Here is a 140,338-nt window from a genome sequence, read left to right on the forward strand (position 1 = left end):
TCATGCCACTGCACTCCAACCTGGGCAACAGAGCAAGACCCCATCTCAAAAAAAAGTTGTAGAATTCAACACCTACTTTTAACAGATCAACCAGACAAAAGATCAATAAGGAAAGAGATCACACCACTGTACTCCATGCTGGTGACAGAGTGAGACTGTCTCAAGAAAAAAAAAAAGGCTGAAATGCTAAATTTTATGTTGTACATATTGTGTACTTTATAAAACATTGTTGGAAGAAATTAAAGACGACTTAAATAGGAAGACATCCCACGATCACGGGTTGGAAGTCTTAATATCATTAAGATGCAATACTCCAAAGCAATCTATAGATTCAGTGTAATATCTATCAAAATCCCCAATGGCATTTTTTGGCAGCTATAGAAAAGCCCATCCTAAAATTCATTCGGAATCACCGAGGACCTCAAATAGCCAAATGAGTTTGAAAAAGAACGAAGTTTGAGGACTTGCACTTCTTGATTTTAGAACTTACTACAAAGCTATACTAATCAAAAACAGTGTAGTTCTGGCATAAGGAGAGGAATATAAGTCAATGGAGTAGAATCAAGAGTTCAGAAATAAACATTTTATCTCTAGTTAATTGATTTTCGACAAAGTTGCCAAGATCTCTCAGCAGGAAAAAGAATGGTGATTTTTTGGGAGGGGGTTCTTTTTCATTTTGTTTTGTTTTGTTTTTATGAGACGGAGTCTCACTCTCTTGCCCAGGCTGGAGTGCAGTGGCACGATCTCAGCTTACTGGCAGTATCTCGGCTCACTGCAACCTCTGCCTCCCGTGTTCAAGCGATTCTTGTACTTCAGCCTTCCAAGTAGCTGTGTCTGCAGGCATGCACCACCATGCCTGTATATACACACACACACACACACACACACATATATATATATATTGTTTTCTTTTTTTTTGAGACTGAGTCTCACTCTGTCGTCCAGGCTGGAGTGCAGTGGTGCAACCTTGGCTCACTGCAACCTCCACCTCCCAGGTTCAAGCGATTCTCCTGCCTCAGCCTCCTGAGTAGCTAGGATTACAGGCATGTGCCACCACACCCGGCCAATTTTTGTATTTTTAGTAGAGACAGGGTTTCACCATGTTGGTCAGGCTGTTCTCGAACTCCTGACCTTGTGATCCGCCTGCCTCGGCCTCCCAAAGTGCTGGGATTACAGGCGTGAGCCAGCATGCCTGGCCCAAAAACATTTTTTAAATGGAATTTGAATAGGCATTCCCACAAAGAAAGATATACAAAAAGATATACAGGCCAGGTGTGGTGGCTCACGCCTGTAATCCCAGCATTTTGAGAGGCCGTGGGTGAATCACTTGATGCCAAGAATTTGAGACCAGCCTGGCCAATGTGGAAAAGCCCCATCTCTACTAAAAATACAAAAATTAGCTAAGTATGGTGGTGCACGCCTGTAATTGAAGCTACTCAATGGCTGAGACACAAGAATCGCTTGAACCCAGGAGGCGGAGGTTGTAGTGAGCCGAGATTATGCCAAGACACGGTAACTCAGTTTCAAAAAAAAAAAAAAAAAAAAAAATATACAGGCATTCATACAAAAAATACATCTAAATGGAAAGATGCTCAGCATCATTAGTCATTATAGGTAGTATAAACAAAAACCACAATGAGATACCACTTGATACCCATTTGAATGGTTGTACTACAAAACAAAACCAGAATAACAAGTGTCGGCACCAGTTGCAGTGCTGCACACCTGTAGTCCCAACTACTCGGGAGGCTGAGGTGGGAAGATCACTTGAGCCCAGGAGTCTGAGACTGTTATGCCCAGACCGTTTGTTCCCCAAAGAAGACCACCAGAGTCCAATGTCAAAGCCAAGCGGCAAGGATCTTTATTACAAGTTCGAACTTGGTCCCTCCATTCTACAGCATACAAGAGAGGGCCTCGAACAATGCGAGCGTTTGCTTTTTATAGCCCAAAAGTTACAGGGGAACAAAGAAATTCTTTTGGCTCCCGCGCTTTCAGTGGAACCTTGAACGGCTGTCTCCTTATCGGAGGCTTTCCAGGTGGTGTTTATACTGGGCTCAGGGAGTTTGAGAGATATATGGCGATATGTGGTGGGATGGGAGGATGGAATGTGTTTGTACTAGGCTCAGGGAGTCTTGAGCCCGGGGCTAGAGGAATGTGCCCAGCTCCTTTCAAGACCAGCCTGGGCAACATAGTGAGACCCTGCCTTGTAAAACAAACTAACAAACAAAAACAAGTATTGGCAAGAATATGGAAGAATTGGAGCCCTTGTACATACACTGCTGGTGGAAAGGGAAAATGATGAAGCTGCTGTGGAAAACAGTCTGACGGTTCCTCAAAAAATTAAACATAAAATTACCAGGTGACCCAGCAATTCTGCTCCTGGGTATATTCCAAAAAACATTACAAACAGATACCCAAATAAGTACATGGACATACATGTTCAGATGTACTATTTGCCATCACCAAATTGTGCAATCCCAAATGTCCATCAATGGATCAATAAACAAATCTTAGTATTTAATGCCTGTAATCCTAATACTTTGAGAGGCCAATGCGGACGGATCACTTGAGTTCAGGAGTTCAAGACCAGCCTAGACAACCTGGTTGAAACCTCATCTCTACCAAAAAAAAAAAAAAAAATTAGCCAGGTGTGGTGGCACCAACCTGTAGCCAGCTACTTGGGAGGCTGAAATGGGAGAATCACTTGAACCTGGGAGGCAGAGGTCACAGTGAGCCAAGGTAGCACCACTGCACGCCAGCCTGAGCGACAGAGTGAGACCCTGTCTCAAAAAAAAAAACAAAAAACTTAGTATTTACATAGAATAAAAAGGAATAGATTACTGTGTGAGTTACAATGTGCATAAGCCTCTAAAACATGATGCTAAGTGAAATTAACCTGACACAGAAGGTCACATATTATGTGATTCTGTTTATATAAAATATCCAGAATAGCCAAATCCCTAAAAGCAGAAAGCAGATATGTAGTTACCAGGGGATGAGTAGATAGATATGTAGCTGATGTAGTTATCCAGGGAAGTGGTCCCCAGCCTTTCTGGCACCAGGGGCTGGTTTTATGGAAGACAGTTTTTCCACAGATTGGGGGAACCGGTGGGGGATGGTTTGGGGATGAAACTGCTCCACCTCAGATCATCAGGCATTAGATTCTTATAAGGAGTGTGCAACCTGGATCCCTTGCATGCACAGTTCACAATAGGGTTCTCACTCCTATAAGAATCTAATGCTGTCACTGATCTGATAGGAGGTAGTGCTCAGGGAGTAATGCTGGCTTGCCTGCCGCTCACCTCCTGCTGTGGGGCCCATGGTCCTGGGGTTTGGGGACCCCTGATCCAGGGGATATAGTGGGTTATAGGGAGAAACTTCTTTTTTTTTTTCTTTGAGATGGAGTTTTGCTCTGTTGCCCAGGCTGGAGTGCAGTGGTGTGATCTAGGCTCACTGTAACCTCTGCCTCCTGGGTTCAAGCAATTCTCCTGCCTCAGCCTCCCGAGTAACTGGAACGACAGGCGCATGCTACCGCGCCTGGCTAATTTTTTATATTTTTAGTAGAGACAGGGTTTCACCATATTGGCCAGGCTGGTCTCAAACTCCTGACCTCGTGATCCGGCCACCTCGGTCTCCCAAAGTGCTGGGATTACAGGCGTGAGCCACCGCGCCTGGCCAGGGAGAAACTTCTTAATGGGCACAGGATTTTCTCTTGGAGTGACAGAAATGTTTTGGAACTAGACAGAGGTAGTGAGTGCACAACATTGTGAATGCACTAAATGCCACTAAATTATTCACTTTTTATTTTATTATTTATTTTTTGAGACAGGTGCTCACTGTCACCCAGGTTGGAGTGCAGTGATGCAATCGCAGCTGACTGCAGCCTCCCAGGCTCAAGCGATCCTCCCTCCTCAGCCTCCCAGGAGGCTGGGACCATAGGCATGTGCCACCATACCCAGCTAAGTTTTGTATTTTTAGTAGAGACAGGGTTTTGTCATGTTGTCCAGGTTGGTCTCGAATTCCTGGGCTCAAGCGATCCTCCCGCCTCAGCTTCCCAAGGTGCTAGGATTACAGGTGGCAGCCACGGCGCCTGACTAAATTATTCACTTTAAAATGTTAATTTTATGTTTTGTGAATTTCTTCTTAATAAATTTCAGTTCCACATGTAAAAAGCTTGGGAGTTGTGACTCCATCCTAACAACAAGTAAAAAGCTCAACAAACTGAAAATTCAACGCTACTTAGTTAGATCCATAGGAGAAGTGAGGTCACAGGGCAAACCACTGCTGCCATCATCAAAGAGACAGAAATGCAAACACTGAGAACAAAGTACAGAAGTCTTTCCAGGAACCAGTGTCAGAGTCAGGAAACCTGAACTGTAGTTGACAAATTGTTAGAGGCTAGGTGAGAACAAGTCTGAGAGTTAAAAACTTCAGGAGGACCCCATCATATGGGGACCCCATACTTTTGTGAATTTTACCTTCTCGAGAAGAATGCCCTTGAGCTTCCAGCAGGGAGATGGAAATAGGAATCATTCTGAAAGCTTCAGAGCACTGTGCTCTTCTTGGCAAGCTCTGCCCTCGGGAGAAGCTAGTTAACCAGAGCCTAACATTCTGGGGTGTTATCAGAGCCTAACTGAACTAGGAGAAGGGTAAAACCTAATTGTAGCCAGCTCTAACTTCCCATGTGGGAGAAGAGAAATACTCAACTAAAGCTCACCTAGCCAACCATGTGGGAGAAGGCTAGTATCCAATCCCAGCCCACTCTCGCCATCCTTTCCTACCTAAGGGTAGAGAAGAAAATCTGAGAAAAGCTCAGTGACATTCACAGTCCAGAGGCACCGGCTCACCAGAAAAGACTGAGACCTCATTGTAGGACCTCCTCCCACACCTCACCACCGCATCACTAAAGGCATATTTGTAGCAGTCCCTTTTACCCAGTACATCACTTCCAGCTATCAAGAAAAAAATTACAGGGCATGTTAAAAAGCAAAGAACAGTTCAAAGAGACAGAGCAAGCATCAAACCAGACCTGGCACAAGGGATGCTGAAATTATCAGATACGGATTTTTTTTTTTTTTTTTTTTTTTTTTTTTTTTTTTTTTGAGACGGAGTCTTGCTCTGTCACCCAGGCTGGAGTGCAGTGGTGCCATCTCGGCTCACTGCAAGCTCCGCCTCCCAGGTTCACGCCATTCTCCTGCCTCAGCCTCCCGAGTAGCTGGGACTACAGGCGCCCGCCACTGTACCCGACTAATTTTTTGTATTTTTAGTAGAGATGGAGTTTCACCGTGTTAGCCAGGATGGTCTCGATCTCCTGACCTCGTGATCCTCTCGTCTCGGCCTCCCAAAGTGCTGGGATTACAGGCGTGAGCCACTGCGCCCGGCTTTTTTTTTTTTTTTTTTGAGACAGAGTCTCACTCTGTGTCACCCAGGTTGGAGTGCAGTGGCATGATCTTGGCTCACTGCAACCTCTGCCTCCTGGGTTCAAATGATGCTTGTGCCTCAGCCTCCCAAGTAGCTGGGATTACAGGCACGTGCCAGTTAATGCCCAGTTAATTTTTGTATTTTTAGTAGAGATGGGGTTTCACCAAGTTGCCCAGGCTGATCTTGAACTCCTGGCCTCATGTGATCTTCCCACCTCTGCCTCCCAAAGTGCTGGGATTACAGGCGTGAGTCACTGTGTCTGGCCAGACATGGAATTTTTTTTTTTTTTTTTGAGACGGAGTCTTGCTCTGTCACCCAGCCTGAAGTGCAGTGGCATGATCTTGGCTCACTGCAGCATCCGCCTCCCGGGTTCAAGTGATTCTCCTGCCTCAGCTTCCTGAGTAGCTGGGAATATAAGCATGCGACACCATGCCAGGCTAATTTTTGTATTTTTAGTAGAGACAGGTTTCGCCATGTTGGCCAAGCCGGTCTCGATTGCATGACCTCAAGTGATCTTCTGCCCGACTCAGCATCCCAAAATGTTGGAATTACAGGCCTGAGCCACCATGCCCAGCCAAGGAATTTAAAACAACTATGATTAAAATGCCAAGGGTTTTCATTAAGCAGACAGCATGCAAGAACAGATGGGCAATGAAAGCAGAAAGGTAGAAATCTTAAGAACAATAAAAAAATGCTACAGATAAAAACACTGGAACAGAAATGAAGAATGTCTTTGATAGACCTAGTAGTAGTCTGAACATGACTGAGCAGAGAACCTCTGAGCGTTAGAATATATATATTTTTTTTTCTTTCAAGATGGAGTCTCACTCTGTCGCCCAGGCTGGACTGCAGTGGCGCAATCTCGGCTTACTGCAACCTCCACCTCCCAGGCTCAAGCAATTCTCGCACCTCAGCTTCTCAAGTAGCTGGGATTACAGACATGCACTATCATGCCCAGCTAATTTTTGTATTTTTAGTAGAGATGGGGTTTCTCCATATTGGTCAGGCTAGTCTCGAACTCCCAACCTCAGGTGATCCACCCGCCTCAGCCTCCCAAAGTGCTGAGATTACAGGTGTGAGCCACAGCGCCTGGCCTCACTTTAGAATATCTTAATAGAAACCTCCAAAACTGAGAAGCAAAGAGAACAAAGAGGAAAAAAAAAAACAAAACAGAATATGTGGAGCAATTACAAAAGGTGTAACATACATGTAAATGGGAATAGCGGAAGGAAAAGAGAGACAGGAAGAGAAGAAATATTACACTGCAAGTTTCCTCAAATCAATGTCAGACACCAAACCACAGATCCAAGAAGGTCAAAGAACACTGAGCAGGATAAATGACAAATGAAACAAAACAAAAACCCTGCACATTAAATATGACATTTTCAAATTACAGGAAATCAAAGACAAAGGAAAAATTCCTGAAAGAAGTCAGAGGAAAAGAAAAAAATCTGAAAGAAGTCAGAGGAAAAGAAAAAAATCTGAAATAAGTCAGAGGAAAAAAGTATGTTACCTATAGAGAAGCAAAGATAAAAATTACATGTGACTCCTCAGAAATCATGCAAGAAGGAAAAGAGTGAAGTAAAATATTCGAGTGTTGAGAGAAAAACACTACCAACCTAGTATTCTGTACCCTGTGAAAATATCCTTCAAATGTGAATGAGAAATACTTCCTCGGACAAACAAAAATTGAGATAATTTATTGCCAGTAGACCTGCCCTGTAATAAATAAATCCTTTTTTCTTTTTTTCTTTTTTTTTAAATTTATTTATTTATTTATTTATTTGAGACAGAGTCACACTACTCTGTTGCCCAGGCTGGAGTGCAGTGGCACGATCTTGGCTCACTGCAGCTTCTGCCTCCTGGACTCAACAAGGATCCTTCCACCTCAGCCTCCTGAATAGCTGAGACTACAGACACTTGCCACCATGCCTGGCTAATTTTTTTGTATTTTTTGTGGAGACAGGGTTTCTCCGTGTTGCCCAGGTTGGTCTCAAACTCCTGTCCTCAAGCAATCTACTCGTCTTGGCCTCCCAAAGTGCTGGGATTATAGGTGTAAACCACCGTGCCTGGCCATAAATTCTTTTAAGGAAATAAGGAAAATAATATAGATCAGAAATTTGAATCTACGCAAAGAAAGAAAGAACATCAAAGAAGGAATAAATTCACATGACTTGAGGTTATACCTATGTCTTCTGCACAGATTAGGTAATGGAACACTAAATCTTTTTTTTTTTTTTTTTTTTTTTAAGATGGAGTCTGGCTCTGTCCCCCAGGCTGGAGTACAGTGGCACGATCTCAGCTGACTGCAAGCTCCATCTCCCGGGTTCACGCCATTCTCCTGCCTCAGCCTCCCGAGTAGCTGGGACAACAGGTGCCCCCCACCTCGCCCAGCTAATTTTTTGAGAATGGTGTGAACCCAGGAGGCGGAGCTTGCAATCAGCCGAGATCACGCCATTGCACTCCAACCTGGGCGACAGAGTGAGACTCCGTCTCAAAAAACAAAACAAAAAAAATAGAAAGAACTTTAGGGCAGGCATGGGGGTTCACACCTGTAATCTCAGGCTGAAGTGGGAGGATTATTTGAGCCCATGAGTTCGAGACCAGCCTGGACAACACAGGGAGACCCTGTCTCTATAAAAAATTTTAAAATTAGCCGGGCCTGGTGGTGTGCACCTGTAGTCTCAACTACTCTGGAGGCTGAGGTAGGAGGATTGCTTGAGCCCAGGAGGTGCAGGTTGCAGTGAGCTGAGATCACACCACTGCACTCCAGCCTGGGCAACAGAGCAGGACCCTATCAAAACACCAAAACAACAACAACAACAAAGCAAAAAGAAAAAAAAAATCAATAAGAAAACAATTTTAAAATGTGTGAAAGATCTTATCAGACATATCATTGAATAAAATATAAAGATGGCAGATAAGCATGTGAGATGCTCAACATTACATGTCATCATGGAATTGCAAATTCAAACAACAGTGAGACACCACTGCAAGCCTATTAGAGTGGCCAAAATCCAGAACACTGACAACACCAAATGCTGGGGAGGATGTGGAGCAACAGGAACTCTCATTCACTGCTGGTGGGAATGCAAAATGGTATAGCTACTTTGTTGGGATTTTTTTTTTTTTGAGACAGAGTCTCGCTCTGTAGCCCAGGCTGGAGTGCAGTGGCGCCATCTTGCTCACTGCTACCTCTGCCTCCTAGGTCCCGGTTCGAGCAATTCTCCTGCCTCAGGAGGCAGAAGTTGCAGTGTGAGTCGAGATCCCAGCCACTGCACTCCTGCCTGGGCGGCAAAGTAAAACTCTGCCTGAAAAAAAAAAAAAAATGTAAAAATGGACAACGACAAGTATTCGTGAGAATGTGGAGAAACTGGGTGCCTTGCTGGTGGGAATGTAAAGTGGTGCGGCTCTTCTGGAAGACAGTTTGGCCAATCCTCAAAGTTTAACATAGAATTACCATACAAGCCAGCAATTCCACACCTAAGTGTATGCCTGAAGGAACAGAAAGCAGGGCTTCTTCCAAAGTACCATTAGAAGTAAAAAAAAAATTTGGCTGGGCGAGGTGGCTCACACCTGTAATTCTAGCACCGTGGGAGGCTGGGGTGGTGGACCACTTGAGGCTAGGAGTTTAAGACCAGCCTGGCCAACCTGGCGAAACCCTGTCTCTACTCAAAATACAAAATTTAGCCTGTAATCCCAGCCACTTGGGAGTCTGAGGCATGGGAATCACCTGAGTCCGGGAGGTGGAGGTTGGCTGCTGTCAGGCGAGACTGCGCTCCTGCACTCCAGCCTAGGTGACAGAGTCGGATTCTGTCTCAAAAACAAAACAAAACAAAAACAAATGTTTTTAATTTAAAAAAAAAAATTTAAAAAGGAAGCAGGGTCTCCAAGAGATATTTTCACCCCAGTGTTCATAGCAACTTTATTCACAATACACAAAAGGTAGAAAAAACTCAGATATCCATGCAAACGATGAATGGATAAACGAACTATGGCATACACGTACAGTTCACAATTATTCAGTGAGAAGACAGAGCAAAGCATCGACACGCACTGCAACATGGATGAACCGTGAAAACATCCTAAGTGAAAGCACCCAGACACAAAAGACCACGTATCGTGTAATTCCACTTACATAATATACCTGTTTTGGAAAAACTTCCAAACCGGGTTTTACCTTTGCTCTTACACTGCAACAAACACAGAAGACTTTTGTGACCAAATGTGGGGATGTCTCCCCACCAATAAACAAGCAATCAATTCTGCAGCAGACACCAGCAAGGTGCCCTCCAATTCAATTCTAACACAACATACCCAGGGTGCGGGCTCAGCTCCCAAGGCTGACTCCTCCTTCTCACCAGTCCGGGCCTCTGGAACTTCTGATCCACAAGCTTCAAGTTGGGTAACGACACCCCCCTCTTTGGATTCAATTAATTTGCTAGAGCGGCTCACAGAACTCAGTGTAACACTTACTTAGGAGGCTTACTGGTTTATTGGGAAGGGTATTTTAAAGGATACAAAGACAGCCAGATGAAGAGATACACAGGGTGAGGTCTGGAAGGGTCCTGAGCACTGGAGCTTCCCTGCATTTGGGGAGTGCCACCCTCCCAGCACGGAGATGAGTTCCCGTTCACCTTCCTGCCTGCCTCCACGTGTTCAGCCATCTGGCAGCTCTCCGGACCTAGTCTTCTTGGGTTTTCATGAAAGCTTCCTGAGATCAGCATTCCTTCCCCCAGGGTGTGCAGCAGGACCCACTCTGGAACGAGGATTGTATGACCTGCAATTAGAAAGGCAGGGGAAGATTAGAGGCCGCCTTGGGGCAGGTGAGAGGAGGGCAGGAGAAGGTCAGAGAGATTCTGTTTCCTGAGGCCTGACATGCCAGATGTGATAACAATAGAATGTAGCAAGGGCTATGGAGTTGAGTCAGGAACCCTGGGTGGAAACCTATGTATATATACAACACCACAACACTAGAGAAGGCAACTCCTACATACCTGTGATACCACAACACCAGAGAAGGGCAAATCCACAAAGAGGGAACGGTAGACTGGTGGCTGCCAGAGGCTTGGGGAGGGGGAATGAAGAGTGATGCTTAATTGGTACAAGGTTTCATTGGAGGGGATTAAAAATGTTGGAACAGGCTGGGCACGCTGGCTCATGCCTGTAATCCCAGCACTTTGGGAGGCTGAGGTGGGTGGATCACCTGAGGTCAGGAGTTCAGGACCAGCCTGGCCAACACGGTGAAACCCTGTCTCTACTAAAAATACAAAAATTAGCCAGGCGTGGTGGTGCATGCCTGTAATTCCAGCTACTCGGGAGGCTGAGGCAGGAGAATTGATTGAACCCAGGAGGCGGAGGTTGCAGTGAGTCGAGATCGTGCCATTGCACTCCAGCCTGGGTGACAGAGCAAGACTGCGTCTCGAAAAAATTAAATAAATAAAAAGAAAAACGTTGGAATAGGTAATGGCGATGTGTGCACAGCATTGTGAAGGTACTGGAAGCCACAGACTTGTACACTTTAAAGGGGTTAAAATGACAGATTTTATGTTAAGTTCTCCCTCGATAATGATAAAAACATTATGTTAGTGTTCTCCCTCGATAATGATTTAAAAAAAAAAAAAAGAATAGGCGAGCCAGGCGCGGTGGCTCACGTCTGTAATCCCAGCACTTTGGGAGGCTGAGACAGGCAGATCACGAGGTCAGGAGATCGAGACCATCCTGGCTAACACGGTCTCTACTAAAAATACAAATAAAAAATTAGTTGGGCGTGGTGGCGGGCGCCTGTAGTCCCAACTATTTGGGAGGCTGAGGCTGGAGAATGGTGTGAACCCAGGAGGTGGAGCTTGCAGTGAGCCCAGTGCAGTGCCACTGCACTCCAGCCTGGGCGACAGAGCGAGACAGAGCGAGACTTCGTCTCAAAAAAAAAAAAAAAAAAAGAAAGAAAGAAAAGAGGCTTCTGGGATTGAAGGGCCTCAGCGGCCCCAGCATCTGAAGATTCCTCAGTTCCCTGGGCTCCTTGGACCTCCTGCAGTGACGTGGTGAGGGGAGACCCTGTGTCAGTCACCGGAGGAGCAGGGTGGCAGGGGGGTGGGGGCAGATACTACTGTGTCATGTGGTGGCACAGCCACGAGCCCAGCAGGGCCAGGGAGGCCCAGAAGAGGGAGGAGCCAAGGAAGCCTTCACAGAGACGGTGATGTCTCAGTTCCATCTTGAAGGATAAGTACCAGTTCACCAAGCAGACTGAGAGGTAGGGGGACTTGAGGACACCCAGGGAGGAACTGGGGGCAGCAGGAACTAGAGCTGGGTGGGGGCAGGGCCAGGTTCCAGGGCCCCTGGTGCTGAGCCCAAGGCCTTGCATTCGATCTCTGGAGCAGTAAAGGCCATTGAAGGTAAGTCTGAAACAGGCATGTCATGTCCAGGGTTAGGCTTTTAGGGTGTTCTGACATCCTGTGCGTGGTGGGCAGATTCAAAAGAATAAGACTGGAGGCCGGTGATCCGTCCCTCCCCGCCTGGTCTGCATCGGCGCCTGGTCTGCATCGGTTCCGTTACCTCCCAGCAGCCCTTCCCGGCTGCCTTCACTTCCCTCCACTCTGTTACTCTGCTGGCTGAGCTCCGGGTTCTCCCATCCAGGTGCCCGCTTGACCACTCCCCCCGAGGGCCTGAGGCTGGACAGTCCAACCTCCATCATTGCCCGCCCAAACCCACCCTCTCCCCAAGCTCCCTGGGCTTGGCTGGGACCCCAGGGGCTGAGGGGAGCGGTCATTCATTCCCACTGAATACCTGTCATGAGCCATGCTGGGTGTTGGAGTTTAATATTAAAAGGGCAGATTCAAGAGCTGGACAATTTGGGTTCAAAGTCCTCCTCTGTCTCTTAGTTGCTGTGTGACCTCGAGCAAGTTCCTCTCTTTCTCTGTGCCTCAGATTTTCCATCCTTCAAAAAGTTGGGAGAGTTGAGGGTGGACCATGCGTGCACACATGGGACCGCTCAGTAGGCGTCCGTAACCGTGGTAAAGATGAGGCTGTGGGCTGGCCCCTGGGGTCCCAGCCGAGCCCACTGAGCTTTGGGAGGTGGGGGGGTTGGATGGGGAGTGATGGAGGGTGGACTCTCAAACCTGAAGCCCTCAAGGGGAGTGGTCAAGAGGGTACCTGGATGAGAGAACGTGGTACTCGGCCAGCAGAGCGGCGGCGTGGAGGGAAGTGAAGGTCACCTGGAAGGGCTGCTGGGAGGTGATCAACTCACGCAGATGCAGGTGCCCAGGACAGGTGGGCAGGTGAGCATTCAGGAAATGGTTGTCCAGGACCCACCACCCTTCACAAAGCACCTGGCAACAGTCTCCTTGAGCCTCCATATCAGTGGCAGGAAACTGCCTGACCTGGCTGGTGAGGGGAGCCCAGGCAGGGTCGGGGGCACCCCTGGGGGTCAGCTTGCTGGTCTAAACCAAGGCCAAGGTCAGAGGTCTTACAGAAAAGGCCAACCCACACCAGAGCGTAAAAAGTGATAACTTGGGTCAGACACAGTGGCTGACGCCTGTAATCCCAGCACTTTGGAAGGCTGCTCGAGCCCAGGAGTTTGAGAACAGCCTGGGTAACATGGTAAGACCCTGTCTCTACAAAAAAACACAAAACTTTGCTGGCTATGGTGGTGCGTGCTTGTGGCCCCAGCTACTTGCGGGGCTGAGGTAGGAGGATCCACTTGAGCCCAGGAGGCTGAGACTGTGATTGCACCACTGCACTCCAGCCTGAGCAATAGAGCCAGACCTTGTCTCAAAAAAAAAAAAAAAAAAAAGAAGTGATAATTCTCCTTTCTCCTCTCCTTAGCAGTTTGGTGTGTGTCCTTCAAAACACTGTGACTGTTCAGCCCCTTACATTATACATAATGAGGGGATAAACATGGATATAGATCTATATTCTGTAGCTTGCTTTTTTTACTTACAAGTATATCATCCTTCCATGCCATTATATAAAGCCACCTCATCTTTTCAATGGTCATGGTGTTCCATGGTTTGGAGGTCTCATAATTCACTCACCACCTTCTCTGGGTGGTTATGTAGGAAATTTCCAAATTTTTTGGCTGCCCTGAGCACCGTTGCCCTTGCAGCTTAGGACTGTTGGGGAGTGTTTCCATCATGGCAGACAGGCAGACAATACTTAGCAGGAATAAATGATCAGTCTTGTGCTTATTGCAAAACCAGGAGCAACAGATAAGCTGGAACTAGACCTGGCAGGCAGGCAGAGAGAGGCCCTGGAGGGGTTCGCTGCAAGCTGCCACAGATGACCGTGGGCTCCCTTCACTCATGTGCGGTCCGTTCCAGTGCTGCCCAGCTCATCCCATGGTTGGTCATGCCTTGGTCACAATTCTGAAACACTTAAGAAAGAAACTCATAAACTCATAGATGTCCCCCATACACAAGATACAAATGGCTCCAGTCATCCCGCTCAGACTCCGCTGACCCCTCCACGTCCCGTTCCTGGTTCTTATGAGTCTGAGGGACTTCTCCTGGGGATGGAAGTGACTTAAAGGGGGGTGGTACGGATGACTTCTCAGCTAGAACGGTCTCCATCTTTCTTGGGGTGAGTGAAAAGGTGACCCTGGTGGGTCAGGTGGGGTGGGAATGTGGGTGTGATTGGGTTCCAGGTGGCATTTCATCGTCCGCAGACATGGCTGGGCTTGTTTGGTACTTCTCCCTCCCTCCATGTCCTCCGCCACCACCCTCCTCCTGTTCCCGTCCTTCAGCAAATCAGTCTCAGGCCCTTAAGAGCACCTTTGGCCAGGTGCGGTGGCTCAAGCCTGTAATCCCAGCACTTTGGGAAGCTGAGACGGGCGGATCACAAGGTCAGGAGATCGAGACCATCCTGGCTAACATGGTGAAACCCTGTCTCTACAAAAAAACACAAAAAACTAGCCAGGTGAGGTGGCAGGCGCCTATAGTCCCAGCTACTCGGGAGGCTGAGGCAGGAGAATGGCATGAACCCGGGAGGCGGAGCTTGCAGTGAGCTGAGATCTGGCCACTGCACTCCAGCCTGGGCGACAGAGCAAGACTCCGTCTCAAAAAAAAAAAAAAAAAAAAAAAAGAGCACCTTTACCGGTGCTTTTTTTCCCTAGGCATTTTTTTCTCTTTTTTCATTTTTTTGTTTCCCTTTAAACTCAGTGGCAAAAATCCCTAGGACTTTTGATCCAAAAACGGTAATTATCACTAAGTGGTTTATTTCCTTCTGAGACCTAACCAAGGCTCTTAGAGCCAATGCTGCTGGTGCAACTACTCTATCTTAATGAGATAGGTTAGATAAGTGTGGATCCTTCCAGCTGGGTCCTTCTGATCAGTGCAAAGCAGTCTTTTATTTTATAACACATTTCGAGCAATGGCTTGGGAAGTAAACACCATCTGAGACTGGCTGGCCGGAGGCAAGGGGAGATGGCAGGCAGTTGAGCCTGCCTGTGGGTTCTCTCAGCAGTGACTTCCCTTTTCCCTTCCTTCTTCTGCCTAGCCCTGTATGTGAGGGGATTAATTGGGTTTTTTTTGTTGTTGTTTGTTTCGTGAGATGGTGTCTCCCTCTGTCACCCAGGCTGGAGTGCAATGGCGCAATCTTGGTTTGCTGCAACCTCTACCTCCTGAGTTCAAGCAATTCTCCTGTCTCAGCCTCCCAAGTAGCTGGGATTACAGGCACGTACCACCATGCCCGGCTAATTTTTGTAATTTTAGTAGAGACGGAGTTTCGCCATGTTGGCCAGGCTGGTCTCAAACTCCTGACCTCAGGCGATGCACCCGCCTTGGCCTCCTAAAGGCATGAGCCCCCCAAAAGCATGAGCCACTGCGCCTGGCCGAGGTGATTAATTTTTACCTGCACCTCAGGGTTATCCAGTAACAGGCTGGCTGGGTTTGCAGGCCAGCGTGTTCCTGGTGGCAGTCGCTCACTCATTAACACTTCTGGAAGTGTTGCTTGCCTGGTTAAACTGCAAATGCTTTGCAAAGTCACGTCACTGAGCAGAGGTGTGAGACTGCCAGCCAGCCCTGCTGTGTACACTGATAGAATTAGTGAGCAAGCATCCCACTCTGATGGAATCCAAATGGAACTGTCACTGTCACTGCGGTGGAGACGGTGGGGCCACATCTGCACTGAAACCTGCTCTGCGCCTTCAACAGCTGTGTAACGGCGGATGGCCATTTCCTTGAGTGGGATGAGACATGGCCTACTCGGCCTGGCTGCTGTGAGCGTGAAATGGGATCATGTGCAGAACAACCACGCATGGTCCTTGGTGTTTGATAGACATTGGGTCCCTCTGTGGTCCCAGGCAGACACTGGGGGCGGGGGCCGAATGGATGGTCAAGTTGAGGGGCTTGGGGCTGTTTCACCGGTCTAGAAAAAGACAGCAGAAACGTTGGAAGCAGGACTTTATTGTCCAACACGGGGCTGTCTCTGAGCCTGAGCTGTGTTGGCTGGAAGTGAGCCATAATGCGGGTGTCACACTCCCAAGCCCTGCTCAGTCCACTCACAGCCCGATGGCCAAGGGAGGACATGGCTGCACACCACGGCAGTGTCTTCAGAGGTGAGACATTCGTCCCGACGCTCTATGCTTCTTATACAAATTAGATATAGGTGAAGCCACCCATTAAGCAACCCAGCCTTTCTGGGACTATTTGGGTTGCCTCTGGGTCCACTAAACGCAGTTAATTTTCCCCAAGCCCCTTCCGAGTTCAAGGAGGCTCCCTCCCCTCCTCCTCCCACTCACTTCTCCCAGCCTCCCTGACTCCTATGCTCTGGGATCTGCTCCCCACCATGGGATGAGGAAGCCAAACGGCATAGTGACGCAGCTGCCCTGCACGCAGTCACATCATGGGCTGGAGATGCCACTGTCCGCTCGGTTTAATGATCAATTAGCTCCCTGCCAGGAAGTCCTTTCTGACCTGGTTTGCCCCTCAGTCCCTCGGGCTCGGACCTAGTGCCTGAGGCAGGACAGCCATGGCCACCAACTCCACCAGCGACCTCCATGCTCCCGGGACGCAGCTGAGCGTGGCTGACATCATTGTCATCACCGTGTATTTTGCTCTGAATGTGGCCGTGGGCATATGGGTAAGGGGAACTGTGGTGGTGGCGGCCAACTGGGCTCTCAGGGTGGGTGCTTGGGATGGGAACCGGGGTCCAGCATGTCCTGTGGTGTCAGCGCTGGTCCCACCTGGTGGCCTGGTGATCCTGTGGTCCTCCTCCCAGCCTGGGGCAGATTTGCTTGGAGACCTTGACCAAGCCCCTTTCTCTATTTGGGTAATGGCGTCTCCATCTGTAAAGTGAGGAGAAGGAAAGGTCTCTGTAACAGGTAACTGGGCTTTTGTGCTGCTGCCCAGTTGGAGTCCTTGGGTGTGGCCATCAGCCTCCTGGTCCCAGTCTCCATGGTGTCAGTGACTCCCATCTGCTTGAACAACAGGCTCCTAGGGATTCCCTGGCTGCACCCAGAGCTGCTGGATCAGAATCCGGAGGAAGGGAGGGCCCTGGGAGCTAGGGGTCTTTATTTTTAACAAGCTCCCTGGGATTCACATCCTGTGGCCTAGCTCTAGATCATAAGCCGGTTCTTTCTCCTTTCGTAAGAGTGAGAAGTGAGCAGTGATCTGACCCCACGCACAGATTCCAGGGGCAGCGGGGCCCTTGGAGACAGGCTGTCTCATGTGCAGATGGAGAAGCCAAGGCTCTGGCCCTGCGGCGAGGGAAGGGCTCCCCTTTGGTCTATCGTGGAAGCCTTCCTGAGGGAAGGTGGACACAGCCTGGTCCAGGTCACCTGCTCCATGCTTAGTGCCTGGAGGTTGGGCTCCACTTCCTTAGTCCCAGAGGTCCCCAGGCCGGCATCCCTGAGCCCTGACAGTCTCCTGGGGAGAATGAGTACTCCTTCTTCTTTTTTTTTTTTTTAACTGAGACGGAGTCTAGCACTGTCACCCGGGCGGGAATGCAGTGGTACCATCTTAGCTCACTGCATCCTCCACCTCCTGGGTTCAAACAATTCTCCTGTCTCAGCCTCCCAAGTAGCTGGGATTACAGGCATCCACCACCACGCCCAGGTAATTTTTTGTATTTTTAGTAGATACAGGGTTTCACCATGTTGGCCAGGCTGGTCTCGAACTCTTGACCTCATGATTTGACCGCCTTGGCCTCCCAAAGTGCTGGAATTACAGGCGAGAGCCACCACACCGGGCCGAGTATCCCTTCTTATCTACCATAACCCCTGGCCTAAGCACGAAGGCCTGGCAAACAGGAGACTGGTCATGTCCCCTCAGTTTTCTGGGCCTCAGTGTTCTGATCTGTGACATGGAGACACCACCTACCTGGGGTGCCTGCTATCAAGAGGCCTGCACAGGACCAGACCTTGCTGCTGCCATTGGTTCTACAGTGGTAGTGGTGGTGGTGGTGGTTGTAGCAGTGGTGATTTATAATAGTAGCAGCCGCAGTCATTAAAATTAATTATCACAGGTTGGATTTCAAAAATCTAAATCCCAAAATCTGAAACATTTTGAACATCAACATGATGCTCAAAGCAAGTGCTCATTGGAGCATCTCAGATTTAGATTTTTGGGTTGGGGATGTTTAACTGGCAGGTATTCTGCAAATATCCCCAAATCTGAAAGAGTCTGAAATGCAAAACTCTTCTGGTTCCAAGTATTTCGGATAAGGGCTCCTCAACCTGTATGTGATTAAATATTAACTCACAAGCAGCCCAGTGCTGGCCATCGGCAAAGCCGAGTTCAAGTCTCGGCTCTGCATTGTGTACTTAAGTCACTTAACCTCTGTGGTCTGCAGTTTCCTCAAACACGCAATGTGGGTTTCTGTGCAGCCCACATCTCAGGGCTGTTCCAAGGAGCAAGGGGCCAATAGAAGTGAAAATCTGTTGCAAACTGTAATATGCTATATTCCTGTGAGAGTTGGTGGCTAGAATTCAGTGGAAGAGGTGCCCACGTGGGGCAGAACAGGCAGTGGAGGGTTTCTGGATGAGGGGAGGTAAGGGCCAGGTAAGATCTGAGAGGGAAAGAGGAGGGGAGACAAGGCTGTCCTGGCTAGCACAGGTGGGGTATTTCATCAGAAGTGCATGTCTAAGAAAGATGTTCTGGGCACCTGAGGCCAGGCCCTTTGTAGCCCAGTGACTTGGGTCACCAGCCCTTGTTGCCCATGACCCACCTCTCCTAGCTCAGCCTTGCTGTTTGCAGATTGGTGCCCCTGGCAGTAGGGCTGTAGGATTTCTGCCCTGTCCCTCCAAGCAGGCCAGGCTGGCCCAGTGGGGAGTGGCTGGCCAGAGAGCAGTGAGCACATCCAGAAAAGATCAGAACCAGACAGGGAGGATGCTGGAGCTGCATCCCACAGGGAGAAGCAGACAGAGCAAGCCAGGCAGGTGCAGCCCTGCAAAGATGTTTAGATGGTGGGCCTGGGAGAGTCTGCGGCGGGAGCCTTTAAGGAAGAGATGTTCCTGGAGGAGGGGACTTTGAGCTGAGCCTTTGCATTAATTAAAATATCTGTTAACAAGTGACAGAAAACTACTTTCAAATGAGCTCTAAGATTATAGGAAATGTAGGGCGGGTGCAGTGGCTCACTCCTGTAATTCCAGCACTTTGGGAGGCTGAGGCGGGTGGATCACGAGGTCAGGAGCTCGAGACCAGCCTGGCCAGCATGATGAAACCCCATCTCTACTAATAATGCAAAAATTAGTCGGGTACCTGTAATCCCAGCTACTCAGGAAGCTGAGGCAGGAGAATCGCTTGAAACCGGAAGGCGGAGGTTGCAGTGAGCTGAAATCATGCCACTGCACTCCAGCGTGAGCAAAAGAGTGAAAGTTTGTCTCCAAAAAAAAAAAGAATACAGGAAACGTAATTGTGTCCAGCAACAGAAAGGGCTTCAGGTGCAGTATGATCCAGGTTCACAGCATTATTAAGGATACAGCTACACCTCACTGTGGTTCTCTTAGCCTCCATCCATGTGTAGCTCTGTCCTAAGCCAGCTCCCCTCATTTCCTGATGTGAAATGACCAGCCCAGTGATTGAGCCTGAGTTAAAATCCAGGCTGCGCCACTTGCTAGATGGGTATGTTTTCATCTCTGAGACCATCAGGTTCCTCATTGGGAACATGGCACCTACTTCATAGAGCTGTTGCGAGGACTAAGAACTCCACACAGGTCAAGCAGTTGAAGCCAACTCTGGCATACGGGGTTCTCGGGGAGGCTTAAATGGGTACATGTGGCCCCCAGCAACTGCCAGCAGCCCCCAGAGCCCTGGATATAAGAAGGCAACTAACAATGCCCACTATAGGCTTGAAAAATGAGAAGTGTCAGGAAAAAGCACTGGCTGTAACCGTAGATGCTCTGAAGTTGTGCAGTGCACCCCGTACACATCTGGATATGGCCATCCTGGCCAAGAGGGTGAGCCTTCAGACTATGCTGCATGTACTATGGCAAGATCACAGCACACAAAGAGAAAGTGGTGGGAGCTGGAGCTGGAGCTGGAGCTGGAGAGAAACATTCAGGAGCCACATCAAAAGTTCTGAACTGGGTGTGGTGGTGTCCACGTGGTTCCTGCTACTCAGGAAGCTGAGATGGGGAGATCACATGAGCCCAAGAGTTCAAGACCAGCCTGGGCAACATAATAAGACCCTGTCTTAAAAAAAAAAAAAAAAAATAGGCCAGGCGCGGTGGCTCATGCCTGTAATCCCAGCACTTTGGGAGGTCGAGGCAGGCAGATCACCTGAGGTTGGGAGTTTGAGACCAGCCTGACCAACATGGAGAAACTCCGTCTCTACTAAAAATACAAAATTAGCTGGGCGTGGTGGCACATGCCTGTAATCTCAGCTATTAGGGAGGCTAAGGCAGGAGAATCACTTGAACCCAGGAGGCAGAGGTTGCGGTGAGCCAAGATCGCGCCATTGCACTCCAGCCTGGGCAACGAGAGCGAAACTCTGTCTCAAAAATAAATACATAAATACATAGATAGATAGATAGATAGATAGATAAATAAATAATAGATAAATAAAACTTTGAATGGTGAGTCCATACAATGAAGCCTAATCATCTTGAGTATAGGACAGGGCAATTAATTCGGGAAGAAAGAGACCTGCATATTGATGGATATATTTTGTGATCCAGCCTTAGGTATGTTCTGAAAAGAAATACAAAATCTATGTCTAAATACCTGTCCTGTGCCCATCTTTTCAAATTCTTCTGTTTTTTCCTTTTTTCTTTCTTTTTTCTTTTTTTCTTTTTTGAGACAGAGTCTTGCTCTGCAGCCCAGGCTGGAGGGCAGTGGCACCATCGCGGCTCACTGCAGCCTTGACTTCCTGGGCTCAAGTGATCCTCCTACTTCAGCCTCTCGAGTAGCTGGGGTTACAAGCATGCACCACCATGTCCAACTAATTTTAAAACTTTTTATAGAAACAGAGTCCCACTATGTTGCCCAGGCTAGTCTTGAATCCCTGGCTTGAGCAACCCTCCTTCCTTGGCCTCCCAAAGTGTTGAGATTACAGGCATGAGCCACCATGCCCAGATGATTTAACTTTAATTTCTCCCATCCAAATAGCACTAAGGAGGGGCTTGAAAAATCCATGTACCAGCCAGGCGCAGTGGCTCATGCCTGTAATCCCAGCACTTTGGGAGTCCTAGGCAGGTGGATCACGAAGTCAGAAGATCGAGACCATCCTGGCCAACACGGTGAAACCCTATCTCTACTAAAAATACAAAAAATTAGCCGGGCGTGGTGGCGGGCGCCTGTGGTCCCAGCTACTCAGGAGGCTGAGGCAGGAGAATGGCGTAAACCCAGGAGGCGGAGCTTGAAGTGAGCCGAGATCGCGCCACTGCACTCCAGCCTGGGCGACAGTGCAAGACTCCGTCTCAAAAAAAAAAAGAAAAAAGAAAAAAGAAAAATCCATGTACTCACTGACCCTTATCAAACACTTACCAGATGCCAGGCACCATTCTCAGCATGCTGCATGTATTAACCCACTAAAGCTCATAAAAACCCTCTGAGCGTTGGGAAGCCAACGCAGGCGGATCACATGAGGTCAGGAATTAGAGACCAGCCTGGCCAACATAGCGAAACCTCCTCTCTACCAAAAACACAAAAAATTAGCCAGGTGTGGTGGTGTGCACCTGTAATCCTAGCTACTGTGGAGGCTGAGGCAGGAGAATCGCTCAAACCCCGGAGGTGAACATCGCAGTGAGCCGAGATCCTGTCACTGCATTCCAGCCTGGGTGATGGAGTGAGACTCTGTCAAAAAACAAAACAAAACAAAATTCATGAAGGAAGAACTTCTTAGGACCATGTTACAGAGGAAGAAACCAAGGCACATGCGTTCAGTAACTTGCCCAAGGTAACATGGCCAGGAAGCAGAGAAGACAGGATTTTACTCCCAGACATTCTGATTGCAGATTTTTTATTCCATCTACATGGAGGACAAAATTCTACACTCCCCCGAAACCAAAGGCATGTGGGAATACGTGGGTAAGGAACTGACTGCTTCTGTTCGTTTTATAAAAGTTGAGATGAAATTTACATAATATACAATTCATCATTTTAACAATTTTAATTAATTTATTTATTTAGAGACAGAGTCTCACTCTGTCACCAGGCTGGAGTGCAGTGGCACGGTCTCGGCTCACTGCAACCTCCACCTCCCGGGTTCAAGCAATTCTCCTGCCTCAGCCTCCCGAGTAGCTGGGACTACAGGCGCCTGCCACTTCGCCCGGCTAGTTTTTGTATTTTTAGTGGAGACAGGGTTTCACCACGTTGGCCAGGATGGTCTCGATCTTGACCTCGTGATCCACCCGCCTCGGCCTCCCAAAGTGCTGGGATTACAGGCGTGAGACACCGCGCCTGCCCATTTTAACCATTTTAAAGTGTGCAATTCATGGCATTTCGTACATTTGCAATGTTGGGCAACCATTACCTGTAGCTAGCTCCAAAACATTTTCATCACTCCAAATGGATACCCTGTCCCCATAAGCAGTCAAGCACCATTCTTCCTGCCCCCAGCCCCTGGCAACCACTCATCTGCTTTCTATCTCTATAAATGTGCCTGTTCTGGACATTTCATATAAATGGAATCATACAATTCGTGGCCTTTTGTGTCTGTCTCTGTTGATGAAGCATCGTGTTGTCAAGGTCCATCCAAGTTGGGCATGCATCAGGGCTTCATTCCCAAGATATCTGTTGTTGTTTTTTGAGATAGGATTTCACTCTGTTGCTCAGGCTGGAGTGCAGTGGCACAGTCACTGCTCACTGCATCATCCGCCTCCTGGGCTCAAGTGATTCTCCCACCTCAGCCTCCTAAGTAGCTGGGGCCACAGGCGTGTGCCACCACACCCTGCATTTTTTGTAGACCTGGGGTCTCACTATGTTGCCCAGTCTGGTCTCAAACTGCTCGGTTCAAGTGATCTGCTTGCCTCAGCCTCCCAAAGTGCTGGGATTACAGGCATGAGCTACGGCACCCGGCAGAACTTCATTCCTGTTGAAGACTGAATAATATTCCTTTATATAGGATACACCACATTTTGTTTATTTACTCATCATCAACAGAAATGTTGGTTGTTTTCACTTTTGGCTATCATGAATAATGCTGCTATGAACATTCGTGTACAAGTTTTTGAGTGGATGTGTATTTTCAGTTCTCTTGGACATGCACCTAGGAGTGGAACTTCTGGGTCATATGGTGATTCTATGCGTAACTTTTTGAGGAGCTGCCACGCCGTTTCCGCAGCAGCAGTCCCATTCTACTTCCCACCAGCAGTGCACGGGCTTCCAACTCCTGTCTCGTCTTTCTCTTCTTGCAGTCCTCTTGTCGGGCCAGCAGGAACACGGTGAATGGCTACTTCCTAGCAGGCCGGGACATGACGTGGTGGCCGGTGAGTGCACCCTGACTTCTCACACACCCCACTTTGTCCGTGGGGCTGTGTCTGATCTCTAGGTCACCTGGCACCTGCATCTCTGAGCCAGTCCAATTCAGTGGAACAGGCTGGAGGCGGGCAGGAGGTCCCCAAGTGAGGGGCATAGGTCTGAGCTGCTAGAAATTGTGGGAGGGGCAGGGGCTTTGGAGTCTGAAACTTACATCCACTCCTTAGCTGTGCAGCTAGTCATGGGTAGAACTCACACCCTGGGCTCCTCATCCGTGAGGTGGGGCTAGGACCCCGCTTAGGTTTGTGAGGATGAAGGAGAGGCTGTCAGGCCCAGGATGGGGCCGGTGCAGGGAGCCTGCCTCTGATGCGTTTCCCTTTCTCTCCTCCAGATCGGAGCCTCCCTCTTTGCCAGCAGCGAGGGCTCTGGCCTCTTCATTGGACTGGCGGGCTCAGGCGCGGCAGGAGGTCTGGCCGTGGCAGGCTTTGAATGGAATGTGAGTCCTGGAGGACAGGCAGCCTGTGGGAGGGCCAGGGCACAGGGTGCGGCCACAGCCCTGGAGGGGGGCAGCTCCCAGTGGCTGGTGTCAGCCCATGTCCAGGTGGGCTCTGTGCAGTGCCCAGAGCCCACCTGGGCCAAATCCTGTCTTCAGAATACCAAGGTGCTGGATGGCATGACTGGCAGGGAGCTGTGGGCCTTTCCCCAGACTCAGAGAGGGGAAGGAGCCACCCAGGATCTCATGGCAAGTCAGGAGGGGCGGGGGGAAGCCAGGCCTCCAGATGGCTCTGTCTGCTGTGTCTCTGGAGCAGAGCTGTGGGAGCTGCACCTGTAGTCCTCACCTGCCTCTGTCCCCACAGGCCACGTACGTGCTGCTGGCACTGGCGTGGGTGTTCGTGCCCATCTACATCTCCTCAGAGGTGAGTCTACTCATGAGGCCTCCAACCGGGGGGCTGGGCCTTGGTCCAAGTGGATGGTAGTAATGGGCAGGACCACCGTGGCCTCACATCAGGACTTGGTGAACTCTTAGGGCTGGGTTTGCTATTAGCCCAACTAACATTTGTATCAACCCACTAAGGTGGGTCCCCTCGGACCTCAGCCTGGGTGCTGTGTTGGCTGCTTTCCACGGCCCTGAGTGCTGCGTCTCAGGAACAATGTCCCAACCAGCAGGGCACATAGGCTGCACACCTGGGCCACGCACCTGGTTTGCACACCTGGCCCACACACCTGGGTGGCATACCTGGGCTGTACACCTGGGTGGCATGCCTGAATGGCACACCGGGCTGTACCATCCTCGACTCTGCCCACTCCTTCAGCCCTGACCATGTAGCCACTAAATCCAGTCAACTCCACTTCCCGGATGTCTCTCAGCCTTCCCCAGCTCTGCCCCTCGCAGCCACCTCCCTCATCCAGCCTCATCATAGTGCACCTGGGTTTGTCAAAACAGCCTCTAAACTTGTCCCTCTGTCTCCAGCCACGGCCCCTCCAATCCATTCCTCGTCTCGGCCCTAAAGAGCCAGTCTTGGGATCTCAGCCTGCGACTCCCCTGCCTGACACCCTCGGGACGCAGCTGGAGCAGCCTGGGATTCAAGGCCGGGTGCTGAGGCTGTAAGGGGTCAGTGCCTGGGCCTTGCCCTTGAGAGGCTCACAGCTGCTTTGTGGCGGTGGGAGAGGCAGAGTGACTGAGACAGGCCCTGTCTGGAGCGCTGGGCATCGTCTGGGAGATGCTTAGCCCCTACCCGTGTGCCTCCCCAGATCGTCACCTTACCTGAGTACATTCAGAAGCGCTATGGAGGCCAGCGGATCCGCATGTACCTGTCTGTCCTGTCCCTGCTACTGTCTGTCTTCACCAAAATATCGGTGAGCTTCCCCCCGCTCCCTGCTGGCATAGCCTGGAAACACCCCCAATCTGTGAGCCCCTCAAGTGGACCTGCCGTCTTCTCATTCATCTCTGCCTTGTTTCACAGCTGGGCAAACTGAGGCCCAGAGAGGGGCAATGACTTACCTGGGGTCACGCAGTGAGTCTGGACAGGTGGTCCAGAGCTCCCAGGGTGGAGGCTCAGTAGCCAGCCCTAGTCAGGGACAGGTGACCTCTGCTTTGCCTCAGGTTCTAGACGCAGGGTGTTAGGATGGTCTGAGGTCAGTACTGGGGCCGACACGGGGGTGAGCCAGGACCTCCCACGAGGGGGCGCCAAAAGCCCATGTGGTCTTGGCCCTGTCTGGTCTGCACTGAGCTGACCTGCCTCTCACCCCAAGGCTGGTGGGCTCCATCACTGACACCTATCCTTGGGGGCCTGGCCCTGCCCCACTGGCATATTAAGAGCAGGAACACACCTCAAATGTCAGGGTCAGAAGAAGCATAGAGCTCATCTTGTCCAAGCCTCTGACTTTACAGAGAGGGAAACTAAGGCCCACGGAAGGGAAGATTATCCCAGCCCTCCTGGTGACCTTGTGGCAACACTAGGCCTTTTGTTCTCACTCCAAGTCCCTGGGGGCAGCCAGCTTCATCCAGCCCCAGGCTTCTGAAGGGGCTTGAGTCCTGGGGCTGCCTGATTCTGAGGGGGCCGACACTAGCCCCTGAGACCCCCAAGCCTCCCTGTGCCTGGGGCTCCTCCCTTGTAAGGAGGGGCAGCTGACCCTGTCTCCCAGGGTCCCTGTGAGGCCGGTGAGGGCTGCTGTGTCCATGGGAAGTGCTCTGTGAGGCCCGACTTTCCCTCAGAGGCAAACGGCCTCCTGGGCCGTCTTCATTCAGCTCTGGGACTAGGAAAGCCCAGAAGAGGCGTCGATTTAGTGGAGGGAATGGAGGCGCAGGAGAGGTAGAGGCCTCGCTGGTCAACCAGGAGCTGTGGGCAGGATTACCTGGAAAGAGGGCCCTGAAAGGGTCCATCCAGAGCCCCCACTGGGCCTCCATCTGCTCTGGCGTTGCTGGGTGACTCTGAGGGGGTTCCCAGAGTGTCTCATCCTTCCTGTGGGCAGGTCTCGGGGGTGGCCAGCAGCAAACCCTGGGCCACAGTCTTCGCCAGATGCCCTTGGCATACCGTAGGAGGTTTGCTTTCTCTGGGAGCCCTTTAGAGTCCAGAGGGACTTGGCCTTGGCCTGCCCTTAAGGCTGAGTTTAGAGTTTTCCACTCATATTCTCCCTTCCTCTCCCACATCTCTTGATCTCCACCCCACCCCATGCCAGCCACCTCCCTGGAAGCCAGAGATGCAGAAAGAAACAAGACCTGGCCCCGGCCTGCCAGGGGCTCGCACTGCAGTGAGAAATCGATGGATGCATGGGACAGGCGTGAAGCTCAGAAGAGGACACAGCGGGGCTTGCTGGGGGTGGCATTTGAGTTGGGCTCTGATGGAGACAGGGATGCCGATGGGGGACGGGAGCAAATGACAAAGAGAGAGGTGAGAAGAGGCAGGATGTGTCTCGGGGTGGTCGGGTCTGGAGCCCTAGACTGTAGGGATCACTAAGTCAGACACTTCTGGGGACCAGATAAAAAACAGTGTGGGGAGAAGCTGGGAGTGAGTAACAGGCAGTAGTGGGGACAAAGGCAAACCAGAGAACATGCCTCAGCATTCACACACAACAGGCCCGTTGCCACGTTTGCCTCTTAGCTGCCACTTTTCAGCGTCTGGCCTGCAGTGAGAGATGAGGTGAGGGAGGTTTAATTGTAAGAGGTTGAAGTATCCAGGGAGCCCAGGTGGAGCAGGGGTGGTGTTTTAAGTAGGATAGTGACATGGTCGTGTTTGTACTTTGTGCTCTCTGGAATCTTCCAGAGGGTGGACTGCAGGGGAGAGAGACAAGAGGAGGCCAGGCCTGTGAGGAGGCCCCAGGTAGGTCTGGTGAGGGAGGGAGGCTGAGCCGCGGGCACAGGGTTTCACCCTGCTGGCTTCTCTGCGGTGGAGCTTATACCTCACACTCAGAGGGTCCTGAAAGTGGATGACTTGGGCGGGACTTCTAGAAAGGCAGAGGGGGCCGGCACGGTGGCTGGCGCCTGTAATCCTAGCACTTTGGGAGGCTGAGGCGGGCAGATTGCCTGAGCTCAGGAGTTAAAGACTAGCCCGGGCAACACGGTGAAACTCTATCTCTACTAAAATGCACAAAATTAGCCACATGTAGTGACGTGCGCCTGTAGTCCCAGCTACTCAGGAGGCTGAGGCACGAGAACTACTTGAACTGGGGAGGTGGAGGTTACAGTGAGCTGCGTCTCAAAAAAAAAAAAAAAAAAAAAAAGGCAGAAGGAAGAGCTCAGTGAAGTGAGAGGATCTTAGGGACAATCTTGTCCGGCTCTCCGAGTTTACAGATGACACAACTGAGGTCCAGGTCACAGCGAGTCAGGCAGGGACTACTGTTAGAACCCAGGCCTGTGCCTCCCGGCCAAGAGGCCCAACCTTCCCTGCTGCCCTGAAGCAGCAAGGACGTGGCCCTTGAAACTCTACTTTGTGATGGGAGTGATTCAGTGTACCCAACTATAAAGCAGTGAGCACCCACTCACATCAAGGCTGGGCTTCAGAACCAACGCTGGGGCTGCCTGGATGAAGCAGAGGACGAAGCTTGAGGAACGCTAATTGCTGGGCTTAGCTGCGAGAGGACTGGTACCCTGGCTGTTTGAAGTGCACGCGCCCAGGCAGTCCCCAGAGGCCCTGACCTCACTGGGCTGTGCCCCAGGAATGCCTCATGTGTCTGTGCATCCAGCACCTGTCCCAGCCGCTGCCTGTGTAGACAGATCTTAGGGTGCCTGCTGCCATCCCTCAAGCAGGGGCACTGGCCCACAGGAGGACCCGCGATGGCAGGGCATGGAGAATCGCCACCTTGACCCTCAGACGAAGGGACCCAAGTCCAGCTCCATCACTGTGGGGCTCTAGCCAGTCATTTAGCCTCTGGAACCGGGCGCGATGTCCCACGCCACTTGCACTAAAGGTCCTCCACGGGGTCGCTTTGCTCCCTCACTGACCTCACCCCTCCCTCGCCTGTTGCCCCCACCCGCTCCAGCCACACTGGCCTCTGCGCTTCCATGGACACAGCAGGCATGTTCCTACCTCGAGGCCTTTGCATTTGCTGTGGCCTCTGCCTGGAACCTTCTGCCTGGATATCCACGTGGCTCCCTCATGTCCCTCAAGTTTTTGCATTCTCTCCATCTTCACTCCCAGCCCCGAGGGCCAGCCTCCTACCTCGCTCTACCCCCATGGGCTGGGAATGCCTGCTGGCTGTGTGCTCTGTTGGTTCCCTTGCTCACTGGCGCATCCCCAGGGCGGCCCGCATGCCTCGTGGGTCTAGGTGAGAGAATCTATGCCAGGGGTCAGCTCGTTTTTTTCTGCAAAGGGCCAGAGAGGAAATATTTTCAGCTTCACAGGCCACATGGTCTCTGTCCTCACTCCTCAACTCTCCCCCTGGGGCCTGAAAGTGCCTGCAGACAATACTGAAAGGCATGACTGGGCCTGGCCTGCGGGTTCTGGGCTGCCACTCCCTGCCCTATGGAAAGCGCCTACTTACTGTGCACCTACTGTGTGCCAGGCCCTGGGTGAGCCCCCCACACCCATAGAGGCTTTCTAGACATCTAGACAGAAGGGGTAAGGAAACAGACCAAGGAAATCATAAGAAATCATAAGAAATGGTAAAAGTGTGATAAAAGAAGCAAACACGGTAGGGGGGTGGGTCAGAAATGGGGAGACAGGACCAGGGAGGGGGCTCACTGGAGACAGGGCAGTCTGGGGTGGAAATGCCAGTCTTGCTGCAGCCTCAGGGAAAGAGCTTGGCAAGTCCAGGAGCGGGAAGCTGGTGGGGCTGGGGGTGCGTAGGGATATGGAGGGGTAGCGATGACCAAGAGCAGAGAGGCAGTGGGGACCACTCAGAGCCTCTGGGCAGGGCCTCTGCTGGGTGGGGGTGCACCTTACTCCTGGAATGGTAGAAATGCAGAACCTGGCCGGGTGCAGTGGCTCACACCTGTAATCCCAGCACTTTGAGAGGCCAAGGTGGGTGGATCACCTGAGGTCAGGAGTTCGAGACCAGCCTGGCCAACATGGTGAAACCCTGTTTCTACTAAAAATACAAAAAGTTAGCCAGGCGTGGTGGCACACACCTGTAATCCCAGCTACTAGGGAGGCTGAGGCAGGAGAATCATTTGAACCCGGGAGGCAGAGGTTTTTTTAAAAACAAAAACAAAACAGAAATGCAGAGCCCCAGGTTTTCCTTGCACAAGCCAAGTGCAGGAGGGACCAGTGAGGGACTGGCAAGGGGACTGGGCCTAGGATGGGGTCAGTAGAGGTTTCGGGGAGTGGGTGTGTGTTTTGGAGAAGGAATCCACAGTAGCGGCCTGTGGGTCAGAGGCGGGGAGTGTGGCAACGGGGAGCCCCGGAGGACAGCGATGGCCTCCATGAAAATGGGCAAGGCTCAGGGGCAGAGGACACCAAAAAGATTTGGGAGAAATCATAGTCAACTCCTAGTGTCAGTGCAGGGCTCAGCCCAGCTTCTCTGCTGTCCCACCAAGGATGGGAGATACAAGTTCCATGTGGGGGCCGGGCGCGGTGGCTCAAGCCTCTAATCCCAGCACTTTGGGAGGCCGAGACGGGCGGATAACGAGGTCAGGAGATTGAGACCATCCTGGCTAACACAGTGAAACCCCAGCTCTACTAAAAAATACAAAAAACTAGCCGGGCGAGGTGGTGGGCGCCTGTAGTCCCAGCTACTCAGAAGGCTGAGGCAGGAGAATGGCATAAACCCGAGAGGCGGAGCTTGCAGTGAGCTGAGATCCAGCCACTGCACTCCAGCCTGGGCGACAGAGCGAGACTCCGTCTCAAAAAAAAAAAAAAAAAAAAAAAAAACAAGTTCCATGTGGGAAGGTAGCGGAGAGAGGGCAGGGCAGGGGCCCAGGACAGGGCAGCCAGAGCACCAGGGCCGGTTTCCAGCCTTCTTCGGCCTCAGACATGTCCTGGAGTGAATGGTTTCCATCGACTGGGAGATGGAGTGAGGCTCCTTCATGCACATGGGGAGCTTGGGGTTCTCAGCTGTGCAGAGCCCACCAGATCAGCTCCATCCTGCACCCCATGGCCCACACGTCCTCTCTCAGCCTTGCTCCCTCCCTGTGTACGGGGCTTCCGCCCTTGCAAGCCCCCAGTGATGGCTATAGATGGTGCCAGGAGAGGAGTGGCCTTCTGCCAACAGTGTGCGCTCTCTGGGAGGGCCCCTGCCATGAGGTTCCTCCCCAGGACCTCGCAGGCCCCGGGGTCAGCCAGCAGGAAGGGCGCGTCCTTGGGGCCACCTCTTAGGACGGTGGGACTTTGACAGAGTCATTTCACTTCTCCATGCCCAGGTGCTCCCCACGGTGGAGTGGAGGGGATTATCACACCCACCTGGTAGGACGGAGGAGACCTGAAAGACATCAGGGCGGCATGTGGCCCAGGGGCACATTTGTCACTTGTCAAAAGTGGCCAGTCAGCAGGGCATCCTGGGGGACAACCAGGGCCGTGAGGGACCGGCAGGGTTTCTGGGTACAAGATGAAGGGAGGAGCTGTAGGGGTCCTGTGTGGGGAGGAAGGAGCAGGGAGGTGGACAGGACACTTTGTGCAGGGTGAGTGTGGGGCCACATCACAGGAGCAGGCAGGCGCCTCTCAACAGAGCTGGGAGTGGACCAGTAGCTCCAGTCCCATGGGTGGCGGCCTAGAGTGAGGTCGTGGTTTGACCTGTGCCCCAGGAGTGGCCCTTCCTCGGGGATGCCGTTCCCTGGTGCAGTCTTGTTGATTTTGTTCCCAGTGTTTTGCCTCCATGGGCAAGTTCCTCCGCTCTTCGGGCCTTGACCTCCCCATCTGTGCCTTCTAGGAGCTGGAATAGACTCTGGGCCGGGCGCGGTGGCTCACGCTTGTAATCCCAGCACTTTGGGAGGCCGAGGTGGGTGGATCACCTGAGGTCAGGAGTTCGAGACCAGCCTGACCAACATGGCAAAACCCCATCTCTACAAAAATACAAAATTAGCCGGGCGTGATGGCACACACCTGTAGTCCCAGCTACTCAGGAGGCTGAAGCAGGAGAATCACTTGAATCTGGGAGGCAGAGGTTGCAGTGAGCCGAGATCGCGCCACTGCACTCCAGCCTAGGCGATAGAGCAAGACTCCGTCTCAAAAAAAAAAAAAAAAAAAGGCTGCAGTTGCTCCTGGGTCACTGGGGAGGGAGGCACAGAGGAGAGTTGGCTATCTCAGACGGTCCCAGGGGCCATCCCGTGCCAGGGTGAGGGGCTGGAGGGGCTGCAGGGTGCCAGCAGGTATGGAGGGGCTGGGTGGCTGGCTATGTGTGCTCCACACCCGCTTCCCCATGTCACAGATCAGGGGCACTGAGGTTCAGGGGGTAAAGTGGCCTGCTCAAAGCCATGCAGCTGGGACACAGCAGACCAGGAACACAGAGCCAGGGCTGTGTGGCTCTTGGCGTCTGTCAGGCTGAAGCTTGCCCGAGCCCACAGAGAGGAGTGCTCAGGCTGCAGGAGGGGTTGGATAGGGCTAGGTGTTGTCTGACTTCCTCACCCGGGGGCTGTCCGGGAGTTGCAGGCAACTTCACACCTACTGGGCCTCTAGCAGCAGCAGCAGCAAACCTTCACTGGATGCCATGTAGGGTCCAGTCTATAGGGGAGACAGCAGTGAAAGGCCCACCCCACACCCTTGCTCCTGCCGTTCCTGCACCTGCGGGACTTCTCTTCAGTCTTTGGGGCCTGCCGCCGTGGAAGGAAGGGCAGGAGGGAGGGAGGCAGGCAGGAGGGAGGGTGCATGAACAATAAACTCAAGGAGCAGAGGGGCTGGCATGGCTGTGTTTTGAAAGATGAGAAGCAGAGGCTGGGATGTTCCAGGGCAGAGGGAATCTGGTGAGCCGGTGAGCAAAGACCTGGAGGCAGCTAAGTTCTGGGCATGGGATGAAGGGCCATACGTCTGGTGTGGCTAGAGCCAGAGGCCGGGCACACAGACCCGGGTTCTGTCCAGAGGCAGCCAGGGTCCAGCGGGAGTCTGGAGTAGTGACTTTAGGACAGAAGCTTGCAGGCTGCTGTAGTGGGCCTTCTAGAAGCCTCCTGGTCCCTCTTGACTTTCCCTCTCTTGGCAACTCCAATGTCTGATACCTACTAGGGGCTGACTTTGGGGACGTCCTTTCCCTTCCTGGGGCCTCAGTTTCTCCTCTAGTCTGATGGGGCAGGGGCTTGAAGAGTCCGTCCTGCTCTGATATTCAGCACCTCTGTGCTTCTCTGCTTGGGCTGGAGGCAGATCAAGCCCCCACCCCCCACCACAACTTCCCCTGAACCACCTGCCCTTCCTACACACACACACACACACACACGGAACCAAAGATAAGGACCAGAAGGGGCCGAGGTTCTACTGAAAGCCCCTGGCCAGTTTCCAAACTGGCTGATCTCTCTAGGACAGGTTGAGAGGCGCCTGGAGGGAGAGGTACAGGAAGCACAGGCTTTGGAGCCAGATCCCATCCCGCCTGGGCCCTGTGTCCCTGGGACTGGGGGAGGCAGGGATCCCTGTCTGGGGGAGCTCAAAGGGGCCTGGGGCCTGCACTTCCTGGGCCTCGTGCAGATGTGTCCCCACACTAGGAAGCGCAGGTCTCCGGCCTTCTCAGGCAGCTCCCGGCCCCAGAGGCTGTGTGTTGGCTCATCTCGCATCTCCTGAGTCAAAGCAGAACGGTAGATTTAGGAACTCGGGGTGGAGCAAGATGAAGCCTGTTACCAGCCCATGTCCCAGACAACAGGGTCCTGCCTTCCCTTTCTCTGGGCCCCCACTGCCAGGTGGAGGGTGGGATTCTGGTCTGTGAGGCCCATGCCAGGCTGAGGTTGGCCTCCAGGCTAACACTCCTGCCTTTAGGAGGAGCAGTCCCAGGTTCTGCGAGGGCAGGGGCTGTGTTCAGTCAGTGTGGAGACCAGCTTCAGCCTGAGACCCAGCCTCTGAGCCACTGCAGGCTTCAGTTCCAAACCCACCGGGGGGTGAGGGCAGGAAGCAAGGCTAATCCTCTGTTTCCTGGCCCACCCAGCACACACTTTTCCTGAGGCCTACTGATCTTCACGGACTCCTCACAAACTCCTCATCAAGGTCCCCCTGGGAACCGAGGGGACAGGGCTCCACCTTTTATCCCCTGGGGAAGGGGCCAGATTCAATAACAACGCTGCTTTCAGGAAGGGCATTGGCCACTTTGGACTTTATTAGTAACAGTAACGTCCCCTGACATCCACACAAGCTTGCAGCTTCTCCATGGCCAGTTCTTCCCCCAACCTCACAATGGCCCCCGTGATGCAGGCAGACAGGCGAGTGGCGGTCTCCCTTCCTCATCCACAGGCCACTGAGGCCCAGAGAGGGCCTTGCCTGAGGTCACCTAGGGAGTGGCTTGCTGGAGCCCTGGGTCTAACAGCGACTTCAGTCACCCACACAAGCCTCTCTCCCTCCACAGCTGGACCTGTATGCGGGGGCTCTGTTTGTGCACATCTGCCTGGGCTGGAACTTCTACCTCTCCACTATCCTCACGCTCGGCATCACGGCACTGTACACCATCGCAGGTATGGCGCCCACAGCAGGGAGATCCACCCAGGGGACGTGTAAAGGGGTCAGAAGGCCACCTCCCCCTACAGGCCCGAGGGAGCAGCCCAGGAAGTGGCCCCAGTAGGAGCCCCAGAAGTTCCTCCCTGTGTCCTTCCTCCCTGGGGCCAGTGCCCCCTCCAGCAACCTTGCTTCCACTGGCAGGGGGCCTGGCCGCTGTAATCTACACGGATGCCCTGCAGACGCTCATCATGGTGGTGGGGGCTGTCATCCTGACAATCAAAGGTAAGGACAAGGTCTGTGGCCGTGGCGGGGCTATCCCCACAGCAAGCCCTGTGGAGTCTGGCACTGCCTGGCACACTGCAGGATTCATGCTGTTGGGGCTCTGGGTAGCATCGCTGGGGGTGGGTGGGTTCAGGAGGTTGAGCCACTAGACAGTCAGCCCCACTGCTGGCCCCCTCAGTGACTGCCCTGACTGGTAGAGGCTGCCCACCCTACTGCCCCGCTGTTACCAGCTCTGGCCCTGGCAAGGAGCTGACTCAGGAACTCAGGACCAGCCACACCCACATTGGCTCAGCGCTCGATGGTGAGGTGGGGCTGTAGGCAGGTGTGAAGGCACACAACCAGGAGACCACAAAACTGCCTGGGCGGCTCCTCCAATTGTTTAAAAGCATGTACAAAATCCCAAGAGGTGATGCTACCTCCTGCAGGACAAAGGCCAAGGAGGAAAGAGAGCTTCGAGAGATTGGCGATACTAGTCTGGAATAGATAGGAAGCTCACAGGGCTGCCCGGAGAGAGACAGAGCTCGCCGTCCCTGGAAGTATGTAAGCAGAGGCAGGAGGACCCCGCAGAGAGTGAACACATGTCTAAAGACTCTTCCAGACTCAGACACTGGGACCCTGTGGTTGAGCAGTTTCTAACCCTTGAATGGCACTTGTTCATTTGCTCTGAGCCTCACACGAACCCTTGGTCTGAATATAGAGCCTGGCCTGAGCTCCATGGAAACGGTGATGCTGGGGGACCAGCATCCAGGCAGCAGGCTGCCTCTTCCATGTCCCACTTGGAAAAGGCTAGGGAGTGGGGCCTGGGGTGGAAACTAGTTTCCTACATCCAGGCTTCTTCCTCTCAGACCAGGGGCTCTAGTGTCCCTAAGACCCACCTCATGAGAGAGATCCCAGCAGCCAGGCCCAGTGTGGAAGGGAGGGGAGTGACAGACACAGACGGGCCAGGCCTTGGCCATGCCAGGCCCTGACCCCGAGGTAGACAGGAACAGTGAGGCGTTCTGGACTGGAGAGGAAAAAGGCCCGGCTTGAGCCCGCCAGATGGGCTGTGTGGTCTTGATGGAGGCCCCATCCCTCTCTGGACCTCTGTCTCCCTCTTCTCTGTGCCTCAGGGGGTTGGGGCCATGACACCACCAGCCACTCTCAGCTCTGCTAAAATCACACCCTTCAGGTGATCAGGATGAACACTTTAGAAGCCTCAGGAAGGTCCTCAAATGTCAAGAAAAATTACTGTTGCTTCCTTGAATCGACAATCAGAAACCTGGCTGAGAACCTCTTGCCCAAGGCTGATGGGTGTCCAGAGGCCAACAGTGACTCCTGCCGGGCCAGCAGGACACTGGGGTGCCCATGTGCAAAATGCTCACTTAATAGTATTATTTTAAATACAAATAAAATAGTCATTCAAATACACCTTTAAAAAAAAACAAAAAACCCCTCTACCCCCACACCTTTCCAAACACTGGGAAAGATGAGGTGGAAAAAACTCTAGTTTGGTGCATCAGGAAGTTTCCTGTGAGATGAAGGTAGGGGGAGCCCGGGGAGTCAGGGCCCCCCAACCACCAAATTGTCCCTGTCCCACCCTGACCCCTCCAGCTTTCGACCAGATCGGCGGTTACGGGCAGCTGGAGGCAGCCTATGCCCGGGCCATTCCCTCCAGGACCATTGCCAACACCACCTGCCACCTGCCGCGTGCAGACGCCATGCACATGTTTCGAGACCCCCACACAGGGGACCTGCCATGGACCGGGATGACCTTTGGCCTGACCATCATGGCCACCTGGTACTGGTGCACCGACCAGGTGAGTGCCAACGTCTCCCGCCCATCCCACCTTCCTGCCGTCCCAGCGGCCTCTGGTAGGCCCAGGTGGCCCGTCTGCCCTCCGCATCATAAGTCCGGGCTGGGGCCTCAGAAGGTGTGGCTCCAGGCTGGGACAGGCTGCTAGGGGTCTTTGCGGTCCCGGGGGGCTTGAGCCCTCCGTTTAGAATCAGATGAGGCCCACTGGCTACCACCCGTCCTGGCCTTTAGGTGCTTCGACTGAGACAGTTTGGAGTATGGGATTCCGAAGGGACTCGAATGCTCCTCGGTGGCCTTGCCATCGGCCAAGGGGCGGGCATTTCGGGCCAGTCTTGGGCTGCCAGGATCCGGCAGCAGGCGGGGTACCTGGCCTCCCTTGGCCTGCCAGCGGTGGGGGCCGGCGACGGCTGGGCCCGCGTTTCTGGTAGAGCTCTGGACGCCATCAACAGCAGAGCGGTACCTAGGGGGTCCTGGGAAGCCGTCTTTATCCCTAGTCCCTGAGGCAGGGGCCCTGTGATGATGAAACTGCTGGGCCTGGAAGAGAGAAGAGCAGAGAGTGAGGCTGAGCGAGAAGGGCCAACCCCACCCAGCACAGGACCCTGCTCAGGCACACAGGAGCCAGCAGGCCCGGGTTTGCCTCCTGGCTCTGCCATTCACCAGCGAGTGGGCCTAGGCCAGTTGGTTTAATCACTCAATGCCTCAGTTCCCCTGTGTGTAATATGGGAATAATCCTGCCCTTTGTGGGTGTAGCAAGGCAGCTTCCTCCCAGCTCACCCCCACCAGCCTCCTCTATTTCGACACAAGCCTGGACGTGGTTGGAAATGGGCTGAATGGGGTTGTCGAAAGCAATGCAGGAGTTTCTGTTGAGTGCAGGGGGTGACTCTGGCCCTGCCCTGAAGACCCTGTCACCAGCCCTCCAGGTGACCTCAGATGAACTGCTTCCCGTCTCTGGGCAGAAGCAGATGGTGCCCTTGCTTTGCTTGTCCCAAAGGCCGTGGGCAGCTCCAGGGAGCATGTGTGTGGGAAAAGGTCTGGGAAGCAGTGGGCACAGGCCCCACGACTGTCCATGCCTCTGGACCCAGCCCCAGGGGTCCACCATAGGTCAAGGCAGCCACAGCCAGCCTCTGTGGAATGAATGATGACAGCGCTCATACAAGCCTTTCCCATGGGGCCTCCCCTGGGAGTAGGCCTGGCCAGCTCCATTCATAGGACAGACCACTGAGGCCAAAGACAGAGACGGATCTGAACCCAGAGTGGAGTGACTTTTCCGTGGTTCCCAACTCTGCTCTTCCTCTCCCAAGCAGCACGGGCTCCATCAGTATCTGCCCAGAGACCCTCCCTGGGTTCCAACAGTAAGAACGGACCCCAGCTGGGAGCTATCAGAAGCTCTGGAAGGCTGGGCCTCAGTTTCCCCATCTGTAACACGTGGTCCTCAAGCAGGGCCCCTTGTACTCCGGCATGCTGTGCTCACAAGCTGCTCACGTCCTCCATGCCTCATGGGAGGGCTCTCCGGGGAACACGTGGGCTTACAGCAGGCATCTGCCCAGTTCTCCTGGGAGGGCTGAGGGCCAGCCCCAGTGGGCCAGGGGCTGGTGAAAGGTTGACCGTGGAGGGCACAGTAGGCATGTGGGACCCTGCCAGGCTAAGCCCCTTTACAACTGCCACATCCCACCTCCTCCCAACGCAGCATGGGCCTGGCATGGCACCGGCGTCTCTGGGTGGAACATCAGTCAGGAGATTTTCCCATCAAAGCCAAACGAATCTGCACACGTCCTGGCCTTGGGGTCAGGGTTGGGCAGGCCCCACTACACAGATAAAGAGCCCGAGGCCCAGAGAGGATCACACAGGGAGGTGGAGGAGGGACACTGCTGATCCCAGGTGGTTCAGGGCACCAACCAGCATCGGGCTGTAGCCTGGCCTCTGCCCTATCTCCCTATCCTCCTCCCCTCTGGCTGGGTCTGCCTGCTGGATGCGGGGCCTCGGTCCAGAAGCCCAGGCACTAGTCCTGCTTGAGGTTCCTGGTCTCTGCGTGGCTCTCACTAACACTGGGGACTTCTAGGGGCACCTAGGGGTCTGACTCCACTTTGCTGTGGGGCCAGGGTAGCCCTCAAAGACACCCACGGTCTAGTCAGAAGGGAGGCAGCAGTTCTGTTGTGTGCCAAGACCATGGGGTGTTTTGCTTTTTTTTTTTTTTGAGATGGAGTCTTGCTCTGTTGCCCAGGCTGGAGTACAGGGGAGCCATCTCAGCTCACTGCAACCTCTACCTCCTGGGTTCAAGCAATTCTCCTGCCTCAGCCTCCCGAGTAGCTGGGATTACAGGCACGCACCACCATGCCCAGCTAATTTTTGTATTTTTAATAGAGACGGGGTTTCACCGTGTTGGCAAGGCTGGTCTCGATCTCCTGACCTCGTGATTCACCCGCCTCAGCCTCCCAAAATGCTGGAATTACAGGCGTGAGCCACTGTGCCCGGCCAATTTTTGTATTTTTAGTAGAAACAGGGTTTCACCATGTTGGCCAGGCTGGTCTCAAACTCCTAACCTCAAGTAATCCACCCACCTTGGCCTCTCAAAGTGCTGGGATACAGGCGTGAGCCGTTCACTATCTTCTGGCTCATCCACGACAAATGAGTGGCATTTTTCTAACCAGAAACAAAACCAGTAACAAAGAGGCAGAGGGTCCAGTGGACAGAGCCTTGGTCTGGGCTCCCATCTGGGCTCTGCCCCTGCCCCTCCCTGGGCCTTGGTGTCCCTGTCTGTGAAACAGGGCGGTGCACAGACCAGAAGGCCTCCCAGGGTCCTGCCAACTCTGTCACCTGCTGATGCTGCAGCTCCAGGCCGGGTGCCCTCCCTTAGTCAGCAGCAGCCGCCTCAGTCATAACAGCAGCCACAGCTTTCGTGGGCAGCGTGCTGACTCCAATGGCCACACCCCAAAACTTACTCACTGAGAAAGGGAACTCACATTCAGCGGAGGCCCTTGAGGAGCCAGGGACAGGCTTGGCCGGCTACACTAGCAGCCTCACTTAAGTCGTTGCAACAACTCTCCTCATTTTGCAGACGAGGAGTCCAAAGTGAAATGGCCACTCAGGGAGTGAGAGCTTCCTCAGGGAAGAGGGTCTGGCTGGGACTGGGCACCAGCGCTGGGAGGTGGGGGTAAGCAGTGGCCTGCTGACATCTGAGTGGGGGGGCCAGCCTTGCTATCTGACAGTCAGGGGTGGGGAAAGCCCCTGCCCTATTCAGGGGGACTGGCAGGCCTCACAGCTTATGGGAACTCTGAGCCTCAGCTTCTCTACCTGGGGTGACAGCACCTGTCCCAGGGTCAGCTGCCGTAAGTACAGATGGAAATATAGAGGCAAATATCCCATCAATGGCAGAATGACATGCAGGGTCTTAGGGAAATGCTTCTCTCCCAAGCACCTAGACAGAACCAGCATCTAACTCTCTCATTGTCCAGATGGGACAGCTGAGGCCCAGTCTGAGGCAAGGATTTCTCCCAAGTCACAGAAAGCTGGCAGAGAAGCAGGAAGGACAGCAGCTTGCCCTGCGTTCGGAGGCTGCAGCCCGCAGACACTCCTAGCCTCTGTAATTCATGTTTCCGTGACATCCACAGCTTAGGGGTAAATGCTGGGAGCTATCCGTTAAACTAGCAAGCTTGGAAAGTAAGTTAAAATCACGGAGGCTTCCTGCTGCCGTCGCAGGTGGTGACTTAAACTGTGGAACTGCAAAGGAAAAATACTTACGTTTCAGAGTCATAGGTCATACAGCTTTGTGAACATACTAAAAACCATGGGAGTGTACACTGTGACTGGGGGAATTATACAGTCTGTGAATACCTCAATAAAGCTGTTTAAAAAGTAACTCTTTTGAGGTAGAATCATAATATCAGTGCTGGGAGGGATCTCAGACATTATGGGCCCACATTACTGCTCCCTCCTCCCATTCTGCAAATCTGGAAAGGCCTGGTTAGGATTTGCCGAAGGCGCCCAGAAGGGCCGATGCCCTCGGGTAGCTTCTAGCCTCCCTCTGCTACTGAACTGCAAGTTAACCCCAGGTCTTAAAGCACCTGAACTCTGCCAGCCATGCAAATACAGTTGGTGCCAATGTCTGCTCCTGGCATCATGAATGTGCCAGCTGCTATCATGAGGGTCCAGGAGATGAGGGTAGGGGTGTGTGTCCCCATACCACCCCACCCAGGGTCTCCTCCAGCCCTGACAATTGCCAGGGGTGGTGGGCTGGGCAGGATCCACACCTCCCCTATTGGCAGGTCAGGGGACTGAGTCCCTGGGAATGAGTGTACCTCGGCTCTCGCTGCTTGGCCTGCTGAAGTGAGCTCTCCTGGTTGGTTGCTGACAGTATTGGGGCTTTGAGTATGGCTGTTCTGGGCGGGTCGGGGGCTAATGGGACATCATCGTGCCTCATGCCCACTCCCTGAGGCTCATCAAGGACCAATCCTGACACAAGCGTCCCTCAGGCTTGGACTCACTCCGTCTCGCACTCCACCCCCAGGTCATCGTGCAGCGGTCACTGTCAGCCAGGGACCTGAACCACGCCAAGGCGGGCTCCATCCTGGCCAGCTACCTCAAGATGCTCCCCATGGGCCTGATCATCATGCCGGGCATGATTAGCCGCGCACTGTTCCCAGGTAGGACGGGCTCCGGGCACTGAGCCCAGGCTGCAGGGCACCCAGGGTTCTGAGACCTTGTCCTGCAAAGGTCACCAGGAGGAGAAGCAAAGGATAGATGTGAACTGTTCCCCAACCTGGGGAGTGGGGAAGAGTGGTCCTCAGGGCCACAATCAAAGGGATTAACATGGATGTGGCTTGGTACAAGGTCTGGACAGGTATCACTTACTGATGCATGACCTCGAGGCTGTAAACGAATGTCCCTGTGCCCCGCCGTTTCCTCATCTGCAAACTAGGGACTGTGTCACCCACCTGGAAGGTGCCATCAAGATCCTCTAACTACAGGCATTGGAGACGTATGGGTGGGGAAACGTGCATTTCCTTAGGTTGCCTTTTCAGGACTCTGGGACCAAGAGTCCCCAGTATTAATGATGGCCTTCCATACGGCCCTAGATGGTTCCCACCCCTGCCTGTTCATCAGTTTCCCCATCTGTAACAAGGGAATTGAAGTCATCAAAGTCAGGGACACGGCAGCTCAGAAGACAGCAGCTCGGGTTCTTGGATGGCTGGCAGGGAGGGACTCATGTCCCCTGGGGTGCAGGGACCCTGACTCACCTGTGCCTCTTTGTCTGGGGAGCGCTGGGCCTGCATCCTCCTCGACACATCTGCTTCTTCTCTCCCCCGACTCTGGGCCCACGGGGAGCCACCCTGGGGTCCAGCAAAGGTCCCTCGGGTTATATGGGGGGCACTCAGCTGCCGGCGCGGTGGTGGGGTTGGCCCGTTGGCCACTTGCTCTGAGTGGCGCCTCCGGAGAGGGACTGAGTGCTCTCTCACCTCATAGTACTCCTCTGACACAGAGGAGGCCACTGAGGGCCGTCTGGGGCCAGGCCCACGGCTGGAGCTGCCTGAGTGGCTGTCTTGGTCACTGAGGGTTATGTAGTCGTCATCATCTTCTTCTTCCGCCCCATCCAGCCCATTGGGGAGCCCCACCCCAAGTCTGTCGGGGTCATCCTGGGTCACAGATAGCTGCCCCTGGAGTGGGGCGTGGCCTGGGCCTGCCATCCTGGGTAACCTATGGTCTGTCCCATTCTGGGGAGCCTCCTCTTTGGGGAGCTCCAGGGCCCAGCCAGTACCACTGCTGTCCTGGGCTAGTACATCTGCCACAAGGACTGTCCGGGGCTTGGGCACAGGGGGCAGTGGCTCAGGGTCCCCCTGGGGGAGGCCATTCTCAGCTGGGACGCCGTCCTGGGGGGCACTGGGTTCTAGGGGAGGGCAAGGTTCTGGACGGGGCCTGCTGTCCTGGCTCTGCTTCCACAGCTGGTGCTGGGCGCTGGCCTGGGAGGTGTCACGGATCTTGATGCGGTTCATCTGGCTGGGCTGGGGGTTCCAGATGTTGGGGTCGATGATATTGATGTAGCCCAGGATGTCGCTGCCAGGCTCCGGGTCTGGCTCCACCCACGTGGGCAGGTACTCAAACATGTTGGCCCTCTCCAGGTGGAGCAGTCCTGGGTGGATGGGTGGCAGCAGCTCGGGGATGTCCCCTGGATGCTCGGCCAGCGCTGGGCCCTTCAGCCCCAGGGGCTTCTTGGCCTCCTGCTTCTCAGAGGAGATCTTGGCAATCTCATCGACGCTCTTGGCCTTGACCAGCGCATACTTGGGGTTGACGAGCTTCTTGGCCACAGAGCCCGCGGGCACCAGGGGGACCACAGAGGGCAGCACGATAGGCTCTGGCTCCGGCTCCTTCTCCATAGGGATGCCCTTGAGGCTCACACTGTGTGACATGAGGTACAGCTCCTGGAACTGCCGGTCGAACATCTCCACCACCTGGCCAGACAGCACGGAGATCACATTCCGGTCCGTCCGCGCGGCCGACCACGTGAAGCTGCAACAGAGGGAGGGGGCGCTGGTCAGGCACACGACCCTGCTTCCCCCAGCAGCCCCTGTGCACCCGTAGCTGCTGAGCCTCAGACTGTGGCCACAGGGCCCTGGGATCGAGAAGTGAATGGGGGCAGAGAGCAGGTGCATGCTGTGGGGTCAGACTGAGTCTGGGATGTCAAGCAAGTTGGTCGCACCAAACCTGTTCCCACCTCTGCAAATGGCACGGCACTGTGCTTCTCTCAGGCTGGTACAGGATTCACTAAGCAGCTCAGGAAGGCCCTGGACACCGTGGGGGGTGCCGCACATGGTGGCCACTGCTGCCATGTGTCTATGCTGCCACCAACCCCCATGTAACCATGGGCAGTGCCCACCCCATGCCGCATGTGGTGGTGCCCACAGAGCTGGCCCCATCCCTGAGGACAGCTCCCAGAGTGACCCCCATAGGCTTGCGGAGGCACGGCCTGGCCACACCCCACCTCCAGGCCCATGACATCTCCAAGCTGGAACAACGGTGTCCTCAGACAAAGCCCTTCTCTGCTTGCCTCCAGAGACAGACAAGCAGGCAGGTGTGCTCCAGCCCTGCGCACACCTCAGCAGCCTTGGGATCAATGAACTGGAATAACCAGGGTGTCGTAAGTTAGCATTAAGGACAGAAGCCAGTTGGGAACCAGAGGTACCTCTCCCACAACTTCCCTGAAAGCTGGAGAGTCACCTGTAGGAGCCGCACACTGCCCGGTCTCCATCCACAAACATGAACTTCTGGGCCAGGGCACCCTTGAACTTGGTTGCCGACCGCGTGAAGAACTCGGTTCCCCCGCTGCTCCGCACTCTGAGATTCTGTGTTGGGAACCAAGAGACAGAATTACACGACTTCAGCCCTGACCACACAGGGCGAGGGGAGGACGGCAGCTGCCCAGGGCTCAAAGGGGACTTTGGGGTAGTCAGGAGGGGAAGGAAGAGGCTATAAGGACTGGAGGAAGGAGCTGGTATGTCTGAGACTGCAGGGCCCGGGGTAAGGAGGGAGTTGCTGAGCCGTGAAGCTGCAGAGGGGGCAGGCACTGGTACAAAACGGGGGATGGGATTAGATGGTCTGAGCTTTGGCCCCAAAGGTGTCTGAAGAGCAGCATCAGGCAGGAAAAGGCTTACACAGCCAGTCAGTTTGGGAAATGCTGCCATGGGTAGTGGATGCTATGGTGGGGTCCTGAGCGGGAGGGTGATGTGCACGTTTTAGAAGTGTCTCATGGATGGCTAGGGGGTGATGCAGCCAGAGGAGGGCAGGAAGGGGGCCTGTCCTTCGGAATCTGGGCCTTACACTCCAATAAGTCTGTGGCCCTCCAGGGTGCGTGGCCCTACCAGGCCGCTCCCCTGTGCTTCTCAACACCCCAGTCTCTGCTGGGCTCTGCTCTGAGGGCAGGACTCACAGCAAACCTTTCTCCTTCCCCATGGCCAGGACACCACCCAGCACCCAGGCCAGGTCCTGTACATGGTCAGAGATTCAATTCGGTGCCGGCTTACACGGTTTGGCCCAGGAGCAGACCAGGAAGGCCCCCAAGAGATTGTGGCAAAGGGAGATGCGACCCAAGGAGAAGAGGGTTCGTTGGGCATTAGGAGCACAGCAGGTCCCTCAACTGCCTCAGCTCCAAGGCCAGGTTGTCACCAGCCTTTTCCTGGACCCTGGCCACACAAGGGCCCTCTGTCCCAGTGTGGAGTCTCTGGAGCTGCCAAGGGCCTGTGTGTTGCAAGTTCCAGGTGCTCACTTCCCTTCCCCTGGTAGCAGGGCCTGCTGTGAGGGAGGAGCACATGGTAAAGGCTGGTGCTGGGCACAGCAGACCCCAGGAAGGGCAGGGCGAGCCTGGATGAAACCCAGGTGTCGACGATGGCCAAGGGCATCCCGAAGTAGAATCTCAGGCGTAAAGGGGATCTGGGGCTCATCTGGCCCGTGTCCAGGGCAGTTTGTAAGAAATGCTCCTGGGTGCCCTGAGGGTCTGTCTCAGGAGACCTGCGGTCAGGCGGGGAATCTCAGTTTTAACACCAACTCCAGGGATTCCTGACTGGTCTGCCTGCATGCCTCCTGTGATGGGAGTCTCACTCCCTCCCGAGGAGCTCTATGCCGGCTTCTGGCTCTCGGCTATGACATGTTCTTAGTCAGGCTGAGCTGTGACTTACTGGTCTGTCCCCTCACCCACTCACTGGCCCCAGCTTATTCACCCCACTCATTCACGCAGTCATCAACCCCTGCCGAGGCCCCCAGCTGCAGACAGAGATGCCTGTGATGAGGATCCCCCCCGGAGGTGAAGGGGAGGCAGCGGGGTAAACGAAAACGAGCTGAATGCCCAGGATTGCAGAGGAGTAGCCCGAAGTGTGAAGGGCTGGCCGGGAGGCTCCCAGGAAAGGATGACACGGGTCACAGGGGGAGGTGGGGAAGCATTCCAGGGAAGGGACTCAAAGGCCAGGCATAGGAGGCCTTTATACAAGAGCACCTCAGGGGAGGAGGGGTGGGTAACGGAGCCTGCAGAGCGAGCAGGGGCGGGCTCCTGGTAAAAGACCCTGCACCTTCTTAAGGGCCTGAGCTTGGCTCTGGGGCCAACAGGGAGCCATGGGAGGATTTAGAGCAAAAGCGATGGGGTTGGGTGTGCATCTCAGGAGCAGTTCTGGCATCAGGGAGTGGGTGTGTGAAGCAAATGCTATGGGAGAGGAGGGAAACCTGAGAGAGCAGAGCCGCCTGCCATGCCATCCAGCCTCCTGCCCCGCCAGTCCTTTCCGTGTCCCAGACCCCTGGGGCTGCGGTGGCCCCAGGCCAGCAACCAGAGGCGGGCAGGTGTGGGCCATGGGTGAGTCCCTGTCTGATGCCCACCCGTGGGATAAACGATCACCTTGTCATAGGGCCCAGCGCAGAAGGCAGATAAGCTCCGCTCTGGGCCGCCCTCGCCGGCCGCCCCCCCGCCCCGCAGGCTGCAGGTCTGCACACAGCCAGCTCAGCAGGAAGCTGGCCACAGCCCAGGACAATTAGCACTCGTGACTTTGTACCCAACACGGAGCACGCTCAGGGTTGAGAAGTCAGACAAAGATCCTGGAGGTGGTACAAGGCCTTCCCTGTCACTGAGCCCAACCAAGCCCAGCTCCATCGCCTCCTGTGGGCTCCTGGCCCAGCCACAGGCCCCTCCTTAGCCTGGAAAATCGGCCACCAGCATCAGGACCCCTCTGGACAGTGTCTGTCCCCACCCATCCCAAACCTTGTCCTGATGAGGGCTCGGAAAGTCACCACTTCCATCTCAGAGTGACTCAGACTCTATGTGAGCTGCAGACCTTGGCTGGGCCGCTGACTCGCTGTGTGACTCGAAGCAAGTCTCGGGCCCTTGCTGGGCCTTAGTCTCCCTTAGCACACAGCAGGGCGGGCCTCCAACTCTTAGGCCCGTTCTACCTGGGGCTCAGCAGCAGGTGGGGGCCTGCAGCAGGGCCCCCCACCTCCTGCCTCGTGACCTGCTCCCCCGCTTGTGCCTGGATGGGCCCCACCCCACGGGGCCTGGCCTGGATGAGGTAACGTCTCAAGACTCTGGGCTCGCGTGTGCAGAGGTGGAGGATCCCACAAAGCCGTATTGTCTCTGAGCTCCTGGGACACCCCCGGCAGAGGACAGCAAATGGGTGGAGGGACGCCGGGGCTGACCCAAGAGGGGTGCCCTGGGCAAGTCTTTGGACCCTCTGGGACCTCAGTTTCCTCATACGTAAGAGAGGACGTCAAGGGCGAGTCAGGGCAGGAGAGGATGGCCGGGCGGTGCTTCATCTGCTCTCAGAGGGTGGCAAGGTGGGGACTCCAGGGCTGGGGCAAACTACACACCCTGCCCCCAATCCCCGCAGGCCTCTAGGCCACATGTGCTTAAAGGACTCGTGATCCAACTGTACCAAACCCGCTGGTGGGACGCAGAGGGGGCTGAGCCCAGGTGTCCCCGGAGCAGAGTGGGTCTAGGGTCTAGGCATTCCTGAGCTCCAGTCAAACAGGCTCCAGTCCTAGCATCAAACGGACGCCAACCAAGGCCTCTCTTTCCACGCCTCAGTTTTCTCATCTATGAAAGGGCCTACTCATCCTTGTGCTGCAAGGCTGCTGTGAGGACTGAATAGAGCCACAGTATAGGCGGGGCCCACCCAGGGAAAGTATCCGGCTCCCAATGGGTGCCCCATGAACTGGAAGTGGCACAGTGGGCTGTGGGGGACCAACACAGAGGACCACAAAACATTCAGGAAGGCACAGACTCCCCAGGGAGGCCAAGACTGTCAGCCATATGGAGTGGGTGGTTGGTGGGCTCAGGGAAGGGAAGTGACCTGCCCACTGTCTCCCAGTAGCCCTGGGCTGGGCTGGGACTGAGGACAGGGTTTCTACATCACCCACCTCCTCAGGGCCCTGTCGGCATCTCCTGGCCCAGCAGAGGAGTGGGGAGGCCCAGAGATGCATCCTGACCAGGTCTGAGCTGGGAACATTGAGGCCAGGCCAGGCCAGGCCTAGTGTGAGTAATGCAAGGAACAGAGCCCAACATGGCGGCGGGAGCCTGGCTGCCTGAGGTGCTGGCCCCCAGCAGCCTCCGCACTCCTCTACAGGGCCTGTCTCGCTCTCTGTGGAGGGTGGGGAAGGGCGGTCAACACTCACCCTGGCCTTCTCCAGGCTGTTGTGAAGTTGGGGTGGTGGGCCCTTTGTGAACCACATTTGGCCCAAAGTATGTGACGGCATGAAGGGGCAGGGCCAGCCTAGCTCCAAGGCCCTGGTCTGAGGGGCTCCTCTCTCCCCTAGGCCAGGGCTGCTCAGCCTCTGCGCAACTGATACATGTCCCCTTTTGTGTGGGACCTGTCCCCAGCAGTGTAGGATGTTTAACAACATCCTTGGCCACTCAATGCTGGTAGTACCCCTTAGGTGTGACAGTTAAAAATGCCAAATATTCCTCGGCAGAGTGAATCCCCCCGTTCGAGAACCCCTGCCTTATACCCTGAATCCATCACAGACCCAGGCCCAAGTAGAGACAGCAAGAGCGTAAGAGCTGCGTCAGGCGTGTCCAGCGTGCGACCTGAGCGGCGGTGATCCTCACATCCTCACCGCGTGCCTTCCCATGGCCATCCAGCCGATGTTTCTTTGTTCACCAGAAATGGGAAACAGTCTGGCCTTTGCCCAGGGGCTGCTAGTTTTTCCAGTTTGGCTGTACGAAGCCAACTAGCTTTTCAGATGGCCCAGGCATCTCATGGCTCCTGTCTGTCCTAAGCTGGGAGCCTCAGGCCCAGCCTGTCTCCTGTTAGCCCGGGAGCATCGCCCCACACCCAGTATCACCCCCAAAAGCAGCCAAGTCATGCGGCCTGGTCCTGTGACCCTAGGGGGTGGCAGTGAAAGGTCTGGCCCTCTTCCCAAGGCCTGCTCCCCATTTGTCATTTGGGGTAATCATTTCCGTACTCCCACCTGGAAGGTCATCAGGGGCTGGCCAGGGTGACTGGCTGAGGTGCTCAGGAATGGCTGGGAGCCCCACACTTAGGGAGACGCTGGTGCACACTGCTCCCGCCTCACCTGGGGACCAGGAGTGGGCTCAGCCCAAGCAACAGGGCAGAGCTTCGAGAGTGTGTTGGTGTGGGCTCCAAGCTCAGGAGGAAGGAGCTGAGTCAGGGTGAACCACGGCCAGACCCTGGCGCAGAGGGAAAGAAAGCCGCTCGGCACTCAGACCAGAGCTGCGTCTCATGGCGGGGCTGTGCCTGTCCCCAGCCAAAGACAGGATGGGAAGGCAGCTCATGACTGAAGGCCCACCACACAAATGGCCTCCTTCGCTCTTCACGGCAGCCCTGACAAATAAATGACCATATCCCCATTTTGCAGACAAGACAATGGAGGCCTAGAAAGATTCAGTGACTCTGCCCAAGGTTACCATGCAAGTGGCACAGCTGGGGCTCAGGACTGGTTCCTGCTATCACCCCCAAACTGGCACCTGACACTCCAAGGTCATAAGGATGACCCTACCAGAAAACCTGTACCCTGGGCCCGAAGGAGCTGGGGCAGGTTGGTGCAGAGCTGGGCAGGGGTGGCGGCAGCTGAGGACAGGCCCAGGGATTATCGGCAAAGGAAGTGCTCCTGGGACAGGTCTGGGCCCAGCTAGCCCGAGGCGAGGGAGGTAGGTGGGGAAGGCAGGCCCTCCGACAGGGTGACACTAGACTGGGCTGGGCTCTCAGGGCCTCTGGCCACCCGCCCAGGGCTGTGGAAGGGCAAGCTCAGAGGCGAGAATGAGGAAGCCAGGGCACACTTTCCCATGGAGGTGTCTAGCTCCTGGATACGTCACCCTACAGACCCTGCCACCTTCTCTGGGGAAGCGAGATGGCTGAGCAGGGCAGGCTGGGCCACGGACCTGCAGTGCCAGCTGCCCTCCCCTGCCTGGCTGGTCACAGCCAGTGGAAGGGCTGGGGGTGGGACAGGCCAGGCCTCATACCCAAGCCCCTGCCCCAGTCCAGGGCCTGGGGTTTAGAATGTATGGTTCTTGCCAGCAGCTGTATAACTTTCCTCAGCACACAGAGCACTCTACAACCACCATCTCCTTTCATTTCACCCTCACACCCCGTGAGGTATCACTATGGCCATGGGGCACTCGAGGCCCAAGAGGTAGAACCACACGCCCAGGTCCCATGGCAGGTTAATGGCCAGTGAGCCGTGCGGGCAGCACCAGGGCAGGCTGCGCTGGCAGTTGGCTTTGATTTTATAACGGAAGCCAGTGATTACCTCCCCTGCCCATAGTGGGACAGCCACTCCTAGGTTTATTGATAGTTGAGCAGTTGGTGTGAATGAGTGGGGTGGGAGTCCTAGAAGACTGGCTGAGCCAATAAAAAGGATGAGAGAAATTAATATGAGGGATCAAGTTCATCCTTTGATGCTCTACATTATTATTTGCAGTTATTGTTTATTATTTGCTGCTTGAGTACCAGGGATCTGCATCCTCCTTATCAGAGCTGATTTCTCACTACTGGCTTTTAGGCGCCACCCCTAAATTGTTGGGAATGGCTTTGGGCAAGGCATGGCCTCCCTCGGACCTCAGTTTCCCATTTATGTTGTGGGAGCCTCATCTGAATGACCTCAAGGCCCCTTCAGTCCTAGGCACTCCAGGCCCCCCACCTGTCCCATTGCCTCCGACTTCCTGGAAACTCAGAACTCTGCAAGCAGAGGAGCAGCCAAGGCTTCTCTGCTGAGAAGGGGCCTGGGGGCACTGGGTGGAAGGCGAGGTCTCTGGAGCAGCTGGTCCCAGGTTAGGGTCCCTGCTCCAAACCGATAGGCTTGCTCCCTGCCTGCGTCTGCACACTGGGGGAAGAGCAAAGCACTCGCTGGGCCTGGGGCAGGGGCACGGTGCTGGTGGGGCCCCACTGGGGTCTCTTCCTGGGCATCGGGCAGGGCCAGGCCTTCTGCAGTCAGGTTTCCAAAGTGGCCTTTCCACACTGTGGCTCCCTCTGGCATGAGCTGTCTGCCACCGGAATCAATTCCCTGCGCTAATTACGCGGCGGGGAGTGAGGTGGGCGTGGAGCTTGGGGCCAACCCACCAGGGACACCACATTAAAAATGTCCCAAGAGCTAGAGACTCACCACGGAGTGCTCACAACCACTTGAAAGGACTCAGCCAGAGGCGTTGGGGTTGGAGGGGGGGGTGGGCGCGCTTGACAAATGCTGACAAATTACAGTCCTGGAGCCCGGCCCCTTGTTAACCAGACTGGTGGTGCCCCTTTTCCTAGGACCACAAGCCTGAAACCTGCAGAATTCTGACCTGTCAGACGCTGGTGCTGAGCCCAAGGGTCTGGTGCTGGCCCCTACCCCACTATCTTTAACTTACTAGCAGTGACACGGGGTATGTGGCTCTATTCCCTCATCTGCAAAATGGGAACAACTCCCTATCCCACTAGGATGCTGTGAGATTAAATTAACCAATGCAAAGTGCCTGTGACAGGGCCTGGCGCACGGTCAATGCAAAAGAAGTATTCACCGTCATCACGCATGCTGATGTGCTCTCAGGGAAGAGCTCTGCACACAGCAGGTGCCAAGCAATGGCTGGCAGAAGGAGCGCTCCAGACACCAAATGCCAGGGTGTCTGGGCAGAAGAGCGTTGGACCAATAAGATCCTGTAGCCCAGAGAAGGGAGGTGACATGCCCAAGGACACACAGCAAAGCAGTGCTGAGAACCACAGCCCACCCTGACCCCCTCGGCAGCCTTCTCTGATCCACTTCTGTTCCGTGGTTTCCCCCACCCCAAAGGTTCTTTCTCCTCTGCTCTTGTGCCTCAAATTCACTTCAACTGTGCAGCCATCGAGGAAGCTTTCCCTGACTTCCGCCTCAGGGAGCTTCCTCCGTCTGAGTCAGATCCTAAAACAAGTAAATGAGCATTCTAAGGAGACAGATGTTGGCTCAACCCAAGAAAGGACTTGGGAGTTGAAGCTCTTTCTGGGAGTTGAAGCTCTCCAGAAAGGCCACGAGCTACCTGAGGAAGGAGTGAGAACACTATCACCAGAGGTATGCAAGCAAACAGATAACCGATGTGGCATGGGCTGCTCTGAAATAACATGATGCAGCACTTGGCATGAGCTCCAGCACCTGGTCAGCAAGCACCTCATCAATGCATATCTTATCTCTGCCATGTTGGAGGTAGTGAGTATCCTGTCCCTCAGGGAATCCAAGCAGAGGCTAGGTGACTGCTTGGCAGAAGGCTCTAGAATTACTGGACTCTCAGTGCTTGGCACAGGACTCCGTCCTGGGCAGGCAGGTACTTCAAGTGTCTGTTGACAGACTGAATGACCCCTGCCCTCCAGTCACCCAGGCAAGTGAGGAGCGTGCTCACCTTGAGGTGTCCCAGGTGCATTCGGGCCCGCTCACACATGTGCAGGAAGTACTTGACGTTACTCTCATCCACAATGATGTACACGGCCACTTTCCTCTTGAAGCCGGCGTCCAGCAGGTCCTTGAAGATATCCACGTCGGTGAACATGTCCATGACCACAGCTATCACCTGGGAGCAAGAAGAGAGACTGGGGCCTGTCAGACGGTGCAGCAGTGGGGATAGGGTGCCCTGGCAGAATGCACAGCCCTCCCGTGCCACCAGCCTCTCATGGGTGCCCACTCTGGCCCCACTCCTGGAGCCTCAGGCCCAGGACCAGGGGCCTCTCTTGCCCTGAAGTTCTAGTTGCAGTCCCAGTTCTGGGCCTAGCCCGGGGGCCCTGTGTCGGTGCATTCCCAGGCCAGGGCCGGCTATACTCTGCCCTCCTTGTAATACCTGGGGATGCTGAGATGAACATGATGTGTCAATGACTGGAAGGGCAGGAGCTGGCGTGGCGGCTCCCTGGGGCCTCCCCTGCATTCCTGGGCTGGTGTGGACTTTGGCCAGTGCCTAAACCCAGGTGCTCTTCCTGTCAGCTGACAATATCTGTCCCCACAGCAAGTGATCTGCTGGACCTGGCTCAGGGTGGGGCCTCAGTGGTCAGGGTATACCTACCTACCCCCAGCCCAGCCAAGCACCACCAACAGGGCAGGGATCCTGGTGGGTGAAGGTGTGAGGTGGAGCAGGACACCTGAGGACAGGATGAGGTGATATGGGCCCGGCCCCAGTGGGGCTCAGTGACTGTCAGGCCTCTCTCACACCTAGTCCCCTCCCTGTCCCTAGGCAGCAAGAAGAGGGAGTCAGGCCAGGGCCTGTGCCTGGCCACAGCCGTCCACACTGCTGATGCAGACATATGTCCCGCTTTTCGGCGGCCCCACCCCTCCCACCCTCCGAGGCTGGCACCACCATCCCTGTCCTAGGTCTGAGGATCCCCTGGAGAAGAGGCGAGGGACCTGCCCTGGGTCACACAGCAAGCTGGGGACAGAGTCAGGCTACAGACTACCCAGGTTTGCCAGGGAACAGAAGTCTGCCTTGCTGGGATGCGGAGATTCAGGGTGATGGAGGCAGTCTGGAGCCTGCTGGGGATGTGTGTGCACGCCCCACAGTGAGCTCACCAGGCTGGCCCCTGCAGGCCCATCTGGGCTCCTCCTGGGCCTCAGGCCCCTGCTGACACCCATCGTTCATCTGGCACCAAAGCCCAAACTCCAGCAGAGGGGAGGGCTCCATACCTGCCCTGCCTCAGACTCACTGTGTGACCCTGTGCAAGACACCTGGCTTCTCTGGACCCAGTTTTCTCATCACTACATCAGGCTCCATCTCTCAGGAGACCTGAGCACACCTGAATACCGCAGCACCTGCAAAGAGCCTGACTGGGGGCGGTGCGGAGGGGGGCTTGGTGACGCCTGTTTGCTGCCTTTCTCCCACAGTCACCCCGCACGTTACCGTTTACAGGGGGTCTTGTCAGTCTGACTCCTGCAGCCTCTCACAGGCACCATGGTGGTGACAGCCCAGCATGCAGCCAGGTAAACTGAGGCTCAATGAGGTCGTAAGGCTTGTTGGATGTCACAAAGCAAGTTGGGCCAGGGCCTGGACCCACCTCCGAGTCAGGTCAGGGTTGATCTCCAGCCCATTGCCTTGGATGTTTAGTCTCGGAGGGCCTGCGAGACAGTGGTCCCCCCCCAGACAGTGGGGGCTCAGAAGCGGAGGTGTGTGACCAGCTGAGACTCACAGAACTCCCAGGCCTAGGGTTCTCTCTGTCCTCTGCGGAGATGACTGCTCCCTATCTCTCTGTTTCTGAAGGGCTGTTTTGAGGCAGAGGGAGTAGCTGGTTGATACAGGGTCTACGACTGGCAGGGGAGGCAGAGTTGGCACCAGATGGGAAGAACTTGCTGCCCCCAGGGCTGCCCCAGGTTAGACAGGGATCTTGAGAGGGAGCTCACTCCCTGACCCAGGAGATGTTCAAGGAAGGCCAGAGACTGCTTGGAGAGGGGGCGGATGAGAGGGCAGAGGAGACACAATGCGAGCTGGTCACCATGACCCTGGATTGAGCCACCAGTCAAGGGTGATGAGACACTGGGCAGGGGTGTGTGATGGTAGCAGGGTCCTCCCTGTCTGGGATCTCCCAGACCCAAAGCCACTGCAGCCCCGGAATCTCCTTGGTTAAGCCACTTCTGAGCAGGCAAACAGCCTCACGTGCCACCTTGGAAAAGAGCCTAATGAGGGCGCAGCAGGCATGCTTCTCCCTGGAGAGCTCCAGGGCCTGCCTACCATGGCAGATGGGGACTTGCCCTGGGCTTGGGTGGGGGGACGTGCCCCAGCAGGACCCGCGCCATGTGCGCCATTCCCCACGTTGCCCTCAGCCAGCAGGGTGCTTGATCCAGAGACCATCTGCTGTCAGGTTGGATATGTTGGGGCCTGCACCCCAAAATGGATCCCCCCACAGTGCTGGCTCTCCCCAGGCATTGGGCTCAGTGCCTGGCGTGGTCAGAGATGGGTTTGTAACAGGTGCGAGCTTATGCTGGGGATGGGGAGGGGGTGCCTGGTGCTCCACAGGCAACCCCCAATAGCCTGTCCTGTCCATGGAGTCACAAAGGTTTCTTGGGGGCTCTTGAGTCCTGTCATGCCCTTTCCCATTTTATACACACGAAAGCTGGGATCACAGTCCATGACTGAGGCTAGAACCCAGGGCCCTGCCCCACCCAGAGCACCTTCTGCGCAAGCGACTGGGCGTCAGTCCTGGGCCCTTGGGCTGCTTGATGGTTTATAAGGAGCCTTTACAACTGTTACCTTGTTCAGTCCTCACAAGCACACCGGGAGGCAGTGGTTCTTTTTCCCATCTTGCAGATAAAGAAACTGAGGCACAAAGGCATTCGCTACCTTGCCTAACTCTGTTGGGGGGCCCAGCTCACTCGTGGCACTGTGAGCTCAGCAAGAGCAGAGCCCTTGTCTGGGCCCAGGATGGGGCCTGGTTTGAGGAAGGTCTTGGAGAGCTGTTATCAACTGAGAACAAGACCAATTGGCTTGGTCTGGGAACGACTGCAAGAATCAGGGGACCTGGGACCAAAGCCCCTCCAGGGCCCTTGGTTTCCCCATCTGTCAAGTGGGGATATGAGCCTGGCTTGCCCCTGTGGTTCCATCCAGTTCACACATTGGCAGAGCTGGCCCAAGTCAAGAAAAGTACCAGATGCTTCCCGCGGCCCCAAGCCCGTATGTCCTCTTAGAGGTCCTGGGCAGGGCAAGGGCTGTGGAAATGAGAGGGGTGGCTGACTCCAAAGACCAGCTCTGCCTGCTGTATGTCAGGGGCCATACCGGGCAGGAGGCGGGTGGCCTGGGTCCCAGCACTGAGCTTGTTCCACTCCTGAGGCAGGAACCAGCCACGTCCATGTGAGCAGCTGGCATGGGGCAGGCATGGTGGGCGGGCACGTGCGTGTCCTGCACCCCAGGCCCCATAGTCAGAGCCGATGGGCAGCTCCCAGCCCAGCAGTCTGTAATCTGCGCAGGCCACACAGCCCAGCTCCCAGGTGAAGGAGGGAGCCCAGGGGTCCCTGTGCATCTTACTGATGGACAGGCCTCTGCTGGACAGCCTTGAGGCCTCAAAGATGCAGCTGCAGAACCCAGGAGGCCCAATGCCCAAGACAACCATCTGGCTCCTGCCAGGGTGTGGGAGGATGACCCAAGATGGCAGGGTGTGGGAGGACGGCCACACCTGGGGGGCAGAGGCAGGCAGGCTGCACGTGCTGGGACACCAGCAGGGATGTGGGATGGGCACTGGGCTCCAGTGAGCCAAAAGCGAGCCTGCGCCTGCCCCAGCCCAGGCCTCTCCCTGGGGCCTCCTGGTGCCCAATCGCCTCCTGCATGTCTGTCCAGGGGTGTCCATATGGGCGAGCCCTCCAGCGCCCCACCCTATGAGCACCTCCTCCCATGCTGTACCCTCCCTGCCCAGTGGATCCGCCGGCCCTCTCCACCCTGTCTTCTGCCTGTGTCTCGAATCCCCCGCGTCCCTCTGTGTCCTTGGGACAGGTGAACATCTGCCTCCATGTGAGAGATGCAGAAACTGCGGCTGGGAGAGGGGAGGGCACTGGTCCAAGGTGGTGCTGCATAGGGATCCCCAGTGCCCTGCCAGGAGCACCTCCATCACCCAGGCAGTGACCGGAGTGGCTTGAGCTGGGGTGGAGGGGTGACAGCATCTCACACAAAGGAGTACCCCACCTGTGGCCACTGACCCCCAGCAGACACAACCTGAAGCCCCATAACGCTGGCTGCGGACACTGCGGGTGGGACAGGGCTTTAGGTCACAGAGGCAGGGAGCACAGGCGTGTGCCTCCTCAATCCCCCTCAGCCCCAGCCGGAGCCCCCTGAGCACGGGTGGAGCGGGCGGAGTGGGCCCAGCACCAGCACCTGAGCTCTAGGCTGGCCTTTGGGTGAGCCACACCTGCATTCCGGGTCTGTTTCTTCATCTGTCCAAAGGAGAAGGTGGACAAGATGTCCAAAGCCCTTCATCTCTGATGTTCCTGCCGAGGGACCCCAACTCCTGTTCCCTGTCCGGTGCCCGGCAGAGCCTGTCTGGGCAGCTAGCACATCTCACTGCGCCCACGGGTCTGGGAGAGGAAGTGCTGGTGGCCGCCCTTTCCCTGCCTCCCCACAGGGCTCCTGCCTCACAGGTGCTGACAACAGCCTGTGGCTCCTGACACCCACAACAGCTGTTTCCTAGCCTTCCTGTGACCACAGAACCACTCTTGAAGCAGAAGTGCCCTCGCAGGGCGAGTGGGTAGAACAGGTCTCCACAGAGGTGCCTGGGGAGGAGGGGAGAGGCAAGACGGGCTGGCCTGGTTCCGAACATGGTGGGAAATCACGGGTGCGCAGGCCCGGCTTCTGCAGCAGCACCTCTTCAGGGGGGCCTTGACCAACGTGTCCTGACCCCTCTCCCTGACGCGTCCTGCCTCAAGCCACCATGTCTCCTACATGCTGTTCTCCTTGCCACCTGCCCATTTTGCATCTGCCCAGACAACTCCTACCTGTCCTTCAAATCCCAACTCCAGTGCAGCCCCAGCCTCCAGTGTCGTCACTCTGACCTGTCTGGGTTGAGCGTGTATCACTTGTGAATTTCTTCTCAGGCACAGCAATGGAGTCTCCCCAAGGACTGAGTCCCAAGAGTGGGTAAGAGGGGACAGTTTCCAACCTGCACATGACAAGCCTTACAAAGAGAGAGCAGAGAGGTGGCCATATTCTCCCTCCTCACTATGCTGCAGGCAGGTGGAGGACAGATACCCCCAAGCCTGCTCCAGAGCCTGGAGCCCTGAAGCAGCCATAGACACTGTGCACACTGCAGACAAGTCCCTAGGCCTATCTGAGAAGTGCAGGGGATGGAGACAGTCTCTCATCTTGGGGTTCGTTATTCTCCAGCTCTGATGGCAGATGCCCAGGCAGTGGCAGTGCGGGCTCCGCACCCGCTGGCTCCAATCTCAGCTCCTCCTGGGAAGCTGCATGGCCGTGGGCAAGTACCTTTGTTTCCTCATGGGGACAGTAACAATCCCCACCCACAAGGTTGTTGGAAATTACAGTGATTTCATGCAGGTGAAGGCCCAGCATGGGATGCACAAACAGCAGCTGCACGGACCCTCCTCGTCCTCCCACTAACCCAAGTCCCATCCCACCAGACCCACGGCTCCCTCTGGGGTGAACAGGCCAGGAGCGTCTCACTTCCCTCCGGGCCAGCTGGAAGGCTGTAAGTGACGTGTCAGGGCTGCTCACCGGAATGCAGCAGACTGTCCTAAAGGTTGAGGTGGTGGCCATGATGACCTTGGATTCAACTTCCACTTACAGCCATAATGGAATGACAGAGATGGAATTTACCCTCCTGCCTTAGCAATAAAAAACCCGGATAAAATCTATGATGCCACGGACAACAGGCTTCAATCAGCACAGCGATCCCTGAGAGAAGAGGAACAAACCAGCTGAACCCTAGGATTGCCCCACTACTTCCAGGCTGCAGCACAGGGAGGGGCGCCCCCGTGGAGTCTTGTGGTCTCCCTGAGTTGAGGAGACAGGGTTCACTCTGAGTGTGGCAGCTAGGATTTGCAGGAAGGAGTGCCACAGGGGAGAGAGTTGCACAGTGTGAACTCCAGAGAACTGCAGAGGGTCGCCCTAGAGTCTTCGGCTGATGGCCGAGCAGCACCCGAACGTGAGGAAACTACTGAGGCTGAGAAGGGAACCACCGGAAAGGGGAGGCTGAGCAGAGAACCACCAGAAGGGGGCAGCTGGAACAATCGCTGGTGCTCACGCAGGACCAGGAATAGTGTATGTGCCCCCAGCCAGAATAGAAACCCCTCCTAACACACAGGGCCTGCAGGGGGGTCCTCAGAAGGATACTGCCTCAGCAGTGGACAAATAAGTCCTAGACCAGGCATAAGCAAACTTCCTAAAAAACCAAAGTGTAGATATGTGAGGCTTTGAGGGCCATGTGTTCTCTGTCACAACTACTCAAATCCGATGGTGTAACACAAAAGCAGCCAAACAAAGTATATAAATAAATGTCTGTGTTCTATTGTTTATAAAAGCCGGCAACAGGCTTCCTTTGGCCCAGGGTCCATAATTTGCAACTCCTACCCTGGAGTGAAGTCGGCTCTGGACCTGCCTAATAAAGCTTGACAGGAAGCCACAAAAGCATTAAATTGTTTCCAAGTAACGTAACTGCATCTCAGGACAAGGATCCAAAATATTTAAAGGAGAAAACAAAACAAACAAAAACTACAAGCAGCCCACAACATAAAATCCAACATGCCTGGTATCCAATTAAAAATTACCAGACACACAAAGAAACAGGAAAACATGATGCACATGAGAAAAAAAAAAAAAAAAAACAATCAAAATCAACCAAAAAATGACACAGATGTTAGAATTGGCAAACAAAGACATGAAAACAGTTAAAACTGTGTTCCATGTGTTCAAAAAGTTAGGTAGAGATGTGGAAGATATTTTTTTTTTTAGCCAACAAATCGAAATTCAAGAGGTGAAAATGCAACATTTAAGATTGAAAATATAATAGGTGGAATTAACAGATTAGACACTATAGAAGAGAAAATTAGTGAACTTGCAGACATGTAAGTAGAAACTATCCAAGATGACACACAGAAAGACTGAAAGAACATAATCACAGCATCAGCAAACTGTGGGTCAACTTCAAGCCATCCAATATATGTGTAATTGCAGTCTCAGAAGGTACAAGGGTTGGGAGTGAAGGAGAGACCAAAAATAAATAAATAAATAAATAGAAAAAAAATGGCCAAAACACTTCTACCATTTGATTAAAGACTAAATCCAAGGCCGGGCGCAGTGGCTCATGCCTGTAATCCCAGCATTTTGGGAGGCAGCGGCAGGTGGATCACATGAGGTCAGGAGTTTGAGACCAGCCTGGCCAACATGCAAAACCCTGTCTTTACTAAAAATACAAAAATTAGCAGGGCATGGTGGCATGTGACTGTAATCCCAGCTACTTGGGAGGCTGAGGCAGGAGAATTGCTTGAACCAAGGAGGTGGAGGTTGCAGTGAGCCGAGATTGTGCCATTGCACTCCAGCCTGGGCAACAGAGTAAGACTCTATCTCAATTTAAAAAAAAAAAGACTAAATCCACAGATCTCAGAAGCTCAATGACTGCCAAGCAGAAGAGACATGAAAAAACTATACCAATGCACATCATAATCAAATCACTTAAAGTCAGTAACAAAGACAGCCTTAAAAACAACCAGAGGAGAAGACAACTGCATGTCAAGGAACAAAGTAAGTGGCCTTCTCATCAGAATCACTGCAAGCCACAAGACAATAGGCAATATCTTTAAAGCACTAAATGGAAAAAGAAAAAAAAAATCAACTTAGAATTTTATACCCAGCAAAAATACATCTCAAAACAAAAGGCAAACTAAAGACTTTTTCAGATACAAAAAAGCTGAGAGAATTCATTACTAGCAGACCTGCACTCCCTCCTCCAGCTGCAACCCCCTCCTCCAGCAGCACGGTTTGGACAGACCTGGCTGCAGCAACTCAGTTTTTCTATGCTCATGACATGATCCTACTCCCCCTCCCCTCCTCCTCCCCTGCAGGGGGCTGGCAGGATTAGTGAGATGCCATCTGAAGAGGCCCAAGGAGGTTCTCTGGGTTAGGAAGGCCTCCTAGGATCCCTGGGTGGTGCTCCCTGCCACCTCCTGGCAATCTCCAAACCAGTTTGCCCATACAGTGGCTCCGAAAGCCTGCCACCGAGAGGACTAGTTTAGCTAACAGTCTCATCTTGCCTCCCTCCCAGGGTAAAGGGAGTCTGTGTACTTGGTAACAAATGCTGACCCCAGCCAGAGCAAGGATAATTAGGTCAACCAGCTGGCACGCATACAGGTGTCCCTTTTCTGGAGACAGGGAGGGGTGGTGATGGCCACTCCCGTTTTCCAGAGGGGGTGTCACTGTCCCAGTGCCACCCTGTCAACTAGTGGCAGAGGCCTCCTGTTCCTAGGCTTTTCTCCTAACGGGGGACCGTGTGTCCATTCCAAGCTCTGAACCCACCCACAGCCTCCCAGAGCCCACCTCAGCTCCTGAAACAAATACCTGACCCTCAGCACGGTCTGGAAGGTCAATGCTTGGGCCTCCCTGGCTCTGCCATGCCTTCCCTGGGTGGTCTGTGGCGGGTCACTTCCCACTCTAAGCCTCAGTTTCTCTTCTTGGTAACACGGGGAGTGAAACTGGATGAACTCGGAGGTCCCGTTCCCCTCTGACATTCATCAGCTCTGTGAACACCTTCCCCACCGACTATTAAGACTGAAGCCTCATTAAGGCCAATTAAAGGAAGATCAGGCCTTCTGAGCACCAAATGGCTGCAGTGGGTCGGGGTCAAGAAGCCCAAGCTAGTCATGCCCAGAGCGCTCTGACCAGGAGGCTCTGCCTAGCCCAGTGGCATGGAGGCACTACCCTGAGTCTCCTACCTCCCCCAGACGGACATCAGCTTCCTTGCCACGGCTCAGGAATACTGCAGAGACAAGGGGCTGGCAGAGCTTGGAGAAAGGCCATGAGGTGACCAAGGCTATCCCCTGTGGATGAGGCAAGAAGGCAAGATCCTTTCCCGCTGGGCACAAGGAGCTTCAGAATCCTCAGGGCTTCCAGGCTTGCAGGCACAGGATCCAGCCAACCAGACCATCCCATGTGGGCAGCAAATGGCACCAGCTGAGAATTTTCAAACAGGAAAATCTCAGAACCACGGATTCAAAAGCCTTTAAAACCTCAGCTTCTCAGGGTCCAAGAGCAACAGACACTGGGGACATCAAGCATCCTAATGTCCCAGAAAGCCTGGCATGGAAAGGACTTGCCCAAGGTCACAAAGCACGCCAGGGCAGGGTTGAGGCTTCCAGGCCACCTGGTGCCCACATGCTCTCTGCTGCATTCCACTGAGCCCCTGCCTGAACTTCTGCCAGGACAGCGAGCTCACCACTTCCACCCGTAGACTACTCCCAGAGAGAAGCTCTCAGGACAGGAGTGAGGAGTGAAGGTAGAGGTGGTGAGGGGAGAGATCTGGCATCTACCAATGCCAGCTCCATGCCAGACACAGAGTGTTTTACACACCCCACTTTTTCCCATTTAAATCTCACGATGACTTTATGAGGCAGGTGTTAGCTGTTAGCACCACCATGACACGGAGGAGGAAGGAACAGAAGGTCAGAGAGGCCAAGCAACTATCTCCGAGCAACCACTAAAGATAACACCAGAGCTGGGGCTCATGCCTGGGTCCCAGTAATATGGACGCCTGTCTTCCCACGACCCCACGTGGCATTTAACCTGGCAAGGTACTCGAGGCCATGGGTCATTCAGACCCTTAAAGGGGACTAGGACAGCCCACCCAGGCTAGGGCCTGCCAGGCTGGGGCCAACGTGGGCCATGGCACAGGGCGAGACCCCAACTTTCTCCCCAGCTGCTCGCGAGGCAGAGGGTAGCGCAGTGCTTTTGGATGCTCCTGTCTGTCACTGCTTCAAGACAAGGCCTGATCCCCATTTTACAAGCGAAGAAACTGAGGTCCAGGGTCCTGCAGCATGCGAGTGGCTAAGTGGGACCAGTACCCTCTGCTGGCCCAGGGGCCAGGACCCTCAGCTTCAGGGAGACCCTCTCCAACCAGTGAGACCCAATCCAAGTTCAGCCACACCTAAGACCTTTGGTGTAACCTTATGAAGGCCCCAGCCGACTCTGAGCCTCAGTTTCCCCAGCTGTGATATGAACATGACGGCAGGCCCTGGCTCTTGGGGCCGTGGGAAGGAGGCCAACCCGGTGGCTGAGCAGCTGCCTCTCCCAATGGAGTGCCCAGACGGGCAGGCACTCTCTCCTTAGAGCTCCTTCCTCGAAGGGCTGCTCCCGACTCTCCTGAAACTCTTAATTAAAAGACGCAAGCGCCGCGGGGAAGGGAGACTTTGGAGCGCACAGGAGTTAACACCTGGGATTCCTTTATCAGATGGTTCCCCACCCACTCTCTGACCTGTGGTGGGAGCCTGGGCCAACTGTGGGCCCCCCAAAGTGTCAACTGGGCCACCTGTGGCCTCTGGCAGTGTGGGGAGCTGTCCTGGCACTGCCCAGCTAAAGGATGCAATGAGTGGCCTTCCTCCTGGTCCCCAGGCCACAGAGCTCACCCTGTTCTTGTGAGTCCGTGTCCCAGCTCTCCTCCAGAGAGCCCAGTATTTAGCTGCCAAGGAGTCTCATGAAAACGCTTTTACTGCCGGGCACAGTGGTTCATGCCTGTAATCCCAGCACTTTGGAAGGCAGAGGCGGGTGGATCACAAGGTCAGGAGTTCGAGACCCGCCTGACCAATATGGTGAAACCCCGTCTCTATTAAAAATGCAAAAATTAGCTGGGCATGGTGGCGCACGCCTACAATCCCAGCTACTCAGGAGGCTGAGGCAGGAGAATCGCTTGAACTCAGGATGCGGAGGTTGCAGTGAGCAGAGATTGCACCACTGCACTCCAGCCTGGGCGACAGAGCAAGACTCTGTCTCAAAAAGGAAAAAAAAAAAAAACGCTTTTACTGTCCTGAATCAGTAAACAACAGGATCCAGCAGCGAGGCTCTGGTGCTCCCATGCAGGGGTAGGGCTCAGAAGGAACAGTGACACTGCTTCTCCAGGGAATGGGGGGTGCTCAGGGCCTGCAGACTGGGGGTGGGCCCAGTCCCTCCAGATATCAGTTCTGTGACCTCGGGCAAGTTATTTGCCACCTCCGGGCCCCACCAAGCCTCAGTTTCCTCATCTGCAGCACAATGGAGACAACACCTACTTTCCAGAGTTGTGGGGAGGATTACACAGCACGGTAAAGTGCCCGCTCAGCACCTGGCATGGGGTTGGCATTTAGTAAGCGCCTCATTAAGCTGCTTCTATTCTCCCAGAGCCAAGCTGTGGGCCAGGACTTCAGCGTGTGAAGGCAGGGGCCTGACAGAAAAAATGTGGGGTGAATCAGGCATCGTGAAACCTGGGTTCGACTTTATTTCTCTGGGTCTGTTCCCAAGCCCTGGCCTGGCATGCAGAGATCAGCGTTCTGGCCCTGGCCACTGGCGCCTCACCCTCCCTCAGTTTCCTCAGCTGTGAACATGCAGAGATCAGCGTTCTGGCCCTGGCCACTGGCGCCTCACCCTCCCTCAGTTTCCTCAGCTGTGAAATAAGGAAGGTGTGATCCGTCCCTGCTCCTGGGGCCTCACCCTGGGGCTGGTGAGGGATCCTGCTAGGGCCCCCATGCCGTGTCCTGTTGAGGGGGGCTCAGCACCTGCTGGAGGAACCAGCTGGAACATCTACATCCAGCTCTCGCTGACGGAGCCCCAACCCAGCCCAGCCTCACCCCTTCTCAGGCTGCAGCCGAGCGAGGCCGGGGCTCGCCCCTCCCAGGCGTGATCCTACAGGCCCGTCCTCTGGTATGCAGTTGGAACCCCACAGCAGGTTTTTCCCCAGATAAATCATGGCTCCTGGGGCTGGGGGAGGGGCAGGCAGTGACCTTCCATCTTGGAATTGGAGCCCACTAGGGCTGGAGGTTAGGCTCGGAGGGCACAAGATGCTGGGAGTGAGACCCGGGACCCACCCGCCTCTTGTCCCAGGGGAGTCTAGGAACGCAGGGCAGCAAGGTATCAGGGCTGAAGGGGCCCCTAACAGTCTTCAAGACCTGTACCCATTTTACAGACGGGATGGCTGGGGCTTGGAGAGGAGCTGGGGCTTGTTCCAGGTCACACAGTCAGGCGGAGGCAGAGCACGGACTTTTGGCTCCTAGTCGTGCTGTCCACTAGTTCCATTCTAATCATTTGGGAACGGTGGGGCAGGAAGGGGGGACTGACAGCAGTCCTGACGGGAACACAGCCGCTCCCCTGAGTGCTGTGTCACTTCCCTGCCCCAGGGTCTGCCTGTTGTGCTGACAACAGGTAAGGTGAGTGAGGAGGCGGCGGGCTGGGCTGTCCTGACTCAGCCCCAGCAGCCCCAGCCTGAAGCCCCCGGTGGGAAGAGGCCAGTGTGCGGTGAGGCGGCCCAGGCAGAGGGATCCCCAACCCAGGCAGGGGGCAGGCAGAGTTCTCCCCACACGATACCAGAGTGAGAAGGGGAGGCGGGAGTAGGGGCACGAAAGGTGATTCATGGGGAGAGATAAGGCAGGGAGCGCTCCCGGCAGGCGGCAGGCGGCAGGCGGGCAGACAAAGAGCACCGTCAGCATCCGTCAGCGTCCGTCAGCGTCCCGGCCCTGCCCCTGTGAGCCTGGGAAGCAGCCGGGGCAGGATAGCTGGAGGACTGCAGTGGCCTGGATGAGCTGCCCCTCCCAGCCCCGGCCTGTCACTCTGTCCTGCCAGGGCCAGGGCATGAGGGGTAGCCTAGAGTTTGAGGGAAACACAGGCCTGGTCCCCACCCCTCCACCCGAGAACTAGCTAGGTGACCTTGGGCAGGGACTAACAAGTTTCTACATCTGAAAAATGGGACAGATAACACTAGCTGAGATTATAAAGCGCCTCGCACTCAGTCAGCACTTGCTATTGTTATTATCCCCGCCCACATATGCCATGCTGGCCACGGGTCCTAGGAGAGATGTGGCAGGGAAGGACATGCCCAGGGCAGAAAGCAGGGGCTTGGCTCACCACAATGCTGTGGAGTCATGAACAAATCCCTGTCCTTCTCTGTGCCTCAGTGTCCTTGTCTGTCAGATGAGGGGCTTAGTCTCTACTGCCTCTGAGGCCCCCACTGTGGGACGCTTGAGGACTCCCTGAGGTCTGAGAGTGGGGAGCAGTCTCAGCAGTGAGTGCCGCATCCTGAGGGCTGGAAAAGCAGAGAGGAGGGCCCATCTGTCCGAAGCTCGAGGACATCACTCACTGTGGGGCCGTGTAGACAGACTGGCGCCCAAACTGGAGACCAGCTTCTTCCTGGCTATGTCACCTTAGACAGGTGACAGCAATAACCTTGTGGGAAGCAAAGGAAGGCAACGTCACCTTAGGTGACACTAATAACCTTGTGGGGCTTTTATGGGAAGCAAAGGAAGCTCCAGGTGGCCCATGAGACTGTATGGAGTGGCTGGGTCACAGCTGTAGCCAGAGACTCAGGGAGGAACCTGGAGCCAGCAGGGGAAGCCCTGGCCCTGGGAGCCCCTATCTGGCCCATCGCTGGGTGGGGGATCTGTCTGTCTGTGAGAGAGCAGACCCTCTGGCTGTTCCCATCTGCCTCCTTCCTGCCTCTGACGAGGAGGGGAGGCACAGAGGAGTGGGAACCTTGGCACAGCAAGTCCCCCTACCCAGGGCCTCAGTTTCCCTGTTTTCAAGATGGAAGTGGAGGCTGGGTAATGGGATCCCAGCAGGCTCTCTGTGGGGACTGGGTTCTCTAGCCTCCAGCCAGTCATCTCCACCAGTCACAGACGTCAGCAGCACTTCCCACACACCATGGCAGGTGTGGGGCGGGTCTCTCAGCCTGTAAACTATGAAGGTCCCTTCCTCCTCCCCCTCCTCCTCCTCTTCCTCTAACTCCTTCCTTACTTTTGTCACCCGATATTCCATCTTCACAATAGCCAAAGATGCAGCTTTTATCTGCACCACCTCCATCTTATAGACCAAAAACCCGAAGCCTCAAAGCTGCCCAGGGTCAGTCAGTGAATTGAGAGCAGTCAGGCTGGGGACCAGGCACCCCGACCCAGCTAGCTGACCCAGCTGGTCCCCTTGTTGGGCAGGGACTCCACCTTCCTGGAAACTGGAGCCAGGGCCAGGAGCCACCAGGGTCACCTCATCAGTTCTTGACCCACTTCTGGTTTCTCTGCCCACAAACTTCCCCAAGGCCCTGTCAGTTAGCCAGGATGGTCTCTGATGCCAGCATTCTGGTCTTGTGCAATTGGCTACTCTGCTCTGGGATTGGAAGTATAAAGGGATCAGACCCAGCAAGGAAGACCTCATCCCACAACCTGAGGCCCAGACCTGACTTCAGAATCCCCTTCTCAACACAGCTCACTAGGTAAGCTTTATCTATCAAGTCAAGATGTGCTTGGCAACGATGAGAAGGTACTTACGTGCAGCAGGCATTAGCACCTGCTCATGGTCACAGCTGTCCAGCAGTGGCCTAGCTGTCTCTGCAAGTGGCAAGCACCCCTTCTGAGAATGTGTGATGGTGTGTCAGCCAAGAATGGCCCCCCACAGCTAGGGCACTGCATAGCCCAAAAGGGGTGGAGAATGGGAGGGCCAAAGAAGGCTTTGTCCTCACCCGTGCGTCCTGGCCTGGAAAGTTTCCACCATTGCAAAGCTCACAAAGAGACTCAGAGAGGGTGCGCAATCTGCTCCCAGTTGCTCAGCACAGCTAGGAAACAGGCAGTGTTGAACCAGGACCTCCAGGCCAGTCTCAGATGGACTCGGACCATGCCTATCCCCTCACCCCGCAACAAAAGCTCTCCCCACCAGAGAGCTCACGGTGTGTGGGTGCCTTCACAGTGAATCAGAGACACTCTAAGGGAAAGTGAGAGGAAGCCCTGGGGTTCCTCCCCTCCCCACTCCACCCTATCTTGGTCCCTTCTTCTGGGGAACCAGAAACACCCCGCAACAATACAGAGGCCCTTTGAGACAGGGCAGCCCACTGTCACCTGCTAGGACCTGGGAACCCTATCCTGCAAAGAAACTGCGGATCCCCACAAAGGTGGGGAGGAAACCTCCACTTAGGAGGCAGCCAGGGAAACAGCAGAGATCCCTAGAAGCCCATGTTGGGCTCCCGTTTGGGGCTCTGAGTGAGCTTGTATTGAGGGGTCCGGTCGCTGGTTGGGCCTTGGCTCCCGGAGTCCCCACGCTGCCTCACCTTCTGTGCCTGGCTGATCATCTTCCGCACCACCTCTTTGATGTGGGCCTGCCCGTCTATGGGGGGCTGCATGTAGACGCTGGCCCGGGTCACGCCGCGATAGGCGATGGTGTCGGGCCAGCCCAGGTCCAGCTGCGGAATGGAGCGGTCCGACTTCTGGGGCCAGTACTCCAGGGAGGGCAGCGGCTCAGCCTCGGTGGGGACCCCATCCGCCCCGCTGGCTTCCTCTCCGTCGCCGACCCGGTGGTCCTCGGGCCCCTGGGAGGGGTCCGTGCCCCGAGGGTCCTCAGAGCCCGGGTCGTACACCTCGATGGTCTCCAGGATGCGCTTGAGCTCCAGCTCCGAGAGGAAGTCTCGGATGTTCTCCCGCTTGAGCACCTCGTAGAAGGCGTCCCGGCCGCGGGCCACCAGGGCCTCCAGCGCCAGCCGCTGCTCCTCGCTGTAGAAGAACTCGGGCTTGGACTCGCTGGAGCGCCAGTTCACATGGTTGTCGTCCAGACACTGCACCTGGGAGAAGGCCATGGTGCCGCCTGCCCGGGCACTGCTGCCGCGGGTGGGTGGGCAAGGTCCGGCTCCTAGCTCCGGCCCGGCTGGGGCACCGCGCGCTCGGGGGCCTCTCCGCGGCCTCTGCTCCTCTGCCCATGAGCAACCTGCGGGAAAGACCTGATGAGCCCGGCTCGGCGCGGAGGGCGGGCCGCGCGGGAAGGGGCGGCGGGGGGCGGGGCCGGGAACTCAGGTGGGCGTGGGAAGGACGGGGCTGGGGCTGGGACTGGGAAGATGAGGTGGGGGCACTGGACTAGGATGGGGAGAAAGTAAGGGATCGTAACAGCAGGGAGGGAGCCGTGGGCCACGTCCCAGGGCTCAGCGTGCCTCTATGTGCAGGGGACAGGGAACCCACATCCCAGATTTCCGGAGCTGCCTGAAGTCCTGGCAACTTCTGAGGGAAACTAGGGCAGCCGGGGAACTTCCCAGTAGCTTCTTAGAGTGAGAGGCGGCCCCGGCACAGCGGCGCCCCGCAAACCGAGGGCTTCCGGGTAAGGGAGGGGTCTTAAAATTCCCAGGTGCCGGCAACCCAGGAGGCCTGCCCTGAAGAGGCCGGGGCTTTCGGAGGGGTCCAGGAGACCCAGAAGTGCGGTTGTGGGGCGGCGGCGCCCCGCGAGACCCGGGATCCCGGGGACGCGGCTGTGACTTGCTTACCGAGAGGGCACAGGCGGAGCGCGGCGCACACGCGGCGGCGGCGGCGGCGGCGGCGGCGGCGGCGCGAGGCCGGGCGGGGGAGCACCGGTGACTCAGGGCCGCCCCGCCCACCCCACTGTCGCCACCTGCGGTCACGTGCCGCCCGGGGCGGGGCCGGAAGCTGATTCACCCCTCCACAGGCAGACAGACCTGGGGCGGGTGCACTGCCCACTGTTCCCTGGTGCCCGAATTCCGAAAAGCTCAGAGGTCTAAGCCCAAGAGCTCCTGGAACACCCAGCCCAGAGAGGGACAGTGTTCTTCCTGAGGTCACACAGCGGGTCAACAGCCTTGGCACCCCCTGTGCCCCCAGGGTCTGTTGGTGATCCTGGATCAACCCTGGCTGTGCCCAGTTTCGCCGGTTTGGCGGGAAGTCCGTGCGGCTGTGTAGATTTCCAGCTTCCAGTTGTGGAAATAGGTCTAGGGTACTGGACTGGGAGCCCCCAGGCAGGGATAGAGCCCTGACTGAACCAACCTCTGGGCTTTCCTGAGCAGGTACCTAGTTCTCAGTCCTGAACCCTGATCCCCTCTGGGAGGGGTCCCCGGACTGCTTTTGCGTGGCGGGCAGCACCCGACCTGAACCCTAGGGCAGGGAGGGGCCAAGAGGGCAGCTGTGGGCTGGGGTCAGGCCCAGCTCTCTGCTGAGCGTCCCCTGGGGTTGGGACCCTGGTTATGGGGAGCGTGGAGACCACATCTGAAGGCAGGCTTTGAGAGTGGGACAGCAAAGCCCATTAAACCTGGCCCAACAAACAGCCCCCACCCCATCGCGTGCCACAGCCAGTCTGCCAGGCACCAGGCCCAGCCCTTCCTCCCATCCCCCATACTTGCTCTGGATCTGGATGGGGCTGGTTTGGGGCCCTTAAGGATGCTGCTTCGGTAGGCTGGTGACATCTCTAGGCCTTGCGCCCTCAAACCCTCCTCCTCCAAGGCCTTCTCCATCATTCATGGCCCATTAGGACTCCTTGCCTCTGAGTCCACTGCCCTGGACAAGGACTGGCCTCCTAGGCCCAGCATCCTTGTGGTCCCCATCACTGACCCCTCAAGCCTGAAGTCCTACACTCTGCCATACAGCCCCCCAAGGGCTTTATGCTACTAAACATAGTGGCCCTGGGGGGACAGGCACACATATTTGCATCCCTCCCCTGCCCCAGGGCCAGAGAGGGGAGGTGGTCCCAGCGGGGGAGCCCTGCTTTGAGGGTCCCGAAGACCCATTTATAGCCCCTCTACCACTGTGGATCCCCTGCAAGACCCTCTCTGAGCCACCTCAGCTTCTCCCTGTGTTCTTACCAATGCACAGAGGCTGGGGAGTTCAGGAAGGGAGTCCAAGGCCTCACCCTCCCATCCACCACCCCCACACTTCTGCAGTTGATGAACAGGAAGGTTGTATGCACCCAGTTTTCCCCAGTAGTGATGTTTTGCATAACTATAATACAATAATATCACAGCCAGAAAATTGACACTGGTGCAATCCACAGAGTTTATTTAGATTTCACCAGTTTTTTGTTTGTTTTGGGACACGGTCTTGCTCTGTCACTTAGGCTGGAGTACAGTGGTACGTACAATCATTGCTCAATGCAGCCTTGAACTCCTGGGTTCAAGCGGTCCTCCTGCCTCAGGGTCCTGAGTAGCTGGGACCACAGGCACCATGCCCAGTTAATTTTTTTTCTTTCTTTTTCTTTTTTTTTTTTTTTTTTTTGTAGAGACAGGGCCTCTCTATGTTGCTCAGACTGGTCTCAAACTCCTGGCCTCAAGTGGGTCTCCTACCTTGACCTCCCAAAGTTCTGGGATTACAGGCGTGAGCCACTGCACTGGCCAGATTTCACCAGTTTTACATGCACTTATTTGTGTGTGTGTGTCTACAACGTTACTATGTGTAGAGATTTGTGTAACCACCATTACAGTCAAGATACAGAACTGTTCTATCACTACAAAGATCTCCCTCTCTGTAGCCATCCCCACACCTCCCCCCCACCACCATTCCTAACTTCTGGCAACCACTAATCTATTCTACAATTCAACAATTTTGCTATTTCAAGAATGCTATATAAATGGAAGATGTAGTATATAAACTTTTGGGATTGGCCTTTTTTCCCACTTAGCATAGTTCTCCAGCAAGTCATCCAAGTTGTTTCATGGATCAATGGTCTGTGCTTTTCATTGCTGACTAGTATTCCACGGTACGGATATACCACAGTTTGCTTAACCATTTCAGTGATTAAAGGATATGTGGAGTTTCCAGCTTTTGATTATTACAAATAACCTTGCTATGAGTATTCATATACATATGTATATAAGCATCAGGTTTCATTTATCTGGCATAAATGCCCAAGAGTGTTATTCCTGGGTCCTGGTAGTCATGTGTTCAAACACTGCCAAACTTTTTCCAGAGTGGCTGCACCATTTCACATTCTCACCAACAGTATGTGCGTGATCCAGTTTCTCCACATCCTTGCCAACATGTGGTGTTACCTTTTTTTTTTTTTTTTTTTTTTTTTTTTGGCCATTCTGATAGGTAGGTCATATCTTATTGTGGTTTAAACTTGTGCTTTCCTGATGGCTAATGTCATTGAATCTCTTTTCATGGGCTTATATGCCATCTGTTTGTCTTCTCCTTTGAAACATTTGTTCATGTCTGTTGCCCATTTTCTTTTTTTTTTTTTTTTGAGACGAAGTCTCGCTCTGTCGCCCAGGCTGGAGTGCGGTGGCGCAATCTCGGCTCACTGCAAGCTCCGCCTCCCGGGTTCACGCCATTCTCCTGGCTCAGCCTCCCGAGTAGCTGGGACTACAGGTGCCTGCCACCACGCCTGGCTAATTTTTTTGTATTTTTAGTAGAGATAGGGTTTCACCGTGTTCGCCAGGATGGTCTCGATCTCCTGACCTCGTGATCCACCCACCTTGGCCTCCCAAAGTGCTGGGATTACAGGCGTGAGCCACTGCGCCCGGCCACTTTTGCTCATTTTCTAATTGGATTGTCTATTTTTTAACTCTTGAGTTTTAACTTTTTTACTTTTTTGTTTTATTAGAGATAGGCTCTTGCTCTGTTATCCAGGCTGGAGTGCAGTGGCATGATGATAGCTCAGTGCAACCTCAAACTCCTGGGCTCAAGCCGTCCTCCCACTTCAGCCTCCCGAATAGCTGGGACTACAGGTGTGCACCACCATGCCTGGCTAATTGTTTTTTATTTTCAGTAGAATCATGGTCTCGCTATGTTGCCCAGGCTTATACTGTTGAGTTTCAAAAGTTCTTTATATATTCTAGATACAGGACCTTTGTTGGGTGTGTGCTCTGCGAATATTTTCTCCCAGTTAGTAGCTTGCCTTTTCATCCTCTTTGCAGGTGTCTTACAGAGAGCTAAAGTTTTAAATGTTGATGAAGTCCAGTTTATCAATTTTTCCTTTTATGCATCATGCTTTTGGCGTCAAGTCTAAGAACTATTCACTTTGTTGAAGACAAAATGAAAATGTAGAGACGAATCTCTACATTTAATGGTTTTATTTGGGAAGAAAAATTGCAATTCAGGGCATGCCCAAAGACTGGGTGGTCTTCGATGTGTCTGGAGAACACCAAGAAGGTTAGAGGTTTTCTAAAAAGCAGAAATGTTACTTAGTGCTCTTTGAGAAAGTTCCTTGGCACTAGTAAGGGTTTGGAGACCTGGAGAGTTCTGATTGGTGAGTGACAGTGGTAAGCAAAATTAGTCCTAGATTTGTAGCAAGTTATCTCAGCAGCTATAGATAAAACTGGTTTCAGGTTGTAACTGGACGTTGCTTTCACCAGCCAGGCTCACAGGGAATTGCATTTTTGCAATAATATTATGTACCCTCGATGCTTTCCCCCACTGGCCTCTTACTTCTGTTTTAGTTTTGTAGACAAGAATGACCCAATATGTATGATCAACTTTTACAGCCTAGACTTGGGTCCTAAAGATTTTCTCCTATTATTTTCCCCAAAAGTTTGATGGTTTTTTTTAACATTTTACATTTAAATCTGTGATCTATTTTGAGTTAATTTTTGTATAAGGTGTGAAGTTTAGATTGAGGGTCGGTTTTTGACCTATAGATGTTCTCAGAAGAGTTTTTACAGAGGAGGAGACAGCCTCACGGAATTTTTTTTTTTTTTTTTTTTTTTTTTTTTTGAGATAGGGTCTTGCTCTGTCTCCCAGGCTGGAGTACAGTGGCCTGATCTCGGCTCACTGCAACCTCCATCTCCCAGGTTCAGCAATTCTCGTGCCATAGCCTCCCAAGTAGCTGGGACTACAGGTACGCACCACTGCACCTGGCTAATATTTGTATTTTTGGTACAGGCAGGGTTTCGCCATCTTGCCCAGGCTGGTCTCAAACTCCTGGCCTCAAGTGATTCATCCACCTCAGCCTCCCAAAGTGCTAGGATTACAGACATGAGCCACCGTGCCTGGCCAGTCTCAGAGATCTTAATCACTCAAGATCACACAGCAAGGGATTGGGGGAGCTGAGTTTATTTTGTTGTTGTTGTTGTTTGTTTGATTGAGACAGGGTCTTGCTCTGTCACCTCCAGGCTGGAGTGCAGTGGTGCAATCACGGTTCACTGCAGCCTGGACCTCTCATACTCAAGCAATCCTCCCACCTCAGCCTCCTGAGTAGCTGAGACTACAGGCACGAACCACCCCGCTAATTTTAATTTTTTGGGGAAAGACATGCTTTCACCAGGCTTTGTTGTTTTTTTTTTTTTTTTGAGATGGAGTCTTGCTCTGTTGCACAGGCTGGAGTACAGTGGCGCAATCTCCACTCACTGCAAGCTCCGCTTCCCGGGTTCACACCATTCTCCTGCCTCAGTCTCCCATGTAGCTGGGACTACAGGTGCCCGCCACCGCGCCCGGCTAATTTTTTTAATGTATTTTTAGTAGAGACGGGGTTTCACTGTGTTAGCCAGGATGGTCTCGATCTCCTGAACTCGTGATCCGCCCGTCTCGGCCTCCCAGAGTGCTGGGATTACAGGCGTGAGCCACCGCGCCCGGCCCAGGCTTTGTTTTTTAATTGAAATGGGGTCTCCCTATATTGGTCAGGTTGGTCTTGAACTCCCAGCCTCAAACAATCCTCCTGCCTTGGCCTCCCAAAGTGTTGGGAGCTACATGGCTGATAACTGGATTTGAACTCAGGTCTGAGAGCCTTTCTCCTCCCTCCTGCAATGGCAGTGTCTGGCTCCTGGGAATGGGCAGGGCCTGGTTAGGGAGTAGAGAGCACCTTGATTACCCCTTAAGGGACTCTGTCCAGTGACCTCCTTGGGAGAAAATCATTCACTCAGTCAACAGGCACTGGCAGAAGCTACTGTATGTTTGCTTGTGCTAAGCACTGTTGAGACCCAGACTTTTCCCTGAGGCCCCATAGTCATAGTCTGGGTGGGAGGCAGGACAGTCACAGGGCATAGAGTTATTGGTGCCGTGGAGCATATAGCCCGAAAGCCTGAAGGGCTCAGACGTCCGTAATGAATTGAGAAGAATGAGTGTAAGTTCCCTGGGATAAACCCAGGGAAGGGCAGAAGGTGGGAAGGGTGTTCCGGGGAGAAGGAACAGCAAACACAGAGACCCAGAGGTGTCCAGGAGAGCCTGAGGTGCCAGAAGTCTGGGTGAAATTAGTCAAGGAGAGGGTGGCTGAGCGAGGTGGCCATAGAAAGGGGTGTGGGAGGGCCTTGATTAGAGCCTGTGATACCCCTGCAGTGGCTGGAGAGGCACGGAGCGGATGTGAGCAGGGAGGAGCGTAGGCAGATTGGTGGGTTTAGAAGTTCCCTTTGCTTGCTTGCAGTGGGAGTGGATTAGGAGGCACAGCGAGGAGGTAGTGCAGTAATCAAACAGGACTGGGCATTGGCCATGGGGAGGGAAGACAAAGGGACGAGGAGAGGCAACCCCCGGCTTCCGGTGTGGGCCCTGGCTAGACGGAGGGCTGATGCAAAAGTGGGGCCCAGTGGGGAACTCCTAGGCCTGCAGAAGCCAGCACCCTGGCAAACCCATAGACCCCTGCCAGCTCCCCACCTCTCACTGCCCCCCACTCCGCTTCCCCGGGGCTGCTTACTCTGGAGTCCTGGGGGACTGTGTTTCAATGGTGACACCACTGCCACTGTTCTCACAAAGGAGAAGTTGTTCTTTCTTGCTGCTCAGCACAAACACTTAGTCAAACCAGTGGTACTCAGGGCGGTTTCCCATGCCGAGAGCCTGGAATGGCCTGAAGAAGCTCACGAAGAATCTCCTAACTCCGGCTTTCTGAACCATTATATGGCTGCGACACCTCACCTATCCCTCCCAGGAGGGCTGGGTCCTCTGAGTGCCAATCCGCCTGCCTAGGCTCAAAGCCCATCAGCAGTAGCCCATCACCTGTCCTCTGAATCCTGGACCCCAGTGGCCTCAGAGTTCTGCCATGGGGTCCCTGGCTCTGTCTTGGATCTGACTGTGTCCCCCAGGCAAGTTATGTCCTTTCTGGTCCTGAAAAACGAATGGAGGTAGAGGTGGTAGGATGGGGCAGCTGGATCAAACAGTGCTCTTTCTGGGATGCCTCCTCCCACTCCTCCTCTCCTCCTGTGCCTTTCCGCCCTCCTCCCCACCATGCAGTCACTTATTCATTCATTCAACCAGTGTTCCCAGAAAGTCTCTTCTGGGCCATACCTGGGACTTGGAGATGATTCAAACCCAGTGTCTGCCCTTGGGGAGCTTCAGTCCTGGTGGAGAAGGTAGACTATGTAAACAAACAACTGTGATTCAATCTTTGGCCTTAGGAGCCCTTGGGAGGAAGCTGCTACTGCCTGGGGGGGTGGGAGAGTCAGAGGACAAGCCCTTTGCAATGAGCCTTGAAGCAGGAGGTAAACAAGGGTGGGGGTGGGTGTTAGACGGACGGTGGTGCCCTGGGAGGAGGGACTGTGTCTGCAAAGGCATGGAGGCGTCCAAGTGCTGGGTGTGTGTGAGAAAATGCAAGCAGGTCAGGGTGGCTGGTGCACGGTGCTGGGATGGGAGGTTCTGGGACCAATTGTCAAGGGCCTCGAACGCCATAGAAAGGATTTTTTTTTTTTTTCCTCAGGATGCCATGGGCTGAGAGGTGGAGATAGGGAGGAGGTTCCTAAGAAATAAGTGATATGCTGAGAGCTGTGATTCCAAAGTGTGGAGAAGATGGACAGGAGGCTGGGGAGGAGCTTGGGGCAGGGTGGGCCGCAGACGGGAGGGGGAAGAAGCCACGGGCCTGGGGGCTGATGGGAGGAGCCAGGGAGGTGCCTGGGGGATGACAGGAACCTGGTGTCCAGGAAGCCTGGAGCTCAAACAGGCTGGGCTGGAGACTGGGACACAGTCAAGGGTGCCAGGGTAGAGGACACTGCCCCAGCCCAGCTGGCTTGGAGGAAGAGGTGTGAGGCCCGCCCTTCCCTATGGGCTGGGCATCTAAGAAGGGACATATCAGAAAGGGACTTTGGAGGGTGCAGCTTACACAGGGAGCACTAAGACAGAAGTGTCAATGCCGGCTGCCCCTGCAGCTGCTGTGTTGCAACTCGGCCTGCCCCTAACAGGCCACTGCAGTGCTGTCAGTCAACTTGTTTCTGAACTCCCCCATAATCGTCGTCTCCCGGTTAGCTCTGCACCCTGGGCCCTGCTGAAAACCCCCGGGAGCAGGGGCCAAACGTTTCTAGAAAGTCTTTTATGGAAGGAAACCATGAATGTGGGTCAACTCTCTCCATTCCTACATCACTAGACCAAAGTCAGGCCCGCGACTGCCAACACCAGCAAAATCTCACTGAGCGGAGCAGTGAGGGGAGCCCCACACGTCATCAAGGCTATGGATGTGGGTCGGGGTTCTGTCCCACACAGGGCAGGAGGCTGAGGGATGCCTGGATTTAGGGTTCAGTTGGGATCTGGCCTGAGCCTGGGAAATTCGTGAGTCCTTCATTCATTCAACAGATGAGCCGTGTGCACCACCCCAGCCATGGGGGAGATAGCACGAGGCAAATCCCATCCTCTCAGGACTCGCCTGCCACAGGGAAGTGGCAAGAACCGAATAAACATGTCCAAGTCCTCCCAGGGATGACAAGGGATGAGGGAAAGCGATGTGGGGCAAGGGGACAGATGGGAGAATGGGGTGGGGAGGACAGACCCGAATTTGGGAAGGAGGCAAGCCTCGGGTGGGAGCAAGGAGGGACTTGCGGGGAGGGGCCGAGGGTCTGGATCACCCAGGGTCTTGCAGACTGTTGAGAGGCTGAGCGGCTGGAGAGTCCTGGGCATCGGCTCAGCAATCTGCAGCAGGAAATAGCCTAGCCTAAAGCTTGGACCCCAGAGTCGGAGACAGAGGTATGGATAGGCTCTGACCCCACGTCCTAAGCCAGAAAGCTGGAGCAGGCAGGCCTCGCCAGTCCCTGAGCTTTAACCACAGCCCTGCTGCCTGAGCTGCAGCTGTGTGACAGCATACTCAAGCCGGCTGCCCATGGACGGATGCCACTTGTCGACTTGTTGCTGAGTGAACACAAAGCCCAGGGGACAGGCTGAGGGCCTGGGGAAGGGCCCATCCTGCAGGGCTCTCTCCTCTCTAGCCTTCATTTCCCCCTTTGGGAAGAATGGCTGGGGACAAGGGGGGCAAGGGAGGCTCAGGCCCCAGGTAGACTCTAATGGCGGACCTCACACAGCAGAGCCAGCGGCAGGTGAGCCCCCTGGCCAAGGGGAAGTGGGATCAGGGAGAAGCGTTATGATGGAGAACAGCAGGGAAAAGGATTTTCAGAGGCCATGCCCTCCCCATGGCTCCTGAAAAGCTAATGGGGGTAGAGATGGTAGGGTAGGGCAGCTGGATCAAACGGTGAAACTGTGAAACAGTGAAACTCCCCTGTGAAACTGAGGCCCAGGGCCAAATGGTAACAGGTCAGAGGCATTGACAGAGCAGGTCTGGGCCAGGCTTCTGCCCCCAGCCCTGTCTTGCCCACCCCAGGTGCCCATGTCTATGGGGAGAGACACCAAGTGTCCCTTTCTCAAACAGATGACGTGGGCTGCGTGGTGCCATCCGAGTGCCTGCGGGCCTGCGGGGCCGAGGTCGGCTGCTCCAACATCGCCTACCCCAAGCTGGTCATGGAACTGATGCCCATCGGTGAGGCTGTGTGGGTGGAGGTCCGGGTGGAGGGCATGGGGTGTGACCTGGGGCCCAATGAGTGTGGGGACTGTGGAGGCCACTGTGGATCCAGTGTGATGCTGGGTGACATCCAGGTGGGCTGTTCTGCTCCTAGGAGAAGGGAACAGAAGCACTCACAATAGAAAGCACTCGAACACCCACTGCATGCCACCACCATCCCCAGGGCTTCCCAAGTGATACACTGGCCTCCCCTTCTCGGGAACCCCTAGTGCTATTAGTATCATCCCAATTTTTTTTTTTTTTTTTTTGAGATGGAGTTTTGCTCTTGTTGCCCAGGCTAGAATGCGATGGTGTGATCTTGGCTCACCGCAACCTCCGCCTCCCGGGTTCAAGCTATTCTCCTGCCTCAGCCTCCCAAATAGCTGGAATTAAAGGCGTGTGCCACCACATCTGGCTAATTTTTGTGTTTTTAGTAGAGACAGGGTTTCACCATGTTGACCAGGTTGATCTCAAACTCCAGACCTCTGGTGATCCACCCGCCTCGGCCTCCCAAAGTGCTGGGATTACAGGCGTGAGCCACCGCATCTGGCCTATATCATCCCCATTTTAAAGACAGGGAAACTGAGACCCAGAGAGGTTAAGTGACCTGGCCCAGGTCACATGGCAAGTAAGCTGCAAAGCTGACCCGATGCATCTGCCTGCACACCTTGCCTCCTATCTCGTGCTGTACCATCTCTTGAGAAAGGCCACCCACTATCTCCTCTTGCATGCCTACTGGGTGCCAGGCCCTTTACTAACAGTTTCTCATTAAATGCTATGAGATAGGGTTATTGGCTCCATTTTACAGATGGGGAAACTGAGGCACACAGAGGGGAAAGTGACTTGTCTGAGGTTATACAGTGACTGAGACACAAACCCAAGACACAAACTGCTTACTCTGCTGGGATCAGGAGCTCAGGACCCCCCACTACATCTGCAGGCATGAGTGCCTATCCTCTGCACTGCCCCGCCCTGAGACACTGCAAGCCCACAGGTAGAACTAGTGGGCAGGTTTTGGCTTTTTCCATGTTTCTCGTGGTAGCAGCATTCCTGCTATTCTAATGTGGGGTGATGAGTTCCCCATCACAGGAGGTATGCAAGTTCCCCATCACAGGAGGTATGCAAGGTGGAGGAAGCAACATGGCAAGGGGTGTGGGAGGTTCAACCCTAAGCAAAAAGCAGAAACAGTTTCCTGAGCCCTTGGCAGCCCAAGCTTTTCCTGTACAGATTCTCAGGTGCTGGAGCTTTCCCTGGTCCCCCTCCCTCTGACCCCCTCCCTTTAATCCCCTCTTCCTGGAAGCTTTCAGTCCCTCGGGTGAGCCCCACCCTGCTCCTTCCTCCTCTCCTTCTCTCCCTCCCTCCCTCCCTCCCTCCCTCCTGCAGAGCTCAGGCCTAATGGAAGTGAGTACACAAACCTAGGATCAGATCTTGGCTCTGCCACTAGCTGGCCAAGAAATTTGGGGCATGTCACTTCCCTGCTTGGAGCCTGGGTGTCCTCATTTGTAAATTGGAGATAATGGAATCTACCCAGCCCTCAGCGTTGTTGCTGGGATTAAACATAATGACATTGGGAAAATGCAGGCTTGGCCACGCTGTGGTTCCCACCTAAGGGCTTCGCTTTTCTCTTCTGTTCTGGGCAAAGGGACTTGCTAAGTCCCCCGGGGCTGACACTGAGCCATTGTTGGGCCACAATCCCTCTCTAGGCCCTGAGTTCCCTCTCTAAGAAATGGATGGAATAAGGTCCAAGTTCATCCATCTCCATGAGCAAGACAAGGGGGCGGGTGGAGAAATGTTTTGGGGAAAACTGTGATTTGACTCATTTTCCTTTGGGCTGCATCCTAGTCAGCTTCTGACAAGTGAACAGAGAGCCCAGAGACTCCTGGAAGTCACACAGCCAATCAGACGCAGAACCAAGGCCAGACAACCCAGCCAGGCAATAAATGGCTGTGCCTTCGGGACAGGGAGGCCAATGCCAGGCTTATCCTAGGATAGACGGGCAAAAGTTTGTAGAGGTAAAGGAGTTGCTTAGAATTGTAGGAGTCCTTGTAGACAGACTTGAACTTGTCCCCAGAGAGGGGAGGTGACCAGCCTGAAGCCACACAGCAGAGAGCGGGCAGTTCAGCATCCTTCCACCTTCTTTAGGGTTCCTCACCCCCAGGCCCTCTTGAGCCTACAACTCCCAGAAGGCCTTTCACAGCAATGCTACCCGCACCTCCTAGGGGAGCCCTCACTCCCACTCTGGAAAACCACAGAGCCAAGGAGAGAGGGGATCCACTATGCCTGCTGGGTCCTGCCATGCACAGGAAGTGGTGGAAAATTCCAGATACTGGGGCACTGCATGCTGGGGTGAGGTGTGCATCTTGCCCAGGGTGTGACCTTCAAGCAAAGGCCCCGCCCAAGCCTTCCTCACCAACCCCACCGCACCCCAAAGTTCTGCCTCTGGCCTGCTGTGAGTCCCTGGGCAATCTCTTCCCTTCTCTGAGCTTCCATTTCCTCATCTGTCAGGCGGGTTAATCACGCTTTCCTCAGACGGAGGCATGGGTGTGAAAGTGCTTTGTCAACGCCAGGCTCTGCAGAAAGGAGAGGTCTGATGGCGGCCTCAGCATTATTAGTAATTACGGTCGGGCCTAGGGTTGCCAGCAAGCCTAGGGCTCAAGCAGCCAGCTCCGAAGTCCCCACGGTTTGTCCTTGGCCTCCCCAGTCTCCTCATTTTGGGTCTTGCTCACCTCAAACCTCTTCAGCTTCTCTCCCTCCTGGCCCTCCGCCTGGAGGGGCATGGGAATGGCAGGCAGGCCTCAGGCAGTAGACCCCAGGCTGGAGGGGCTCCCGGGGCTGTCATCGGACAGGGTCACGCATCCCCCGTCCCACCCCAGGTCTTCGGGGGCTGATGATCGCAGTGATGCTGGCCGCGCTTATGTCGTCGATGACCTCCATCTTCAACAGCAGCAGCACCCTCTTCACTATGGACATCTGGAGGCGGCTGCGGCCCCGCTCCGGCGAGCGAGAGCTGCTGCTGGTGGGACGGTATGCGGGTGGGGGAACAATACGGGGGTGGGCGCCGGCACTGACTTTGAGGGATGAGCGGGAGTTTGCCACTTAGAGAAAGGTGGATGCCAGGGAGGAGTGAAGAGAAGGGCCCAGTGTACCCCGTCCATACCACCTCTCACATTGCTCTCCTGTCCACCTCTGTGTGATCGCAGCCCTCATCTGGGATGCGTCTCCACCCCTGAGCTGGATTCCCTCTGCAGGGGCAGCCCTCCCTCCCCAGCCATGCTACAGATCTATCTCCCCCAAAACCTGGGCCCCCATTCCTCCTGATGGTTCCCAGCTGCCCCACAGAGGGCCCCCGTGCTAGCACTCAGGACTGGCCACACTTGACCTGCCACATCCCTCAGCCTCCATGGCCTTAGCCCCACTGAGCTCCGGCTTGTTTCCTCCCAGCCCAGCTTGTCCCCTCCTTTTACACCTTGATGACTCACGCTGATCTTTCTACACTCTACCTGTGTCCCCTCCTCCATGCAGTCCTCCTTGAGACCCTCAACCAAGGAATAAGCCCCTCTCCCCTTCATACCCCAGGAACTCTTGCCAGATTCTTCCCACAGCACATGTGGCCATTATAGGCCAAGAGACCTCCCCAACACCCTTCTCTACATATCTGGGCTCTTCATGCGGACCAGGGCTGTGTCTGGGGAACAGGTGGTGTTTGGTTACATGAATAACTTCTTTAGTGGTGATTTCTGAGATTTTGATTTTGGTGTACCCATCACCTGAGTAGTGTACACTGTACCTAATGTGTAGTCTTTTATCCCTCACACCCTCCCAGCCTTTCCCCTGAGTCCTCAAAGTACATTGTATCATTCCTTTTTTTTTTTTTTTGAGACAGAGTCTCGTTCTGTCACCCAGGCTGGAATGCAGTGGTGCGATCTTGGCTCCCTGCAACCTCCACCTCCCGGGTTCAAGAGATTCTCGTGCCTCAGCCTCTTGAGTAGCTGGGATTACAGGCTCCCACCACCATGCCCGGCTACTTTTTGTATTTTTAGTAGAGACGGGGTTTCACCATGTTGGCCAGGCTGGTCTCGAACTCCTGACCTCACGTTATTCACCTACCTCAGTGGGCTGGGATTACAGGTATGAGCCAGTGTGCCCAGCCCATTCTATCATTCTTATGCCTTTACATCCTCAGAGGTTAGCTCCCATGTGCACGTGTCTGTCTATTTGCACCCTCCCTGCCCCTCCAGTCCCTCCCTCCTGTTGTCCTCTGAGCAGTGTGGCCCACACTCTGCTGGTCAGGGTTCCAGCCTTCTGGCACTTAGCTTGGCCAACAGTGAACCCCCTGGTCAGGAGCCCAGGGCACCCATCCTGGGGGTGGGGTCTCCTTCAGAGCTCCAGGCAGCCGTCCTGGGGATGCAAAACAGTCAGACTTCTGTCGGAAGGGCCCTGTTGGGACATGTCAGAGGCGGGTGCGAGTGAGCTCATCCACGGGCTCACAGGATCCTCCAAAACAAGGAGCCTCCCGCCTCTCACTGGGCAGGACACTTCCATGTCCCTGTGTCCTGGGCACTTGGCCCCTTGACCACCTCTCCCGCTCTGGCTCCCCTGCCTCTCCTCAGAAGCTGTGTGGCCTGGGGAAGACCCTGCACTCTCTGACCTTGCGTCTCCTCTGCGGCCAGACCTTGCTCTAAGCCCCTCCATGCTCCAGCATCCTGGGCCCTGGGACCTGGATGCCCTTCTGCCACCCAGTGTGTGACACTGGTAGCCCCTCTACCTGCCCAGTGGCCCTCATGTCCCCTGCCCACTACTTCCTGGTCTCCTCACCCGGACTCCCACCTGCAACCAAAGTCCTGACCTGGCCTCCTGCTGTGCCAGCTCACCCACCCATATAGCTGCCCATGCCCTTGACTCTCCTTCCCACCTCTTCTGCCAAGTAACCCCCCGCCCCCAGCCCTGCAAGCCTGGAGTTCAGCCTCCCTGAGGAGCAGGGCACAAGGCTGTGTGGTGCGGGGCAGGTTGCTCACCCTCTCTGGGCCCCAGTTCTCTCAGCTGCCAGCTGGTTAGAGCAGAAGGGGCCCCGTGCCAGGTGTCAGGCTGGCCAGTTCGACTTCCCCTCCCTCTTACAGCACTGGGATGCCCTCAACACCCCCAGCCCCTCAAAGTCGTCTCAGCCTCCTCCTGCCCTAACCACTACCATTGGAGCGGTATCTCCTAGGCCCCCGTGGGTCATGGATCTCTGGTAGGGTGAATGGCCTGACAAGAGCCTCCGTCAGGGAGAGGCAAGGCTTCCAGAGAGAAGACCAACAGTCCAGAGGCCTGGAGAGGAGGCCATTGCAGGGCCAGGTGCAGGACCATGCCGGTACCCTGAAGGCTCCGTCCAGCTAAGCAGAGGCTGGAGGAGCCGTCACAGGCTGGGGAACAACGATGACCACTCCCCGGCTATTTGCCTGCCCCAAGCTCCCACGCCCCAGTCCAACATTCTGCCACTGCCCTCCCCACTCTCCCCTGTCTGTGTTCCCGGCTGTTCAGTCCACAAATGGGGCCCACGGCCTCCCGGAAACCCTGTACAGGACTCAGAGAGATCTCAGACACCCCTCCTTGAGAGGTTCCACGGTAACTGTGGCTGCAGCCCAGAGAGATGCTGGAGGGCACTGTCCACCCTGATGGTGGCATGGGAGGGGTAGCATTGCAGGCAGAAGGAACAGCCTCTGGGTTTGGGGGTCCTCTGGCAGACTAGGTAAGAAGGCTGCATGAGAAGGCGAGGGCCTGGCTGGAGTGGCCCGGGTCCTGACACAGAGATGCAGAGTCTGGTGTTGGGCGGGAGTGCTGTGTGCAGAGGGCGGGGTGGGCAGGCGTTAATGGAGGTCCCCCTCGGCCTTTGATGAGGGCAGCGCCCGCCTGCCTGCCTGGCTAGGGGTTAATTAGCCTTAATCAAGGTGGCACCTCCTTCTTCCACCCTCTCCCTCAGGCCTAGAAGGGAAGAAAGGGAGGGAGGAAGACGAACAGGCACAGAGAGGACCCACCCTAGCTGAACACAGCCTCTGTCATCCCTGCCACCACAGCCAGGGTTCCAGCGGGTCACCCAGCACCCACCTTGGGGGTGAGGAATGACAACTGACCCAGGACACAGGGGTGAGGTGCTCAGCCAGGAAGGAGCAGATGGATGCCTTGCTCCAGCTTTGTCCCCTTAGCTGGGTCCCATGCCCCTCAAGGCTCTTGGGGGGGCCTCCTCCTGGAAGCCCTCCTAGATTGATGTTTCCCCTGTGCTGCTCCAGCCCAGCCCTGAGTTTAGGTAGGTAACAGGCTCATCTGTTTTCTTTGCTGGACTCTTGAGTGCTGGGCAGGCACCAGGTCCCACTCATTGCCCAGGTCCCACTCATCGCTCAAGGCTCTTGGGGGGGCCTCCTCCTGGAAGCCCTCCTAGATTGATGTTTCCCCTGTGCTGCTCCAGCCCAGCCCTGAGTGTAGGTAGGTAACAGGCTCATCTGTTTTCTTTGCTGGACTCTTGAGCGCTGGGCAGGCACCAGGTCCCACTCATCGCTCAAGGCTCTTAGGGGGGCCTCCTCCTGGAAGCCCTCCTAGATTGATGTTTCCCCTGTGCTGCTCCAGCCCAGCCCTGAGTGTAGGTAGGTAACAGGCTCATCTGTTTTCTTTGCTGGACTCTTGAGTGCTGGGCAGGCACCAGGTCCCACTCATCGCCCAGCTGGGGATCCTAGGGTAGTGTCCTACCCAGGTGGGCACCTCGCCAGGGGCTCGTTGGATGAACAAATGAAGCATGTGCCTGCTGTGGAGGTGCTCTTGGCCTAGGGGAGAGGTGGGCAGGAGCTGACACGCAGGGGACAGGAGGGGACGGGCTTATGCTGGCCCAGCAGGGCTCCAGCTTCACAGCTGGGGAGTATAGGCTCTAACCCCAACCCACACCTCTGGCTCCAAACCTTGCATCCTTAGTAGGGAGGTTGCCCTGTGAAGGATGTGCAGCACAGGCCTGTAGCGGTGGGGATGTGCCAGCCAGAGGTCCCAGCTCCCGCAAAGGCCGGCCAGTGTGAAAAAGCCTAGTGTCTTCAAAGAACCACCAGGCAGTCAGTCTGGCCCGGATGTGGGGGCAGTGGTCATTCATGCACTCACCAAATGCTTAGTGAGCACCCACTATACGCTGGAAGACACAGCAATGAACTAAAGGGATGAGGCTCCTGCTCTCCTAGTGCTTCCAGTCGGGAGGGGAAAGACAGGCAGTAAACAAGTAGACACCCAGGTAAATGTGCGTGTAGTGGTTGGGACAGGTGCTTTGAAGGAGAGACAAGAGGGAGAGGCTGGGTGGCCATGGCAGAGCTCCAAGGGCTGGCTCCACAGAGAACCCAGGGCAGGGAAGGAGCAGACAGCACTTAGAGTCAGGAGCTGCACCTGCAGGAGCCAGGGAGCTGCCAAAGGGTTTGGAGCAGGGCAGGACTGGCCAGGTCACCAGTGGCATGGACCAGAGGCCAGGGAGGGGCTGGAGCTGGGATAGCAGGGGAACGATTAGAGAGCAAGTCTTAGTGACCAGGGGAGGTGGGAGAAGGCTGAGGAAGAACCTCCCAGGACGACCGCTGCCTGCCTTCCACCTGCCCACAGGCTGGTCATAGTGGCGCTCATTGGCGTGAGTGTGGCCTGGATCCCTGTCCTGCAGGGCTCCAACAGCGGGCAACTCTTCATATACATGCAGTCAGTGACCAGCTCCCTGGCCCCACCAGTGACTGCAGTCTTTGTCCTGGGCATCTTCTGGCGACGTGCCAACGAGCAGGTGGGTGTCGGGGGACAGGACTTGGTGGTCTGCTCTCCCTAGGGACGTGCCACAGTTTGCTCTTCCCTGCTGCCTGTGGGGGGAACCTTGGTTCTCCTCCCATAGCCCCACATGCCCTGTCTCCCTCCTCCCCAGGGGGCCTTCTGGGGCCTGATAGCAGGGCTGGTGGTGGGGGCCACGAGGCTGGTCCTGGAATTCCTGAACCCAGCCCCGCCCTGCGGAGAGCCAGACACGCGGCCGGCCGTCCTGGGAAGCATCCACTACCTGCACTTCGCTGTTGCCCTCTTCATACTCAGTGGTGCTGTTGTGGTGGCTGGAAGCCTGCTGACCCCACCCCCACAGGGTGTCCAGGTGAGCCAGCCCTGGCCCCTGACCCTGACCCCTAACAATTTCTTACTGTGGTCCTATTCTGATCCCCGACCCACTCTGACTCAGAATTTTCTAGCCCTGGACTCCCTAACCCCATCCCTTTTTGAACTCAGCTGCCATCTTGCCATCCCCAACCTTTGATCCTGTCTGGGTCACCCCTACCCTGCCAGCCTCACCCCCATCCCTATCCCCACTGGTTTCTTACAGATTGAGAACCTTACCTGGTGGACCCTGGCTCGGGATCTGCCCTTGGGAACCAAAGCAGGTAAGTGGGTGACCTTAGACACTCCTCCACCTTGACCCTGGGCTGGAGGCAAGGGCACCAGGTGTAGCCTTGTGTCCCACATCTGTCCCTCTCCTTCTGCAATCCCCTCCAGGTGATGGCCAAACGCCCCAGAAACACGCTTTCTGGGCCCGTGTCTGTGGCTTCAATGCCATCCTCCTCATGTGTGTCAACATCTTCTTGTACGCCTACTTCGCCTGACACTGCCGCTCTGGGCAGGAAGGCAGGAGCTCCGAGTCCTCAGGTCCACCCTTTTCCCTCATGGGGATCCCGAGGCCCCAAGAGGGGCAGATTCCCCTCACGGCTGCACAGCAGCTCGGTGCCCAAGAACTGGCCAAGCCAGCAAGGCGGGAGCCCTGAAAACTTAGGGGGGAAATGGGAGAAAAACATGTGACATTTCAAAAACAGCACCAAAGCAGTCATCATTGGAAAGAAAATTAGATTTCTGATGGACATCCTGATGTTGGTTTTACTGTCTTTGTTCTGAATACACAGGCCAGGTCAGGAGCAGTGAGATTTGCCAGCACTCAGGGCTCTAGGGTCTTGGGCCATCTCTGGATAAAGGGAGAGCCCCACATGCCCAGAACAAGGCCTCCCATTAAGGGACTGTAGCCACCTCCAGGGGCTCCTCCCTCCACCCACCTGCTCCCAAATGCCAGAGGGAGCCTCCTTGCCCTCCCTCCCTGCCCACCATCCCCTCAACCATCAGCCTGGCATTCAAAGCCTTTCCAAGTCCCACCTCACTTTTCCCGCTCCCAAAGGTGCCCAGGCTCTGGGCAGGCCCTGCTCATATCCCTGATGGTGGCACATTCTCTGGAGGACCCTCCTGTTCTCAGGTAGGGGCCATGCCCTACCTAGGTAGCTGTCCCATTGGGATCCTGTAGGATCTCTAAAACCCAGCTCTGGCACCAACTTTCTGTTTGGCCTGGAGGTTTCTCAGCCTCCTGAGAGCTCTCCTGGGCCCTGGTCTGGGCAGAACCCGGGCCTAAACAAACAAGAGCCAGGGCAGCCAGGGTCTCTGTGTGGCTGGGCCCAGGGCTTGCCCTCAGAGCTCATCTGTCCAACGGGAGAGGAGTGTGCCTCCACCTTCCCTACTGCCAGTCCCTTTTTCAGGGTCTCAGGGCCTCTAGTCCTGTGGTGGGGCGCGGGTGCTGGGTGCCCCAGGTTGAGTTGAAGTCATGGGGCTGTTGAGGAGCAGTGTCCACCTGGAGTCTGTCCAGTGAGTTTAGGTCAACAGGTGTGCAGTCTGTCCTTCCAGGTTGAGCCACCTCCCAACAGCCCGTACAACTCGAGGGGCCTTTTGAGGGAGGGGCAGGCAGGCCCAGTAGGTGGTCAGCCCAAGGTGAACCCACCCACCATGGCCAGGGTTCCTCAGGTTGAGCCTCCAGTGGGTGAAACCTGGGAGTCCTCAACCTTCCTGGCAAATGGGGCCGTTGACCAGAGGAGGTGGGTGGGGCCTCCACAGACTCCGCCCTGTCATGTCACACAGCTGGCAGCCAATGGGAAGCAACCAGCCAGGAAGCCCCAGAGCTACCCTTACAGGGTACCCTTGCTGGGGAACCTGGGCCATCCCAATTTGTGCAAAGTGGCTGGAGGCAGTTAGGAGCCCACATTCAGTCCAAGGCCATCCACTGAGCCCCGTGTGACTCTGACCGGGCTGGGGGTGTCCATGTCCTCTCTGGACCTCAGTTCCTGTAAAATGGCCCGTTGGCCAGATCGGCCGCCGCGCTGCTCACAGGTGCACGGGCTGCACGTAACTCCGTGGAAAGAAGCCAACACGCCCACAGGACCGGCCTCGCCACCAGTGGGGGTCTGGGCGCTCCAGGACCTCGATGATGTCGCCATGGCGGAAGCTGAGCTGCGAGGGGTCCTGGGCTGAGAAGTCAAACTGGGCCTGGGCAAAGCACGCCCCAGGTGACTGCGAGAGGAGAAGGTGGTTAGTAGGGCGCCTTCAGAAGCCCTGCAACCCACCCTCCCTCAGAGGCACCCAAGAGAAGTGATTTGCCACAGGTGAGGAGGGGTCTGGGGCAGCACTGGAGTTGAACTTTAAGTCTAGATCAGTGGTGGTGCCACCATGGGCCTCCTGCTGCCCACACCCCTGTCTGTCTGCTGTGCAGATGCTGCATCTACCTAGAACACGGCTTTCCCAGCTGCCCAGCTGGGATCATAGGGCTGGTGGGCCAGGGGACCTGAGTCCTGGTCCTTAGGGTGGGATTTTGGTTAGGTCCCTGCTTTTCTTGGGATCTTACTTCCCTGACTCTGCAGTAGCCATGGTAGCTTCTGACTCCAGGTCACAAAGCCATGAGAATGGGCCTTATAAACTGTAAAGTGATACGCAGCTAAGAGCCATGTTTACTGCTTTTGCCCTTGGTCAGCCATTGAGGGAGAGAATTGTCACTTTGAGCTCTGAGGCCTGGGTTCCAGTCCTATCCATGCCCCATGTGTGATGCTGGGTAGGTCCCTGCCCTTTGTGGAACTCAGTTTCCCCACCTGTGCGTGGCAGCTGGACAGGAGCTCTCTGCAGCACGTCTGCCCGGCACTGTGACTATTGCACCCAGCACCCTGGCCCTGCCTGCCCACCAGGATCTCAGCTCTGAACCTGCAGAATCTCATCCAGGGCGGGTGATAGGATCAGCAGAGAAGCTGTAATTAGCAACTGTCTGCCCAGGAAGGAGGAGGCGTCATGGGGCCCACGGGCCGGAGGCAGCTCTGGAGTCGAGCCACAGGGTGGGTGACCCCATGGCCCGGGCCAGAGCGAGGTGGTGGGTGTAGGGGAACTCTCAGTTGCCCCTGCCCCAGCTCCATCCTGGCTTCCTCACACTCTCCCAGGGCAGAGCTGGTCCAGGCGGTGAACAGGGAGGAGGATGGAGATCTGGCAGGCAGGGGCCCAGCTGGAGAGAAAAGTCCCCTGAGGCTTAGTTGCTCACAGTGACCTGGGCACTCGGTCAAGCAGGGAAGGCCAACAGAGGAGAAACTAGTGGGGGTCTCTCAAGGCATTGTTCGACTCTCCTGGCATATCAGACCCCAGGGCTCATCCTGTTGAACAGAGGGGACACTGAGGGGATGAACTGGCCTCTGATCACACGGAAAGATGGCAGGGGGCGGGTGCTGGGAACAAGACATGGCTGGAGCTTCTCTGAAGCGGTTATCAGCCTCTCCCCAGGCCTTGGCCACACTCCCCATCTCCTCTGCAGAGCCCAAGTTCAAGTGTCCCAGGGTCTTGACCTCCAGCCCCAGGCCTGGCCAGCATCCCCGCTCCTGAAGAAAACAGCCTGTTGGGGCTGATAACCCCAGTGGCTGCTGTCGGCATCCTAATCAGCTTCAGAGCTGGCCCTTGGGGCCGCCTGATGAAAGGGCTGGCTGGCAAATTGCTGTTATTGCGAGGTCAAGGGGTGGACGACCCCCACCCCCTACCCTGTGGCTAGCCAGGACCTCGCCCACAAGCACTCACGCTGCCCCACACCCAAGGTCAACTCTTCCGTGAGCAGAAACCAGGACTGAGCCTACTGGGTAAGTGTCCTTGGATGTGTCACTGCACTTGCTGAGCCTTGGTTTCCTCGTCTATATAACGGGCACGATGAGGCTCCCAGAGTATAGAGACCAGTTCAGTGCATGGTATACAGTACACTCAGCGGAGGTCTCTACCTTCCTGAACTCAATGAACATTTATTGAGCACCTACTGTGTGCCACACACTATTCTAGGAGCTGAGAACAAGCTAGACAGTTTGTCCCTATGGGATTTTCCTTCTGTCCCTTGCTTTTCTTTCCCTCTTCTCCTTTCCCACCCTTGCAAGTCTCACCACAGCCGCCACCAGTATATAACTTTGAAGCCTGGGCTGGACCCCTCTTACAACACCAGGCTGCTGGGGAAGGGAGACCAGGCCCGTGCTTGGCCTCGGTGTCAGCATTTCCCCCGCTGTAGATGGCAGGAGATGCAGAGAGGCTCCCACAGGCCAGCCCCCACCTGCCCCTACCTTGAGCAAGGGATCCTCGTCGCGCAGGAAGATCTGCCGCTTCTTGGCGATGGTGGTGGTGCGGTAGAAGTCGACCAGCTCGTTGAGGGAGTTGAACTTCTCCTCCCACAGGAAGTACTTCCCTGAGGCCTCGCGCAGCACCTTGAAGTGCTGTACCTGGTCTCCATAGCTAGGGGAAAGGACCCGGGGCCACCTCAGATGGTGGCTGTCCCAGCCTGGCATGGTCCCAGGGGCTCCCGTCTCACTTCCACCTAGAACCAGCCTGTCTCAGGGTGGGACCTGGAGTCAGATAAGGTGCAAGTGGGAGAGGCCTCACTGAGCCACCTCCCCATGGGGTCTGGGGAGTCCCATCTGGCGGTGGAATATGGGGTTAAGGGTGTGGGCTCTCAACCAGGCCACTTTCTCACTGTGTGACCTCATGCAAGTCTCTTAACTTCTCTGAACCTCAGTTTCCTCATAATGATAACATCTCCATTATGGATAAGTGCACAGTGGCTGGCATATTGGCAATGTGAAATAGGTACCTCTGAGTGCGTCGTGATCAGAGAGCGTCTCCTTCACATCTTTTCGCCATTCCCCTCAGCTTGGACCTTCTCCTTGCTCCCCTGCTCCTCCCAGTCCCCATGGTCCCTTGGGGAGCAAGTCCTAGACTCATCCTGACTCAGACCAAAGCCTACTGCTATGAGAGGAGCTCAGACCTGTTGGATGTCTCATGTCCTCCCCCTCCCACGAACCTTCTATGGCTTCTCCCTTGGCCTCAGGGTAAATTCTTAACACCTCAGACTCAAGATCCGGCTCTACTTACATGTCCAGCTTCATTTACTTTATATCCTCTCCGATGAAGCAAACAGGCCCCTTTCTCTCTTATTCCCAGTCTGTGCCCAGACTTCCAGTCCACTACCGCCAAATCACCCCAAGTACCTTCTGGCCCAGTGGCGGAGAGAGCCTGCTCTTTCAAACTGGCCAGAGGCAGAGCCTGTCCTGGCTGGAACCAGGCAGAGGGACCTAACTGGAGCCTCTCATACTCGGCATGTCCCACCCGGGACAGGCCGTGTGGGGCTGGGACTGGAGGTGGTGCAGCTGTGGGTCAAGATCATGGCAGACGTGACTATGGCACTGCCCCGCTGTGCTGCGGGGGTGGCTGGCCTGCCTCACGGCCCAGGAGGAGCAAATTGGGCCCTGTGTTTTAGTTTCTCCACCAGTCATCTCTGGGGTGGCTTGCTGCTTTATTGATGTTTTAAGATGAAAGATTTCAGATAAAGATGTGTTCAAGGCCGGGCGCCGTGGCTCACGCCTATAATCCCAGCACTTTGAGAGGCCGAGGCGGGCAGATCACGAGGTCAGGAGATCGAAACCTTCCTGGCTAACAAGGTGAAACCCTGTCTCTACTAAAAATACAAAAAAAAAAATTAGCCAGGTGTGGTGGTGGGCGCCTGTAGTCCCAGCTACTCCAGAGGCTGAGGCGGGAGAATGGTGTGAACCCGGGAGGTGGATCTTGCAGTGAGCCAAGATTGCACCACTGCACTCCAGCCTGGGTGACAGAGCAAGACTCCATCTCAAAAACAAAAAAGATGTGCTCAAAGTTCCCACCCTCTGGTCTGTATGAGGCGTAGGGCAAAATGGGATTCCCCCTACTCCATTCCAGTCAAGGGGCCCAAACCACTTCTAAACACACCTCCAAGCATTTGCACACAGTGTGTCCTCCAGCTGGAAGGAATTTTTCTTGAACTCCTCATGCCTCAGTGGGGAAACTGAGGCCCTGAGTGCAGCCACGACCTGCCCAGAACCACAGCAGCAAGAAAAGGTCAGAGCTGGGGCCACATCTGAGCTCACACATATAAAATGTTGCCTAGTGTCCTCCCGATTGGTTATTATCACAAAACAATAGCAATAATAATTATTCCAATTTTGATATTACTGTTGTCCCAGATCTCATCATTCCAAGTCCATTTCTACTCTGCCATGTTGCTAACTGGGCTGTGCCCCCAGGAGACCCTCCCTCCCTGCCTCGTCCTCTCTGCCTGGCCAAACCTTAGCTACCCTTCCCAGCTCTATAGCCAGCCTGCCTAGACTTACACCCCAGTCCCCTCTCTGGGCCTCCGCGTCCTGGCCTGCCAAATGTGGGCATTAGTGCACTCCTCTCAAGGGAGTTGAGAGGCCTGGGACCCTGGGGGCTATGCGGGTGCTGCCAACAGAGCCACCCTAGCCCACCCAGGTGGTGCTGTGGGGAGAACATAGAACAGTCCCAGCTCCCAACCAGAAAGAAGACAGTTTAGGACACCGAGGGAGGGCACCTGTTCAGGTGGCTGGCAGAGCTGATAGCTGGGAAAGCCTGGGGCCCTGTGAGTGGGGTGAGGCAGGGTAGGGGCACAGGATGGCCACTGGGAGGTAGGTGGCCCCTCAGCCTCCTGAGCCACAGGCTAGGGATCTTTTTGTTCACATTTGGGCTAAATGAGATCCAACCACCAGTCCAAAGCACTTGATGACTTGATGGTACACATGCGCGCGCACACACACACACACACACGCCTCCTGGGTTGTAAATTAAAATCTGGTTAAACAATTTAGTTGCAATACATTTGCAAGCTGGGATTCACCCACAGCCTGAATTCCTTCAGGTCTATGGTTATCCTGAACAAGAGGGTGGTGCCTGTCACCCCAGCTGCCTGGATCTGCTGCTCCATCTGTCCTATCCCCGCCTGTGGTTTAGTTTCTCCACCAGTCATCCCTGGGGCGGCTTACTTCCTTATTGATGTTTTAAGATTAAAGATTGAAGATATAGATGTGTTCAAGGTTCCCACCCTCTGGTCTGTATGAGGCATAGGGCAAAATGGGATTCCCCCTACTCCATCACAGTCAAGGGGTCCAAACCACTTCTCTCTTTTTATTTTTTTTTTTTTGAGACAGAGTCTCGGTCTGTTGCCCAGGCTGGAGTGCAATGGCGAAATCTCGGCTCACTGCAACCTCCGCCTCCTGGGTTCATGCGATTCTCTCACCTCAGCCTCCCAAGTAGCTGGGATTACAGGCACCCGCCACCACGCCTAGCTAATTTTTGTATTTTTAATAGAAACGGGGTTTCACCAAGTTGGACTGGCTGGTCTCAAACTCCTGACCTCAGGTGATCCGCCCACCTCGGCCTCCCAAAGTGCTGGGATTACAGGCACGAGCAATCGTGCCCAGCCCCAAACCACTTCTAAATACACCTCCAGGCATTTGCACACAGTATTTCCTCCAACTGGAAGGAATTTTTCTTGAACTCTTACTCATGCCTCAAGGCCCAGGTAAAATGGCCCATCCTCTGAGAGCTGCATCAGATCCCATCACACAGAGTCAGGGCCTTCTTGGGTCCTCAGCCCCTCTCACAGCCTTCTTGTAACTTGCTATTCATAATGACTTGCATATGAGACACTAAAAAGGCAGGGAGGCAGGAGTGGGCTGTGAAGGTCCAGTCTAGCTGGGACTCAGCGAACAGAGCATCACTGCCCAGGCCTTAGGTCCTCATTGCAATGCTTTGTTCTTGAAACCCTCTTCTGTTGGTTCTGAACTGGGATGGCAGCCCGCCAGGTGTTCTGACCCTGAACCCAGGCTCTGGTGGCCAACCCATTGCTCTAAGATGCATCCAGCCCTCAGGGTCACAAAGCCAGAAGGGGAGCCAGTTCTCCCCACGAGAACAGAGGCTCTTGACAAGTGGAACAATGGTCCCCAAACCTCAGACAAAGGTGCTCACGTGCCGTCAGAGGACCTCGTTCCCAGTGACTCAGCCACTTGTGTTGCCAGCTGTGGGACATATGTGTCCATTTGCTCGTGACGCGGAGGTGGGTGTGCAGGCAGGTGGATGTCTCCCGCCCTGTCTGGCCTGCCGAAGCCTCCCAGAGGCTTCCGAGAGGCAGCCTCTGAGCCCCATGACTCCCTAGTGCCACGTGCTAACCAGCCCAGGGTTTACTGGACTTTGGCCGTGGTGCCCGGGGAGGAGCACTGCTTCAAGAAGTGGAGTGACAGTGACGCACAGCTGGGCAGGCGAGAAGCCTGGAGACAGGAATCCCAATGGCTCCACCTCTGGGGCACCGGGTACCCAGGCAGAAGGCCCTGACTCTCTTGGCCCCGAGGAAGGGCTTGCGTACAGGTGGCCTCACTCCTCTGAGTGAGGGGACAGAACGGGTGTGGTGGGTTTGAAAAGGATTTCAACCCCAAACGACCACAACTTTCAATTTTATGGTATTTGTTTTTGTTTGTTTTTGAGATGGGGTCTTGCTCTGACGCCAGGTTGGAGTGCAGTGGTACCGGCTCACTGCAACCTCCACCTCTGGGTTCCAGCTATTCTCCTGCCTCAGGCTTCTGAGTAGCTGGGATTACAGACGCCCACCACCACGCCTGGCTAATTTTTGTATTTTTAGTAGAGACAGGGTTTCACCATGTTGGCCAGGATGGTCTCGATCTCTTGACCTCGTGATCCACCTGCCTTAGCCTCCCAAAGTGCTGGGATTACAGGCGTGAGCCACCATACCCGGTTAAATTTTATGGTATTTGAAGGTCATCTTTAGATACTTAGAAAGTTATCTGGAGCAGTTCTCTGACCATGTAGTAGAGTCGGGGAGTGGAGAACAGGAGGTAAGAGAAAGGGAGTCAGGGACCCAGGGATTCTACGGCTTTCCAACCTGGGAATTGGAGAATTCTCAAATCTGGAAACGTGCATGTGCCAGCCCCTACCTAGTCTGTGTGTGGCACACACGAGGTGCTCAGCAAATGGCAAATCTTGTCCCTTCTCCCACCTGGTCCAAACGTCCTGCTTTACAGCAGAGAACAGTGAGGCTTGGGTGCAGCCCCTCCTGCTGAGCCAGTCCCTGCCTGAGGCCAAGCGGTGCTGTCTCCGTCTCACAGCCCAGCACCCCAGCAGTCACTCCCTCTCCCAGCCTGGCCCTTTTCCCCAACGTGGTTGGGCTCTTGCTCATGGTCCTCACCAGGAATAATGCCTTTTCCCTTTTCTCTGTCTAGTCTTGGTCTTAGCCATCCTTCAAGGCCCAGGTGGAGCCTCAAAGCATTTGAGGACCCCCCAGACTGGGGCTACCCTCTGGGGCCTCTCCAGACCTCAACTCCACTCCCCTTCCCAAGGCCTGTGGGAACTTCAGGGCTTGCAGGAGGAACTGAATCTGAGTCCAGATGGCCCCGGAACGAGGAGGGCTGGATCCAGTGCAGCCAGCTCTGCTGCATGAGCCTCCCAGAGCCAGAGGAGGGAGAGGGCACTGGGATTGTGGGCCCGAGTTGGTGAGAGGAGAGGCTGCTGGAGCCATTCACTCCAGTGGGCAGTGCCTGGGGTGTGAGAGCGTCTTCATTATGTCTGAGCGTGCATTCCTGGGATGCTTGCGTGTGTGTGTCTGTGCGTGTCTCCCACTCTGTGGAGTGACTGCTATGTGTGAGTCTCTCACTGAGCAATCATGGGTGTCTTTGTCTCTTTGTGTGACCCCTACTTCCACCCACCCAGGGGAACAAGGGGCTAGGCTGGCCCCTGGGCTGTCAGAAAAGCCCCAAGGACCAAGTCAGGCCTAATGCTGGCAGCAGCCAGTCCTGCCCAGCGAGTTTTTCTGGCCTGGTGGCAGCAGCAGCAGCAGCAGCAAAGGTAACAGTGTCAGCCCAGAGAGGAAAAACAAGGCTGGGGTGGGGGCAGGAGCCCTAGGACCCCCCCTCCGACCCCGCCAACCACGCCAACCAGGGCTTGTGGACCTGTGGGCCCACCTGGGTGCTAACTGCCTGCTGGGTGATCTCCATCAAGCATGGCCCCTCTCTGGCCTCAGTTTGCCCATCTGTGATAAAGGAGGGGTGGAACAACCTGTCCGGCAGCAAACAGGAACCAGAGTCAAGCTGACCTTGGGAGGGGCAGGACACAGATGCAAACAGACTCCTGCTGGGTCTTTGGTGCTCAGGAAGGGTCGGTGGAGGACAGACCAGGTCTGTCAGGGCACAGAGGTCGGTGGGCACCAGCTCTAAGTTCCTTGCTGTGTGACCTTGGAGAAGTTGCTGCACCTCTCCAGGCTTCAGTTTCCTTTACCTGCAAGCTGGGCTTCTGGGGATCATGCAGGTTTCCTCACTTCCTCCCTGTCCTTGCCTGCAGCCAGTCCCTTCCTCCTAAAATTGCACCCCCCCCTCCACCCCTTCCCTGCTTTGTTTTCTCCAAAGCCTTGGTCATTGTGTAAGATTTTATATAATTTCTTAATCACTTATTGTCTGTCACCCAGTAGCACATGGGCACTTGAGGGACAGAGAGCTTTGTCCTATTGTGTTGGTGGCTGAATCCCCAGGCCCTGGGACAGGGCTGGCACACAGCAGAGGCTCAGTGACCAGATGGGCAGGGCAAACACATGTGCATTGACTCCAGGGTACCTCTGGCTAGAAAGGAGGCAAATATGTCACTTGGAGACAAACTGTCATTTATGGCAGAAGAGTCCACAGTAACTTGGATAGGAGTGTGGGGCAAAAGGTAGGCAGCCCAGACATTGCACGCCAGCCTTGGCCCCTGGCCCGCTGCCCGCCAGCTCAGACATGCTCCCTGGAGGAGGAGGGGGCCAGCCCTTTGTAAACTTGTAAAGGGCAGCTAGCCGTGGCCACAGTTGCTCTGGGAGGCAGCATGAGGCCCATAAACCCCACCTCTGACAGCTTTACGGGGCTTGGTATTAGTATGCCAGAGATGCCATACATAGTGGCATCAGAGTTCACAAGTGCCAACCAGCAAGGGCGGAAGAGCTCTTACACACAAATCTGCCAGGTTGTCATTTTCCTAGATGGCCATCGGGTCACCCAGATTCCCTGTGTTCCCTGCCTCCCTGTGCTGCTGCCTCTTCTCTAAGAGTGTTGGATTCATGGGCAGGGGGTGGGGGTCAGCCTTCCAGGCCAGAAGGGCCTCCCTAATTCCTCCCCAGCTTGGTGTGCGGTCCTTGAGGGCTTAATATAATTATGATAACTGGCACTTATCATGTGCCAGTCATCATACAAAACATGTTACATAGCTGTCCATTTTATAAATGAGGAAACTGAGGCTCAGAGGGGTAACTTGTCCAGGATTATACAGCGAGAAGCCAGCAGGTGTTGGAGCTGACTGTTGCTCAAAATACCATGCTCTTAGCCACATGCCCCATTTAAGCCTCAGCTTCCAACTCTGACACCTGCTTGGTGGTTGTCCAAGGACCACTGAGAGGCCCCATGACAGATGATGGACAGAGTGGGAGCAGGACCCAGGAGCCTGCGCCCAGGCAGGAAGAAATCAAGGGTCAAGGGCGCCACCTGTTGGTGCTGTGTGCAAACCACAGCCAGCCAAGCCCAGGAAGCTCCTGACACTTGGCCAGTGTGCCCTGGAGAAAGGGTTGGGGGGCACAGGCCAGGATTTCTCTGAGGGTTGCTTCCAGATCCCTTCCCAGGAAACACCGGTGCTGGCTCGCCTGCTCAAGAACTCCCTAAAACTGTTCATCTTCCCACCTGGTCAGAAAACACGTGTTATCCAAACACACCCCTCATTTCCCCACCTCCAGATCTCTGCTCACGCTGTTTCCTGTGCCTGGCATATCATCTACTCTTCTTGTACACCAAACTCCTACTCATGCTTTAGAGCCCAACTCAGACGTCACTTCCTCCCTGGTGCCTACACTATGTGGAATGTATCCACTGTCATTGAATTTCATTTATTCATTTGCTCATCATAGAGACCCCTGGGCCAGGCTGTGACCATTTCCCCTTCACATGCCTCTGGTTTGTCTTCTGTTCCAGTCCTGCCTTGTGGTTCTCACACTGCTGATGCTCAGTAAATGCGTGCTGAACAAACTCACACGGCTGGGGTGTTCAGGTCTGATCATGTGCGTGTGTGCAGGTGGCTGCACTTACAGAGAGGCGCCTGAAGAGGGCAGCACACTGGGGCGCTAACTTGGAGGGTGAGGCCGCGTGATTTGCTAGAGGAGGAAGCGGGAGGGCGGAGGGAGAGCGGAGGGAGGGCCAGCCCCTCCTCCTCAACTCGGGCTCGGGCTCCAGACGTAGTTTGAGTCCCCTGGCCTCCTACTTTGCTGGGTGACCTTGGGCTTTGGGGTTGGTTCCAGGAGCCACTCAGCCAGGCCAGCCCGCCTGGCGGACGCCATTCCCAGGAGATGACCAGACCCTGGACAGCCGACACTTGGAAGACTGCCACGTCCTGCCTCTGCAGGAGCCGCAGCTCCCCGGGGCTGCAGGGAAGTGGGGGCTGGGCTGGGGGCTGGGAGGTGAGCCCGCGGGGACTCCAGGCTCCAGGTGCCCACACCATCGCGGGGCTGGGCAGTCAGGGCCAAGTACGCGCAGTAACCCCCCAACACACACACACACACACACACACACACACACACGCTGATAGCACTCGCATTTTTAAGATGGGGAAATAGAGGCTCAAAGGGGGCATGTGCCCTTCCTGCCCCTCAGGATCACCAGCCTGCCCCCAGGAGAAAAGGGAAGGGAACAAGGCTGATGGCTGGTTCCACAAACTGGGGGCCTGGGCTCAGGGTGCAGGGCCTGTGACCCCTAACACGTAGGATCTGCCTCCCTGATAGGGTTTGGATGTTTGTCCCCTCCAAATCTCACCTTGAAATGTGACACCCAGTGTTAGAAGTGGGGCCTGGTGGGGGGTGTTTGGGTCATCAGTGGCTCTTTGCAGTAATGAATGAGGTCTGGTTGTTGAAAAGAGCCTGGCACCTCCCTCCCCGACTTGCCCCCATCTCGCCACGTGACGCGCCATGCATAAAAGCTTCCTGAGGCCTCACCAGAGTCACATGCCAGTGCCATGCTTCCTATACAGCCTGCAGAACACCAAGTCAAATAAACGCCTTTTCTTTATAAACTACCCAGCCTCACGTGTTCCTTTATCCCAACAATCAAGGGACGAACACACCACTGGAGCCACCTTCCTGACCATAGGCTCCTACCCCTTGCAGGTGCCTCCAGGCCCAGGGGAGCTCGCCACCCTGCAGGGCTAGCAGCAGATGTGCTGATCCCACACAGTGAATAGCTTGAGCTTGTTTCGAAACGGACTGGCTGAACACATGGGAGCCACAGGGACCCGGCAGAGCCTGGAAGGCATCAGGTGGGGATGCTTTTCCCCCAGCAGGAGCCCTCATGGGGCATCATGGCCCAGTCTGTCTGAAGTCTGCCTTTGTCTGCTTCTTTCGCATCCCCTGACCCCAAGCCCCATCAAGCTTGCATCTCCACACCCAGCCCCAGTGTTAGCTGTCAACCCAGGCCTGTGCTTCTTTGTCCTTTATTTTTATTTTTATTTTTAGAGACAGAGTCTCACTCCACCACCCAGGCTGGAGTGCGGTGGCACAGTCTCGGCTCATTGCAGCCTCTGCCTCCCAGGTTCAGATGATGCTCATATCTCAGCCTCCCCAGTAGCTGGGATTACAGGCGTTCGCCACCATACCTGGCTAATTTTTATATTTTTAGTAGATACGGGGTTTCAGCATGATGGCCAGGCTGGTCTCAAACTCCTGACCTCAAGTGATCTGCCCATCTTGGCCTCCCGAAGTGCTGGGATTACAGGTGTGAGCCACCACACCTGGCCTTCTTCATCCTTTAGGAGATCATGAGAGGCCACGCTGCCCTCCTCTGGGGCCACCCCTTCCTTCATCCCTTCCTTCCATCTGGCCTCTTTGCCACCCCAGTGCTAGCTCTGCTGGTGGCAGTAAGAGCAGGCACGGTAAGCGCCTCCTCCGTTCTGGGCTCTGTGCCCACAGCAGCCCTGAGAGCTGGTATTGCTGGTGGTCCCCCTGCACACCTCCACACCTGGGCCCAGTCATTTCTCTGTGTCCCCTCAGCCCCTACCTGTACAGTCCCAGAGGCCATCATCTCCCTCCTGGCTCCCCACAGGCCTCCCTGCCGCCACACTCTTCCCCCAACAGTTCTTTCTCCTCACAGCAGTCAGAGTCATCTGCTAAAAATGGAGTCCAATTACATCTCCCCTGCTCAAGACCCTCCATGGCTCCCTATTGCTCTCAGAGAAAACCCCACCTCCTTTCAGGCCCTCTGTGATCACTGGATGTGGGTGGAACTCCAGCCCCTGCCCTTCGCTTACTCTGCTCCAGCCACGTCACCTCCTCTGGGTTCCTACACACCCCAAGCGCATTCCCACCTTAGGGTCTTTACAAATGCCAATCACTCTGCCTGGAAGCCTCTCCCCCAAGGTCCTCCTCATTCCTGGGCACCTGGGAAGCCTCCACCTGCTAGTTCAGATCTTTGCTGCAATGCCACCTCCTCAGAGAGCCCTTTCCTGACCACCTTGGTTCATTCCGTATTTACATGTTTTCTTGTTCACTCACTAAGACTGAAACCCACGACAGCAGCAACTTTGCTTTTTCCCACGTGGTTTCCCCAGCCCCTAGAGCATCCTGGCACATGGCACGTAGTCAGTAAATATTCCTTGAATTAAAGCATCTAGATTCTACCAGGGCCTAACCGTGGGAAGGACAGAGATCAGCCAGGAGTCTGACCCTGTCTCCCCCCACCCCCATTCCTGCTGCTACCTTCCAGCCTGGATTCCTCGATCACCCCAGGGTGGCCCTTTGGGATTGGGTCCTGTGCTGCCCAGAGGCTGCCACACCACGGCTGAGGGCCGCCCTAATACAATGCCAGATGTTCCCCAGCACAGCCACCCTGCTTCCATGCCAGGAACTATTCTAATTGCTTTAAATATACTAACTTGTTTTTTCCATGCAATAGCCTATTTTACATATGAAGAAACAGGCACAGAGAAGGTAAATGACTTGCCCAAGCTCACACAGCCAGGAAGTGGCAGAACCAGCATTCCAACCCAGGAAGCCTGGCCTCAGGATGCATCTTCCCAACTATATCACATAGAGTGGGACCCTGTCCGGAGCACATCCTGGACACCCGCCCTGGGCACTTCAGCACTCTCCTGCCCTCAGTCTCTTGCCACACCACCACCCTGGACATCGCCCTCTCCTGATGAAGAACCTGTGATGGCTCCTATGTTCGTAGAAGCCTGGACCTTCAGCCTGGCACTTGAGGCCTTCCACAGCTGGCCTGAGCCTGCTTTCCCAAAACACCCCAATGCTCTGGGCTGCACCCTGGGGTGCCCAGACCATCACCTGTGTCCAGGCCTCCACCCGGGCTACTCTGCAGGAATGCCATTCCTCCACCCTCACTCCGTGAGCCCGTCCCGGGCCTTAAGTCTCAGCTCAGATGCTGCCCATCCCCTGCCCACCCTCCTCTGCACACACCCCCAAGGGCCAGAGCTCACTTCACAGAGACGGAGAACTCCCCTGGGGAGCTCTCACTCTCCCGGATCAGGAAGGCTCCCAGATGGTTCCGCTTCATCAGAATCTCTTCAGCCAGCTGCCGGGAAATCCTGCCCGAGTACCACCTATGGAGAGAGGGAGCCGGTGAAGGCAGCAGGAGACCAGGCTCTCAGCCAGCCTCCCATCCCGTGCCAGGTGTTCAGTGTCTGAGACAAGGGAGATGTGATTGTACCCGTTTTACAGATGGGAAAACTGAGGCACAGAGAGGTGAAGCAATACACCCAAAATCACACAGCAGAAGCAGGCAGGAGCTGGAACACAATCCCAGCATTTTAGCTCCTAAGGCCAGCCTATCTAACCATGCCAGCAAACACACACCCTTATGAAAACAGAAAAGTCACACTCCAGTGAGCCACAACCCAGCCAACCTCAGTCTAACTTTCCCTTTGATGGTAGATTCTTTAAAGTCAAAACACAAATGAGGCTTGGTGGTGCATGACCGTAGTCCAGCTACTTGGGAGGCTGAGATGGGAGGATCACTTGAGGCCAAGACTTTGAGACCAGCCTGGGGAATAGAGACCCCCGCAACCCCGTTCCTAAAAAAAAACTTTGGGCTGGGCGCGGTGGCTCATGCCTGTAATCCCAGCACTTTGGGAGGCCGAGGCGGGCGGATCACAAGGTCAGGAGATCGAGACCATCCTGGCTAACACGGTGAAACCCTGTCTCTACTAAAAATACAAAAAAATTAGCCGGACATGGCGGCGGGCACCTGTAATCCCAGCTGCTTGGGAGGCTGAGGCAGGAGAATGGCATGAACCCAGGAGGTGGAGCTTGCAGTGAGCCGAGATCGCACCACTGCACTCCAGCCTGGGTGACAGAGCAAGACTCTGTCTCAAAAAACAAAACTTTTTTTTTTTTTGAGACAGAGTCTTGTTCTGCCGTTCAGGCTGGAGTGCAGTGGCGCGATCTCGGCTCACTGCAACCTCTGCGTCCCGGGTTCAGGCGATTCTCCTGTCTCAGCCTCCCGAGTAGCTGGGACTACAGGTGCATGCCACCACACCCAGATAATTTTTTTTGTAGTTGTTGTGTTTTTAGTAGAGACAGGGTTTTACCATGTTAGCCAGGATGGTCTCGATCTCCTGACCTCGCGATCCGCCCACCTCAGCCTCCCAAAGTACTGGGATTACAGGCATGAACTACTGCTGCGCCCGGCCAAAAAAAAAATAGCAACTTTTGAAGTTGAAAAAAATATAAAAAACCAGATGACAAAAATAATAGTAGCTTTGATCTGGTGAGGAAATACTTCTCTCCGTACCCATTCCACAGACTCCAGGCCACCTGGATTCTTTTTTTTTTTTTTTTTTTTTTTTTGAGATGGAGTCTCACTCAGTCGCCCAGGCTGGAGTGCAGTGGCGCGACTCCCAGGTTCATGCCATTCTCCTGCCTCAGCCTCCCGAGTAGCTGGGACTACAGGCACCCAACGCCATGCCCGGCTAATTTTTTGCATTTTTAGTAGAGACAGGGTTTCACCGTGTTAGCCAGGATGTTCTCGATCTCCTGACCTTGTGATCCACCCGCCTCGGCCTCCCAAAGTGCTGGGATTACAGGCGTGAGCCACCACACCCGGCAACCACCTGGATTCTTTTCACAGGCACAAGTTCCTTTTCCTGCTGACCAAACAGAACTGGGTATGCAGCAGGTGCCTGGTAAATGCTTAGACTCTTGCAACATCCCCAGGGTCTGGGAGTGAAACTCCTTTTCCAGTCCTGCTGATCTTGCTGTGTGGCTCCTGGTAGCCCCTGACCTTTTCAGGAATTAGCCACTGCTATAGGCTGACTTTGTGTCCCCCAAAATTCAAATATTGAAACCTAATCCCCCATGTGACAGTAGTTAGAGGTGGGGTCATTGGGAGGTGACTAGCAGCCCCCATGAATGGGATTGGTGCCCTTAGGAAAGAGACCCCAGAGAGCTCACTTGTCTGCCATGTGAGGACACAGCTAAAAGACACAGCCGCCTATGAGCCAGGAAGCAGCCCCACCAGACACGAATGTGTCGGCACCTGGATCTTGAACTTCAGCCTCCAGAGCAGTGAGCAACCAATGTTTGTTGTTCATAATCCACCCAGTGGATGGCATTCCATGACAGCAGCCTGCAGGACTAAAACACCCGCCATTGGAGGCGCTGCGTGGTCTCTGACTGGCTTTCCTAACTCCAGTGTTTTAGCCCAGCTTTGGCTCTGACCCCTTTATTGTTCAGATGGGGAAACTGAGGCTCAGAACAGCCAGAGGTTTCATGGTGGGATCATGACAGAATGTTTCCCTTCACTCCTTCCATAAATGCTCCTCTCCCTGAGTCAGACTGAGCTTGGCACACAGGTGGTGGAAGCCAGGCGGGACTTTTCCTGTTGTCTGGGATGTTGATGAGCCCTCGGGGCTGAGTGCAGAAGGCGTGTGGTGCCGCACATGCCGCTAGTGTCCTGGCCGTGTCCCGGCACCGGCCTTGGCAGGATGATGGCTGCTCAACACAGACCTTGGGGCTTTTTTTCTGGTGATTGACATATTTGGCCTGGGTTCAGGGCAGGCTGAGGCTCCCAGGCACGGTCTGACTCCCAGCGGTGACTGATGGAGCAGGGGGGTAGACACCCCAGCGCCCAGCCCTCCGGAGGGATGACTCCCAGGTGCGCATTCTGTACTGTCTCCAGCTGGCGCTGACCCCCAGCCAGATGGAGCTCCGGTTGCCCCCAGCAGCGATGATGCCAACAGCGTGCCCCACTGGTTCCCCCTCTTCCCTGTCCTCTTCCCCATTGCTAAATAAATTCCTTGTGATCAGGCTCGTGCCTCAGGGACAGCTTCTGGAGAAGCTGGAGCCCTAGACATGAGATTCTAGACTACTGCTGCCCCCAAACGAATGGGGGCCCCTTGGCCCTGTCCCAGTGAGTTTCCTCCTGGGAGGGAGCGTGGGGAAGGTAGCCGCTGGGTATAGGGCTCGGGGCAACCATCTGGAGAGCTCAGCCTGGGTCTCCTGGGGTTTGGAGACCTGAAGGCAGGTGCCCAGCCAGCCTGGGTGTCTCAAGGCCGGAGATGAATGCCACAGGCTGCGGCAGGAGGAGAGCACAGGGGGCCCAGGGTTGGGCTTACCAGGGAGGGGAGTTGCAGAGAGCTTCTTCACCAGGAAGCCCCCAGCTCCATCCTGGAACTGTGCCCAGAGTGGCCCAGGGCGGGAGTTTCCTGAGGGGCAGGTTTCTTCGAAGAACCCACAAAACTCCTCAGGCGGCATCAGCGTGTGGGCGGCTGTTGCCCTCAGAGAGTGTCGCAATCACACCCTCCTAGGAGTCTCCCACGTCCCCTGCCAGCCCTGCCCCCACCATGGCTTGACAGATGGAGGCAAGAAGAAAGCACTTCCTGAAACCCCCAGGGCCCGGCTCCTTCCCCCACACCAGTGTCACTCCATTTGTGGCCACCTCGCATCATCCCTGTTTTACTGATATGGAAACCAAGGCCCAGATAGGGGCAGAGACACCCCACACCCCACCAGATTGCATAGCAAGTGCATGGTCTGGACTCTCCCAGTCCCACAGCTGTTCTTATGAGCTTCTCCACTGTCCTCCAGGGTGTCCCAGCCCAGGGCCACGTCATACAGCTGCAGTCCCGCTCCACCTCGTGCCGGTTGTGAGATCCTGGAGAGGCACTCAACCTCTCTGTGCCTCTGTCTGCTTGTCTCAAAGACAGCGATGGCGGTGCTCAGCTCCTAGGGCCTTGGGAGGATGCAGGAACTGCTTGAATGCGGGTGTTTGCTGCTTCCCCCACACTTCCCCCTGCCAGGCTTGTCTCTGCCTTCCCTGGCAGCATCCATTTGAACTTCCAGGCCCAGCGAGCCACACCCTTCCTGTAGGAAGCCATCCCTGACTCCCATGGGCCATGAGGCTGGGTCATGTGCCGCTGTGGTCCCTGCTGATGGGACGGCTCTGGAACACTTGGCATACATTGTGCCTCCTCCAGGGGCTCCCGGGGTTGGCAGGGGTGAGAGGAGGTGCCCAGGGAAGGAGTGGGCCTGGCACAGGCACGAGGCCTACCTCTGAATTTCTGAGGCCCCAGCTCTCTCTCTGTCCCCACACCCTGGGGCTTTTATGGGCTGAGTCAGGTGTGGAGCTGGAGTTTCCCCGTAGTTATTTTGGGAGCAAAGCAGGTGCTGAGGTTAGTCGAGGACACACCTGGGCACCACTTCAGGCAGGTTAGTCAGGGGCCTGACCCCATCCCTGCTCTGTCCCAGACACAAGTGGCCAGAGATGACCCCAGAGGCATGGGAGGCTGGAACCCTCCGTGGCTCCCAACTGCCCTGCTAGAGTCTTGCCTTGACCACTGGCATCCCCCCGACTGGCCTGGCCTGGCACTGCCATCTTTTGTCATCTTTTCTCCCCTGCCTGAGCAAATGCGACCCTCTCAGCAGCTGTAGGCCAGCCAGCCTTCCAGCCATTGCCAGGCCATTTCCTCCACCTGAAGGCCCCTCCCTGACAGCTTGGCCCAGGGGGATTGCTCCCATTCATGCCCTCTGGCCTGTCTGGATGTGCCTGTTGGCTTACAGGGACCTGGGGCACTTGCTCCAGCTTGTGGCCCTGGGTCAGATTCTCTCTGTCTCTCTCCCTCTTCACGTACCCCTTCCCTCTCCCTCTTAATTGACAGAAAGACCACAGAAACCTGCCCAATGTCACACAACCACGAGGGACATAGTGGGGCCTGGAACCCAGGCTGCAGCCCCAGATGCCAACTGGAAGCGGCAGCCGCTGTGGGGGAGGCTGGGAGTGCCTGGAGCCCAGGCAGGTGGCTGAGGATCTGGGTGGGAGGGGGCCTCGCCCAGCACAGGAAGCTTGAGGTGGTGGCAGCTTTGGAACCAACTTAAAGAGAGATAAAGAGGAAATACCTCTCAGGCCCCACCCTGGCCCTGCACCTCCTTCCCTTCCTACCCCACAGCCACACACACATCTCAGCTCCCAAACTGTCCCGCCAGCCTGCCTGGCCCTGTCACCTATCTCCATATCTGACTGAGTCCTACCTTAACACCTCCGGGGTTCCCCACATGCCTTGGCATTTGAGGTCCTCCTGCCAGTCCCACACACCACAGGTTCTCTGTCATTGCTCTCCCTTTGCTCATCCTGACCTTCTCCCAGGGATGCCTTTCTCTTTTTCTACTTAGCCAACTCCTACACATCCTTCAAAACCTCACTCATTGCCACCTCTTCTGAGAAGCCTTCCCTGGGAAATCACCTTAATGTTCACTGTCTTCCCATGTAGTATGTCCTTTATGTCCTCTTTCTCCCCCAGAACACGGCTGCTCTGACTCCTTGTGTCTCCAGCATCGCCCAGGCTGGGCCCCCTGGAGCTGTGGCCAGTGTTTAGTGAATGACTAAGTGGCTGTATCTTGGGGCTGCCTCAGCTGTCATTCAAAGCATATCCAGTTGGTTCGCATAGATTTCTTGGGCCCCATGCCTGTTCTGGGGCTGGGCCCTGCTCCAGCCATTCTCACAGCAGCAGTATTGGCTACCACCTGCCCAGAGCCCCAACTGGGACATCCCTAGGCCGGCAGGTCACAGGCCCCAGGATAGCTGCGCCCCAGGCCCAGTTCCTGCTCCACCCTGGTCCCAGACTCTGCTCTGCCAATGTCCAGTTCCACCCACACCCCCAAAGGCAGGGCCTACAGGGTCTGCTTCCTGCCCAGCCCTCTCCCAGTCACTACTCAGCGCCGGACCAGCTCTCAGCAAGAGCTTAGAACCCTCCACAATCTGAACAGATTGGAGCATCTGCCCTCCTTGAGTTACAGATAGGGAAACTGAGAAACAGAGAGCAGGGACCTGCCTGAAGCCATACAGCAGCCAGTGGCCCAGCCAGCTAAAAGCCCAGGACCTTGTCCTCTCTCAGGGACCTCCTAGACATTCTCCACTGGCTCAGGTCCTCGGTGTCGAGGCCTGGGCTTGCCCTGACTCTGCCCCAACCCTGGGTAAATCCTCAGAACTCAGTTTCCTGTGCCTGCTCAGGCTGGTGGCCTCTGTGGAGCCTGGGGGCCCCAGACAGATGGACAGAGGCCCAGGAGTGAGGGGGTCCCATGGCCAGGAGAGATAGAGCCACGGGGATGGGATGGGGGGTGTCCACTCACGGATGGGGCTTGACGCGGATGTAGTTCTTGGGAATAAACCCCTCGACGCCCCGGAGCTCGGCCTTGTACCAGTTCTGGTCATCCTCCATGTTCAGGATCTGTGGGCAGGAGACACAAAGCCACTCAGTCACCGAGAAAGAACAACTGTCACCCCCAGAGATGCCACTGCATGCCAGGCCCCAGGTGGGCTTCGCCTGCACCAGCTTCTGAGTCTACTCACAGAGAAGGGCTGGGGGCCTGGGACAGGACTTGCCCACGGTCACAAGGGCTGAATGAGAACACCTCGTTCCTCAGTCCTGCCCATCCTCTGGCCCAAGGACAGCCCATCCTCAGGTGATTCACAGACTCCAAGGGAGGCACAGTCGGGGACTCATAGGAGGCTTGCGGTGGCTGCAGCTGGACTCTCAGGCTCCGACAGCAGGAGCCCTGCAGACCATGGGGTTTGCAGGAGCAGAACTGGGGATCTGAGTTCCTTCCTGGGCTGTGCCCACGAGTTTGGGGGGTCCACAGCACCTACATGCCATGCACTGAGCCTTGGGGTGAAAGTCGGGGGGCCCAACCTGAGCACAGCCACCAGTGGTCACCTAGGGTCCCTCGCATTTAAACAGCTCAGGGGTGACAATTCAGTGGGGGAATTTCAGGCTCTGGGGAGCAGATAAGGGGGTCTTTGGTCTGAGACAGGCTGTTTCTCAGCCCCGGCGTGGCCTGCTCAGTCACACGGGCTCCTCTTCACCCCACAGGTGGGCCTGGAGGAACTGAAATAGCCAGAGCGGGGGTGGGAGTCCCTGAGGGGGAGCAATCAAGCGACCAAGATGGAGCGGGGCCGGGCCTGGGAGGGGCACGGCACAAGGCCGGGGGTCCTTCCTCCATTCCCTGGGCACGCCTTCCATGTGTCCCCCTGATTCTGATAAAGCCCCCAAGGTCAACATCACCAAATGCTATTTTACAGATAACAAAACTGAAGCCCAGAGAGGGGAAGTGACTTGGCCAAGGCCACACAGCAGGGGAGAGGCAGAGCCTGTTTGGTCAGCTAGGACTCTGAGGCCCGGGGTTTTTGGCTCACTGGTCAAGGGGGTCCTGGCCCACCAATTTTCGCCTCCAGTCCTCTTTGTCTCTGGACCCCAGCTTGAGGGGACATCTCTCCTGTGAGGAGACATCTCTCCTGTCAGTCCTGGAGCACGCTCCAATGTCAGCTCAATCTTTCAGGGGTACTTGTTGAGAGAAAAAAATGGGCATGGGGTACCAAAGGCCCAAGGCAGGCCAACATAGGGGCATCAACTCCAGCAATGACATTTTGCCAAGAGTAGCTGGGATTGGCCTCCTAGGACCCAGGCCTGAGGCCCCACCCTCACAGGTGGCCTCTGCACGCCCATCTCCACCCCCGCTTTGTCCACCAGGCCAGGCTGGCTGAGCCCCTTCCTTCCTGTCCCTGCAGCCTGGGCCAGGTCAGCAGCCCCAGGGGTGAACGGAAGCAGGTGGCTGACTCAGGAAAACTTTCGCTCAACACAAAACAAAACAAAACAAAACAGGCTGGGCACGGTGGCTTATGCCTGTAATCCCAGCACTTTGGGAGGCTGAGGAGGGGGACCACCTGAGGTCAGGAGTTCGAGAATAGCCTGGCCAACATGGTGAAACCCCATCTCTACTAAAAATACAAAAAATTAGCCAAGCATGGTGGCACACCTCTGTAATCCCAACTTTCTCAGGAGGCTGAGGCAGGCGAATCACTTGAACCCGGGAGGTGGAGGCTGCAGTGAACCGAGATCATGCCATTGCACTCCAACCTGGGCAACAGAGTGAGACTCCATCTCAAAACAACAAAACAACAACACAACTCCCCCAACCTAAGGAGAAAACAAGGACCTGTAGGCCACATGCCACATGCCACAGCCATGGATTCCAGGAGGAGGCCCTGAAGCCTGGGGCTCCAGAACATTCTGTCTGCTCCTGACTCTGTGGCCTTGACCTCAGTGTCCTCCCTCTTCTGTCCAGTGGGTGCATTTGTGGCCTGCCTTGCATGCAGCAGTGTGGACATGGGATGCACTATATCTCATGCAGTCCCTGCTTTGTTTTGTCTCTTTGTCATCTGCACTCAGAGGACCCAGGAGTGTCCCATTGGTTACGTTAGTTAGTAATTTCTTTCTTTTTTTTCTTTTTTTTTTTTTTTGAGATGAAGTCTCGCTCTGTCAGCAGGCTGGAGTGCAGTGGCACAATCTCGGCTCACTGCAACCTCTGCCTCCCAGGTTCAAACGATTCTCCTGCCTCAGGCTCCCGAGTAGCTGGGACTACAGGTACCTGCCACCACGCCCAGCTAATTTTTGTATTTTTACTAGAGACTGGGTTTCACCATGTTGGCCAGACTAGTCTCGATCTCTTGACCTCATGTTAACTGATTTCTTACTGTGAACATTGTTCAAAAGCCCCAGAGCCTCTGAGACCTGGGAATTCTCAGAAGGGAGAGAGGCCAACCCCTCCCTGGAGGAGTATCACTGCTCAAGGTGAAAGGCAGACCTCGGCCTGCCCCTGAGCCTTTGCCCCCATGGTGCCCTCCACCTGGGCTGCTGCCCCACTTTACCATCCCAGCCTGACGCAGTTGCTGCTTGACGGTTGTTTACTGAACACCTACTGTGTGCCAGGCACCCCACGACAGAGCAGGGAACAAGAAGCTCACATTCTAGTAGGCAGAGACAGACCATAAACAAGGGAAGAAACAAGTAAGCAAGGTAGTTTAATGGAGCCGTAAGTGCTGTGAAAAATGGACATCAGGAGAGAGATGGAGAATGTCTGGTTGGGTGGGAGCGGGGAGATTGTCAACACGGGACAGGTGGGGTGGTCCAGAAAGGCCTCTCTGAAGAAGTGACATGGAAGCTGAGATCGAATTACAAGAAGGAAACAGCAGTAAGAAAATATGGGGAACAGTGTCCAAGGCAGACGGAACAGCCAGTGCCAATGCCCTGAGGTGGGGGCAAGCTCTGTCCCCGAAACAGAAAGGAGGCCAGGGTGCCTGGAGCCGAGGAGGGAGGAGCAGGTGTCATGAGATATACAGGGGAGGGCCAGGCTCTGAGTCATGGCCACTGCATGGAGACTGGACTGGGAAGCAGGGGGTGGCGGGGGGAGGCCTTGAGAGCCACCGCACAAGCCCAGATGAGTGACGATGGAGGCCTGGGCCAGAGGAGGGGCTTCAGGTAGGTTTGGCCAGAGTTGCCGACAAGACTATGACAGGCTGCAGAAAGTAGGTTCGGGGAGCCCAGGGCTGGACCATCACCCTTTCCCATGGAGATGGCAGGGTGACATGGGCTTCCTGAGTCTAGGTCTGGTCATCCAGGCTGCTCGTGGAGAGATGGGAGTGAAGCCCCCCTCCAGCTGGCAGCAGCAGGGGGATGCGTGCACCCAGAAACGCCTGGCCCATCAGGGAGGGAGGCTTTGTCCCAGGGAGGTGATGTTTGGGGCCATTTGTCCAGAGTGAGTCCATGAGCCAGAGTTTTCATCCAAGATCAAAGTTGAGATTTGAAGAACGGGCTTCATTGCCCACTCCCCCAGGCTGGACTCAATCTGTAGGCAGGCAGTGCCGTGGCAGGGGCTGGCCCACAGGGAGCGCTGGAAAACACTTGCTGGGCGAGAGGACAGGATGGTCGTGGAGCTCAGCTTCCACCCCAGCCACTTGATCCCTCCACGCCTGGCTCAGCGCCTCCCGCGCACCCCATTCCTATTTCATCACTGCCCCACTCCCTCCCAACACCACACCTGGGTCTAGAGACCTCGAAGTGCTCTCAGATGAGAAACGAAGACTTGAATTCCCACAGAGGGTCATGCCTTGGGCTCACAGCCCCAGTGCTCAGCCTGGCCCTGTCCACGAGGCCCACAGCCAGCTCTGCAGTGACCCCAGATGCCAGCACCCCAACATAGAGAAGCAGGAATTGCTCCTCCTCCTCTGGACCCCAACCCCCAGCCCAGCCTGTTCAGACCAAGCACAGGTTCCACAGTCAAAGGGACACAGGTTCAAAACTGACTCCATACCGAGCAGGTCATGTTGCCTCCCTGTGCTTCAGTTTAGTCACCTGTGAAATGGGGGTGCCAGTCCCCATTGCTTAAATGGGACATGGGGTGTGCTGCTGAGTTCGGGGCCTGGCTATAGCAGGGTGATGGCACAGGGAGCTCTCCTGTCTTGTGCTTGAAGCTTGTGGTCAAGAGCAGAGCCCAGGGCTCAGCGCAGAGGAGCGTTCAGTGTAACACCCATTGCTCCAGTGAGAAAACTGAGGCCCAGGGAAGGGCAGTCACTTCCCTAGTGTGGTTTACTGGCAGTTCCAGTGCACACTCTTGGCAGGCCACTCCCAGAATCCTGGGCATGGCTTTCATATGCAAACTTTTAAGCGAGGACATTTCCAGAGACACATTCCACAGGCCCATCTGTCTAGACTGTCTTGGAAGGCTGCAATGTCTGTCAAAAGCGGCCCAGACAAGGAGAAATGAACTGTGGTATGACTCTGTTTTCCCTTTACTCCACACTACTGGGAAGCTCATCCTTGATGCCTTCATCACAGCTATTTTAGCCCTACTAGGTTAGCATGTGTACTTATTTCTTTTTTTTTTTTTTTTTTTTTTGAGACGGAGTCTGGCTCTGTCGCCCAGGCTGGAGTGCAGTGGCCGGATCTCAGCTCACTGCAAGCTCCGCCTCCCGGGTTTACGCCATTCTCCTGCCTCAGCCTCCCGAGTAGCTGGGACTACAGGCGCCCGCCACCTCGCCCGGCTAGTTTTTTGTATTTTTAGTAGAGACGGGGTTTCACCGTGTTCGCCAGGATGGTCTTGATCTCCTGACCTCGTGATCCGCCTGTCTCGGCCTCCCAAAGTGCTGGGATTACAGGCTTGAGCCACCGCGCCCGGCCGCATGTGTACTTATTTCTTTCCTAAGACCTTCTCTCTCTCCCTCTGTCTCCCTCTGTTCTCCATTCCCATACTCTGTCTCTCTCTCTGGCTCTCATTCTCTCCCTCTCTCAACAATTTTCTTTTCAAACTTTTTCCTGGAAAACTGGGGGTTGAACTAACTCCTACCAGACACTGTGGTAATATCTCATCGAATCCTCACAGCAGCCCCAAAGGAGGGTCATTAGTTATCTACCCATTTCCTAGATGGAGAAACTGAGGCTGTGAGGGAAGAGGTGGCTTGTTCAGAGTCACACAGCCAATAACTGGAGTGGTTGGGCCTGTCTTCCAGGGGCCACCGTCGGCTTGGGACAGTCCCAGGCCCCCGGTTCCTAAATCCACCCCCACCCCATGTGGGGCCAACTCAGCAGGCTCCAGCCCCCCTACCTTGAGTGTGTCTCCCTTGTTGAAGGCCAGCTCATCGCTCTCTGTGGCCTGAAAGCTGTACAGGGCCACGGACTCCATGCCGCTGCTCGGGGCTCCAGCAGCTGGGCTCAGAGCTGGGCCGACAGCTTCCTGCTTCCTCTGCAGTCGAGGACCGTCTTCCTTTGTTTTGAGTGCGTGTTTGTTCTTTTGAAGTTGAGACTGAAACTGCTCCTGATGGGGGAGAAACAGGAAACAGACATGTCACAGAACAGGGAGGGCTTGTGAGCCAGCTCGGTCCCTACCTCAGACCCCAGGTGCCAGGAATGGCCTTTGGGGAGTCTCCCTGAAGCTCTGGGAGTGGGGCCCTCTTGTGCCCATGTTTTATCCTCCATAAAAGTGAGGTGCCTGGAGGAGAAGTGCCGAAGCTCTCCTGCTGGCTCAGGCGCTGAATCTCATGACACCAGATGCTGGCCCCCCTTCACCAATTTGCCAATGACCCTCCATCTTTTCCTAAACCCTGGTGCCTCTTGTGATGCCCTGCCTCCTGCTCCTTCAATCCCAAGCTCTTCGCCTGGCATTCAAGGCCCTTGCAAGCTACCACCTCCACCTGCCCCTACAAACAGCCCCCATTCTCATCCTTTGTCATCCCCTTCACTCTAAACAAACCCGGGGCTTCAGCCACAGCAAGGGGCCACACCAAACTCTCATTTCAACCACAGACTTTTGCACATGCGGTTCCTCTGCCTGGTGCTCTCCTCTTTCTGCTCCCAGGAGACTCCTATTCATCCATCAAAGCCCAGCTCAGAATGTACCTCTTCTGGTTTAAACACTGGCACCTTAGGTGTGACTTAAATCCTAAGGTCAACAAGACTCGTAGGCTGGGGCGATGGCTCATGCCTGTAATCCCAGCACTTTGGGAGGCCGAGATGGGTGGATCACTGGAGGTCAGGAGTTCGAATTCTGCCTGGCCAACGTGGTGAAGCCTCATCTCTACTATAAATACAAAAAATTAGCCTGGTGTGGTGGCACGTGCCTGTAATCCCAGCTACTGGGGAGGCTGAGGCACAAGAATCACTTGAACCCAGGAGGCAGAGGTCACAGTGAGCCAAGGATCCATCCAGGCTCAAAGCAATCCTCCTACCTTGGCCTCCGGAGTAGCTCGGACTACAGGTGCCCACCACCATGTTTGACTAATTATTTGTATTTTTAGTAGAGATGGGTTTTCGCCACGTTACCAAGGCTGGTCTTGAATTCCTGGACTCAAGCGATGCGATCCTCCTGCCCGAGATTGCACCCTTGCACTCCAGCCTGGGTGACAGAGCGAGACTCCTCAAAAAAAAAAAAAAAAAAAAAAGAATTATAAATAAATCTCTACCTTTCCTTCGTGGGTTTGTTATGAGCAGTGGCATCGGTGCAGCAATTCTGAAACTGTTTTGGAAGTGTTGCAGGATAGAGCACGCATGGACAAGCACAGCTATATTGTTTGGAACCAGGGTTCTCCCTGGGAAAGAAGGGAGACACAGACGTGGAAGGAAAACCAAGCAGAGCCCTGTGGTGTTGCATGGACACTGGATGAATCAGTGTGAAGTCACATTGTTTTTTCCTGTAAAGAAATTTTTCTTCCTTCATTTATATTAATATGGACTCATGGTTTCATATTTTAGCCAGTGGATTATAATCCACTACTATCACATTTATTTTGATGCTCAAAATGCCCCTGATTAGGCCAGAGGGGTCTCCTTCAAGCTGGCTCCTTATCCTTTTGGCATGGACCCATCATTCTATGAACGCACCCTGACCTTCTGGCCAATAATAGGAGAATCGCTTGAACCAGGGAGATGGAAGTTGCAGTGAGCCGAGATCGCGCCATTGCACTCTAGCCTGGGTGACACATCTAGACTCCATCTCAAAAAAAAAAAAAAAAAAAAAAAGTGTTGAGAGGAAAGAAGGGAAGATGACAGCTGCTTTCCTCCCACTGTGGAGTCCCTGAGCCAACCAGGCAGGATGGAGCTGGCCCTGGCCTCACCTAGCCTCATTCTAGGGCTCCTCCACACTGCCCTCTACTCAAAGACCCCTGCCTTCTGGCCGCCCCCGACCCCAAGGGTGACAGGATGTTACAAGGCCCCTCTTTCCGGCTTTGCTGCAGCTGAGGTTTCAAAGCCTCAGAATGATGCAATGGAGGGATTGGGATCCGCCCCCGCCTCAGTTTTGAGGTGCTTCCAACCACATGAGGGGAGGAGGACTTCCCCTTATGAAGCTGAATGTGTGTCCCCCGGGGCTGGTGGGACAGACGCCTGGTTTATTTTTATGTGTTTTCAAAGTATTTATTCTCTGCCAAGTCCTTCACAAAGAGGTAAGTGACCAATAGTTGGTAGGTGGCAGGGCTGGGGTTCAAACCCAGGCAGGCCTGAGGGCCAAACCATGCCTACAGCTCCTTCGCCGTATGGCCTCAACCCGGAGGATTCCCGCCCAAGATGGTTCAGGCCAGAGTTGGGAGCCTGGGCTGCCTACTGTACAGTGAGCTCAGGGAGTGTAGTGAGGTAAGCAGCAAAGCTTTGTCGGAGGGTAAATCTGCCCTGATTCTGGGAGACCAGAGAGGACCCCACAAATGGGACTTGACTGAGAGGACCCTTGAAGAATGCAGGACCCCAAATGAGGGAGACGCTGGGGCCTGGAACAAGGGGCCATCAGAAGCTGGAGGCTTAGGCCAGGCGCGGTGGCTCACGCTGTAATCCCAGCATTTTGGGAGATCAAGGCAGACAGATCACTTGAGGCCAGGAGTTCGAGACCAGCCTGGCCAGGGGAGATGGTGAAACCCCGTCTCTACTAAAAATACAAAAGTTAGCCAAGCATAGTGGCACACACCTGTAATCCCAGCGAGGCTGAGACACGAGAATCGCTTGAACCCAGGAGGCGGAGGCTGCAGTGAGCCAGCCTCAGCGACAGAATGAGACTCTCTTTAAAAAAAAAAAAAAAAATTAAATTAAATAATTCTTTTTCTTTTTTTTAAATAAGAAGCTAGCTGCTTGGAGAGCATCAAGCCCCATCACAGGCATGCAGCCTGGGTTCCTGTGAGAAGTGTTGATGGGAAGAGTCAAGCGCTGTAAAATATCTGAAGAGATTTATTCTGAGCTAAATATGAGAGAACAATGACCCAGGACACAACCCTCAGAGAACATGTACCCAAGGTGGTCAGGCCACAGCTTGGTTCTTCTTTTGGGAGGGGGACGGAGTCTCACTCTGTCACAAAGGCTGGAGTGCAGTGGCACGATCTCGGCTCATTACAACCTCCTTCTCCTGGGTTCAAGTGATTCTTCTGCCTCAGCCTCCCAAGTAGCTGGGACTACAGACGTGGGCCACCATGCCGGGTTAATTTTTGTATTTTTAGTGGAGACAGGGTTTCACCATATTGGCCAGGCTGGTCTCGAACTTCTGAGCTAGTGATCCGCCCACCTCAGCCTCCCAAAGTGCTGGGATTACAGGCATGAGCCACCGCACCCGGCCACACAACTTGGTTTTACACGTTTTATGGAGACATAAGACATCAATCAATACATGTAAGATGTACACTGGTGGCCGGGCGCGGTGGCTCAAGCCTGTAATCCCAGCACTTTGGGAGGCCGAGACGGGCGGATCATGAGGTCAGGAGATCAAGACCATCCTGGCTAACACGGTGAAACCCCGTCTCTACTAAAAATACAAAAAACTAGCCGGGCGAGGTGGCGGGCGCCTGTAGTCCCAGCTACTCGGGAGGCTGAGGCAGGAGAATGGCGTAAACCCGGGAGGCGGAGCTTGCAGTGAGCTGAGATCCGGCCACTGCAGTCCAGCCCGGGATACAGAGAAAGACTCCGTCTCAAAAAAAAAAAAAAAAAAAAAAAAAAGATGTACACTGGTTCAGTACAGAAAGGCGGGAAAACTGGAAGAAAGGGTGTGGGTGCGGGGGGCTTCCAGGTCACAGGTGGATTCAAGAATGTTCTGACTGGCAATTGGTTGAGAGAGTTATTATCAATAGAAAGGAATGGGCTGGGTGCAGTGGCTCACACCTGAAATCCCAGCACTTTGGGAGGCCAAGGCACCTGAAGCCAGGAGTTCAAGACCAGCCTGACCAACATGGTGAAGCCCTGTCTCTACCAAAAATATATTAGGCTGGGCATGGTGGCTCACTGTAATCCCAGCACTTTGGGAGGCCAAGGCAGGAGGATCACCTGAGGTCAGGAGTTCAAGACCAGCCTGATCAACATGGTGAAACCCTGTCTCTACCAAAAGTACAACATTAGGCTGGGCACGGTGGCTCAGTGTAATCCCAGCGCTTTGGGAGGCCAAGGCGGGTAGATCACCTGAGGTTAGGAGTTTGAGACCAACCTGACCAACAAGTGAAACCCCATCTCTACTAAAAATAAAAAAGATTAGCTAGGCATGGTGGCGAGTGCCTATAATCCCAGCTATTTGGGAGGCTGAGGCAGGAGAACCACTTGAACCCAGGAGACAGAAGTTGCAGTGAGCCAAGATCGTGCCACTGCACTCCAGCCTGGGCAACAAGAGTGAAACTTCATCTCAAAAAATATATATACAAAATTAACCAGGAGTGGTGGTACATGCCTGTAATCCCAGCTACTTGGGAAGATGAGGCAGGAGAATTGCTTGAACCCAGGAGGCGGAGATTGCAGTGAGCTGAGATCACCCTATAGCACTCCAGCCTGTGCAACAAGAGCAAAACCCCATCTCAAAAAAATAAATAAATAAATAAAAAATAAGGAGTTTTGGAAACCAAAGTTCTACTATGCAGATGAAACCTCCAGGTATCTGGCTTCAGAGAGAATAGAGTGTAAATGCTTCTTATCAGACTTAAAGAGTCTGTTCTATCAGTAATTCCAAAAGTGAGGAGGTTATAACGAGGTATGTCCAGCTCTCCCTTCTCATCATATCCTCAACTCATTTTCAGGTTAACTTTGGAATGCCCTTGTGAAGAGAAGGAGTCCGTTTGGACGGCTGAGGGGCTTAGGATTTTGGTTTTGGTTTATGGAGGTCCCTCAAAAGCTGCTCACGGGAGGAAGACTCATCACTGGCCACAGGCCACACCAGGCCAGGGCAGACCCTGAGCCACTGTCTCAGTGCTGAAACCCTAACCCCCTGTGATCAGCTGAATAACGGCCCCAAAGACATCCAGGTCCTGACCCCAAGAACTCAGAATGTTCCCTTATATGACAAGAGGGACTTTGCAGGTGTGATCATGTTAAAGATCTGAGATGGGATAGAAACTGCAATTTCAATGCAGTTTGAGTTCTGTAGTTATTAGACTGGACTAGACTACTAGACCTTGGAACACTCCAAAGAGGCTGACTGGGGAACTTTTTGTTAGCAGAGATTGGCTGAAACACCTGAGATAACTCCCTGAAAAATTTTTTTTTTTTTTTTTTTTTTTGAGAGACAGAGTTTTCCTTTTACTGCCTGCACTAGAGTGCGGTGGCATGATTTCAGCTCACTGCAACCTCCGCCTCCCCGTGTCTACTAAAAGTACAAAAATTGGTCAGGCATGGTGGCGCACACCTGTAGTCCCAGCTACTTGGGAGGATGAGGTAGGAGAATCACTTGAACCTGGGAAGTGGAGATTGCAGTGAGCAGAGATCATGCGACTGCACTCCAGCCTGGGTGACAGAGGGAGACTCTGTCTCAGACAAAAAAAAGAAAAGAAAAGAAAGTAAAGAAACAGGCCAGGCATGGTGGCTCACACCTATAATCCCAGCACTTTGGGAGGCTGAAGCAGGAGGATTGTTTGAACCCAGGAGTTCAAGACCAGTCTGGACAACATAGTAAGACGCCATCTCTACAAAAATAAACAACAACAAAAATAGGCCAGGCATGGTGTTTCATACCTGTAATCCCAGCTACTCAGGAGGCTGAGGTGGGAGGATCACTTGAGTCCTGGAAGTCAAGGTTATAGTGAGCTATGATCACACCATTACACTCCTGCCTCTGAGGACAGAGCGAGACTTTGTCTGGAAAAAAAGAAAATGTGAATGAAGAAACATGGATTCATGAACATCTATGAATATTTGGTTTGAAAAGGTGAGGCCATGGTGTTTGCACTGAGATCACGGCCCCTCGTGCCCTTCCTCTCAGCTCAGTGAGGCTGAGACTCCACTCTGGACAGCTGCAGGCAAAATCATGGGATCCCCTGCTGCCTCCAGACCAAGGAAACAGGGCTCCCTCTGCCCTCAGCTCCCAACAGGAGGGTTTTCATTCCAGGAAGAACAGGACATCAATTTCCTCTTCTACCCCCAGCCATCTGTTGCTGAGACTAAGTCCTGGGTGAGTGTAGCCAAGAGTTGGGGGCCTCCTTCTTGCACCCAGCCCTGCTCATGGAACAGAGGCTCTGCCTTGGGTGCAGTGTGCTGCGGGTGCTGGGGCCCTGATCACTCCGGCCCTGGCTCATGTGGAAGTGACTCCATACCAGGAGAGGCAAACTTCGAGGACCTCGGTCATTGCCCCCACTCCCACCAAGTCCTCAGCCCCTAGTGCAGGGTGTCACTCAGAGAGAAGCTTTCCAAAGTCTCCACCCCCAGCTCCAGGGCCCTGGCTCCGAGAAAGATTTTTGCCTGATGAAGAAACAGGTCATAAAAAAGACTTCCTAATCTCTTCCCAAACCAACTGACCTCATTTGCTACAGAGAATGAAGGAATTCAAAGCAAAAGTTGCTTTTGTTTTGATTTTGGTTAGGTTTGTTTGAGAGTGCAGTGACTCAATCTCCGCTCACTGCAACCTCCACCTCCTGGGTTCAAGCGATTTTCCTGCGCTGGCCTCCCGAGTAGCTGGGATTACAGGTGCCTGCCACCACACCCAGCTAATTTTTTTTTTTCAATTTTTAGTAGAGACGGGGTTTCACCATGTTGACCAGGCTGGTCTTGAACTCCTGACCTCAGGTGATCCGCCCACCTCAGCCTCCCAAAATGCTGGGATTACAGGCATGAGCCACCGTACCCGGCCCAAAAGGTGCTTTTGAGAATAGTAGAGATTACAGTGAGAGATAATTGGAAGAAGATTCAAGACACAAGCTGAACTCTAGGCTGCTCCTTTGCAAGAGAGAACAGAGAACAGCACCAGTAGAAGGAGCCCTCCCGAGGTCAGAACAAATAACAGACATGGACCTCACACACTATTCCTTCCAAGGAGCCAGACTTGATAGGATCAGTGTGTACAGCGGGGCATTACAGGAAATTATAAAGCAATCCATTGGCAACTTGTAGAGCTTATTTCAACCAAGCAAGGATTAAAACAAAGAAAGAAGGGCTGGGTGCAGTGGCTCACGCCTAAAATCCCAACACTTTGGGAGGCTGAGGTGGGTGTATCACGAAGTCAGTTCAAGACCAGCCTGGCCAAGATGGTCAAACCCCATCTCTACCAAAAAAAAAAAAAAATACAAAAATTAGCCGGGCATGGTGGCGAGTGCCTGTAATCCCAGCTACTCGGGAGGCTGAGGCAGAGGATTGCTTGAACCCAGGAGGCGGAGGGTGCAGTGAGCCGAGATTGCATCACTACACTCCAGCCTGGGCGACAGAGTGAGACTCAGTCTCAAAAAAAAAAAAAAAGAAAGAAAGAAAGAAAGAAAAAAGAAAAGAAAATTTGCATAGCTTAACAGCTGGGTATGGTCAGGGAAAGAGGAAGAGAGCCTTCGAAAACCACTGTCATTCCAGGGTAACTGCAGGCATACTCAAAGCTGGGCCCCCCTGAGAACGACCTTAGAAGCTGAACATCATAGGGAAGAAATAGACTTCACTAAAATAATCCAGCCAGTAACTAAACAAATAAACAAGAAAATAATAATAAGAAGCCCAGGGCAGGGGAGACTCATACCCAGAATTGCTACAATGTATTATTTAAATGTCCTGTTTCCAACAAAAAAAATATGAAGCATGCAAAAAATTTAAAAAACAGGAAAGCATGACCCATAGATCGGGGGGAAATGCAGGCAAAGGAAACTGCCTGTGAGAGGCCACATGTTGATTTATCAGAAAAAGACTTTAAAGTAGCCATTATACACATGTTCATAAAACCAAAGGAAACCACAACTAAATAAAGGAATGTATGATGACGGTGTTTCATCAAACAGAGAATACCAATAAAAAGACAGAAATTGGGCCGGGTGCGGTGGCTCAGGCCTGTAATTCCAGCACTTTGGGAGGCCGAGGTGGGCGGATCACGAGGTCAGGAGATCGAGACCATCCTGGATAACACGGTGAAACCCCGTCTCTACTAAAAATACAAAAAATTAGCCGGGTGTGGCGGCGGGTGCCTGTAGTCCCAGCTACTCGGGAGGCTGAGGCAGGAGAATGGCGTGAACCTGGGAGATGGAGCTTGTAGTGAGCCGAGATCATGCCACTGCACTCCAGCCTGGGCGACAGAGCAAGACTCCGTCTCAAAAAAAAAAAAAAGATAGAAATTGCTGGGCACAGTGGCTCACGACTGTAATCCCAGCACTTTGGGAGGCCGAGGCGGGTGTATCATGAGGTCAGGAGTTCGAGACCAGCCTGGCCAACATGGTAAAACCCTGTCTCTACTAAAGATTAAAAAAAAAAAAAAAGGCCGGGCGCGGTGGCTCAAGCCTGTAATCCCAGCACTTTGGGAGGCCGAGACGGGCGGATCGCGAGGTCAGGAGATCGAGACCATCCTGGCTAACACGGTGAAACTCCGTCTCTACTAAAAAATACGAAAAACTAGCCGGGCGTGGTGGCGGGCGCCTGTAGTCCCAGCTACTCAGGAGGCTGAGGCAGGAGAATGGCGTGAACCTGGGAGGCGGAGCTTGCAGTGAGCTGAGATCCGGCCACTGCACTCCAGCCTGGGCAACAGAGCCAGACTCTGTCTCAAAAAAAAAAAAAAAAAAAAAAATGCACTGGGTATGGTGGTGCATGCCTGTAATCCCAGCTACTCGGGAGGCTGAGGCAGGAGAATCTCTTGAACCTGGGAGGCAGAGGTTGCAGTGAGCTGAGATCGCACCACTGCACTCCAACCTGGGCAACAGGGTGAGACTCTGTCTCAAAAAAAAAAAAATCGAAGTTATAAAAAAAGAACCAAATGGAAATTATGAAGTTGAAAAGTATAGTAACTAAAATAGCTGGGTGCAGTGGCTCACACCTGTAACCCCAGCTTTTTGGGAGGCTGAAGCAGGTGTATCACCTGAGGTCAGGAGTTCGAGACCAGCCTGACCAACGTGGTGAAATCCCATCTCTACTAAAAATACAAAATTAGCCAGGCATGGTGGCAGGGGCCTGTAATCCCAGCTACTCAGGAGGCTGAGGCAGGAGAATCGCTTGAATCCTGGAGACAGAGGTTGCAGTGAGCCAAGATCATGCCATTGCACTCCAGCCTGGGCGACAAGATCAAAACTCCGTCTCAAAAAAAAAAAAGAAAAAAAAGAAAAAAAAAAAGTGTAGTAACTGAAATAAAACATTCACTAAACGGATTCACCAGCTGATTTCAAATTCACATGGAATTGCAAAGGATCTAGAATGGCCAAAACAATCTTGATAAAGAAAAAAAAAATGACTGTGCAGCTCGCGCCTGTAATCCCAGCACTTGGAAAGCACAGGCAGGAGAATCGCTTGAGCCCAAGAAGTCAAGGCTACAGTGAGCAGAGATCTCATCACTACCCTCCAGGCTGGGGCACAGAGCAAGACCCTGTCTCAAAGAATAAAAACCAGAAACAACCAACAAACAAATAACAATAATTAAATAAAAATAAAAAACGTAGGGGTACATTTTCATGCCTTGTATTTGGCAATGGAACCTTTGATATGATACTCAAAACATAAGCAATAAAAGGATAAATTGTATTTTATCAAAATTAAAACTTCTCATCGGCCGGGCGCGGTGGCTCAAGCCTGTAATCCCAGCACTTTGGGAGGCCGAGACGGGTGGATCACGAGGTCAGGAGATCGAGACCATCCCGGCTAACACGGTGAAACCCCGTCTCTACTAAAAAATACAAAAAACTAGCCGGGTGAGGTGGCGGGCGCCTGTAGTCCCAGCTACTCGGGAGGCTGAGGCAGGAGAATGGCGTGAACCCGGGAGGCGGAGCTTGCAGTGAGCTGAGATCTGGCCACTGCACTCCAGCCTGGGCGACAGAGCAAGACTCCATCTCAAAAAAAAAAAAAAAAAAAAAAAAAAAAAACTTCTGCTCATCAAAGGACACTTTCAAGACAATGAAAAGACAACCTACAGAATGGAAGAAAATATGTGTAAATAATAAATCTGGTGAGGGTTTCATATCCAGAATATGCAAGAACTCATAGAATTCAATACTAGAACACAAACAACCCAATTAAAAATGGGCAAAGGCTCTTAAAAGACTTTTCCCCAAAGAAGGTATGCAAATGGCTCACAGCTCCTGAAAGATACTCAACCTCATCCATCATTAGGGAAATGCAAGTCGAACCCACAAGGACACACCCCTTACATCCCTAGGATGGCTATTAAGCCAAGCCTGCTGTCTTGATGACCCCTGGCCCCTGTCTGCTGCCTGCCCATGTTGGTCCCTGAGGTCCACTGAGTGGACTCATTGTTGGCTCCTGGCCCTACCAAGCTGGGCCCTGGAATACCTTGGTGTCGCTAGAGTGAAAAGACTCATTAATTATGGACAGCCAGATCCTTCCAGGGCTAAGAGACCTGCCAGGGTGGCCCCAGCTTGTCCCTAACTTTGGATCCTAAAAAGGTAGCCCTGGCTGGGCACGGTGGCTCACGCCTGTAATCCCAGCACTTTGGGAGAATCACCTGAGGTCAGGAGTTCAAGACCAGCCTAGCTAACATGGTGAAACCCCATTTCTACTAAAAAAAAAAAAAATACAAAAAATTAGCCAGGCATGGTGGCACGAATCTGTAATCCCAGCTACTTGGGAGGCTGAGGCAGGAGACTTGCTTGAACCCGGAAGGCAGAGGTTGCGGTGAGCCAAGATCGTGCCACTGCACTCCAGTCTGGGGGACAGAGCGAGATTCCATCTCAAAAAAAAAAAAAAAAAATGGAAGCCGTGAGTTCTGCCCAGTTTTGCCCTTTAAGCGTGAGCAGGAGATCCCACTATTACCCAAGCCCGGCTGTTCTGGGTATGTAAGTTGGGGCACAGTGGGGATCACAGCTCAGGAACCACTCCCACAGCCCCAAGAGCCTCCCCAACCCCACCAAGTCCACCTTTGACCTCTTCTCTGAGCTCCAAATGCCTCTTGGGCGCCATCCCCTGGACGTTTATCAAATGTACAACAGCCCAGATAAAACTCATCATTGCCGGGCGTGGTGACTCACTGGGCACGCATTACAAATAAAATGTCTTTTAAAGTATCTGTAGGCCAGAAACGCTGGCTCATGCCTTTAATCCTAGCACTTTGGGAGGCTGAGGCGGGCGGATCACGAGGTCAGGAGATCGAGACTTTCCTGGCCAACATGGTGAAACCCCGTCTCTACTAAAAATGCAAAATATTAGCCGGACATGTTGGCACGCACATGTAGTCCCAGCTACTTGGGAGGCTGAGGCAGGAGAATCGCTTGAACCCAGGAGGTGGAGGTTGCAGCGAGCTGAGATCGTGCCACTGCACTCCAGCCTCGGCTACATAGCAAGTCTCCATCTCAAAAAAACAAACAAACACACACCACATTTTATTGGGGCCGGGCTTGGTGGCTCACGCCTGTAATCCCAGTACTATGGGAGGCCAAGGCGGGTGGATCACCTGAGGTTGGGAGTTGGAGACCAGCCTCGCCAACATGGAGAAACCCTGTCTCTACTAAAAATACAAAATTAGCCAGGCATGGCGGTGCATGTCTGTAATCCCAGCTACTCGGGAAGCTGAGGCAGGAGAATCGCTTGAACCCGGGAGGCGGAGCTGAGATCCGGGTGAGCTGAGATCGTGCCATTACACTCCAGCCTGGGCAACAAGAGCGAAACTCCGTCTCAAAAAGTAAAAAAAAAATTGTGGTTGGGCATGGTGACTCAGGCTCACATCTGTAATCCTAGAACTTTGGGAGGCCGAGGTAGGAGGATTGCTTGAGGCCAGGAGTTCAAGACTAGTCTGGGCAACATAGCAAGATCCCATCTCTACAAAAATGTAAATTTAAAAACATTATGACATTTTGAGCTCCTTGATGAAAAAAAATCAAAAAGAGAGAAATGCAAGCCTGTAGTTCCAACTAGTCAGGGTGCTGAGTTGGGAGGATCTCCTGAGCCCAGGAGTTCAAGGCTGCAGTGAGCTGTGAATGTGCCACTGCTCTACAGACTAAGATATGGGAAAAACAAGTGTTTTTCTTTTCTTTCTTTTCCTGCTGTCATTGTATGAAATAGTCTATAGGTTTCCATTATATCCAGTTATAGAGGGTGTTACTGAGTTACGGATTTTCTGCCTGCTGGATCTGTCCGTTTCTGGTAGAGAGACATTGAAGTCGCCAATTATAATAGTTTCTCCTTGCAGTACTATCCCTTTCTGCCTCACATATTTTCATGTTCTGTTGTTAGGATCATACATGTTAAGGATTGTTAGGTCTTCTTTGAGCATTGACTCCTTAATAATTATATAATGCCCTGCCTTTATCTCTGATGACTTTTTCTTTTCTTTTCTTTTCTTTTTGTTTTTGAGACAGGGTCTCTGTCAACCAGGCTGGAGTGCAGTGATCTCGGCTCAGTGCAACCTCTGACACTCACGCTCAAGCGATTCCCGTGCCTCAGCCTGCAGAGTAGCTGGGATTACAGGCAAGTGCCACCACGCCCCACTAATTTTTGTATTTTTAGTAAAGACAGGGTTTCATCGTGTGGGCCAGGCTGGTCTCGAACTCCTGGCCTCAGGTGATCTGCCTGCCTTGGCCTCCCAAAGTGTTGGAATTACAAGTGTGAGCCACTGTGCCTGGCCTATTCCTGATGACTTTCCTTGCTCTGAAGTCTGTACTGTCTGAAATTCATATAGAGACTCCTGCTTTCTTTTGATCAGTGTTGGCATAGTAGATCTTTCTTTACCCATTCACTTTTAATACATACGTCTTTAGAGTGTAGTTTTTGTAAGCAACATACAGTTACATCTTGGTTTTTGCTCTACTCTGAAAATCTCTGTCTTTTACTTGGTTCATTTGGACCATTGATACGCAAAGGGATGTTGATATAATTGGATTAATAGCTGCCTTTTTTTTGTTTTTACTGTTTTCTATTTGTTTTCTTTGTTTCTATTTTTGTCTTCCACTCTTTTTCTGCCTCTTGTAGTGTTTTGTCTTCGGGGTTTTTCTTTTTTTCTTTTCTTTTACTTTTTTTTTTTTTTTTTTTTTGAGACAGAGTCTCCCAGGCTGGAGTGCAGTGACACAATCTGGGCTCACTGCACCCTCTGCCTCACCCAGGCGATTCTCCTGCTTCAGCTTCCCAAGTAGCTGGGACAACAGGCGCGCACTGCCAAATCCGGGTACGTTTTGTATTTTTAGTAGAGACAGGGTTTCACCGTGTTGGTCAGGATGTTCTTTATCTTCTGACCTCGTGATCCGCCCACCTCAGTCTCCCAAAGTGCTGGGATTGCAGGCATGAGTCACCGCACCTAGCCTTTTTTTTTTTTTTTTTTTTAGATGATGTCTCACTCTTGTTGCCCAGGCGGGAGTGCAATGGCAAGATGTGTGCTCACTGCAACCTCCACCTCCCGGGTTCAAGCGATTCTCCTGCCTCAGCCTTCTGAATAGCTGGAATTCCGGGAGCCCGCCACCACGCCTAGCTAATTTTTTGTATTTTTAGTAGAGACAGAGGTTTCACCATGTTGGCCAGGCTGGTGTCGAACTCCTGACCTCAGGTGATCCACCCACCTCAGCCTCCCAAAGTGGTGAGATTACACGCATGAGCCACCACGCTCGACCCTAAAAGTATTTTTTTTATAGAGATGGATCTCCCTCTGTGGCCCAGGCTGGTCTCAAACCCCTGATCTCAAGTGACTGCCTGCCTCAGCTGCCCAAGTAGCAGGGATTACAGGCACAAGTCACCGCCCCGGCTCTATTTAGGAACATCTTAGTTCCAAGTTTTGGCAATTATGGATAAGGCTGCTATAAACATATGTGTGCAGGCTTGTGTGGACATACGTTTTCAACTCATTTGGGTAGACACCAAGAGCTGCGTTCCAGCCTGGGCAACAAGAGCGAAACTCCATCTCAAAAAGAAAAAAAAAAGAACAGAAATTAGGCCGGGCATGATGGTTTGTGCCTATAATCCCAGCACTTTGGAAGGCCAAGGCAGGCAGATGACTTGAGATCCGGAGTTCAAGACCAGCCTGGCCAACATGGCCAAACCCTGTCTCTACTAAAACTACAAAAATTAGCCAGGCGTGGTGGTGCATGTCTATCATCCCAGCTACTCAGGAGCCTGAGGCACAAGAATCACTTCAACCCAGGAGGCAGAGGTTGCAGTGAGCCCAGATCATGCCACTGCACTCCAGCCTGGGTGATGAAGTGAAACTCTGTGCCAAAAAAAAAAAAAAAAAAAAAAAAATGATTATCTCACAGTTCTGATGGCTCAAAGTCAGGAATCAAAGTGTTGAAGTCTCGAAGGGGGATCCTTCCTTGACTCCTCCAGTATCTGGAGGCTACTGGCCGTCCTGGTGTTACCAAAACACCACAGGTTCCATCTAGGGCCTGCTGCTCACCTCACAGAAAGCCAATCACTGAGACAACGATTATTGCCAAGGAAGAAGGTTTTAATCAGAGGGTATGGGAAGGATTTACCCCAGGAATGCAGGGGGTGGTTCAACATAAGAAAGTCAATTAAAGTCTTATACCGCATTAGTAGAACAAAGGGAAAAACACAGTCATAGCAGCTGACACAGAAAAAGCATCTAAGAAATTTTAACATTTCGTGATTAAAACACAGAGAAAACTATGAAACAAGGGGATTTGCCTCAACATGATAAAAGGTATTTGTGAAAAACCCACAGTTATCATCATACTTAATGCTGAAAGACTAAAAGCTTCCCCCTAAGATCAGGAACAAGACACAGAGGTTCACTTTTACCACTGCTACTCGATGTTTTTTTGTTTTGTTTTGTTTGTTTTGTTTTGTTTTTGAGAGGGAGTCTTGCCTGTAATCCCAGCACTTTGGGAGGCCGAGGCGGGCAGATCACAAGGTCAGGAAATCGAGACCACGGTGAAACCCCGTCTCTACTAAAAATACAAAAAATTAGCCCGGCGCGGTTGTGGGCACCTGTAGTCCCAGCTGCTCGGGAGGCTGAGCCAGGAGAATGGCGGGAATCCGGGAGGGGGAGCTTGCAGTGAGCCAAGATTGCGCCACTGCACTCCAGCCTGGGCGATGGAGCGAGACTCCGTCTCAAAAAAAAAAAAAAAAAAAAAAGAAAGGGAGTCTTGCTCTGTCACCCAGGCTGGAACGCAGTGGCGCAATCTTGGCTCACTGCAGCCTCTGCCTCCCGGGTTCAAGCAATTCTCCTGCCTCAGCCTCCCTAGTAGCTGGGACTACAGGTGCGTACTGTCATGCCCAGCTAATTTTTGTATTTTTAGTAGAGACGGGGTTTCACCATGTTAGCCAGGATGGTCTTGATCTCCTGACCTCGTGATCTGCCCACCTTGGCCTCCCAAAGTGCTGGGATTACAGGTGTGAGCCACCGCACCCAGCCTGGTCAACATTTTACTAAAAGTTGTAGCCAGAGCCTTTAGGTAAGAAAAAGCAATAAAAGGCATCAAATTGGGAAAGAAGAAATAAAACCATCTCTATAAATACAGAAAATCCCAAAGAATACAAACACACAAATTACTAGAGCTAATAAGCAAATTCAGCAAAATTTGACAGGTGTGAGCCACTGTGTCTGGACCAGTTGTGTTTCTATGCACTACCAAGAAACAATTCAAAAATGTAATTAAGAAAACCGCTGGGCATGGTAGCTCACACCTGTAGTCCCACACTTTGAGAGGCCTAGGCGGGTGGATCCCTTGAGCCCAGGAGTTCAAGACCATCCTGGGCAATGTGGTGAAACCCCCTCCCTACAGAAAATACAAAAATTAGCCGAGTGTGATGGCATGTGCCTGTAATCCCAGCTGCTCAGGAGGCTGACGTGGGAGGATCACCTGAGCCCTGGAGGTCAAGGCTGCAGTGAACCGTCACGTCATGCATCGTTGCACTCCAGCCTGAAAAAGGAGTGACATTCTGCAACATGTTACAACGTGAATGAACCTTGAAAACAAATATAAGTGAAATAAGCCAGACACAAAAAGACAATATTGCATATTTCCACTTACAGAGGTACCTACAAGAATCAAATTCACAGAGACAGAAAGTAGAATAGTGCTTATAATGGTCTGGGCAGAGGGAGGAAAGGAAAGTTTGTTTTTTGGGTAGAGTTTCAGTTTGGGATGTCGAAAAACTTCTGGAGATAAACAATGGTGATGGTTACATACCAATAGCTACATGAATGTACTTAATGCCACTGCATTGTATGTGTGAGAAATGGTTAAGATGGTACATTTTACATCTATTTTATACCATCCCCCCTAAAAAAATTATTTTTAAGAGTCAAGATCTCACTCTGTCTTCCAGGCTGGGGTGCAGTGGAACAATCAAAGCTCACTGCAGCTTTGAACCCAGCCAGCTTCCCTGGTGCAAGCGATCATCCCGCTTCAGCTTCCAGAGTAGCTGGGTCTATAGGCGGTGCCACCACACCCAGCTCATTTTTAATTTATTTCATTTTATTTATTTATGTATTTATTTATTTATTTATTTTTGAGGTGGAGTTTTGCTCTTATTGCCCAGACTGGAGTGCAATGGCGCAGTATCGGCTCACTGCAACCTCTGCCTCCCGGCTTCAAGCGATTCTCCTGCCTCAGCCTCCTAAGTAGCTGGGATTACAGACATCCACCACCAACGCCCAGCTAATTTTGTATTTTTAGCAGAGACGGTGTTTCTGCACGTTGGTCAGGCTGGTCTGGAACTCCCGACCTCAGGTGATCCGCCCGCCTTGACCTTCCAAAGTGCTGGGATGACAGGCGTGAGCCACCGCGCCCAGCCTGATTTTTACTTTTATTATTATTTTTGTTTTCCCCTTGGTAGGGACCGGATTCCGCTACGTTGCCTGGGCTGGTCTCCCGCCTGGGCCTGGGCGTGGGAGCCCAGAACGCTGAGATTACCGGATTACAGGCGGGCGCAGCACACCGGGAACAAACACGTCCCACTTTAAAAGTTCAGGTTTGTCATTAAGTATTCCTTAAATTAAATTAATTTAGTTTAATTTAAATATATTTTTAAAACAATTTTTAAAAATTACATTTCCACCGAAAACATTAATTTAAATTAATTTTTTTTTTTTCTTTTTTTAGACGGAGTCTCGCTCTGTCGCCCAGGCTGGAGTGCAGTGGCCGGATCTCGGCTCACTGCAAGCTCCGCCTCCCAGGTTCACGCCATTCTCCTGCCTCAGCCTCCTGGGTAGCTGGGACTACAGGCGCCCGCCACCTCGCCCAGCTAGTTTTTTGTATTTTTTTTAGTAGAGACGGGGTTTCACCGTGTTCGCCAGGATGGTTTCGATCTCCTGACCTCGTGATCCGCCCGTCTCGGCCTCCCAAAGTGCTGGGATTACAGGCTTGAGCCACCGCGCCCGGCCAAATTAATTTTTAAAACAAATTTTTAAAATTAAGTTTCCACCTGAAACATTAATATGTGTCGTTAAGTGATGATATTGGAAAAGAAGTTACTGCCAAACTATTTTCCTATTTCTTTCCTAATGGAATCGGAAATAGCGAAAGTATCTCGCCATCAGTTAAAAGTGTATGGCGGATGTGGACCCAGCAGAGGCTGAACGTGGGGGATTAAGACTATACTTTCAGGGATCATTTTTATAGTTTGTTAGTAGGGAAGTTATTCTGAACGTGTAGAGCATCCAAAGTCACGAAGAAGAGGCGTAGTGTTCTCTCCTGAGTGTGAAGCGGGGGTTTTTGGTGTTGCCTCAGTGCAACTGCCATTTGCCATTGATGATGGATCTTCTCTCCACTTTGGAGAGTAAGAGGGAGAGGGCGTGGTCTGAGTGGTTTCCTTTCTTAGTGGTGTAAAGACGGATGATGGTTAAGTAAGTTCTGTGTTTTTATTTTGGTGGTGGTAAACCTGGCATTTTATCTCAGTGATTTTTAAATCTTAATCTTGACAGAGGGGATTCTGTGATATATTCTACCTGTTTTTCCATTTCTTCTCACCCGCTGCCTCCTCTGCTCTCGCTTTTTTTTTTTTTTTTTTCCTCCCCCAACAACTCTAGATGGAGTCTCACTCTGTCGCTCAGTTGCTCAGGCTCGAGTGCAGTGGGGCGATCTGGGCTCACTGCATCTTCTGCCTCCTGGATTCAAGGCGATTTTCCTACCTCAGCCTCCTGAGTAGCTGGGATTACAGGCGCGCACCAACACACCTGGCTAACTTTTTGTATTTTTAGTAGAGACGGAGTTTCACCATATTGGCCAAGCTGGTCTCGAACTCCTGACCTCGTGATCCCCCAGCCTCGGCCTCCCAAAGTGATGGGACTACAGGCATGAGCCACCGTGCCCGACGTGCCTCCATTTTTTTCTTTTCTATTGGAATCGGTAGCGTTTGATAGCAGTAGGAGTCCATCTGAGTTTCCCCAATTCGTCTGCTGTTCCTGTGTGTTGAGCAATGGGATACAGCCAACAGTGTAGTTGGCTCTCTTTAAAGAGACTTACGAAGGAAAGCAATTTAACATTCTTCTAATCACTCTTGGGTGCTATGCTTACTTCTTTTATGTTTCTTTAGTAAAATAAAAATCAGCTTTTCTTTTCTTTCAGACGGAGTCTCGCTTGGTCCCCCAGGCTGAAGTGCAGTGGTGCCATCTTGGCTCACTGCAACCACCGCCTGGCGAATTCAAGTGATTCTCCTGCCTTAGCCTCCGCAATAACTTGGACTATGGGCGCATGCCCACCACTCCCAGCTGATTTTTGTATTTTTGGAAGAGATGGGTTTCACCATGTTGGCCAGGTTGGTCTCAAACTCCCGACCTCAAGTGATCCACCTGCCTCGGCTTCCCAGAGTGCTAGGATTACAGGCATGAGCCACAGTGCCCAGCCTACAGATACTTTAAAAAACATTTTATTTGTCACACCTGTAATCCCATCACTTTGGGAGGCCAAGGCAGGCGGATCACGAGGTCAGGAGATCGAGACTTTCCTGGCCAACATGGTGAAACCTCGTCTCTACTAAAAATACAAAAAATTGGCCGGGCGCGGTGGCTCAAGCCTGTAATCCCAGCACTTTGGGAGGCCGAGACGGGCGGATCACGAGGTCAGGAGATCAAGACCATCCTGGCTAACACGGTGAAACCCCGTCTCTACTAAAAAAAATACAAAAATCTAGCCGGGCGAGGTGGCGGGCGCCTGTAGTCCCAGCTACTCAGGAGGCTGAGGCAGGAGAATGGCATAAACCTGGGAGGCGGAGCTTGCAGTGAGCTGAGATCCGGCCATTGCACTCCAGCCTGGGCGACAGAGCGAGACTCCGCCTCAAAAAAAAAAAACAAAAAACAAAAAACAAAAAATTAGCCGGGCATGTTGGCATGTGCCTGTAGTCCCAGCTACTTGGATGCTGAGGCAGGAGAATCGCTTGAACCCAGGAGGCAGAGGTTGCAGTGAGCCAAGATCATGCCACTGCACTCCCGCCTGGGCTACAGAGTAAGACTCCATCTCAAAAAACAAAACAAAACAAAAAAACAAAACACACACACACACACACACACACACACACACACACACACACATTTTATTTGGGCCAGGCTCGGTGGCTCATGCCTATAATCCCAGCACTTTGGGAGGCCAAGGCGGGTGGATCACCTGAGGTTGGGAGTTGGAGACCAGCCTCATCTCTACTAAAAATACAAAATTAGCCAGGCTTGGTGGCACATGCCTGTAATCCCAGCTATTCAGGAAGCTGAGGCAGGAGAATTGCTTGAATCCGGGAGGCGGAGTTTGTGGTGAGCTGAGATCGTGCCATTACACTCCAGCCTGGGCAACAAGAGCGAAACTCCGTCTCAAACAATTAAAAAAAAAAAAAAAAAAAAAAAAAACAAAACTGTGGTTTGGCATGGTGACTCAGGCTCACACCTGTAATCCTAGAACTTAGGGAGGCTGAGGTAGGAGGATTGCTTGAGGCCAGGAGTTCAAGACTAGCCTGGGCAACAGAGCAAGATCCCATCTCTACAGAAAAGTACAATTTTTAAAATTATGACATTTTGAGCTGCATGATGAAAAAAATTTAAAAAAGAAAGAAAGGAAGAAAATTGGCCAGGTGCACACTTGTAGTTCTAACTAGTCAGGGTGCTGAGGCAGGAGGATCTCCTGAGCCCAGGAGTTCAAGGCTGCAGTGAGCTGTGATCGTGCCACTGATCTGCAGCCTAGTTTACGGGAAAAACAAGTGTTTTTCTTTTCTTTCTTTTTCTGCTGTCATTGTATGAAATAGTCTATAGGTTTCCATTATATCCAATTATAGAGGGTGTTACTGAGTTACGGATTTTCTGCCTGCTGGATCTGTCTGCTTCTGATAGAGGGACATTGAAGTCGCCAATTATAATAGTTTCTCCTTGCAGTGCTATCCCTTTCTGCCTCACATATTTTGATGTGCTGTTGTTAGGATCATACATGTTAAGGATTGTTATGTCTTCTTTGAGCATTGACTCCTTAATAATTATGTAATGCCCTGTCCTTATCCTGGATGACTTTCTTTTCTTTTCTCTTTTTTTTCTGAGATGGAGTCTCGCTCTGTTTCTCTGGCTGGAGTACAGTGGCTGGATCTCAGCTCACTGCAAGCTCCGCCTCCTGGGTTCACGCCCTTCTCCTGCCTCAGCCTCCGGAGTACCTGGGACTACAGGCGCCCGCCACCACGCCCAGCTAATTTTTGCATTTTTAGTAGAGATGGGGTTTCACCGTGTTAGCCAGGATGGTCTTGATCTCCTGATCTCGTGATCTACCAAAGTGCTGGGATTACAGGCGTGAGCCACCGCGCCTGGCCTTCTCTTTTCTTTTCTTTTCTTTTCTTTTCTTTTCTTCTCTTTTCTTTTCTTTTTGAGACAGGGTCTCTGTCAACCAGGCTGGAGTGCAGTGATCTTGGCTCAATGCAACCTCTGCCTCCCACACTCAAGTGATTCCTGTGCCTCAGCCTGCAGAGTAGCTGGGATTACAGGGGAGCGCCACCACGCCCCAATAATTTTTGTATTTTTAGTAAAGACAGGGTTTCATCGTGTTAGCCAGGCTGCTCTCGAACTCCTGGCTTCAGGTGATCTGCCTGTCTTGGCCTCCCAAAGTGCTGGAATTACGGGTGTGAGCCACTGTGCCTGGCCTATTCCTGATGACTTTCCTTGCTCTGAAGTCTGTACTGTCTGAAATTCATATAGAGACTCCTGCTTTCTCTTGGTTAGTGTTGGCATAGTAGGTCTTTCTTTATCCATTAATACATATGTCTTTAAAGTGTAGTTCTTGTAAGTAACATATAGTTATGTCTTGTTTTTTGCTCTACTCTGAAAATCTCTGTCTTTTAATTGGTTCATTTGGACCATCGATATGCAAAGGGATGTTGATGTAATTGGATTAATAGCTGCCTAGTTTTGTTTTTACTGTTTTCTATTTGTTGCCATTGTTTCTATTTTTGTATTTTTGTCTTCCACTCTTTTTCTGCCTCTTGTAGTGTTTTGTCTTTGGTGTTTTTCTTTTTTTCTTTTCTTTTTTTTTTTTTTTTTTTGAGACAAAGACTTGCTCTGTCCAGCAGGCCACAATGCAGTGGCACAATCATGGTTTATTGTAGCCTCAAGCTCCTGGGCTCAAGCAATCCTACCATCTTGGCCTCCCGAGTAGCTGCGACCACAGTTGTGCACCACCGTGCCTGGTTAATTTTTTTTTAATTTAATTTTTTGTAGAGACAGGGTCTACTATGTTGCCCAGGCTGGTCTCAAACTCCTGGGCTCAAGTGATCCTTCTGTCTCAGTCTCTCAAGTAGCTGGGACTACAGTCACATGCCACCACGCCCAGCTAATTTTTTTATTTTTTGTAGAGATGGGATCTTGCAGTGTTGTTCAGGCTGGTCTCAAACTCCTGGCCTCAAGCGATCCTCCTGTCTCAGCCTCCCAAAGCACTGGGATTACAGGTGTGAGCCGCTATGCCCAGTCATAAATAAAATATGTTTTAGAGTATCTGTGTCCACTGATAAGGGTGTAGTCACTTCTTCCCTCACCCGCTCCTATAAGTGCTGAGGATTCCACTGCACTGACCCAAGGAATGTTGTGCCCTCAGGGAATATTGAGGCCTAGCAGATGTTAAACAACATATGACACACCTAAGTATTTCATTGGGCTTACAGTACACAGGTGGCTTTTGGTTTGATTTTCTTCTGACTTTATTTCTCTCACTCCTGCCTCTCAGAGTAAAAGATTTGCTGCTTATCTTTGCTGTCCATGGGCTGTGGGCTGCTGGGCTGAAAGAAGGTACCACTTAAAAGGAAAGTCTTCTTGCTCTTATAAAAATTCTAATGTAACCCACTTAAGGTGAAGAGGTCGATGATGACAAGAGTAAGGAGAGCAGGCAAAGCTTTCTCAGGACGGAGAGAAGATGGGGTACCAGGATTAGATTCTCAACCTATTAGGAAAAAAAAAAATACCAGTGATTTATACAAGAGAAGAGTTTATTTCTCTCTCCCATAACAAAATCTGGGGGTAGACACTCCAAGAGCAATCTTGGACCTTGACTCTCCTCCCATCAAAAGGTAGACTCCAATGCCACACTCGGTAAGGGCTGGTCTTGGTGACAGGCTCCTAAAACATGGAATGTGGCTAGTGGGCACAGTGGCTCATGCCTGTAATCCCAACACTTTGGAAGGCTAAGGCAGGCAGATCACTTGAGGTCAGGAGTTCGAGACCAGCCTGGCCAACATGGCGAAACCCTGTCTCTACCAAAACTACAAAAATTAGTCAGGCGTGGTGGCACACGCCTGTAGTCCCAGCTACTCAGGAGGCTGAGGGACAAGAATTGCTTGAACCCGGGAGGCAGAGGTTGCAGTGAGCCGAGATCGCACCACTACACTCCAGCTTGGGTGTCAGAGTGAGACTTTGTCTCAAACAAATAAACAAACACACAAACAAAAAACACAAAGAAATGGAATGCGGTCGGGCGCGATGGTGCACCCCTGTAATCCCAGCACTTTGGGAGGCTGAGGCTTGTGGATCGTTTGAGCTCAGGAGTTCGAGACCAGTCTGGGCAATATGGTGAGACCCCGTCTCTACAAAAAATGCAACAAATCAGCCAGGCACGATGGAGCATGCCTGTACTCCCAGCTACTTGAGAGGCTGAGGTGGGAGGACCCCTTGAGCCTGGAAAGTCGAGGCCACAGTGAGCCAAGATTGCACCCCTGCATTTCAGCTTGGGCAACAGAGTGAGACCCTGTCTTTTAAAATAAATTTTAAAATAAAACTTTTAAATAAAGAAACAAGGAAGTTGATTTTTGTACTGTGTAAGATAAGGATCCAATTTGTTCTGCATGTGAGTATACAATTTTACCAATACCGTCTATTGCCACTTTGTCCTTGAAGAGACGGTCCTTGGTCCCTTTGTCGAGAATCAATTGGCCATAATTGTTTGGGTTTATTTCTGGGAGAGTGAGATCCTGTCTCAAAAGAAAAAGTGAAAGAAAGGGAAAGAACAAGCAAAGAAAAGAGAAGAAAGAAAGAGAGAGGCCGGGCTCGGTGGCTCAAGCCTGTAATCCCAGCACTTTGGGAGGCCGAGACGGGCGGATCACGAGGTCAAGAGATCGAGACCATCCTGGATAATACGGTGAAACCCCGTCTCTACTAAAAAATACAAAAAAAACCTAGCCGGGCAAGGTGGTGGGCGCCTGTAGTCCCAGCCACTTGGGAGGCTGAGGCTGGAGAATGGCGTAAGCCCAGGAGGCGGAGCTTGCAGTGAGCTGAGATCTCCGGCCACTGCACTCCAGCCTGGGCTACAGAGCGAGACTCTGTCTCAAAAAAAAAAAAAAAAAGAAAGAGAGAGAGAGAAAGAAAGGGAGAGAAAGAGAGAGGAAGGAAGGAAGGAAAGGAAAGAAGGAAGGAAGGAAGGAAAAAGGAAAGGAAAGGAGAGGAAAGGAAAGGAAAGGAGAGGAAGAAATGGAACGCAACAGAAGTGACACTATGTGAACTTCAAGACCAGGTCATGAGCAGTATCCACCCTCTCTCTGGAAAACTCACTCTTGGAACCCTGCCACCATCCTGTGAGGAGGGCCAGGCCACACGCAGAAGCTACCTGAAAGCCCCACTGAGGTCTCAGCTGACAGATAGACAGCATCCGCCATCAGACATGGGAGTGGTCTTCACTTGTGGTCTCCATCCCTGCCCTCCATCTGACAGTAACCACAAGGAAGACCCGAGGCAGGCACCATCTAGCTGAGCCGAGGCAATGACCAGAATCAAGAGACGTAATAAACAATTAATGATAATTTTACACCACGAGTTATGACTCAGGGACATTTCCTAAAGAAAAAAAAAAAAAAAAAAACCTTCAGTTTGGGGTGGTTCATTAAGTGGCAGCATGTAACAGCTGTGTTCTATCCTGTCTCCCAGAATTCCCTGATAAGATTAAGACCCCGTTACCTGCAGCAGTAATTTACTTAATAACAATGCCATTTGGTGACTATTTTCCCCATCCTACTCCCTTATCATTGTTTCTTAAGGTCATCTCCCAGCCGGGCGAGGTGGCTGATGCGTGTAATCCCAGCACTTTGGAAGTCCGAGGCGGGCGGATCATGAGGTCAGGAGATCCAGACCATCCTAACAAACATGGTGAAACCCCGTCTCTACTAAAAATATAAAAATTAACCGGGAGTACTGGCGCTCTCCTGTAGTCCCAGCTACTTGGGAGGCTCAGGCAGGAGAATTGCTTGAACCCAGGAGGCAGAGGTAGCAGTGAGCCAAGATTGTGCCACTGCACTCCAGCCAGGGCGACAGAGCCAGACTCTGTCTCAAAAAAATAAAAATAAAAATAATAGTGATAATAATTTTTCACTATTTTTTCAAAAATCAATTTTAACTGGGCATCCTGTTTTTGCTTGTTCGTTTGTTGGTTTGTTTTGAGACACAGTCTCGCTCTGTTGCCCAAGCTGGAGTGCAGTGGCGTGATCTCAGCTCACTGAAAGTTCTACCTCCCGAGTTCACACCATTTTTCTGCCTCAGCCTCCCAAGCAGCTGGGACTACAGGTGCCCACCACCACACCCAGCTAATTTTTTGTATTTTTAGTAGAGACGGAGTTTCACTGTGTTAGCCAGGGTGGTCTCGATCTTGTGACCTCGTGATCCGCCTGCCTCAGCCTCCCAAAGTGCTGGGATTACAGGCGTGAGCCACTGCGCCCGGCCATCCTGTGTTTTTGAGGTGTGAAGCAGTAGTCATGGATAGGAAGTATGTGGCTGGCAGTTGCTGCTGGCTGCCAGCTAGAAGCTTAGCTGGGGCTGTTAGCCCAGGGCCTCAGTTCTCTGCATGGGTCTTTCTGTGTTGCTTCTTGGGCTTCCTCCCAACATGGTGGGTCATTTCCAGAAGGAGCATCCCAAATGATAGCAATCAGAAGCTGCTAACCCTCTTGAGGTCTTAACTCGGAAGTCCCAGAACATTGCTTCTGGTGCATTCTAGTGGGGGTGCATTCCAGGGGTGAAAACAGCCACAGGGCCAAGCCAGATGCAAGGGGAGGAGAAATAGGCTTCACCTCCCGATGTGGGAGTGGTGGAGTGTACAGGGCGGGGAGAATTTCTTGGTGGCCACCTCAGTAGATAATCAACTATAGTGGGAAGGCAATTTCCTTCTTCATTCACTTTCATTCTGTGGATTATGCCCAGATAAAATATCTGCACAGTGTTAGGGCTTTCTGTATTTTGCACTCAGTTTTTTCAATTATGGGGTGTGACCGCTTAGTGAGTTATAAAGTTAGTATACTGAATCCAAACTAGTTTTTTTAAAAATTTATTTTTAAGGCCAGATGCGGTGGTTCACGCCTATAATCCCAGCACTTTGGGAGGCTAAGGCGGGCAGATCACGAGGTCAGGTGATCGAGACCATTCTGGCTAACACGGTGAAACTCCATCTTTACTAAAAACACAAATAATTAGCCAGGCGTGGTCACGGGCGCCTGTAGTCCCAGCTATTCGGGAGTCTGAGGCAGGAGAATGGCGTGAACCCAGGAGGCGAAGCTTGCAATGAGCCAAGATTGCACCACTGCACTCCAGCCTGGGCGACAGAGCGAAACTCCCTCTCAAAAACAAAAACAAACAACTTCTTTTTAATTTGCAAATTAAATCTGGACATGCACAAAAGTGGAAGGTATGAGCCATGAGCCCCCACTACCACCATTCAGCCTCGACCCCCATCTGTTTTTTTGTTTGTTTGTTTTGTTTTTGTTTTTTGAGATGGAGTCTCGCTCTATCGCCCAGGCTGGAGTGCAACGGCCGGATCTCAGCTCACTGCAAGCTCCGCCTCCCGGGTTTACGCCATTCTCCTGCCTCAGCCTCCCGAGTAGCTGGGACTGCAGGCGCCCGCCACCTCGTCCGGCTAGTTTTTTGTATTTTTTAGTAGAGACGGGGTTTCGCTGGGTTAGCCAGGATGGTCTCCATCCCTTGACCTCGTGATCCACCTATCTCGGCCTCCCAAAGTGCTGGGATTACAGGCTTGAGCTACCGCGCCTGGCCCCCCAACCTGTTTTTATACTTCTTGCCTCTACCCACATTTGAGTGCTTTAAAAAATAAAAATAAATAGATGGAAAAACATAGAATAGAAAATATCAGAAAAGGAAGAATGTTACTTTGTGAAAAATTGTGTCTACTGAGTTGAAATATGAAACATGTTTGCAAAACTGTCCTCACACTTTGCTAAAATACACTTTGCTAGAACAAAACACTGATCCTGCACAGCCTCTGTGGGGAAGCATCCAACAGCATTTAATAACATTGTTTTGTTTTCATCCTATTCACTTTCATTGTTATTGGCTATGAAAGTGACAAAATTTCCACTTAAGAGTAGCACTAGATAAGGTCCCCCTTTAAGTACAAGTATTGACCAGGTGTGGCCGCTCACGCTTGTAATCCCAGGAACTCTGGGAGGCTGAGGCAGCAGGATGGCTTGAGTCCAAAAGTTTAAGACCAGCCTCGGCAACATACCAAGACCCCGTGTCTCTACAAAAAATACATCAATTAGCTGGGAGTGGTGGCACAAGCCTGTAGTCCCAGCTACTCGGGAGGCTGAGGCAGAGGATTGCTTGAGCCCAGGAGGCGGAGGTTGCAGTGAACCGAGATTGCACCACTGCAGTCCAGCCTGGGGGACAGAGAGAGACCCTATCTCAACAAACAAACAAACACCCCCCCATCTATTTATAGAACAATTTTAAGTTTTATTAGGTAGTTATAGTTGAGGGAGGGTGTGGTGAAAACACGAGAGTGGCCTCAGCCCAGTCCCACCACAGTCTGCGGAGCCGCTGTCTGTCCCGGCTCCTGGCCGGTCTGCGGCAGATCCCGTCATTTCTGCCTCGGTCTCTGCGTCTATGGGTACCGGTGCGTGGGTGGGTGAGTCTCTCTCTTGCGTTCTGTGTCTGTGTGGCCTGGGCGCTGGCGGGTGTGGAGTGGCCCTGCCTCAGGCCGTCCTTAGCGCATCCCCCGCGAGGACCCCTCATTCGCTTCTGGGACCGGAGGGCGACTGTAGTTCCGGGAGCCGCCGCAAGAGGGCAGAGGGGGCCATAGGATGGAGCGCTGCCCGTTGGGGCTGCCTTGGGATGAGACTAAGAAACCCGGCAGCCCTGGGAGGAACCGCACTCCCAGCGCCCCAGACACAGATTCGAACCCGGGCTCCATTCCTGGGTTAAGGCTCTTAATCCTACCACCTTCAAAATGCGTTGCTGTAAGCATTAAAGAATGTGAATATAAGGTACCTAGTTTGTGAACCTGTTTTTCCCGTTTGGTTGGTGAACTGTGGACCTCCCACAGGGGCTGCGACCATTTAATAAGTCATACAATTTCAGGAATTTTTATTTCCCTAGTGCCTGCTACTGAGAGCAGTGTGCAAGGGAATGACATGATTAGAAAATGAAATAGAAGGAAAAGGAGGAGGGGGAGTGGAAGAGGAGGGGGAAGAGGAAAAAGAATATGATAAAATGCACTTAAAAAAATCCAGGGGCCAGACATGGTGGCTCACACCTGTAATTCCAGCGCTTCGGGATGCTGAGGTGGAAGGATTGCTTGAAGCCAGGAGATCAAGACCAGCCTGGGCAACATAGTGAAATCCTGTCTCTACAATAAATAAATAAATAAATAAATAAATAAATAAATAAATAAGTCAGGTATGGTGTCGAGCACCTCTGGTCTCAGCTACTTGGGAGGCTGAGGTGGGAGGATGACTTGAGCCCAGGAGTTTGAGGCTGCAGTAGGCAGTGATCATGCCACTGCACTCC

General features: G+C 53.7%; 3 protein-coding genes and 1 non-coding gene across 5 annotated transcripts; 2 read left to right on the forward strand and 2 right to left on the reverse strand.

Moving 5' to 3' along the window:
* Positions 1-16,154: 16,154 nt before the first annotated feature.
* SLC5A10 (solute carrier family 5 member 10) lies at positions 16,155-85,544 on the forward strand. Its single transcript, XM_008010591.3, has 15 exons — positions 16,155-16,494; positions 23,210-23,281; positions 23,662-23,766; positions 24,128-24,187; positions 25,023-25,127; positions 33,678-33,783; positions 33,968-34,048; positions 35,639-35,844; positions 40,345-40,480; positions 76,696-76,803; positions 79,698-79,848; positions 84,424-84,592; positions 84,728-84,943; positions 85,169-85,226; positions 85,339-85,544. The coding sequence occupies exons 1-15, from the start codon at positions 16,384-16,386 to the stop codon at positions 85,443-85,445; spliced, it is 1,791 nt and encodes a 596-aa protein (XP_008008782.3). The 5' UTR covers positions 16,155-16,383; the 3' UTR covers positions 85,446-85,544.
* FAM83G (family with sequence similarity 83 member G) lies at positions 33,410-67,759 on the reverse strand. The gene is made up of 6 exons (XM_008010589.3): positions 67,694-67,759; positions 66,497-67,146; positions 51,166-51,333; positions 43,050-43,174; positions 41,075-42,341; positions 33,410-36,374 (listed from the first exon to the last, which is right to left on the reverse strand). The coding sequence occupies exons 2-6, from the start codon at positions 67,016-67,018 to the stop codon at positions 35,985-35,987; spliced, it is 2,472 nt and encodes an 823-aa protein (XP_008008780.3). The 5' UTR covers positions 67,019-67,146; positions 67,694-67,759; the 3' UTR covers positions 33,410-35,984.
* A 122-nt stretch (positions 85,545-85,666) lies between the features above and the next one.
* On the reverse strand, positions 85,667-112,163 carry GRAP (GRB2 related adaptor protein). 2 transcript variants are annotated; one of them, XM_008010593.3, is made up of 5 exons: positions 111,929-112,101; positions 106,622-106,719; positions 100,477-100,599; positions 89,220-89,388; positions 85,667-87,162 (listed from the first exon to the last, which is right to left on the reverse strand). In XM_008010593.3, the coding sequence occupies exons 1-5, from the start codon at positions 112,004-112,006 to the stop codon at positions 86,977-86,979; spliced, it is 654 nt and encodes a 217-aa protein (XP_008008784.3). In that variant the 5' UTR covers positions 112,007-112,101; the 3' UTR covers positions 85,667-86,976. The 2 variants fall into 2 exon arrangements, with proteins under 2 accessions (XP_008008784.3, XP_037843167.2); XM_037987239.2 differs by lacking the exon at positions 89,220-89,388 and having other exon boundaries at positions 111,929-112,163.
* Positions 112,164-129,703: 17,540 nt separating this feature from the next.
* Positions 129,704-129,921, forward strand: LOC119620397 (small nucleolar RNA U3). The gene has a single exon (XR_005236926.1). It is a non-coding gene; the product is annotated as a small nucleolar RNA U3 (small nucleolar RNA).
* The last annotated feature ends 10,417 nt before the right edge of the window (positions 129,922-140,338 follow it).

This window comes from Chlorocebus sabaeus, chromosome 16 (assembly GCF_047675955.1).
Source record: "Chlorocebus sabaeus isolate Y175 chromosome 16, mChlSab1.0.hap1, whole genome shotgun sequence".
NCBI classification, from domain to species: Eukaryota; Metazoa; Chordata; class Mammalia; order Primates; family Cercopithecidae; genus Chlorocebus; species Chlorocebus sabaeus.

Bases quoted from the DNA above. Each gene is read 5' to 3' on its own strand.
- SLC5A10 (XM_008010591.3), top strand. From the start codon at position 16,384: ATGGCCACCAACTCCACCAGCGACCTCCATGCTCCCGGGACGCAGCTG. The intron at 16,495-23,209 runs GTAAGGGGAACT...CTCTTCTTGCAG, and splicing joins ATGTGGCCGTGGGCATATGG to TCCTCTTGTCGGGCCAGCAG. The intron at 33,784-33,967 runs GTATGGCGCCCA...TTCCACTGGCAG, and splicing joins GGCACTGTACACCATCGCAG to GGGGCCTGGCCGCTGTAATC.
- FAM83G (XM_008010589.3), bottom strand. From the start codon at position 67,018: ATGGCCTTCTCCCAGGTGCAGTGTCTGGACGACAACCATGTGAACTGG. The intron at 51,334-66,496 runs GTGAGGCAGCGT...TCTTGCTCCCAG, and splicing joins TGATCAGCCAGGCACAGAAG to GTGATAGCTGTGGTCATGGA. The intron at 36,375-41,074 runs GTGAGTCAGGGT...TCTCTCTTCCAG, and splicing joins CCCCAGACAAAGAGGCACAG to GCCCAGCAGTTTCATCATCA.
- GRAP (XM_008010593.3), bottom strand. From the start codon at position 112,006: ATGGAGTCCGTGGCCCTGTACAGCTTTCAGGCCACAGAGAGCGATGAG. The intron at 106,720-111,928 runs GTAGGGGGGCTG...TCCTGCCCACAG, and splicing joins ACAAGGGAGACACACTCAAG to ATCCTGAACATGGAGGATGA. The intron at 100,600-106,621 runs GTGAGTGGACAC...CTCTCTCCATAG, and splicing joins ATCCGCGTCAAGCCCCATCC to GTGGTACTCGGGCAGGATTT.